Source organism: Polyodon spathula, chromosome 2, assembly GCF_017654505.1.
Source record: "Polyodon spathula isolate WHYD16114869_AA chromosome 2, ASM1765450v1, whole genome shotgun sequence".
Taxonomy (NCBI): domain Eukaryota; kingdom Metazoa; phylum Chordata; class Actinopteri; order Acipenseriformes; family Polyodontidae; genus Polyodon; species Polyodon spathula.
The window spans coordinates 97,397,035-97,541,213 of NC_054535.1; the positions used below are offsets into that span (position 1 = coordinate 97,397,035).

General features: G+C 36.3%; 2 protein-coding genes across 2 annotated transcripts; one reads left to right on the forward strand and one right to left on the reverse strand.

Moving 5' to 3' along the window:
* The first annotated feature begins 5,870 nt into the window (after positions 1-5,870).
* LOC121304672 (potassium/sodium hyperpolarization-activated cyclic nucleotide-gated channel 1-like) lies at positions 5,871-69,591 on the forward strand. Its single transcript, XM_041235940.1, is given in 9 exon segments — positions 5,871-6,370; positions 13,953-14,376; positions 27,992-28,153; positions 38,606-38,824; positions 46,858-47,004; positions 51,516-51,756; positions 55,641-55,805; positions 68,432-68,985; positions 68,988-69,591. Coding segments are annotated over 9 exon segments (2,694 nt in total). The 5' UTR covers positions 5,871-6,014; the 3' UTR covers positions 69,414-69,591.
* A 43,431-nt stretch (positions 69,592-113,022) lies between these two features.
* Positions 113,023-114,492, reverse strand: LOC121327264 (MADF and BESS domain-containing protein). Its single transcript, XM_041271192.1, is given in 2 exon segments — positions 113,023-113,162; positions 114,363-114,492. Coding segments are annotated over 2 exon segments (270 nt in total).
* Positions 114,493-144,179: the final 29,687 nt, after the last annotated feature.

Genomic DNA, 144,179 nt, shown 5'->3' on the forward strand with positions numbered 1-144,179 from the left:
ATTAGTATGAGGGCATCTATTACTAAAAATAAATGAGAAATCCTATGGATTACTGCAATTAGCACATGAGCACAGTGTTTGCTACAAATCTGGATTTAACAAAACTATGACTGTCGCTGGCACTACACACTTCTCTGGGAAGACAAATAGGCATAAACACGACATTCTAGAATGCTTTTATTAGTATTATTATTATTGTTGTTGTTGTTTATCAATTCAGGATGGCTGCTGTGATACACTGCCTGATGCGGTGACGCTTGGCTGTAGGACAGGCAGGAAAATCTTCAGAGAAGAAGGGCAAGTCAGAGAAGACCCTGCATATGCAAACCCAGGGTCACTTTGTTTGGGATGGATTGTCCTCTCCATTTGCGTCTCCAGCACTGTAATGCGAATGGCGACCCTCCTCTTGTTCCTTCTGCTGCCTTTGCTGTGTTGCCAGTTTTATTTTTGTTCACCACCTTTTCATCACCTCATTGACTGTCCTCCTAGTAACTGACAGCATTGACTTTCTCCACTATAGTGGGCCATATGGCCTCTGGTAGCATAAGTGATGTTGGCTGAGGCTTTTCCAAATAACTTAATTTCATGCTGAGTGACCTCAGCCGTAAGGAACTGCAAACCCAATTCCATAATGCGTTTCCAATATTATAACAGCAAGAGAACATTCAAAGTGGAGATTAAATGTCTAAGAGAAACAAATGGCAAAATCATAGAGGAAGAAAAAAATAGCAATTATTTTAAATAATTACTTTTCACACATTTTTACAAAGGAGGATACGGAAAACATGTTCCACCTGTTGCCTCAACCTGTTCCTATCCTGTTTTAAATAAGTTTAGCATAACTGAGGCAGAAGTGTTAAAGGGACTAGGAGCTTTTAAAATAAACAAATCCCCTGGGCCGGATGAGATCCTCCCAATAGTACTCAAAGAAATGAAAGAAGTTACTTACAAACCACTAACCAAGATCATGCAACAGCCTCTTTTTTTTTTTTTTTATAAATTTAGTCGTTGCCAATTATTTTTTGGAATTTACTCCCAATTTGAAATACCCAATTATTATTTTAGGCTCAGCTCACCACTACCACCCCTGTGCTGACTTGGGAGCAGCGAAGATGGACACAAGCTGTCCTCCGAAGCGTGTTCCATCAGCTGATCGCTTCTTTACACGCTGCGGATTCACCATGCAGGACAACGCAGCTCCCAGGCAGCTTACAGGGAGGCCCACAGGCGTCCGGCCAGACTACAGGGTTCGCTGGTGCGAGGTTAGCCGAGGACACCCTGGCCGACCTAAACCCTCCCCCCGCCCCGGTGATGCTCAGCCAATTGAGCTCCGCCTCCTGGGAACTCCCGTCCCTGTCCAAAAATATAGAGTTATACGTCCCCAGGTGTTTCTACAATTGTTAAATAACATACCTTTTCTTTGTTAACATCCTGACCACCTTTTACACATAACTTTAAAGTCTGTTTCAGATCTCTTTTCAAAATGTCCTCTCTAGTGCACTGATAGTGTAAGGATTATTGCCCGCATTGTCAAACAGGTAACACAGCAATAAGAATCCATGAAGGGGTACGGAACAGAAAAGAGCACTTGTTAGGCTTTTTTAAAATTATTTATCACTCTTCCTGCCGTGATTTAGAGGACAGATCTCAAACCCCAGTGTACTAGAGCAGCCATTTTGAAAATAACTTTCAAACATACTTTCAAGTTCTAAGTGTGAAAAATTGTCAGGATGTCAACAATGAAAATAAAAGTACAGGTGCATTATTTAAACAGTTGCAGCAACACGTGGGTACATATAACACTATCATTTTCAGAACCCCACTGCTGAATTAAATTTGTATTAGGATAGTTTTCTGTGCTCAGGGAAAACTTAAAAAATGTAATTCACACTTAAACACATACCTCTATTTTTTTTTTGTTTGTTTAGTACATAATTCAGGTGAGTGTTGTATTTTAATTAATTACCAGATGTTTCTCGAAGGAACATATGTACAAGCAAACTGTTGTTAAACTCAAGAGCTGACACACAACAAATAGGTGGTGTGTTTCACCAACAGCACTATGGCTGCAAAAAATATATATATATATTTTTTTTTTTATGTTGCCCAGCTGTGCAGAAGTGCTAAGTAATTGCATAATAATATAATTCTAAAATTATTAATAAGGTACACAAATTAGCCTTTCATGGCATTATCTATTCAAATTACAGTTACAGGTATTAGTGTTTGCATTGCATTCCAAAAATGTCTTTAATCACAAGTTCTTCTTTAGTAATGAGATCATTTTACTGATAATGCTATTCAGAACACATTCACATTAAGTTTTTACATACATGGTATCTAGAGGAAGGCTAGTCTATTTATAATTAATTAATTATGAATCTTGGTAGTACAGCTCTCCAGCTTGCTTGTTTTTTGATACCTCTAATTAGACTGTCTAGCTGTTATGGGGGATGAATGTCACTGACATGCTAGTTGCAATTATGGTGGATTATTGTTTAGATACATCTCTTGAACTCCAATGTGTTTTTAAAAATGCTTCCTGATAAAAGATAGCAGTCAGATAGTATGTTGCCTATTTATTAGTTTAGATCCATGTTTAGAAGCTAAAAGGCACTGCTATTTCATCACGCATGCAACATTTTCCATTTCAGCAGATCACCGAAACTCTTGAGTGATAGTATATTACAGCAAATTGACTGGCCAAAAAATGCAGTATGCTATGTGATCCATTAGCTGTGTCAGAGTTGTGTGCAACTGTTGAGCAACAATCTTGAGAAAGAATGATTTCAGTAATTTCACATGGGGCATGATAGTGGGTGCCCTCCAGCCTGCTCCCCAGTTAATGCTGTCTATTAAGACAGTCTCCTGGGTGTTACTGGAATGGCTAAGTTTGGAGGTAGGTCAAGACCATTCAATTTGTTGTGACAACAGATGCTACAGTGGCAAAAACAACAGAAGTCTTCAATGTAGAATAAAAAAAAACCTACATGTTTCCACTTGAACCCTATGCTGTGAGCTATGCTTTACAAGTATTCAGTGTAAAAACATATTATAAAAAATGATATTTCAGATTAAGTGCTGGCCTAAGGTATGGAATAAAGAATAATAAGATACATATATTTACACATGTAAAATAAATAGAAAGTATTCAGTATCATTTTATGCTCCAATACTAGACTTATAAAGTAGACATGAGTGTTTTCAGGTGTCACCAAGTCTGGGCTATTCCTCGCTTAGGTCGACCAGGGTGTCCTCAGCTCACCATGCACCAGCGACCCCATTAGTCTGGCTGGGCATCTGCGGAAAGATATTACTCACGTCATCACAATTTGTCGGGATGACATGGATTGTTACTATAGATATTGCATGTCAGAGCAGCACCATTTTATATCCTGCAGGTATTGCTTTCTAAACATGGATAGAACCATTTAATATTAAAAAGAATTCAACACAGAATTGAGTGGGCAGTATTAATAAGGGATAGGGTGTTAAATTCAGATAAATGGGATGATAGTTAGGATGAGCAAGGGCAACTGAACCTTGTTAGTGGCAAGTCTTAACATAATACATCTGATTAAGTAAGTGGAAATTGATGAGAACCAGAGTGTATTGATTGCATAGTACTGACAGTAATGGAAATAGCTGCTGTATAACAGAAATGGAAAATAAAAGTGTGACGATATTTACAGATGATTTAAAGAGGACTGTGCTTGTATCCTCATTCAAGATTCTTAGAAATAGTACCTATATATAAATTATAATTTAGGTCTGGAATTACTCAATGTTAATTATTCAATGTAGTGTTGTACACATCAAGCAGCCAACAATACACACAGGTTAGCAATATATAAACAATATTTCAAATTAAAAGTCTGGAAGCACTAGATGTGATCATTCAATTAAATGATTTCTCAAATGTAAACTAGAAGCATAACAGCATGTTAATTTGATTTCTGCTCAAACAGACGCATTAAGATCTAATTTAACAGGCAGAAAGATGAAACCTTGCAAATAGACCAAATGTGAATGTGAATATAAAACCCAAGGATACAAATGTGTGTGCAAAGGGGCACAACTGTCAACGTTTTGGATGGTAAAATCCATAAGGCTTGGGAACGTACAGATACTAAGCATTAAGGGTGTCAGAATGTGTGAGTCAGTGATAATGAGGTGAGAGAGACAAGAAGAGCCTGCAGTCAAGTAGTCATAGGCACTAGTTATAAAAACGTATCAGTGAGTGAAGCGAAAGAAGCAATGTTGTCAGTAAACTCTGGCAAAGTCACTGTTTCCAGCAGAATTTCAGTAAGTTCTTTACTAAAACCACATTGAAACCAAATGTTGTACTATATGTTGATTGATGAGCAGAAATAAGCAGTCAAAAAGTGGAAAAAAAAAGATTTCTCATGTTCATGCTGTTCTCCTTGTTGAAGTAGCAAAACATCTAGTGAATTAAGACAGATCTGGATGAAATTAAGAATACTTGAGAAGAACTAGGAAATTGCATTTTGTTTGAACTCTGTAACAATTATTTTGTTATTCTATAATATTATTTTTGTGTATTTTTTATTAAATGTTTAGTTATCACCATGACCATCAGTCAAGTTTTCATAAATCTAAATCATTAATCTTCTCTAGAGTCATTGGTTCAAATCCTCGGCCTGAAATTAAAAAGTCTTGCTTTATAAAAAAAAAAAAAAAAAAAAAAAGGTGTACTTAGAATAACGGGATCAGCCATATTGTAAAGAGCCAAGTTAAAAGCTGTGAATACATTTTTTTTTTTTTTTTTTATAAACTGACCCCCCTTTTGTTGATATTATATGGCCTTATATGGCTGATCCCTCATTCCCATTTGGTCACTTAACGTTGTACTAAGAAGGAGACATTTTATAACACAGGCTAACTCCAGATGACCAGGGCAGATTAATCTTATCTGAAAGTCCTGGGCACAAAGGACAATGACAATCATTGTACTAAATAAATATGATTGGACAGTAGTCTTTGAAAACAGACACATACAGAAGTAGGGTGTACATATGTACAAGTTTGTCACCACGACCTAGAGTCTGGTGCTCTCAGTGACTTGCATGAAGGAGTGCTGACTGGTTCTCCACATATAGCTGAAAATGTGTGACATTGTGGCACTGCACATAAGCTCTGAGTACGTATGCATCCCATGCAGAACTCCAGTCATGTTTTAATAATATTGTATAAAGTGTATTGTGTTTTGTATTATTTTAGTTTAAAATGGCAGAAAATAGAAAATATTTACTTTTAGAAATCAGAGAAGAAAATTGAATATAGGAAAAAAAAAAAACAATAACTGTCCTGGTCTCTTCTATGTTGGCATTCAGATTTATATAAGACAATAATATAACTGTGGGGAACCTTAGAAATATCAATGTATTTGGAGAAATTGTCAAGCAAATTACAGAAGGATGTGTATGCAAAAAGGTAAGCAAGGACTATAATTAGTGGTTAATGACACGTTAAATTAAAGTGCTTTGGATAGGAATGCAACAGATAAAGAAAAGAATACATAGCAGAACAGCAATAAAACTGGTTACAAGTGGTCAAATGTTGCCTGATTAAAATCGAGCATACCGTGCGCCATTATATAGATAGATAGATAGATAGATAGATAGATAGATAGATAGATAGATAGATAGAATGCGTAATTGTGTGGAAACAATTATGAAAGAGGCTATGCTAATGCTAATGCAAGCAATTATTTGGTATCAGTCTGCGCCCCCAATCATCCATGCAAGAAATCAAACAAGAACGCTGACATTGCCATTTCTAACAGTAGATGGCAGTAGGCTAAGACACCTGATCTGGTGGACTCACCAGAACTCGTAGCCTCGGTTTGCAGCAGTTGCACAGCAGGCAGTGGAGCTGATCAGTTGAAGGGCATCAAATGAAACAAGAGGTGAGCTTGCAGCGGGTCCTCTTGACTTTAGTGTGAAGCAGCAGCAGATTGTCTTTAAAGCAGGGAGACATTACATTTCGAAAACATGGCAAATAAATCAAATTCATTCTCCAACAACAAAGAAGAGAAATCAGATGGAAATAATGCATTCCAAAGGCAAGATTCGATACAGAAGAACAATATGGGAAGCCAGAACATAAAAGACCATGTCAATTCCGTGGGTTTTAAGATGGATCGGGAGGAAGCCATGGTTGGGTTCGATGATCTGGACGGGGAAGCAAGACAGCACGGCTTCATGCAGAGACAGTTTGGAGCCATGCTACAGCCCGGGGTTAATAAGTTCTCCCTCCGTATGTTCGGCAGCCAGAAGGGGGTAGAAAAAGAACAAGAACGGGTCAAAACTGCTGGATACTGGATTATACATCCCTATAGCGATTTTAGGTAAGGAATCGAAAGTCACCTTCTCACGCCGTTGATCACATTCAGTTTGCTCTCTGCAGTAAAACACATTTACATGGTTTATTGTCTTCATTTTAATAATGCCGATTTACATATCATGCACATCTACTTAGACTACTATGTTTTGTGTGTGTGTGTGTGTGTGTGTGTGTGTGTGTGTGTGTGTGTGTGTGTGTGTGTGTGTTAACAATACTGTATTATTGTATCTGGTGTGGCTGAGTTTTAAAAACGAGATGTCCTTGTGGTTCAAACTGGTAAATGTCATCTTGTATTATCGCAAATAAGCACATAAGTAAATACATAAGTAATTAAATACAATGGAAATCGTATGTTTTGATATCACTAGCTAAACACATATGTTTTAAATATAAAATTATTATTATTAGCTCAATAATAATCATTTGGGCATTTTTTTTTAACTCAAATTACAGACATTAATATTTCAATATGTGTTCAGACTGATATTGGTGGGTCAATTTATTTAACATTCTTAGCCTGGATTCCTTTATTGTTTCACCCTTTTGCAGATTACATTAGATATCGCAACACTAGTTTTCACCTGTATCTCATTAGCATGATGCTGTGTGCAACACCTCCCTCTCTGCATTCTGAAACACTTCAGAAGCGCTATGGTGAAATATTTTACTTTCATACACCTTTACTCGGGTTCTTTTTACGAGGTTGGCACAAAATAGCTACATTATATGTTCATCTACATGTCGCAACGCCGTTCAGTCCAGATCATATATACGTTTTACTCACTATATTTAGATTTAATGTTCAGAATCGAATGTTGTGTAAAATCCGTAGACTGATTGTAAAATGCGTTTACACCAAAATAGTTTATGTTTCAACCTGCTACCAACTTTATGGAAACCATATCTTATTTGTCATGTTCATTATGTCAGAAATATTCTATAATTGAAATTACCGTTACCACAAACATGCTATTCAGCATACAATATTGTAGGCGCCACAAACATTTTTGTATGAGATAGGAAACACAACATATATAATTAAATATACATCGACTCGATGTAATCAAAAGCTACATTAAAATAAAATTTGCAACACATTCGAGCATTGCTCTAATACAGGGGATTGGATATATGAAAAACTGCATTGTCGTACAGCCATCATGCAGTTTAATTTACAAAAAAAAAAAAAAAAAAAACAGAAAGGTTTCTGTAGTATGTGCAATATTTGGCAGACCTTAACTGGGAGCTATCCGTGGTGCTGAAATTAATTTCTATTCACAACGCGGATGATCTACTGTACATTTCAAAAATAAATATCGTTTTCGACAAAGAAGAAAAGCTAACTCAATGATCAAAAGCTCCTTCATAAAAGCGACATTCTATGTGATATTCAATTTTGAAGACTCTTACTTTGCAATGTGGTGAGCGGGTTACTGCTACCTACTGTAGTCATTCCTGCAGTCAACCTTAATTGTCCACCCCTTTGAACCACAAACAAGCAGTGTGATTTAGCAGAATAATTATTTTCAAGTTGGTATGGTCTGGTTGGTAGTTGTGTTGTGGAAGGATTTGGGGTGGAGTTCAATTGAACAGTTTAGTTATATTTTATATTTTTTGTATTATGGATAAAAAATAAACTAACTCAGGAGTAGCAGAAGCATCAAGGGCTAATTAAAAAACAAAAAAACAAAACAAAGCAAAAAAAAAAACAAAACAGGTAAATCTTAATAATCTTTTGTCTACATAGATTTACATGTTCATTATTTTTACAGGGATAACATATAATTAAGCCAGCTGACTATATTACATCCAGTAAATACTGAATGTGTCTTTGCTATTTGCAGCGTTTATCCATTCCATAGCATTTGTGTCTGTAAGTTATGAAATGTGGCACCTGGTCTACTATAGGTGTCAACTTTTGAAAATATCAGAATACTTCTAATTAATGAGGTTACTTTTGAAGGGATGGCATGCATAGGTCCTTTTTTTTATTTGAAAGTACACTACAGGATGTAAATAACATTTTCATTTTTTAAAATAATCTCCTGAGCTGGACATTACTCAATTGAAAACATATGTTTCTTATTACAGAAAATAAATCCTTGGTAACAAATAGGTTTTTAAAAATGTACAGCTGGTAAATAATATATATTATTTACATAGCTAACTTTATGCTCCATATTATTATTTTTTTAAATAATAAAAAGCTGTAAAGAGGAATGCCTTTTAGAAACAGGGTACAGGCTAGTTTACTTTGCGATAGGATTCTTTTAAGTGCCTATTTTAGTGCCTATGCATTCCAGTTATCAGTGCTTTGTGCATTTAGGCAAGTTCACTGAAGCTGCAGCTCCCACACTAACACTTTTGCCCCATCACCTTTAACCTCTACATAGTAGGGTTGATTTAAAAAAAAAAAAAAAAAAAAAAACCTACTACTTCTACTTTAGCACTATCATGCAAGTCATTTTGGAAAGCTAGTTACAGGTTAACCTATGTGTGAGCCTGTCAAATGAAGATTCTGCTTTTTGTACAAATATCTTCTTCTTTACGGAGACCTCACACTCCCCAAAAACCAAACAGAATTAGTAAGTTTAAAGATTAGAAATGTGTGTATGATCAGTGAGTTTATATTTTAAAATGGTGATTCATATGTTACAGCTTACAAAATAGCAGTCAGGTATTATGCACACCTACCCATAAAAGCTTATATCTTTTTAGGCCCTATAGATTGCACAGTGGGTTAATGCACTTTTTTTTTATTCCTTCAATAATTCTGTCACAATTTACTGTTAAAGCGTTAAAATTTAATAGCTAGGTAGAAACATTTATCTAGGTAGGTTGGGTGTATACCTCTAGTTTGTATCTGGCTAAGGTCACAAATGAAATGGATTTGGTCAACAATGTCACATAATTACTACACAATCTGACATGATTGGCAGTCTCTAGACTTCAGGGGATTTTCAGGTCAGGAATAAGTGTACTTGCAGAACTACCAGAGTTAGGCTCAGTTGCTGTGTTCCTCACCTTTCATAGTAAAAGCACTAAACTAATAGACATCTGTGAACAGGCTGGCTGTAGCAGTGACGTCAGGCCAGAAAGGAACACAGGCAGTACTGGTGGGTGAAACTGAGACGCTGCTGTGTTCGCTGTTTTATTAAACACACAGAAAAATTAAAGGGTGAACAAAAACAGCACAATGCACTTTGGGCCAAAATAAATATACAAACAATAAACAGACTTACACTAAACAAACAGTGGCCGAACAGACTAACAAGTGCAGTGCTGATGCTTCCAGTACGCTGTAGCAATTATTTATTTTCTCCTACCTTTTATTCTCCTCTCCATACCCATTCTCCACTCATGAACACACAACCCACGAGTGAGTGCTTCATGCCCCTATATATACAGCTGTGCCGAGATTACACACTACCACAACCACAACAAAAAAGGAAATGAAAATTGCTGCAAAAGATGTCCCACCCCCTATTGAAAGAATTGCTGCTTTTAGTGCAGGGTATGGTAACAAGCCTGATGTTAAGCCCATGTGTGACAAATCCCACAGATGTATGCTAGTCATGTACAATTTACCTCTAGGCTTGCAATTTGAGTTATAAAATTAAATATTGTTGATGTATTGTTCAGTACAAGATTTAAGCTACAATAAAAAAAAAAAATATAATAATAATAATAAAAAAACATAAGGGACTATTGAGTTGATCTGAAAAGAAACAGCAATAGATGAAGACACTATTTAGATAATTAAAATACACTATGAAATCAAACATCTTCAGTGACATTGTACACGGGTCTCTAGTGTGCTGTAAATATGTAAAATATGAGTGAGGATCCCATTTCTATTATGTAACCCTCTGCGGTCCATTTATTCAGCGCTTGTCAGGCGTGTCAGGTCCAATTTATTTTCACACACGCTGTTTATTTTATACATGCTGATTATTATTATGCATACTGATAAATCCTCTCCTGATCAATCGTTTCACCAAACCCCTCAATAATGGGATCCAAGTCATTATTTTATTACTATAACATCTCAAAAAGCTCTGCAAATGTCTGTAATATTCTGGCTGGATGCAGAAGCAGCTACCTCCTTTGTTTATGTCTGTGTTATCTCTGTGGTGCATGGAGCTATCTGATACACCCTTTTTTTTCGGTTTCATTCGGCTCCTATTGGTCTCACTTGGCCATTGATAGGTTTTCGCAAATGATTACACGACATCTGTATTTAGATATGCTAGCAATTGGTTTTTTCTTAACTGGCTCTAAGAATTACTTCATAATTTGTCATTTTTTCTGTTTGCTTATTTGCTAAATTAGTGCTCATACAAATTAAAAAAAGTAGTTATTATGCATGGTGAGAAATTACGGCAGTGCCAGCTACAGGGAGATGCCATGAAAGCTCTACAAGTTTAGCTGAATCCTGATCTGAATATGCCCTGCCATCAGTCCTGAGCCATTTGTGGCAAATTATATGGTGGTTTTGTCACGTGACACATTGAAACCCAGGTCTGGAAGAATCATCCTGTTACCCACTAAGAGCTTTATTTGCCCAAACATGTTTTAGTAGCAAAAGTAACAATTTTGGAAAGAGAAAAATAATTATTTTTGCTGTTACCTATCATCAATCATGTAGTTATTCTTGTTCCCTAAAAAAAGAATGTTGCAAATTCATCTTAACTTTAAGGTGGTCTAACAGCTATTCTATACCTGTGGCAGAGCAAAGCTTTGCCCTTTTTAAATTGGCAGGGATGGGGTTAATTTCCCCTACCTGCCTGGGTTTATTATGTTCAGGTGGCTGGGGTTGATTAGTTGATTAGGTTAATTAACGATCAATCAGCGCCCAGCCACCTGACACAAAAGGAGGCCTCTGCTTCTCATTTGAGGGGAGGGAGCTGAGGAAGCAGGTTGGTGGTTGGTGGTTGGTGGTTGGTGGTTGGTGGTTGGTGGTTGGTGGTTGGTGGTTGGTGGTTGGTGGTTGGTGGATTCTACATCCAGTGAAGGCATTGCCCAGCCTGGAAACCTTTATTTTTGTAAGTTTTTTTTTTGTTCTGTTTTTTTTGTGTTTAAATCCCTTTATTTTGCCTTTGTGCACTTTTATTTTGTATTATTTATAATAAAATAGTTATTTTTTTTAACTTCAGACTGTCTCTGGGCCTCTATCCTCTCGCCAGCCTGCCACATTTGGTGTCAGAGTGCGATAGCACCACCTAGAGGCTCAGAGCAGTATTTTTTTTTTTTTTGTGGAATTTTTGGGATCTTTTCTTTTAACATGGGAAAGAAGAGCAGACAGCGACAAAGGCAGGACAAGCAGCAGCTGAAGAAATGTAAGCTGCTGCAGCCACCACTGGAGGACCCGGCCAGCCTCTTCCCCTGGTGTTCCTGGTGCGGGAAGGAGGACCATCGTTGGCGGTCCTGCCCAGATGTGCCACCGGCAAACTGGTGTGGCCGGTGTGAGGAGGACAGCCACAACTGGGCAGGATGCCCCTACAACCAGGCCCAGGAAGAGGTGCAGTGTTCACCCTGGGCATCAGGGGCCACCCCACTACCTCCAGCACCACCACCTTCACCACCATCCCAGGAGATCTGGGACTGGTTGATGCACCCTGAGGCAGACCTCGTCCACGATCTCCCCATAGTTATCAACACGCTGTGGCGTCGAGATGGGGAGAGGTGGGAAAGGTGGAAGGAACAACACCACCAGGTGTCCTTCCCAGAGGTTGCCCTCATGGTGGTTAATTACCTGGCGGTAGACATGGGAGATGCCCCGGTCACTCCAATAAAGAGGGGTGAGCCGCCTTCCCGAGAGCCAGAGAGGGGTGAGCCGCCTTCCCGAGAGCCAGAGAGGGGTGAGGAACTGCCGTCCCCAGAGCCAGAGAGGAAGGAGGAGCTGTCGTCGCTCCCAGAGCCAGAGAGGGAGGAGGAGCTGCTGTCGCTCCCAGAGCCAGAGAGAGGGGAGGAACTGCCGCCGCTCCCAGAGCCAGAGAGGGAGGAGGAGCTGCCGCCAGTCCCAGAGCCAGAGAGGGAGGAGCCGCCGCTCTCAGAGCCCAGAGGGGAGGAGCCGCCGCTCTCAGAGCCCAGAGGGGAGGAGCTATGGCCCAAGGATGCCTGCCTTGCACCGCCCAAGGATGCCTGCTTTGCACCGCCCAGGGATGCTACGCCCGCTCCACTCAGGGATGACACATTTGGATCGCCTGGGGTTGCCTGCTGCTTGGGGGCTCCGACATCAAACCCGCCCACCACCACCCACTATAACAGCTCACCCAAGGGACATAATTGGACTCTTGGGGGGAGGGGGGTGGGGGGGAAGGGGGGAGTTGGCCGATTGCGGCCGGTGTACGTTGTACATGGGAGGAGGTGTGTGGCAGAGCAAAGCTCTGCCCTTTTTAAATTAACAGGGATGGGGTTAATTTCCCCTACCTGCCTGGGTTTATTATGTTCAGGTGGCTGGGGTTGATTAGGTTAATTAACGATCAATCAGCGCCCAGCCACCTGACATAAAAGGAGGCCTCTGCTTCTCATTTGAGGGGAGGGAGCTGAGGAAGCAGGTTGGTGTTTGTGGTTTTTGTGATTTGTGAATTCTACATCCAGTGAAGGCATTGCCCAGCCTGGAAACCTTTATTTTTGTAAGTTTGTTTTTTGTACTGTTTTTTCTTTTTGTGTTTAAATCCCTTTATTTTGCCCTTGTGCACTTTTATTTTGTGTTATTTATAATAAAATAGTTATTTTTTTTGAACTTCAGACTGTCTCTGGGCCTCTATCCTCTCACCAGCCTGCCACAATACCATTTTAACAACCTGAATCTGATGTTAATTAATTGGAAACTGAGTCTTGACAAGAGTGTAGCAGTTTAAACCCTAGGTAGTTATACGACTAAGGAAATGACTAATGTGCCTGATTGATAGGACTGTATTAAGGATACCAAATATGTAACGCTAATGGAGTGTAAATGATGGAGAAATTAATAAGTCACGACACAATTGTAATATATTGTCATTTAACAAAGAAAACTTTGAAAAATTCACCTCAGATCCAGCTCCACATTTGCTCAACAATAACCTTGTGAAGGGTATGAAACTGTTTAAAAGGTGCTATTAACATGTTTTATTGCTTAAAAATGGAAGCTCTCATCAAGAGCTTATATAGACTCAGAAGATATGAAATCGTGGCCCGAATAAATTCATGATTTTACAATGTATAGCAATTTTTAATAGGAAACTGACATTGGTTTGTAATGTACCATAAACAAAAAAACATAACAAAAACAACAATGATTTGAAATCTTAAAATGGTTCTTATATATACCTAGAGTAAAAATATCAAGTAGTAAATAAATAAATACACAAATGTGCTTTGGTCTCTAAAACCTTCTCACATCAAGAACATAGTGCCCATGTTCTTATGTTTCAGGTTGATAAAAACTGATTCCACCTATGTGATTTGTTGTATTACTGCTTGAATACATTCAAGACAGTGTTTCCTAAGGGAGTGGTTGAAATAATATTGCAGTGTTGCTTAATGTATTGTGTCGTTGTTGAGACTATTTTTTATTTGACTACTGTTTTTCTTTTTAGGTTTTACTGGGATTTGATCATGCTTATAATGATGGTGGGGAATCTTATAATCATACCTGTTGGAATCACCTTCTTTACAGAACAGACAACAACACCGTGGCTTGTGTTTAATGTAGCCTCTGACACGATCTTCCTTGTGGACCTTGTCATGAATTTCAGAACTGGGATTGTCATAGAGGAGAGTTCAGAGATCATTCTGGACCCCAAAGTCATTAAGATGAACTACCTGAAGAGCTGGTTCGTTGTCGATTTCCTCTCCTCCATACCAGTGGATTATATCTTTCTAATAGTAGAGAAAGGGTTTGACTCGGAAGTTTACAAGACTGCCAGAGCACTTCGCATTGTGAGGTTTACAAAAATCCTCAGTCTCTTACGCTTGCTAAGACTTTCAAGACTCATAAGATACATACACCAGTGGGAAGAGGTAAGATCTGTTTTATTTTTAATTTTTATGCTCATATGAGTAATGTGATGAAGCTGACTAGAAAAGATGACACACCTGTTTAAAAAAATATATATATAAACCAGTTACTAACAGTAATAACATTATTATTCTATCATTCAAATTGCAAAGACTGATTAAAAAAAAAAGAAACTTATGACTGGATGTGAACTAACTATTTATAAAGGGTATTGAAATGGTATATTTTATTTTAGCCAGGTATAATTAAAAAATGTGAAAGCAGTTCAATTTAAACAGCAAAACAAGATGTGGTAATTACAATTCATGCTGGCCTATCTAAGTAACACGCAGCATATTTTATCTACAGCTTAAGTGGTTAAATTAAGTTGGAGTTATGTTTCGATTCCAGCAATACAATGCAACTTCTTACTGTAAAAAGGGATCAAATGGAAAATTCACACTTAAATTCACATAAATCACAAGGTCAGCTGTCACTTGAACAGGCATAGTCTGTCTGCAGCAAGCAAAACTGAACTGACATGCTGCGAGTGCTGGCTGGGAGCGGTCTGCCATGAATATCACATATTGACATAAATCGCCATGTGATACATTCTATCATTTCAAATAAGCCTGAAAACTGGTAGGATGTATTCAGAATTTACTTAGTATTACCATCCTGTACTTATTTTTAATGCAATATATCCTATATATTATATATATATAATATATATATATATATATATATATATATATATATATATATATATATATATATATATATATATATTAGTGGGTGTGTGGGTCACACAGAGAAGGCAGACAAGAGGTTTATTGATTTAAACAGAAAAGACAATCCCGTTATTCAGCCAATAATTGTCCCAACCGTCCGTGAGGGAGTCTCCATCTCCGTCCCGTTGTTGTTCTTTTACACCGGGGCACTCTGTCTCTGTTTCCCCAGTTGGAACTCCACACCGGGTGTTTGTTTACAAGTCCTGTGGTCCAGACCCCAGCCCTGCAGGTAGGGCTCTGCGGATTAATCCTGGATCCAAATAAGCAGATCCCCACAGCCCCTGTAGCAAACAGGGATTTCCAGACACAAACAAAACAGACAGCTTTTCACAAGCGCTATGCTTAATTCTAAAGCCCCTGTTTCCGGCATGAATGAACCCAGTTTACATTGGAAAAGAGCCAGCTGACTAGCTGTGCAAGCTCTCTTGTACCAACTCCTCATCAGCCAGGAAGCCTACAGGTGTGGGCCAATTAAGGCTAATGATATTGTATTATGTTTAAACCGTATTTGCCTACCTAACCGCACCTGCAGCCTGTTCGCCCGCACCGTTAATCCCTTGACGTCACGGCCGGCGTCCAGCGCCACAGGTCCCTCCGATCGTTATTGACAACACCTGCGGGCGTGCCCCCAGCCTGCCATGAACGCCTCCTTGTGACACTTGGGAACTTTGGCTTAATATATATATATATATTATATATATATATAGATATATATTATATATAGATATAGATATATCTATATATAGATATAGATCTGAAAAAATGCCACTGATAACAATTTGGAGCAAAGCACTTTGTTTTGTTGCTTGCTAGGTTATGCCCCTAGTTGTCTCTGGGGTGGGTTGGTTCTTACAATCTCCAGTGCCTGGTTTTATTGCTCTGTGGGGGCCTCATTGCTGGTTTGGTACAGCAAAGTGACCAAGTTATTTTATAGCTATGCTGTATTGTGCATATAACATATATATATATATATTGCATACAGCAAATACAACATGTTATAATCAGCCAAAATAGCTTTATTAAAAATTAAAATAATATTACATGAATAAACAATTTTAATAGCATTATTTACCATGGAATTAGATGTTCAGATTCAGTTGTTTGGAATATGGTGACACACATACTAACTACTGGTAAGTTATTATGGAATCAGTTCTGTTTCTTAAATCTCTGTTGTCCTACATTCCCCAATTTTAGTAATTCTAAGCTTGGGAACAGGAGTTTTATATGTGCATGTATGTATAGCTTAACACTAGTTAGGTATAGCCTACTTAACATCATTATCAGATAATAATACAGTAGCTGCTGGACTAACAGTGGAGCTGCCATTTTATGGTAGTGAGATACTGTGCTGGTCTGTTTAGCGTTCAACAAATCTCCTTTGAAGAGAGGGTGTGAAATAGCTGTTGTCTATTTAAGGAAGTCTAAAAATGTTTGTGACAGTGTATGTGACCTGCCAGATTTGTCTTGGGTACTGCTTAGTGCATTTCCATTTTTATACTATTGATTTTAAATAGATGTATTTGATACAATTGATTTTTTTGTTCCAATCTGATAGAGTAGTTATAGTAACACTTAAACCTATAGTACCTGCCCAGAAGAGTGTGTGTGGCTCCCACCCATTGCAATGCAGCCCGCCACCCTAAACATTGAGTAACTTGTTTACGGGTTGTTTGGAAACCTGCGTGCAGATTTTTAGTCAAGGGGTATACTTTATGTTCAGTGATGAACTACTTTTTTGGACACATTTTCTTCTTTAGAAAACTAGTTTGTTGCCCAAGGGTGCACAAAGGAGAACCGCAAGTTCATTTTATTGCAAAAACATTATTACTGGCTAATCTATTACGCTAAAGGAGCAAAGTGCACCATAAGGGAGATGGGTTGTTAATTGAAGGGGCACTAAGTGCAAGTATATTAATATCTCGGAGAAAAAGAGAGATGCTTATGCATTTAGGATGAACTTGTATTTATTGCTCCAAGAAACAAAAAATACTGAATTTACTTGCTTCGTCAATCAAGTCCAATCACATTTAATAAAATAGCAGAACCTTGTGCAGCTACATCACCTTCACAATGTAAGTTCAACACATAATTGACATTTAAAAGGGTAGTGTTAATGCTGCTTTTACTAAACTTTTATTAAGAACCTTATTCTAAGGGGCCACCGGGATATGACATTTTGTACTTTATGTTGGGTTGTGTGAGATGAACACCAATTTGTCATTATTGTAATAATAATAATAATAATAATAATAATAATAATAATAATAATAATAATAATAATAATTTTAGTAGTAGTAGTAGTAGTACAAATAAAATTAACATTAAACTTGTATAGGATATATATGCATCACATCTCTGTGCATGATCACTCAGCACAGCCTTACCATTTTTACTGTATTTGCAGCATTAACCCACAATAGCATTTAAAATAAAAATTAAAACAAATGATAGTGAAGAAAATAAACTCAGGAGTACTATAACTGTCATAGAACAGACTGTTCCAGTATGTGTGAATCCTGGCATGATTCACAATAACTGGCACATTAAATGTGGAGATGTGCAAATTTCTGCTTATGAAGGGATGGCTGCCACCAGCAGGTGCCTTGGACACTGATTTAAAATGAACTGGCTACTGTAACTGTGCCAGGTGTCCAGAGGCTCAGGGGCTCAGCCAGTATTGTTGTAGCTACAGATTTAAAGAAATTATACATGTATCTCTGAAGATATCCAACAGATAATGGCCAGGCAAACACACCCACCACCATGTTTGTCATAAGTTACACACTGAAAAGACATAGTAACAGAAAATAAGATTTCTGATGGACCAATAATATTCCTTCTTGTTGATGTCAGGGGTGTTCAGTTCTGTACACTGTACACTGTATACTGAGGGGGTGAGAGTAAATCTGAAAATCTGGACCATGTAGGCAAACTTGAGTTGTTAACATTTTGATGACACAGAAGTTGTTAACATTTTGATGACACAGACTACAGTTTTTAAGCTGTTTGACAGCATAGATTAATGTCATATTTTAACAGAAAGAAAGCACATTTTACTGTGCAATTGTACACTGGGGCACGGAAGCGTTATACCTTTTTAATTAGTTAGAGAGCATAATAAAATTAAAAACAGCAGGCATATTGTCGTACTGTATACATGTTTTAGAGACATTTACAGACACATAAGCTCTTGCTAGAAGAAAAGCAGTGGGGATTTAAGCTAAGCATTAGATCAACCTTGCTGAAGGTTACACTCAGCACTTAGACAACCAGAAGGCTTATACTTTGATCACCACAGCCACTTCAGTGCCTCTTAGTAACTATTGTAACCACTTCAGATTCTTTGTCTTGGCGACATACTTTGTGTATGTAATTTTAGAATATTTGTCTTAAATATTTAATGAGTTAAAAATAGGAAAATTCATTAACCATTTTACAAGTCAGAACAGTAAGCCAGGGACTGGCGATGCATGTTTAAAGCACTTTTCATATGCGTGAAATCATCTTCTTAAAATCAGTTTAACCAATTTGCTTATAAATTATACAATTATATAAATGCACGTGCATGGCTCTGAGACTCAACCACGGCAGGCATAATCTAATAATGTTTTTGTGAATGTCTAGCATATAATTACAAGACTAACTTTGGTTCAGCTATTGTCATTAGATAAGTAAAGAGATTACATTAATCTGGCCTATTTTTTAAATTAAACCTTCACTTGGCCGATAGAATTCTGATTAAGTGTGTGGTGCAACATACTACTAAACACACTTGGTTAAGCCCTTCCCAGGGTTTTTTGTTTCCTTATATCGACCTGAGACATTCCAGTGCTTGTGAGCTGAAATCAAATCACCGTCATTTTGTGTGCATATGCTTAATTTTACACCAGTAATTTGGTGGTGAGAACATAGTCCAAATGATGTGTGATTTTAAACATCTCTCCAACTATCAAATATTTTTTTAACATCAAGATCATCAGTAGGATAGGGTTATGCAGCTAACATCAAAATATTTCCTAGCCAACTAACCCATATAAATGTTTCAAATGTTAATACACTGATTTTAGAAAAAAAAAAAAAAAAAAAAAAACACAATGCAAATATAATAATCCAATATTCATCAATAACTATAGTTGGTATTACATTTTAGATTTAAAACATTATTGAACATAAATTATGCAGACCTAGCTTGAAATGCCATTTTGTCAAACAAACAAACAAACAAAAAAAATAACCAATAATAATAATAATAATAATAATAATAATAATAATACACATGCAGGTGGAAGTACAGTTAGTAATTGCAGAATAATGTAGTTTAACATTATTATATTTCATAATTCTCCTGTAGCAAATTATGCATGTAAGGAGTATCTGAAGGAATCAGCACTGGTTACTGTTATTGAAACAGCCCACGTGTTTGGATAATAATATCAGGCCACCTGAGAACCATCCTGGCTTGAAGTACTCAAACGGCCTTTGATCTTGCTCTTACCCTGCCTGCTTCTTAGCTTGCCTGTCTCCTTTTGCAGCCCTATGGCTTTTAGTGTTTTCCTCTTGGTCTCCATATTTTTCCCACAGTCTTCAAACATTTTATGCTTAGAGGGTTTGAGGCTAAAATTTTGAATTACTCAGAATTCCAAATGCAATATAAGTGGTCCAAACTTGCTTGTTTCTATTTTCCATATTAAAACGTCACTATTTAAACAGCTTCTTTTACAATGCTATGAATTTATTTTTTTAAATCTTAAGAATGAATGTACCTTAACATTATTCTAAGCTTTTTTCTAAATGTGTTTATTGTATAAATCATGAATGTACAGCAAAGATATATTGCAGCATTTTTTTCTGGTACCAGCATTTTCAGTAGCTTATTTCTAGTAATCTCTTGCTGTACCTTTACATGTACCATACTGTTTTCTAACAAAGCGGCCAGTATTTCTGTTCACCAATCAGAAATGATATACACGTATATTTATATACTGATGTACAGTATTTATGTAAAGTGGTTGTAATCCTCTAGGAACCTATTTTTTAAATGTATCAGTACAACAGAACTGCAAAACGCCAATGATCTAATAATCTCACTAGTTTATGGGTGTTTCCAGATCAGCTGCTCCCATGAAAGCTGTTGCCTTTGTTTTATTCAACCTGCTCAGTGGTGATGGGTGGGGTGGCCGGCATTGGACAGGTGTTTTAGTCCACTCAAAAGCAGGATGAAGTACACAGGGCTTGAAGCATCAGGTTACTTTTCTAAACCAATACGTCAGTTATAGCTACTGTACAAGTCTCAATTAGCCATGTACAGCTAGTAAGGACGATCCATTTTTTTTATCTTGGTAAAGTATAACAGTTTTTCATGTGAAGCCATGCTTCCAAAACCATGACATATAAATTATTATTATTATTAGTTTATTTAGCAAATGCCTTTATCCAAGGTGACTTACAATGACTAGGGTGTGTGAACAATGAATCAGCTGCAGAGTCACAACAACGTCTCACCTGAAAGACGGAGCACAAGGTGGTTAAGACCCTTGCTCAGGGTCACACAGTGAGTCACTGAGTGAGCCGGGATTTGAACCAGGGACCTTCTGGTTTCAAGCCCTTTTTTTTAACCCCTGTGCATCATTCTAAGACTTGATTCTGCTGACAGTTGCTCACTTTGAGTAATGGAGCATGCAAAGATTACAATTTAATTGTGATTTGGAAAAGAGTCAATGATGACCATGATAAACAAGAGACATAATGTATGTATAGGCTGGGTGGAAATGCTAAGAGGTTAGCGTTGCAATATTGATTGAGTTAACTTAGGGTTGTTAAAAAAATCATTCTGTAGAACTTTAGCAAAAGACAAGTAACGTGTAGTGAAGAAAGAAGAGGGCGGAGTTCTTTTTTTGTGTAATACCTGTTTAATTGATCATTACAAAAGTTTTCTTGTGATACTGTGCATCTTTGCATTTTATATTCTGGAAAAAGATGTTTCCACAAACCTTCAGTTTTGTCTTGTGTGTGTTTTTAAAGCAGGTTATGGTGAATGCAATGTGCTATTAATGTCCTTCTGAGATATATTCAAGTGAGGGAAGGCGTGAAAGTAATTTGAGGGTTGTTTGGAGCCATATTGTTAATAGTTAAAGATTATGCAGGTTCATATGTCATTTTTATTTATTTTTTGCATTTTCTTTATTATTTAGGTGTTTGCAATCATTCTGACTCGTTTGAGGTCTGTTGCTTGAATATTTAATTTATTATTATTATTATTATTATTATTATTATTATTATTATTATTATTATTATTATTATTATTATTATTATTATTATTATTATGGCCTTCAGCTTGTCTGGGAAATGCTAAGTGCCAGCCCTGAACCTCATTCTTCATTACGTCATCATGACGTCAATCACAGACACCTGCATACTGATTGCTGCACTGCTGGGTAAAACTGATAATCCATCACAGACACTTGCACCTCAGGATTAATGTTGCTAATCTCCATTTGTAAACTCAGTGTGTTTTTCTGCCAGTGTTTACTCAGCAGTATTCTCAGCATTATTGGTTGAGCACTGCCTGTCTATTACACTGTGCTGTCAATCACAGACACCTGCATGTTATTGTAGGACATGAGTAATCAATACATTCTGAATATACCATGTCTTTTGTTTTAACTCACATACACGTTGTAGTAAAGTTTTTTGGATTAGGGAGGCAGCAAATGTGAGTGGAACATATGAGGGGTTTGCTGGTAGTTACATAGCTGTCAAAGGTGAATAAAACAAATGTGTTTTAAAAAAAAAAATTTAAACTGTGGTACAGTAGTGTTGTAGTGATTTTGCCCCAATTGACTGTTGCCTAAACCTGTTTTTACAAGAACGGACTATATGCTGTTTTACCAAACTTGACGCTGCAGTTCAGTATGCTTTTGACAGGAATGGCCACCAGATGGACATAGTTAGTATAACAGTTACATCTGGATTTGCTAAATTAACATCAGACACTATTAAAATATTAAATGAAATGCTGCAAATGATAACCAAGACAAGAATGGAGGTGGCATTAGTTTACATTTTACCCATAAATACAGCTCAGGATCTCATAATCGACATTGATTTGGATATCGACTTAGGTGTTGATTTGAGTGCATTATCCCCGCAAGATTTCTTTCATAATTGATTAATCAGATTTAAATTGCCACTGTTTTATGACTGGCACTGTAAATAACATTGGATGTTTATTAACAGCAGTTATCTTCTACTTTTCACACAGACCAGCATGATTTAGCTTTGAATCTACAGTAAAATGATGCTCTGAATAAAACAGTGCGTATTAACTTAATATATTTAGACTGTATATGGAAACCACGGCACCACATTCTAAAAAAAAAAAAAAAAAAAAATCAGATAGCTTAAACATGTGCAGTGAAGCTTGAATGGATAGTTATGTAACTTAAGATTCCCTGATAAATATTAAATGTGAAGGATTTCTTCAGGGTGAATAAGTTATTTATTATTTTCACAAATTGTATTAACATTTCTCTGTAGTGCATTTAAAATCAGTTTTATATGCATGGATACTGTATGTTTATTCTTTTTTTTTATTATTATATGTGAAAGCTAAAAGTATGGTTTCTGCCTACAATGGTAAAACAAGGATTGTATTTTTTACAGGGCAGTATTTTTTAGGATGCATTGAAGCAGAGTGTTCATCAGTCTCTCACATATGTTGGGGAGGCAATATTTTTTATCAAATATATTTTATTTAAGATGCATCTGGCTTTCACCCTTTGGCAACTTTTATGAATTCTATAATTTATCGTGGCAGTTATCTATTAGAAATGTTTTGCACACTGAGGGTAATTTCTGTCACATGCCCTCAATTAATGCTCATTAGTTCTTTCAGTTTTTATGGCTAAATAGCTATACAAATGTAATAGTGTCCAATAAAACAGAAAAGATGATTTTAGCCATTAGTTTTAGATTTCTATATAGTAATAAATCCCTTTTAAGGGCCTTCCTGTTTTGTAGTTTCAGTAAGCTTTTGGGTTCTACTGATTTTAAAATGGGAAGTACTATATTGTATAATAGCACTATTTAGGCTATCGACAATTATTTACACTTTGTTGCATACTTAATAATATAATGGATAACAAAATGATTAGAAAAAGTAATAGAAACATTATTTTACTATAGGTGATCCTTTCTGAAAGTCACTTGACCAGTTCACAGACATACAGGGGGGATTTATCTGTCGCACACAAATGAAATTTGGTAGTTAGCAACAGCAGACATTAGGGAAGACAATGTAATTGTTGGCATTTTGCTGCTTATGAGGTGCCACAGCAAGCAAGCTCAATCTTTATAGACATATGTCTGAAGAACCCACAGATGGTGTAATAAATTGGCATCTTAGCCCACTGAATTTAATGAAAAGGAAAGAGTTGGGTGTGAAGCACAAACCATACAGTTCAAAGACGAACGTCTTACCATTCAACTAAATCAAGCTTAGCAGTCGAGAGGTAAGTGTGTGTGTGTGTGTCTACTGATGTCAGTATTATTAACTGATTAGCATCGAGAAGTAGATTTACTACAATGTGTAGAAAATATCAGCTACCCACACATGCACAAACATCAAGATCTCGCTACAGTCCCTCCAAAACCACATAGCAGTTGAACAAAGCAGAATTAGTCTTTGTGGTTACTAGAAGTTAAATTTATATATAACATATAGAACAAACAACAAGTTCTACCAGTAAAGCAATGCTGCAGAAAGTACAATTTTTGTTACTGCTACCATAACAGGCACAAAAATAATAGTTAGCAATTTTGAAAAAGAGCTGTTTTATTACAGTATAGCTGTATTGTAGTCTTTGAATATTGTGTCTAATGGTACTTCTGTTCAGTTTACTTCCAATAATAAAACCCTATAAGATGTCTGTTTAATAATGTACTTTTTACACAGTGTTTTGTCTCCAGATAAAAGGGAAGGAGGATCAACAAGGACCAATCAGTATTTAGCGCTTCCCAACTCAGCACAAAAGGTGGACCAGTGCAGGCAGTTATATAGGCTGAAAGTGCTTTACGCCCTTCACCCCACATTTGTATTACTTAAAGCTCTACTCCACTTCCACAGCAGCCAGTGAACAGTACATTATTCACACATGGTTTGATAATAATCATAATACTTCTACACCGCCTTTCATGTCAGGCATCCTAAGGCACTGTACAAGCTATAGAACTAACTGTAAGGTTCACTTCTAATTGTAGGGTAGCCACCTGCCCTAGTTTTTCCCTTGATAGTCTTGGTATTGAGAGACAGCAGGTGTCTCAGGATTGCAGTGTGCTTTCCAGGGACACAAGGGAACATCCTAGGCTTCAATCATATGCAATGTGTGTCATAGCACTGTACAAGGGCTGCCCTAAATCATCAGCAGTTGCATCAGCATCCATGTAGATAATGCTGTATAAGCTACATACATTTATGTAATTAAAAAAAAAAAATTAATACACATAAATAGGTTGATTATTTGTTATACTATTTTTTATTAAACTGCAATAATCAAAAAAAAAAGAATGGATGAGAAATGCACAATAAGATATGGGTCTATCCTAATATTTGTTTAATACAGTTGTCATTATACATTGTTCAAGGTGCTGATATTGATCATGTAGTTTCTGGGTATCAGTTCAAGCAAATGCAATTTCCTACATATGTGAATTTGACAGCTTCATGTTACACTGCATAGGCCTTGAAGGCTTTGATTGCAATAGAAGGTTTAGCTAAGAATACATTAGCTTTTGGATTGAGTACAGTACTGTTCATTACAATGTCACTTTCCCCTGGCTCTCAGTGTTAAAATTGCAACACTGATGTCAAAGACCTTTAAATGCCCTCATTATACATTTACTCAAACTGTCTTGATTGGAACTCTGTTTCTAGGGAGAAATGAGCTTAAAGAACATATGCACTTAAAGAACAATCCTAGCTGTGCATGACTACCTGAGAACAGTGTGTTTATAACACAATTAGTAAACAATGTACTTGAAAACAGAATACCACTTTCTGTATAAAATAATTGATATAAATATATGATTTATCTACAAAATAGGCTGTGGATATAGTCTACTTATTTCCAGAAATCTTTTACTGGAAGACAACATACAAATACCAACACTAAGATGTACATTTGGATGAAATAATATAGTCAATTGAACTGGACACTTACAGTCCTCTGATTCAAACATTATATTTACGGTACTGGCAATTAATTACCGTATACGGGTTGAATTGGTATTATTTCTGGATGTTACCAGTTTACAGTTAATTTGAATGACATACTTATTTTTTTAATAGAGTAACAATTGTTCAATTTTATTTATCATACAGTACATCTTATATGGCTTACAAAAAGATATGTTTGGGTGTATGCATCTTTGATGGGAGACTAATTTGTGCCCATGATGGTAACAAAACATTGAATCTGAAGTGGTGAATGTGAAAGGGAGGCTTGGGTTGTTCACTGTTATAAAAGCAGCTGGACACAGAAATTGTGCTTGACACGCTACACATGTGCACAGTTTTTATTGACTGTACAGTTGTAGTGGTAAGTGGCCGCCATTAGGGTACTAGCAATGATAGTGCTGGTGCTGGAGAGCATGAAAATAATAAATATAAAAGGCCAAAAAAAAGAAAAACTGTTCAAAAACAACTAGAAAATAAAAGTTGGCCAAGCAGTGGTCGAGCACTACCCCACTAAATTGAGGGTCGTGCTCAATTCAGAGTAGCTGTTCCTGCAGTGACATGCATGCAATGAGAAGCCTGTGACAGAGCCTGCCCCTGTCACATACTGTTCCCCTCAGAATGGCACCACCAGTCTATTTGAAATTTGGTGCAGTTTCCCCACTCAGTGAACTACCCTGAAGGCATAGGGTTGTAGAGCCAGGTACCACCCTGTGATACGGGCATTGGTATCCGTCATGGTCGGTGACAAGGGTGACGTGCCATCCCAAGAGGTAGAACTGGAGTACCTGGTCTGCAAATTTTACCTTCTTGATGATGCTTACATTTCTCGTGGAGGAAGAGCTTCCAGCTGATATACAGAACCGGTGCTCCTTCTTGCCACCTCCTGGGACAGCACTGCACCCAGGCCTGTCTCAGATGCATCTGTCTGCAGGAGAACCCCCCTGCTAAAATTTGGACTGCGCAACACTGGTTTGTTGCACAGCTTGGCCTTCAAGGTCAAAAATGCCCTCTGACATGGCTCTGTCCACCTTTATACCTTTATTTGGAGCACCCTTCCGGGTGAGGTCCATCAAGGGGACGGCTATCAGGATGAAGTTTGGGATACAATTTTTATAATAGCCAACTAAACCCAAGAAGAAGCACACCAGAGTTTTAGTCTTGGGGACCAGACAATCAGCCAAGGCCTGAACCTTTGCAATCGGCGGTCAGATTTGTCTGCCCCCCAATCAATATCCCAAATACTCCGACTCACTCTTCCCAATTGCACACCTCTTCGGGTTAGTAGTGAGTCTGGCCTCCCCCAAGGATTGCAACATGGCTTCTACCTACACAGATGATTCTGCCAATCCACTCTGTGAATGACCACATCATCCATATAGGCAGCAGCGTATTGCTGATAGGGCCGCAAGATACAGCCCATCATCCGCTGGGAAGTGGCTGGAGCTCCATGAAACCCGAAAGGCAGTGTGGTGAACTGGTATAACCCGAAAGGAGTCAATAAACACAGACTCCTCAGGAAAAATCTTTCCAACAGCTGACCTACCTGGGGCATTTAGTATGAATAAAATGTTGATTTTTCATAGACCTTTCGAAAGTCAATGCAAAACTACGTTGATCCATCTGGCTTGTCGACTGACACGACTGGACTGTTCCAGTCACTCTGGGATTCTTTGAGTATTTCCCAGTCTCAGTATGGTGGTGAGCTACGTTAGTGTGCCCAGGAACAGGAAAGAACACATCAGGAAATGCCGCCACCAAATAATGGGCCAGACATCTCTGTTCTGACTTCAGAATGGCCTCAATCTGCAGAGTGTCAGCTTTCATCAGAGCAGAGAAATCAGGCACCAGATATGTGACGCTATTGGCTGGCATAATTAGCAATGCCTCCCTCTGCAGCCAGGCCTTCAGGAGGTATACGTGATAAATATGTGTTTCTCTCCAGAATCCCGGTTGGCGAATCTCATAGTCCACCACTCTGACCTGGCCTGTGACCTCAAAGGGTCCTTGCCACTTTGCCAGGAGTTTCAAATCTGAACTGGGAAGCAACAGAAGCACTTTATCTCCCAGCTGAAATGTGTCCAGTATTTTGTTAATGTGGCAACAACTCCTCATGATGGTGTCACTAGAAAGCCAATGAGTCGTAACCCCTAAACAAGCTAACTGGCAAACTATGATATTCCTCTCGTCATGTTTTTACCCCTCCTCATTCAGATCCAAAATTGATGCCCTTTTTTATTGATTTAACTAGCATCTGGATTAAGATCTATTGCAGTTTAGAGCAATTGAATAAATCTCTCTTGCTACAAACTATGTCATGTTTAAGTCAGTATGTAATGAGTTACTTATATGTATGACATTTATACTTGTGAAGAGAACATGTTTAAGACTGTGGAACATATTTTTTTGAACTACCTACATAACTTGAATACTTCATACATACATATCTTCTTCAGTACAGTGCTTTTAAATCAAGTTGGGTGGGTTTTGATACTTTATACTAAATAATTTTAAAAAGGCGTATTTTTTATGCTTTTACACTTCATCAATATAGGCTTAATATGTTTTCTTTTTTGCAAAGATGTAATATGTTCTTTTCTACTCTCTGTTTAGATCTTCCATATGACCTATGACCTGGCAAGTGCTGTGGTAAGAATATTTAATCTCATTAGTATGATGCTTCTTCTTTGCCACTGGGACGGCTGTCTCCAGTTCCTAGTGCCGCTACTCCAGGATTTTCCTCCAGATTGCTGGGTGTCGTTAAACGGTATGGTTGTAAGTATTGTTAAATTTACATTGTGTTTTTTTTTTTTCTTTTAATCTTTACAGTTGTATTTTATTGTTGTGTGTTGTTTGTATAGATGTGAAGAATTCTTGTGGGTATGTTATTTAATTGTGACTAAAGCCTGATCTAGCATCGATTATGCAAAGTAAGTCCAATCAGGATTGGGAATAGCACTAAGTATAGCTTTGGCTATGCCATAACCTTAGGTTTCATTCAGTTTTCTGTATGCTCTGTGAGTCTCAAGTAATTAGTTACAATAAATGTGATGTTTAAATGCAATTGCAAACCAATTTAACTTTTACTAACGAATATTCTGGGTGATACTATGCACATATATTTGACCTTTTCTGGGACATGGACTATGTTTACTTGATGGCCTCAGATGTCAGTGTGAAGATGTTTTAAGGTGGTTCTACAAGTTGTTTAGTTTATTTAAATCATAAAAAAGAATACCGCCTTCCATTACTTTTATATCTGATGTCACCCTGTTTCTGTGATATAAACTGGTATGAGCCAGTGGCAGTGGTATGTGCAAGCAAAAAACTTCTAGACCTTAAGATTACAGATCAGTGTATAATGTATGATAAATACTGTATGCTGTTTTCAAAGAGAATTAAATTGAATTAAACCAGACGATATAATAGGAATGTGGCCCATAGTAATATGTATTCTATGTTCCTGCGTGCATTATACAGAAAAACTAAATATATGATAATCAGATAGTGCTGCTCTATGATGCATACTGTACCTCATGCTTAATTCAGCAAATCATTGATGAAATACTAGCTACAAATTGAAGCATGTCAGAAACGAGAGAGGTCTAATTGTCCAGTTGTGTGTACAGGAATTGCCAGATTGAGTGTCTATAGGAGAAAACATGATTGACAGGGAAGGTAGGAAAGCCAGGTAGGATATGATGTGACAAAGAAGATGTCAAAGAACGAAACAAGAAAAAATAGATTAAGGAAGCTGTTAAACAGAAATGGGAAAGAAGGGAGGTTGACAGTTTTTGTAAAAAGAAGATAGAAAAATAATGATTCTGCATAATAGTGCACTATCTGATAAGCTGTCCTGTATTATGAAAGGCCAGATTCTCTTATCACCCATGAATAACAAAGAACAGATTTTCTCCTGTGAAAACATTATATTTTATTATATTTCCAGGCTCATTTATTGCTGTTTGAAAATAAGAAATGGGGCATAAAATGTGTCTAGTTTTATAATAAAAAAACACACACACAGTATAAATACAGGAACAATATCTTCAAAAACAAACATGATGACAGCATATCCTATCCTATGTAACAGAACAAAGGCTGGACACACACACACACCGCAAGTGAGCGTCTAAACCACAATGCAAAAGAGTTTGAATCCGTGCTTTTAGAGCTTTTAATCTCATCTCATCTCACCGACAGGGGATAGGACAGAATCTGTAATGGCAGTGATCATCTTCAGCCAAACTATGAGATCCAGGTCCTGACACCACTGGAACAGGGCAGAGGCTGGACGTGAACAGTGCACCGCAAACAAGCATCTAAACCACAATGCAAATGAGCTAGGCTCGTTTGCATCTGTGGTTTTAAAGATTTTTATCTCACTGACAGGGGACAGGACAGACTCTGTATCACACAACACTGCCTATTATACCCATACAAGGGTAAATGCATGTTCATTACTATATATATAATGAAAACAAGTCTGGTGTTTATTTCTCTGAAACCTGATACAGCATTCAGTTGTAACTCTTCATTTTCTAGCTAGAATTGCATAACAGCCATAAAACAGGCTTTGAAAAAAAAAACAATTATATTTGAGTCTAGGTAGTCCCTTGTAATACAAACATCTGCATACATTGTGTGTGCCTGTAGCAGGATAACATCAGGAAGGAGACTCAGAGTCAGGAAGCTGCAGTTAAACTACTATTGTGCACTTTTTTGACATGCAAACAAGCAAAAACACAGGAACAAAATAAACAAGACACAAGGGCTGAAATGGTTCAAACAAAAAATACACACACTTCCAATGAATGCTTCCACTTGTCCAGGTTGAGCAGTGCCTTCACTGGACTTTTGGATTCCACTCCTTCCAAATGTCTCCACCAAACAAAGGATTTAGCTTCCTTCTATTCATGTGGCCATTCCCAAATGAGCACTTAATTATCTTATTATGGAATGGCCACATTCCACCCATGGGTTCTAGCAGGGATGGAGTTAATTCCACCCCTTGCATTCAAACTACCCAATCTTTATTTACCCATACACACACTATTTACAAGACGGGCTTCTGCCCTTCCATAGTTCCATATGCTTGTGTCTGTAAACTGAGTAATTGTTGCAAATAAAAATAACAAAAATAGGAAGGAGAAAGACAAATGAGTTTCCTACCGCTGTACCTGTGGGATACAAAGATGTGCAGAGACTAATATCTCTGTGGTGAGTGGACAACTGCCAACAAAATAAATAATGTTACAAACGTTATGAATATGTGGAAGATAAATAAAATAGGACACAGATATGCTGACAAGGACATTTTTACTATAATACATTTGTTACATTCCATCAGAGATGTGTTTAATGAGTTTTCCTTTTTATTAAAAAAAAAAAGAAAAAGAAAAAATTTACATGTACCCCTGCACAAAGGAAAGTCATTCAAGGGCACGCAGAAAATGGTTGCCATATGAAGTGCAGAGGCTGACACACACACTAGCTCCCTGGGGCTGTGAGTTATTGCCTGGTCGTGACTGGAAAGATATAAAAACATCACTGCAGGATGGTGGTGCACACACACCCAGCAACAGAATACTGAAAGGTTTAAGTGAGGACATGTAGCTCAGGGGTATTAACAGAATTATTAAAATTAAGTAGAATAGGAAGTCTGCAGATTTGTTTTACATGCAAGATGCCCATGCTCATTTTATAATAGGTCGTAACCCAGTTTTAAGAAAGCTTTGCTGTAATCTTTAGTGCTATGTATGCACAAGCTGTCTTTTTAGTACAAAGTAATATGGATTATATGTTCTTGTTTCTGTTGTTTTTTGTTTCTTAATAAGATGGCTAGAGGCTAACGACAGAAACAAAAAAAAAAAAGTCCTTGAGCTGTAAATTCGTGGCACTGAAAGCCCAATATATGGACAATCAGTTAATTTTTTTTTTTTTTTTTTTACAACATTTCTTGAGAAGTGTGAAATGTGTTGTAAAATGATTTGTTACATCTGGAATTTGAGCTTTTGTAATGGATGCTTCTTTCATGATGGAATAGAATATATTTTTCAGTTGAAAACATTATTATGTTTGAGCTATGGGTCAAATGTTAAACTGCTTAGAAAGTCCTCATACAAAGAAGAAAATCTGTATGCTGTACACGGTGTTGCAACCCAGAATGGAAACCTTATATTAATAATTAGTTTTCTGATTTACTTTCAGAGAAGCTAAACAAACACTGGGGACTCTACAGAATCGGGCCATTGGGTGAAATATGACTCATATATTACTGATATAAATAAGAAATGTACATAATTTTCAAATTGCATTAGTAATTACTTCTGTGTGACAATTATTAAGACAAGTCTTAACAAACCTCCCAATTCCTGTACTATTTTCTATAGCAAAAGCAAAGGTTAGAACTGATACTGTTCTTGTTTAAGACATTTGTGTTCACACTTAATGGAGTTTGTAGGGCTCCTTATTTTTTATTTTTTATTTTTTTTATTGTTTTCATATAAGTAGTTTAATTTCTGCAGCACATGGACATCCATTTAAATTACTAAGTGCCAACAGGATCCCTAATTAGTGTGCATCAAGGCTGTTGATGTATTGCTGAAGAATGAGTGTATTGCAGATACAGCATGATTTTAAAGCTGGTTGTTTGAGGAGACCATGTCGTTCTCAGAAACAATAAGAACTCATGGTAAAGAGCAAACAGTCCCCTCACAGGGGAACATTGTCTTTGCATCACTGTAATCCCATGTTAATGGTAACTATGAAAACGACATGTACAAACATATTCACCAGCAGCTACCTGAATCAGAACAGTATTAATAACTTCTGTAAAACTATGATGGATTTAGTTACTATCTCAGTTTAGCTTTGCACTGTACTCACCCCAACAAGTAATACATATTAGCTAATCTGCCAAAATGTAGAATTGTATTTGAAAGAGTTATACAGTACATTATTATTTACAGCACTCCTTGTTAATATCCCGTGTTGTCTGGGTTATATGAAGCCTTGGTAATGTCTCCCTGGACACTGGAGTTCAATTATTGGTAAATCCTTTGAGAATGCACTTCCTATCCACTCCTCTGTATTGATGTTTCTGTGAATGTTGCGTAAGGCACATTTTTTGTTTGCACGTGCCATTTTAGTTAGACAGGTGTAAGTTAAAATAAATACCTGCAGTATACCTTATTAGTAACACATATTTTCAATACATTCACTTGACCAATGTTTTGTAATGTATAATTCAGGCTTTAATAGTTCTCTTGAGCCAAAAAAAATCTCTGTATAGCCAATAAACACCAGAAAAACACTGGAAATGATTACTCAGTTCATATTGACTTTACCTCTTTCCTATAAAAAAACAAACCTACTAGTACAAAAAAAAAAATCCCTTCCCATTGCAGCTGGTCAATGTATCTCCTTTCTGACTTAATACTTTGAACCTGCCTCAACTACTGAGTGGCAGCACATTCATACATTTTTATTAGAGACTCTGCTTTCAAGATTGAAAACCAAATTACAGTTAGGCATGGAGGCTTGTTCGTGGGATTTAAAGTTGTATTACAGTTAAGATATGGAGGATTTAAAACAGAATTACAAATTGTGGTGAATGTAAAAAAAGGCCTACACACCAAAACCCCATGAGACCATAAAGATTTTGTTATGGAAGGAAAGAAGGTACCACATAAGTGTACATTTACTGTCAAGTTACTATACACATTCTGACTTTCATAAAAATCAGCAACAGATAAAAATAAGCACTGAAAAATTAAATTAATAAATAATAGAAGCTCTAGGCATAATGCAAACCCATGAACACCTCAAAATAGTATAGTGTTGCTTTGTGTATTATATAGTGCATTTAGCAGCAATTGAGTTAGTAATTGGACATACTCTAATTAGATGAAATGAATGTCACACTAATACATCTAAATTAGTATTCAAAGCATTGTATTCTGAATTGAGGATGAGTATTAGGGGTCATTTATGTCACTGCTGTCACTTTTTTGCCCTCACAAATTTCAGGGCTCTGTAAAGCCAGTTAACCTATTTTGTTCCCTTAAAATAACATTTTCAAATTTGAAGGGCTTAATAGTCTTTGTTTTAATGTGAAGGGCTAATGTATATATGCATAAAATATGCACATACTGTATATTACAGTACTTAAAAGAGAATTAAAGATAATTCAAAGTTTCTCCTTAAGGTCAGGTTTCTGTAATGTTTGTTTTTGTAAGCTATGCCACATGGGCTCAGGTGTAACCAATTGCCTTCAAAACCACACACGAGTTAAGTGTCCTCCACCTGTGTTAAATTGTAGTGAGTCACATGATTTCAAAATAAATTCACCGGTTCTTGTAGGTTTTCTCTGCTGGGTAGTGGATTTCAAAGCAAAGACTCAACCATGAGCACCAAGGCGCTTTCAAAAGAACTCCAGGACAAAGTTGTTGAAAGGCACAGATCACGGGATGGGTATAAAAAAAATATCAAAGGCCTTGAATATCCCTTGGAGCATGGTCAAGACTATCATTAAGAAGTGGAAGGTTCATGGCACCACCAAGACCCTGCCTAGATCAGGCCGTCCCTCCAAATTGGATGACCAAGCAAGAAGGAGACTGATCAGAGAGGCTACCAAGAGGCCAATGGCAACTTCGCAAGAGCTACAGGCTTTTATGGCCAAGACTGGTCAAAGAGTGCATGTGACAACAATATCCCAAGCATTCCACAAATTTGGACTGTACAGTAGGGTAGCAAGAAGGAAGCCATTACTCAAGAAAGCCCTCCTTGAATCCCATTTGAAGTATACAAAAAAACACTCAGGAGATTCTGTAGCCATGTGGCAAAAAGTTTTGTGGTCTGACAAAACTAAAATTGAACTTTTTGGCAAAGCATTATGTTTGGCGCAAACCCAGTGCATCACCCAAAAGAACACCATCCCTTTTGTGAAGCATGGTGGTGGCAGCATCATGTTATGGGGATGTTTCTCATCAGCAGGGACTGGGAAACTTGTCAGGATAGAAGGGAAAATGAATGGAACAAAGTACAAAGTAGTCCTTGAGGAAATCCTGCAGCCCTCTGCAAGAAAGCTGAAACTGGGACGGAAGTTCACCTTTCAGCATGACAATGACCCAAAGCACACAGCCAAATCTACACTGGAGTGGCTAAGGAAAAAAAGGTAAATGTCCTTGAGTGGCCCAGTAAGTGCCCTGACCTAAATCCAAGCGAAAATTTGTGGAATGACTTGAAGATTGCTGTCCATCAATGCTCCCCAAGGAACTTGACAGAGCTTGAACAGTTTTGTAAAGAAGAATGGTCAAATATTGCATTACTGGATGTAGACACCACTCTTTATTTCTACCTAATGTAACCTTAGTGCTAGTATTCAAACATAATCAAAATTAGCTGAGAGAGACATTGATAAGCTTGATAAGATAAATAAAGGATGCTATGTCAAAAATAATTGCAGTCCGCAGGAAATTCAAGCTCTTAGACAGCTTTTAGAGCTTAATGAAGTTATAATTAAAAATAAGGGCTGTGCCATAGTAATTCAAGATTTGGATAATTACATATTAGAACCAATCCAGAATATTATAAATCATTAACTTTTGATCCAACTATTTGAATTTAGGAATGTATTGATTCAATTTTAAAATTTGCATGTGAAAATAATTGGAACACAAGGCAAGAATTTACATTTTTGTTAATAAAATTCCCAATTAAACCTGTCTATGCAGAACCCTCCAGGAAGGCCAACTGTATCTGGTTCTGGTTCAGTAACTAAACATTTGTCTACATCTGTATATCTATTAACTATATCGTTAATGATTTTAAAATATAAAGTAAATATATTGAGAAATATAAAATCCATATGAGAAAAATACATGATGTATCAATCAATCAAGCAATCTTTGTTTTATATAGAGCCTTTCATAGTAGAACACCATCACAAAGTGCTTTACAAGATGCAATAAATACAAGAAAATCCATAATACTTCAAATAGAGAAATGCATAATACATGATATACAGTGGAAAGTACATAATACATGATGGTAGCATAACACATAGTACATTGAATACAGTGGAAAGTGCATAATACATGACAGTAGCAAAATACATGACATAGTACACTAAATACATTGGAAAGTGCAGAAGACATGATAGTAACAATACATCAAATTGTAGCAGCAGCTAATAACAGGTATCAGGCTTAAGGTGCATGGAAAGCAAGAGAGAACGCAAGAAAGTAAGCATTTGAAATATTTAATTTAAAATATATGTACTTGTACATAACACATAACAAAAAAACAAACAACATTGTAGCTGAGCAAAGCACTTCAAATCCCTTTTATGGATGAATAAAGGAAGTAACACCTCTTTTTAAAACACCAGCAGTATTTATTTGGCAGATTGCCGAGAGCAGTGACTCACCGCTCACTAACACAAACACATGCACAGAGGCACCTCCCCACTCAGGGTGATTTTCACCTATTAACAACAAATCACAGAAATACTTCCAAATGAACAGTAAACATGTAAAACAATAACTTGAGCATCTATCACAACACAGTAATAATCAACAATTAATGACAGTTTCCACACAAAAAATCCCAACCCCCAGCGTCCTTTGCAAGCAAATAATTTACATGAGTCCGCTCAGACAATATCTATATATGACAAATATATATTGAATGCTTTGTATCGCAATTATATTGACTAACATTAAGTTAAAAAAGGTAAATACATGTTTCAACGCAATTAAATATATAATTTATGTACTGTGTGGTATATATTTAGTTAATGTTTAATAATCTTTATTTTTATATAGCACCTTTCATAGTGGATCACGATCACAAAGCGCTTTACAGCATACGAGACTAGGGTGCGTGAACTATGCATCAGTTGCAGAGTCACTTAAAACAATCTCTCATCCAAAAGACAAAGAGGTTAAGTGACTTGCTCAGTATCACAGAATGAGTCAGTGGCTGAGCTGGGATTTGAATCGGGGACCTCCTCATTACAAGCTAATTTCTTTAACCATTGGACCACACAGCCTACTTAATCAACATCTGAGGTCAGAGTCACATATTAGCATCATTACACATTTCAGGGAAACATGAATATATTAATGTATTTTTATTCAGTTCCAGAATATTTACACCAATTTGTGCTGTCGCTATATATATATATATATATATATATATATATATATATATATATATATATATATATATATATATATATATATATATACCAAGATTGGTGGCAGCCATTTTGATATTAAATCGTTTGTCAACTGACACAGGTCTAAATTTCAAATGTAAAAGTATAATTGCCGGCCATCTTGTTTTATAAAACATCACCATTTTCACATATTTGTATCCCATTGTTACTGGGATGATAACTACTAAATTTGTTGGTCAAATGGTTTTCAAACAGCAGCAGTTTGTTGTTAGGGGCGCATTTCGATAAGATTGGTGGCAGCCATTTTGACATTAAAATTTATCACAGCAACTTCTGCTTTGCAAACTTGATGCAGGTTTTTGGTGCTGATGATATATGCCAAGTTTCAAATAAATCGCTTCACCGGTTCCCAAGAAGATGATTTGAAAAGGTTTTATCGAAAAATGTGTCAGGGCGCCAATAGCTCAGTTTTTACAATATCTGACAGCCAATGTATCCAGCTTGTTACCTGCCAAGTCAGAACCTGATCAGTCACACAGCTTTCAAGCAGCAGCAGTTTGAAGTTTTGGGGGGAAAAAAAAAAACTTTAACAATAACAATAGGCATCCCAGCCTTGCTTGGAAGCCTAATAATAATAATTTGTTTTATGAATTTCAGTTTAAAAAAAATGAAATCTAATGTTCAATATGGATGTGCTGAATAACTGAAACAATCTTAATTAATAGTTAGTGCATTCATGAATACATGCTGTTTTTGCTTATGGATTGTATTGAATACATTTGTGCTGTGGGCTAATGTGTTAATTTTTTTTTTTTTTATAGAAGCATTTTCATGCAACATGAATTTAAAAATCCAATTGATGCCTATGATTAATACGTTTTTGTGACTAATTTGAAGCTATTAATATGTTTCAATATGAACTAAAGTGAAGTTATTAATCACATTTATTAATCTTGTTTCATAATTGTAATTGATGTTTGCATATACTGCCATTCACGTTATTGGATAATATATAAACTGCCAAGAAAATTATAACAAATACTACTTCTATCCTGAATATGGATTTTATTGTCAAGTATTACGATCACTTCTATGTTCTTGGCATCAGTTTAATCCATGAGTGAATTCTATTGAAACAGGAACACATCACAGTTAAATGGGTTAAGTATGTTCAAAGAAAAGAAGCACATTAATACTTTGATATATTGTCTACTGTATGTCACATGGATATTCTGCAGTTGGTCACACAGCTTAGAAACAGTGCAGAGTGAAATTAATCTGGTATGCTGCTCTCAAATGTTCTGACATTTTTCATATAGCACATATCACTGCTGCATTTGATATAATTGTAGCTCCATTTTGTGTAGTACTTGTTATGTCTCATGCTTAAGCACCATATGCAAAAGCATGTTATTTTTTATTACTGTAATACAGTTAAAAGTCAGTACTGTATACATCAAAAATGTATTCATATCATTTTTTTCTTTTTTTGGTGTAGATTATGGACTAAACTTTCCCTGCCTCCCATAGGCAATGGCAAAAAGAAGGGTCACCATGTATTTGCACACTCTTAGCCTGAGTGGTCAGAACAAACAATATTCTAGATAACTCTTTGAAATATGATGAACAGATGTAAGCATAGATCACCTTGACTAGACATTGCAGATTCATTATTCTGAGAAATGTGTGCATTGTGCGCTCTTGTTATTAGTCTTTGCTACAGTTTCTGTTTGACTTAAATCTGCTGAAATCTGTGCAAGCCTTTTCTGTCAGTTTCTTCTCTACAATGTGGCTGTAGAGACGAAACTGACAGAAAAGCAAATGGGAGTAATAGTTGCTGACCATTAATGTTTACAGCCATCAAGTTCCTATAGGAAATGTGTTTAAGACTGTGAATGTTAACTGCTATGGCTTTCCTCTCATGCATGAAGGAAATATTGGCAGAATGTCCTTTCGAAAACTAGTAATCCAGCACAGTTGAGCACAGGGGATGAAAAGGCCATACATTTGCCGACTTTAATTTCCCCCCTTTTGTCTTGCAGAATGATTCCTGGGGAAAGCAGTATTCATATGCACTCTTCAAAGCTATGAGCCACATGCTCTGCATTGGCTATGGTGCTCGTGCCCCTGTCAGTATGTCCGACCTCTGGATAACCATGTTGAGCATGATTGTGGGAGCCACGTGCTACGCCATGTTCGTGGGTCATGCCACAGCACTTATTCAGTCATTGGACTCTTCGCGAAGACAGTATCAGGAGAAGGTAACAACTGCCAAAGCTTTGCTTTTCATTAGTTTTTGGTTTCTACTGCACTAATGGTCTAAGACATCCACTCATTATCAGCATTAAAGCATTATCTTTTGTATTATAACACAAACACAGAATTATGTATTTTTAAAAAAGCTTTAGATTGTATTGCCTTTGTAATACAAATTAATTGAACAGGGTCTAAGAAAATTCAACATTTTGTGCAGAAGGTCTAATATTTGTTTTCAGTTTGGTTTTGGTTTTGTAGGATTGAAATTTCAGGGTTTGTTTAATTTTCTTCTTGTAGAACTTGCAGGTTCTGCATTCATTTATGTACATCAGGGGTGTACAAATACAGTCTTCAAGGTGTTGAGTGTACCAGGTTTTCTAAGTCCCAATAATAGTTAAATCATTAGACCTAGAAGGAGGTTACATGTGTTTAATTAAGTCATTTAGGGTACAAGTGGAACAAAGACCAGGAGGCCTCTGGACTTTTTAAACAGTAAACAAAAAATAAAATTAACTGACACAAATCATAATTCTTTAATAGGAGCATTTTAAGTTTTAAATCACCCATCAGATGTTTTCTTCAGTTTTTGGAATTGTACAGATACAATGTTCTTGTAGTCAGCCAGAGAATTAGTCCACTTATGATTTATCTGAAATACTCACAATGTAAACCTAAACTAAAAGCAGAAAAGAACAAGAAAATCAAGCTACCAGATCAAGGAAACCTGTACAATGTTGTTTAAGCTGGAGTTGTATATTTTTATGAAATACATTGTTTTGCATGCACTGTACAGTAGATCTTTCTTTCAATAACCCATGCTAGGGAGTGTGTTGTGCTGGGATAACACCACACTTCAAGTGGGTTGTGAGGCTCAAGGTGAAGTTACCCTCCTGCAATACTCTGCCTCCATTGAGTATAAGTAGGGGTCTACTTAAGTTGCAGTAAATTTACATATTTTTTATGGGTAGGTTATGGAATAAAATTGGGAATTTGCGGATATTTCGCGGACCTGTTGAAACATTAAATAACCCTAAGTAGCTAATATTTCAGAGCACTATAAAGCCTAAAAATAGTGGTACTTGCTTCCTTACTAAAACAGAATGCTGTCATTTGTTAAAGGCAAGCATGCAACTTCCTCCAGTAGTTGATGCCAACATTCTCTGTATGTGTTGTGAAGACTGGCCCGTACATTAAGAATGCACGTTCTGCATGCACTGAATTGGTTGGAAGTGTAGGCCAAGTCATACAGATGCAGAACTTGATTAGAAACAGTCCCAGAACTCAGTTACCCAAGGGCATCTAACATTATTTAATAAAGGACATATATGCAAGCACGTTCATTGTCATGTTGTTTGTCCATTCCAGGAATTTATTTTATTAGTACTGAGTCAAAAGAAAGACGATGTGTCTGTTTGGGTCTAAAATTCTAACTGTGTTTAAAAAGTGAGCAGCGTGTTGTTTGAAGCGAGGTGGCTGTTCTAGATCATACATGTAGTACTGATTAACTTGGTTACAACCGACAGGAATACTTTTTGTCTGCGCTGACTTTCCAGTTTGTTTTCTGAAAGCTGTTATTTGCTTTACGTTCTGTTTAGCAGCCTCTGTAGTATTCTTTTGTTTAATATGTGATTATGAAGCGATTGACTGTATTTGTTCCAAAGTCACATTATAATATGTACAAAACAATGTACCTGCAAGTGGCGGCTCGGTCTACACTGGCTCGGTCTACACTGCGCACGGTCAATATATATATATATATATATATATTCTATATATAACTGCGGTATATATATATATATATATATATATATATATATATATATATATATATATTATATATATATATATATATAATTTTGTTGCACTGTTTTTTTGGCCCTTGTGCCTATTTGTTTTGTTTATTGTTTATTATTTTTGTATTAAAGTGCGCAAGAGAGCACATTAAACCTTGCAAGTTTTGTCTTTAGGCCTCCTTCTTGACAACACCAGTCTTGGCTGTGATGCTACCCTACCACAGCCTGCTTTTAAATTAAATCAACAAAGTATATCAAAAGACCGCAATACTGCATTATTCTTGGTCATGTCTGGTCACTGCTGCTAAAGCTGTAAATTAAATGCAAATTAAATATTAAATTGGTATTCCAACAGCTCCTGAAATTATTTGTTTTTAATAACGTGTTGTCCAGGGTAAGTCTGGTTTATTATATTTTTATATAAACTAAAACTAGTTTATATAAACTAAACTAATACATTATACCTATTCTTAATGAATGTTTGTGTACAGGATGGCTTTAAAGTGACGTCAGACCAGGAAGAAGTAACTCAAGACTGTGGTAATGAAAGCGCTGATGCGCAAGATTTATTGATACATAAAAAATTAACAAAACAGAAACACTTTACAAAACAAAACAGCATATTGGCCAAAACAAAAAACAAAGCCAACACTAAATCAAACAAGTGGTGTGCTGGTTTAAAGCCAAGATGGGTAGCAATTGTTTATATTTGATAATTTAATTCTTACTGTCTCGCTCTCTTGTTCTGCCTCTACAGCTGTGGGTTTTTATACATTTAATCGTCTCCAGATTAGCAATAGTTTCTAATTCTAGTCACATTCTACACGAGTTTAGCATAGGTGGGGAAGTTTAACCTTATCCATGTTGCAAACTAACAATAACAAAACGCTGTGCTTTCATAAACTAAACAATACATTTAAATAATATTAATACAAAATCATACAATACACACAGGGGCAGGGTGTACCTCGTCACACTGTTGTATGTCTTTTCTGTAGATTCATTTTAGTAAAGGCATAAAACAACCACTTTGTTATCTTATTAGATATTTATGGTCCAGTTGCAAATTGGAATGGTAGTGTATTGTATAGATGACATTATGTGGGTTTGTAATGTAACAAACATTTGAGGCTGGATAGATATACATTAAGTTATCTTTGTATGTACACAAAATGTTTAAATTATTATTTCATTTTGAATGAAAGACATTCTTCAGCTGTATAGAAAGAAAAGTAAATGTAATCATTTAAAACACCTGTGTACTTACAAAAAAATGTTTTGTTTCTTTTTTTCATTTTTGTACAGTTTTACTTCCTTTCAAACCTATATTGAACACGGTACACCTCTCTATACCGAACCTGTTGGAGTACAAGCCTTTTGTTCGATATAGGGAAGGGTTTGTTCTAGTTAACGGACAATCAAAATTAATGGTAAACTGTTGGAGTTAGTTAATGAGATGAGCTTGTGAGTAGAAGTAGAATTACACTTACCTGTGGATACATTACATAAAACTTCATTTAAAGTTTCAAATTCTATTGTTTTTTGTTTTCTTTTTACAAAATAAACTTTTATAAGCACATTAACCCACTCCATGGTGTGCGATAACTCATATATCAGCCTTTGGCCTCGTGCCTCACAATGCACCCAGGCATACGGAAGATATGTCTTACCATTCACCCTGTCGTGGGTTAGTGCTTACTTAAAGGATTCCCTGGTACTATTAACTACAGAAATGTAATGGCTGGGTCAACCAATATGTAAACAAACACTGATAAATACTGAGTATTGATAATCCTAAATGTATCCCAAATATGAACATGTTACAATGACATCCAGTCCTTAAAATGGTTAATAAAATTAGCCAGCATATGCACCGGGGGGGGGGGGGGGGCATGACATTGAAATAGTGTAATGTCAACTTGTCTTTATAATTTATTCTCTTGTGTGTGAAACTCGAGGAGACAGCTTTAGGATGCACAGTGGAGTGTGCTACTGAATCCTCTAACAGAAAAGAATAACTGTATTACATAAAAACTGTTGAGGGTTGCTGAGTTTAAAAACCTTTACAAGCGCTGAGAGCCTAAACTTTTAAAAAAATGACGTGCTCTTATTCTGAACTCTAGATAAATACTGTAAGTAGCAATTACATCATGAAGAAGCCAGCAGTGCTTTGACAACTAATTTAAATCTACCTGTGCTAATAATCAGTTTGTAATAATTACTACTCAATTAAAGCAGTAGCGTTTGCCTTCAAGTAGCACTTAGTTCTTTGTAACTAGTTGAGTAAATAATAGTCATGTTCACTTTTCCAACCTGTATAGTTTGATTTGTATTAAGGAGCCTTAATACTATAGTACGACTACTAATATAGTGTATAATGGATGACTTGGAGTCCATTATGCCAATAACATTTTCACCAGTAAACCCCATTTTATGGCAATCATTTAAAATGTGGACTTTTGTTCATGGTTTGTGCCTGTCTGCCCATTACATACTACACTATGATATTTTATATTTTACAAAGAGATCACTGTATAATTTATATTATAGACTGCTCAGGAACTATTAGCAAATCATAGTGCACATGTGCCTTCTGTATTACACTACATATTACAGAGAAACCCTATTCATGACACCAACCATGCCACTTTCAGTTTTTACTGTGCTGGATTTTCCATATAAGCATGGTTGATGTCACCTTAACAGTATTCTCTTCATCAGCCTTTTCCATCTTTTCAAAGAAATTGGCTGAACTAAATAAAGGTTGGTAATGATTAGAAAACAAATCAAACCTCTGTGTACGGGTTATATCAGCATTTGGCTTTCAGTCTTAGTCTGTTAAAGTCTACTTGTGCCAATATTACCCACATATGCATATGCAAATATAGTTTGACTGAATAGTGTGAGGAAATTCATCGTGGTGTTTTTCTATTATGCATTATTATTATTATTATTATTATTATTATTATTAATTATTATATATAATTATATATTATTACACCGTTATGTGGCAATGTATTTTTGAACAAAACTAATTTTTTTTTTTCTTTTTAAATGAAGGTAATATTATTTCTCCCTATTTCAGAAAAAAAAAAAAAAAACATAATCCTCATACTGGAAAATAAAAATAGAGGGTATCTGAACTCCAGCCACATGCATGTTTTATAAAATCACCACAGCGGATGAAAAGAGATTAGCAGAGAGAGTCTGAATATTTGATCAATGTATTTGCAAACCCCATCCTGGGGATCAGGGCAAAATGCCACCAATATCTCGGATCTCCTTTTGAAATCTGAAACTTCAAACAATAGATTTCAACTTTGTTGTATACCGAATGTAAATCGATTTCTCTCAAACAAAACCTTGTCTTATCACCTTGCAATTAGACTGTAGATCGATGGAACGCAAGGACAGCCTCTTGTTTGATTTTTTTCTATTTTCACATTGCCTCTGTCCTATCCTATAGATTACTTATTATTGGGACCTGTCTCTGGGTTTCTGATTACAAGCAACAGTCTGCTAAGCTGGTATTCATTTACTAGGATAAAGCTCTACTAGGTAGCCAACTGCCATCCATTCTGTTGTTTTGTACCTGTGCCAATGCAGACACTCACACAATTACTTCAGTAGATGAGATGCTATTTGCCTCACAATAGTGTCAGTGCTACAAAATGTATGTGTTATGAAGAATGTAAAAATACCCAGCACAAAAGAATGTAGCAGGGATTTCAAAATATAACAAATAAATACGCCTTGCAATTACAAGGTTATTAAATGAAATAAAAGAAGACAAATCTACAAAAACGCCCCTATCCCTTTTCCTAGTTCAACGAAAAGCGTAAGGCATTCACACTCGGTTAGTCATTTTAACATAGATTGTGAAACTGAGTGTCACATATAGTTAATGTTTAATTAACCTAAATCCCCTATACTGAAGCTTATATCATACATTGTATTGCTGTTGACTTTTTTTATAAGTTTGCTTAACACGTCATTTTTTTACCACACTTTGTAAAATGTTTTCAATCACTGTATTGTAAATATTGAGTTATTATACATTTTTCTATAGCTGTCTTTACCTGGCTTTGAGCTTTGTTTTTTTTGAGCTACTAAACTGCTGGTAATGAACAGAATTAATCATTCTTTTCAAGATGTTATACATTTGAACTACAGTTTGGATTCTCTGGAAAGATCAAAGCCAGGTAAAGACTTACAGTATATATAGAAACATGATTACTCAGTATTGGAGTAAAAGGTCTCAGAACCATAAACAATGATTGAAAACCTCCTAACAAAGTGAGAGGGGTGTATTAAATCAATTAAATGTTACTTTAAGTTACTTACTCTAAGCATTTATAAAGCTGCAGTACAGAAAAGAAAGCCTGTGTCACCCAGTGATAAGTGTGTTTGTGTCTTCAAGCTTTTAATATTTTGAGGGGCTAAGTACACAATGGAGTTATCTGGTGTCGTCACCCCCCTGTTTTTACAAGAGTTACAAAGTCATTAATTGAGTTGTATTGGGCCACATAGGGGTTAATTAGGGAAGAAAAAAATATATATTTTTCATATGTATCGCTGTTTCATATGTATCGCTGTACCAAAACAAATGATTTGTAAACTGCTAAATATCTCTCTACCAAATCTAATCCTTTTCCCTGCTTTTCTCTGGAGATTCACAGATTTAGACTGGCATGTTTTTTTTGCTTTTTTGGGTTTTTGTTTTTTTATTGTGGATAACTATATATCGCAAATTTGGAAAACATTGCAACCACTAAGCTTTCCTTTCATAAGTCCCATTAAAAAAATATATATATGAAAAGCCTATCTCCCCTAAATTGAGATGTGTTAAAAATGTGTTGAGCTATTCTTTATTGGTTCAAGACTAATGCACAATTCTGGAATAGGTTGAGTCATTGTGGAAGGGGTCTGACACATTCTAGAAAGAACCAGATTGTTAATTTGTGTGGAACATATGCAGTTTGTTAGGGATGCCCATTTAGAAGTAGTATGAGTGAAGTTATCTGGCAACAAGCTCTGCATCCCCAGTTATGCTGCCTTCCTATAAAACAAATTCAAACATTTTGGTGTACCTTTCTCCTTGTAAAATGTCTTGCTCAGTAAAATATTGAACATATTTTTAAAGAGACGATTATCTTGAGAGATACCAGGCTATTTAATAAGTAAGATGTCTGAGTGAAAGAAAAAGGGCAATACAATACCCAACCCTAGTCTTGATGTAAATCCTTCGTTGTTTCCATAATTTGTACCAGTACTGTACGTGAAGTGCACACAAGTAGAAAAAGCTGAAATGCATTGCAGCTGAGAACTGGTAAATTCCATAATCATTAAGCAAATGTGTTGTTTTTTTTTTAATTTATTTAAAAAGCTGAATTCTGATTTTATTTTAACTATATTTTATTCTGTGTTGTAAAGGCAGATACAAGTTTAATGTTTAGTCAAAATTGAATTTCCACTGTTTGTTACACTTTTGCAGTCCCAGCTAATATTTGCAGGTAGTTAATTATGTTGAAGAATAGCTTGTACAGGAAAGTCTGCTGAACCGTCAAAGCAGCACAATACGCCCTTTGGGACATCTTGGTTTCCCTGCATCCCACCTGCCACCTGCCACCTGCTTCCTTTCTTCAAAATAGGGTACTGCCAGTCTGCCTCTTATGTAAGTCAGTCGCTTCAATCTGCAAAACAAATACAATTTCAGTAAGCCTGTAAAAAATATTTCACATCCCTTTTGGAGATAATTAAGTTGGATTTGCCTGCCACAGAACATGACCTGACCATGGACAGTTATTCAATAGCAAACCAATAGTTTTAGTAACTGACTTTTATGTTTTGTAAATCTTGATGAGATGCATGGAAACATAACATTGATTTGACATGTTCACTTTTCAACCTTGATGTTGCACAAATAAAAGCTGCACATATTTTACTGATACTCATTGTTGCATAGTAACAAGGGTTGGAAAAAGGAAAAAAAAAGCTTTTCAAAAGAATGACTGTCAAATATGTGTTTAATTTCGTACTAACGATCTTTAACCATGGCCATGCCATATGATTTGAATGGCCTCATATCCATTGTTACTGTACACTTTTTAAACTTCAGATGTACAAACATATCTTAAAGCACTGCATGTAAGAAGTAGAAACCTTTAACTAATGTATCCGTTTTTAGTGGTTTACTAATTTAATAGTTTAATGGGTTTTATTTTGTTTTTTTTGTTTTTTTACAGTACAAGCAAGTGGAACAGTACATGTCCTTTCATAAGCTGCCTGCTGATATGCGTCAGAAGATTCATGATTACTATGAGCATCGCTATCAAGGCAAGATCTTTGACGAAGATAACATTCTGAGTGAGTTAAACGATCCTCTCAACGAGGTAAGTCAGAATTTGCTGTTATGCAGTGACATATTAAACTGTTTTTTTATGTTAAGTATATATATATATATATATATATTTATATATATATTATATATATATATATATATATATATATATATATATATATATATAATATATATATATATAATTGGAAAACAAATCTAGTTTTTGTTTAAAGAAGGTATGATGATCTCACAATATAATTGCACTATGGCCTATAACATTTTTTTACTGTTTGTGAATAAAATACAGAAAGCACAGTTGATATATCATGGAAGGATACAATGCTTGGGAATTAAAATTCTATAGTATTCAACATTCATTGAACCACACACATGCTGGGAAACTAGTTGATTCTAAAACTGATTTGCTTTTCCAATAATACATATGTCAGTCAACATGGTTTTAGGAAAGGGAGATCGTGTCTAACTAACTTGCTTGATTTTTTTGAGGATGCAACATTGATAATGGATAATTGCAAAGCATATGACATGGTTTATTTAGATTTCCAGAAAGCTTTTGACAAAGTCCCACACAAAAGATTAATTCTCAAACTGAACGTAGTAGGGATTCAAGGAAATACGTGTACATGGAAGGTAGTGGTTAACATGTAGAAAACAGAAAGTACTGATTAGAGGAGAAACCTCAGAATGGAGTGAGGTAACCAGTGGAGTACCACAGGGATCAATATTAGGTCCTCTGCTATTCCTAGTCTACATCAATGGTTTAGATTCTGGTATAGTAAGCAAACTTGTTAAATTTGCAGACGACACAAAAATAGGAGGAGTGGCAAACATTGTTGCAGCAGCAAAGGTCATTCAAAATGATCTAGACAAGATTCAGAACTGGGCAGACATGGCAAATGACATTTAATAAAGAAAAGTGTAAGGTACTGCATGCAGGAAATAAAAATGTGCATTATAAATATCATATGGGAGATATTGAAATTGGAGAAGGAATCTATGAAAAAGACCTAGGAGTTTATGTTGACTAATTCAAGCATTCAAAATTCTAAAAGGTATTGACAATGTCGACCCAAGGGACTTTTTCGACCTGAAAAAAGAAACAAGGACCAGGGTCACAAATGGAGATTAGACAAAGGGCATTCAGAACAGAAAATAGGAGGCACTTTTTTACACATTGAATCGTGAGGGTCTGGAATCAACTCCCCAGTAATGTTGTTGAAGCTGACACCCTGGGATCCTTCAAGAAGCTGCTTGATGAGATTCTGGGATCAATAAGCTACTAACAACCATACGAGCAAGATGGACTGAATGGCCTCCTCTCATTTGTAAACTTATGTTCTTATGCTCACAAAAGGTAAACAGACCCTTTCAGGACAGAACAAAAAACGAATTATAATAATGAAAAAAAACCACAAATATATACTTAATGTACATCTTTGAAGAAGCTCATACTCTATGTATTGATGAACCAAAAAGATTGTTAAAACTTGAATTAATGTTAAAACTCCAAAAGGACACAGCAAACTACATATCCCCACAATATACAATGAGGAAGATCCAGAAGCTGTGCAAGTGACTATGGTAATTGATTACAGGAATCAAAGAAGGGAATATTTACAGTTAATTATTGATAACCAATATCAAATGTACCCCAACAGTGTTTTGTCAGATACAGTTTAAACAATAAATATTGCACATTTGTATAAACTATATATGAATTCTTAAATTGATTGAAAAGAGAAATTTAATCTGTAGAAAAAGGTATTGCCAATCTTACATTGACCATCACTATTATTAGAAGCCTCAGTTTCATCCGTAAATCCCAAATTTAAGTGGACAGGGCTTATTTTTCTCACAGTTCTTACCTTCCTAACATGGTTAACTACCAATCAGTTTATGCCCTGTTACTAGGGTTCTGTTCCTTAATTAACATATATTAACACGTATCATTGGAAACCCTGAAGGTAACTTTTGTAAGCAAGTTTGTTTCTTTAATTTATACAATAAGGATGTTGCTCTTTGCACAGTTTAAAGAAGTACAGTGCAGTAAATGATATAAATTAATGACAACGCCACGCAGGTAGCCCTATTAAGTCAGTTCTCATTGTTGTTCCCAAGTGATTACTGTGAGTGCTCAGAACAAAATGCCATTGATACATGGATAATGCCTGCCAGGTAAGACAATGTTAGAAGTTAATATTATGTTTTTATCATCCTTGAAAGTTTGCAGCACATGGTCAATTTTTAAATAGCCACGTGACAAACTAAAGGCCTTAAATAGATGAAGCCCAAAGGCTGCTTCCCCATGGAGTTCTGAGCTGGATACTAGGATCTGATTTATTGTACGCAGTATATGATTGGGGTCAAAGTCCCTGCTACTACAGATCTGGTAGGCATAACAGATAATAAGCAGAACTGAATGTACAATTATTCATTTAATGAGCATGGTTCCCAAAGGGGAGTGAACTGAGGGAGTTTATATAACTAAAGCAATATTCCTTTAAATGCATGCAACCTACCTTGTTTAAAAAAAAAAACAAGCAATGCTACTATAATGACAGTTTTTATTTTACATTAATTTTGAAATACAATCATTTGGCTGCGTGAGAGATGTGATGCAAAACATACTTCCTGTGCTTCACTAGTAAGGGCTGATAACCACACACAGGTTTTACTTTGTTTCCATTTTACTTACTGCTTTTCTTTCACATAGAGTGTGTTTTTCAGCAAAATATCAGCAGTCATGGCTGTAGAGTTGTTAAAAGTAAAAAAAAAAACAAAACAAAAAAAACACATTTAATTAAATTTTGTGTCAATTCATGGACAAAGGTTAAAAATATTGATATTTTAAGATGCCATTTTTATTTAACCTTTAACCGGGAAAGTCCTGTTCAGATTAAAATTATTATTATTATTATTATTATTATTATTATTATTATTATTATTATTATTATTAAAAACTAATTAGTGTGCACAACCAATATAAACAAGCTTATCACATTACAAGAAACAATTTAGGGGCACCTGGCAAAGCATGATTTTTTGTTTAAACGTCTTTAAATTTATCAAGACAGTAAGTTTCAGTTCTCCTGGAGTTTATTTCAAGACCACGGAACAAGAAAACGTAATGTCTTTTTGTCCAAATTCCGTACAAAACCTAGGAACTGAGTTGGTTAAAAAAACTGCCTTGTAACCAGGAGGTCCCGGTTCAAATCCCAGCTCACTCACTGACTCACTATGTGACCTTGAGCAAGTCACTTGACCCAAGTCAAGATGCCTTGGACAAAGGCATGCTAAATAAACTAAAAATAAGAAGAATAATAAGAAGAAGAATTCAAGATTATATGTGCTACTAGAGTACATATGTTATTATGGTAATTTGGGGGTTTGCCAAGGATAGCCTTATAAACAATTATGTACCAGTGTTTTGCGAAGATAAAGAAGTCAGACTTGCCAATCTATATAAATCACAACAGAATAACCCAGATTGGTTATAAACGTCAGTGCAGAATGGTACAAAAGATCCAGTTTTCTTAACACCATAGTTGTAAATACTCTATAAATAATGTCACCATAGTGCATCGCAACAACACTCTGTTGTTGTGCTTAATATAGAAACGGCTTCTCAGATGGAGCTGTGCAGAACAATCTTTTTTTTACAGATTTGTATTTAAACTGAAGCGGAGCGTTGACATTTTCTTTAAACAAAATATCTGTAGATCTTTTAAAAATAACTGTTTAGTTTTTACTAAGTAGAAATTCTATTAGAATTAAAGGCAAACATGGGATCAGATAAGGTGCATCTGTATTTCTAAAGCATATTTTGATAACAGAAATGTGTTCCCACATACATGTATTTAAGTAAAACTATTAAACATAACAGAGAGGGACAGAACACAATGAAAGTGAAAAGTAAACTGCAGCTAGTATCTGTAAAGACTATTGGTCTTTTTGACACAAAATGAGTCAGGTTTACAGCCTTGCATACATCCTTGCATAATGAGCCTCTTCATTGTGCATGCTGTGCAATGGGCCTTTACCCAGAAGCCTAAGAAAGTAACAGAAATAACAGCTGCCTCTATGCAGAATATGGGTTGCTTGGGCTGTGAACAGCATGCCAGCTGAATTGAGAACAGAGCACATACAATTGAACAGTTAGGAGTAAATTAATTTCCTTGCCATCATGCTGTAAACTATCATTTAGTATAACTTGAGCTTTGATTTCAAATTTAAAGCTTACATTTTGAAGAAAAGGTTAGAGCCCTTTGGCACTGACATGTTTACATGAAAGCAGCTTCACGTATAATTTAAATTACAAAATTAGGTCAAGACATTAACAGAAACCAATGATAATATCTCAATATTGTAACCACTTTCTCAGAACGACTGCAAACATCATAAAATAGTAAGACAATGGAAATCCAGAGGAAGACTAACAGCTGAAATATTATTTAAGATGTTTAGTATAGTCACTGTGAATTGGAGTAAAGATAAAGACTGTCTGTGATGTTAAAATAATACATCCCATTCTTGTGTTTTCAGGAAATAGTAAACTTCAATTGTCGCAAGCTGGTTGCCACAATGCCCTTGTTTGCCAATGCGGACCCTAATTTTGTGACAGGCATGCTCAGTAAGCTGAAGTTTGAGGTGTTTCAGCCTAATGATTACATCATACGGGAAGGGACCATTGGAAAGAAGATGTATTTCATCCAGCATGGCGTGGCCAGTGTGATCACCAAATTAAACAGTGATATGAAACTCACAGACGGATCTTACTTTGGAGGTTAGTTGTCCATGCGTTGACTTGAATAAGCCCTGGTACCAAATGTGTCTCATATGTAAAAATAGCTGATCAACTTCTGGTACAGAAAAAAACTCTGTGTGATAGATGCAAAAGTGAATCTCTAACATTCTTACACTTACAAGATGTACATGATATGCCTTGTAGTAGATTTTCTGGGCGTTCTCCGACCTGTGGCCCAAACTGTTAACCTTCAGTGATGTCCAATGATATGAACACTCTAAAAGTTGCTTCCACTGGTCCCCTATATGAATACATTTAGTGACCAAAAGGATAAGTGACTATTATTTATTCACTGCCAGTTAGTAGCCGCTCCCTACAGTAAATAAACATTTGCTCAGAATCTGGTGTTGTATTACATATGTAGATGGTGAATAATAAATATCATTGAAAACATACTGTGGAAAACATTGCTATGCAATAGGTGGAATTGACTAATGTTGCTATCCAATTATGTTCACATAGCAGTCAGATTAAACTAAGCCTCCCAAAGTCTGAAATATTCCTGTTTTCTCTCATATCCGTTTATCTTCTAGATCAACGGTTTTTGGTGGAAACAAGGACAGAAAGCCAAATACTATTAATGTTAGCAATGCATAAACTGACTCACTTTGAATTTCAAAATAAAGAATAATAGAAAAATCGTGTTGAAATTGTGCAGTTTTAAAAGCTTTTATTGAAATGCATATTACTTTTCACTGCACTTTTGTATTTGATACTAAACTTTCAATATGTTTATTGTTCTTAAATATGAGTTTTTGCACGATTAAATTAAGACACTGCTTCAATTTTGTTTCTGAGCACGTTAGTTTTGTTGAATTTCAACTATGTACTTTCTACTAAAGATAACTGTTATCTTAGTATTCTTTTTGATACCATTAATAGCCTTCAATGGGATACACCTCTAAATCGAAAGAGGTATATTTTGGTGCTCCATGAGGCATCCATTGGACAGCACTGCATTACATTAAACATGTGTTAGATCCCCCTTACAAACTGTGTCCACGTGATAAACATTACAAAGCAGCAATAAAAAGTGATTCAAAATGAATACAAATATAACTCTGAACAGTTTTCTGTGTAAAAATGTCAATAAAAGAAAATGTTTCATAGCTTGTTACGATGGTAAGGTAGCACATCAGAACAAAATAAATAAAGCAAAAATACTCCTTGCTCATAAATATTTATTTATGTATAGATATTTTTTTTCAGTTAAGATTATCCATAATCATATTATGCCAAATGCTTTTGTTATTTTTTGAATCAAACACAAAAAAAAAGCCCATTGAGATAAGCTCACTGTTAGAGAAATTGAATTCTGCAGCTAATGTCTGAGTGATAGAGTTTACAGCATATAAACCTTACCATAGATTATGGGATTCAGCTCATCAAAAACATGTGTTTATGGTTTATCACCTGCTTTCTTGTTTATCTCGCAAACTCCCATTCCCTAAGAAACATAAGAGTACTAATGGACTTAACGGAGATGGAAATTTGACACTGTTAAAAAGGTTACCGCCATAAGGAGGTTAATACGGTAGACGTATTTAAATTTGGAGATTGTGGGTTCAATTCTCAGCCATTGTTAACTTACCTCACATATCAATTTCACCTGCTGTGTCCCCCAGGTGGCACTTGAGAAATCTGATATTTAATGTTTTGGGAAATTTGATATTCAATGACAGTTAAGTGCAATTTCAGCGTGGTTGAGGTTTCAGAGATAACCTAGACAGACTAAGAAATCCAAGGTGACTCTCACCTCGAAAGGAATCCTAGCAAAACATGAAGCAACTAGGCCTATCTCCGGTCATCTCCTGTGCTTCACTTTGCTAGTTATCAGTTAAATCTAGTAGCAGCTGCTAAGAGGAGACTGGCACTGGAATTAACATGCAGTGGTGCTGAGCTTCCAATTAGCTTAAATGCTATTTTTCTTTTCATTTTCTGTATAATATTTTATACATGAACTTATACACAGAAAACAGAACCTTTTGAGATTTTTTTTAGAACAGGTCATGTATATAAATAAGATATTTCGGGTCACTGTGACCCATGGCATTTATCTATGTAGATTTGTGTGCAGGAATAAAACAAACTTCTTTAATTATATTTTTTAGAGAAATTTATAAACCAAAAAAAAACAAAAAAACAAAACAAAACAAACAAACAAATATATATATACTAGGCAGAGCCTAATTTTCTCGGGTCAGTGTTGCAACAGCATCTCACTGGTAAAGACATTCTAAAATGAGGAGCTCCCAGGTTGGAAGTCAAAGTTTTATCGCAGCTCCTGGACTAAAAGAGCAGAAAAGAGTAAAACCTTTGAAAATAAAAACTTTTAATCAATTTAAGGCTGTTTAAATTAGTTTGAAATTGCTTCGGGTCAATATGACCCAAAACATAACAGATGTACCTAAAATCGGAACACAATAGGAGGGTTAATTGAACTAGATTAGTTCACATAATCCTTTGATCAGAAGTTGTACTGCAGTGTTACATTGGCTAAGGCTGAGAAGCTCTTGTGTGCATAGGCACACAGTTTTCAAATTTCGCTGCTTTATTATGTTTTCCAATCAAATCAGATAAAAATAGTGTGGTAAAGATGTATTCTTTTTTTTCTTATTTAACATTTATATTAAAAACTGAGAATGTTTAATAAAATAAAATAAAAATGCCAGCAAACTTATGCAATTGCTTTATTAATATAGTGAAACAAAACTGGTAACACCAAAATGGTAAAATTATTATTATTATTTTTTTTTCCTGAAAGAAAAATACTATTAAAGACAAAGTTTCAAAGATTTTCACAATAATAAACTCAAAAATAAATCATTTGCTTACCATTAAGGAGAAAGCAAAAGGCTGGAGCAAGATCGGATTAGCGCAATTCTGTTCTAACTGGAAAGCTACAGTCTGAAAATATACCTATTTACTGCAGCACTATTACTGCCTCTCAGTAATGTGAAAATAGTAACGTCTGTGTTTATGGACTGAGAAATGTATTTGCACTATGTGGAACCTTTTAAGCAATTTTTTAAAATTTTAGTTCAGGGCAACTTTTTAACATGGCAGATTACTGCAGATTAATCACCTTTATAACATAAAACAAAAACTATCATGGGTGCTGAGCACCAGCTTATTTTTCCAGATGGTGCTAAAGCCCCGGACAATGGACGTGCTGCTCTGCCAAGGAATAGGAAAGCTAACCTGTGGCCTGTTATAGTTACTTGGCTTACTGCTAGGCCAAAAGCAGGGTTTTGCAGGGTTGTTTGTATTTTAAACCTCCTTCAATACTAACTTGATCCATTAAAATAGATGAATGCACCAATAAGCTAAAGATGGGAATACCCTGATATTAAACAACAAAACAAAACATCAACACACACATGCTGTAAAAAACATAAAAAGTTACTACTGTTTTAATGTGCAGTGCATTTAATTACATTTAAAGGTGGATTTTATTAAGCTATTCACAAATTCTTTAGGAAGAGATTGCTGACCTTTTGGGTGTAATGTTACAGAATCTGTTTAATCAGCAGAGTGTTATGCTAACTTTTATACATGGGTTCTTTCAGCTTTTCCCAGAAGCTGTCACGAATCATCTCTAAATTACAGACAGTCTAAACTAGGAGATCATGTCCATGCATATTGAGCATATTCATTTTTACCTAAGTATAATTCCCTCTCCCAAGCCATTGGCAGCCAGTTCTGAGAAATGTGACACAACTAATGTCCATCAATACAAACCTGCCCTCCCCTTCCTGTTCTTCCCATGTTTGCTATTCAATTGTTTGTTCTTTCTTTATTGTAAATCATGACATACTTTACCAACATTTCTGTTTCTTGTATGTTTCTGTATGTTTATCCAGAGATTTGCCTGCTGACAAAGGGACGACGCACTGCCAGTGTAAAAGCCGATACCTATTGTCGCTTATACTCCCTCTCAGTGGACCATTTCAATGAAGTCCTGGAGGAATACCCAATGATGAGGAGGGCTTTTGAAACAGTTGCGATTGACAGGCTTGACCGGATTGGTAAGCTTTTGGTTATTGTATGCTTGCATTTTACTGGAATTTTGCTGCACGCTACATGTATTTTTCTTCATTTTAGAAATGCATGCTGCAGTCAGAAGTATGAGCTGAGAGATGCTTTTTTTATATCACCCTGACTTAAACACATGGGACTAAAGGCAACTCATGTCATCTGCATGTGCCTCAGTTCTATTGAGATGTACACCTGGGTTCAAGCAGCACTCCCATTTGAAAGGAGATGCTATCCTGCATGAATAAATAAAGATAACAGGGTTTGCTTGACTTATTTCACCAGAGAGGACGGACCTTATCTTTTGTTCTCTAAAAGCACCCAGTTGTATACATGACATTTTGGACTTGAAAAACCAGTTGCAAATTATCAAATTACTTTTCAAAAGGGGCACATGTATGAGCAGGGCATTCAGGCTAAAATATATATATATTTTTTTTTTTTATTGAACCCTCCTAAAAAAAAGTTTTTATACTACATTTCTCTTTGTAAATAATTTGCAGAGCATTGTTAGTTTCATCCTTTTTAAACTCTTATAATTATTTTAAAACTGTAAAGATGCAAATTTGTATATTGTAGTTAAATGAAGAACGCCAACATAAAACACTTCACAACATTATCTGGAAAAAACAGATTAATTTGCCTGCAACACTTTAAATCCCAAATGAACTGCACAGTTCGTGTAGTAGTAGAGAATAGACAGCAGCGCTTTACTGGATAAACTTAAACTCTGGTGCTTTCAGTTTGGTCACCTGCCAAGACTTCAGTGGCCACTCACTGTGTATGATGTTTCCTTGACAATAGTAGAGAAGCTGGAAGCATTAATCAGTGCATATGTCAGGAAATGGTTAAGAGTTCCACACTGTCTCAGCAGAGTGGGACTGTTTGGTAAAGGGATAATGCAGCTGCCAGTCTCAGCTCTAACCGAGGAGTTTAAGTGCACCAAAGTTCGATTGGAAATGACAGTTAGTAGTCACATAATGAATGTGTGAGGAAGGCAGCACCTATGTTGAAAACTGTAAGAAAATGGGTGGCAAAGGAAGCTGTGGAACATGCAAAGGCTGCCCTTCTTATCAGTGATATCATGGGGCAAGTACAGCATGGAAGAGGAGGCCTTGGTCTCTGTTCAGCTCCTCCTACATTGCACAAAGCAGCCCCAGCTCAACAGAGGAAGCAGGTAATCAACAAGATGCAAAAGCAGGTGTTTCCCAAGCCAAGCAGGGAGAATGAGAGAGTGTGGTTAAGGTTAGATAGTCTGGCGAGATCTATGGATAATGGAACAGAAAAGGATCAGCTTCCTCATCAGGTCAACATATGATGTTCTCCCATCACCACAGAACCTTAATCTATGGGTAGGAGACGAGTGGTGTCATTTGTGTTCATTGCCAGCTATATTAAGACACATTTTGACAGGGTGTAAGGTGGGTTTTAGCCAAGGAATGTTTACTTGGTGTCATGACCAGGTGCTGCGATGTTTGGCCTTAACACTGGAAGGCAAGCACAGTATGACAAACAGGTAGCAATATATGACACATGAAAATCAACATTCCTCCGTCCAGGGGAGCAACCTCCAAGAAAAGGTATTAAAACCAAAACTCATCTAGGACAACTGTAAGCTGCTAGAGACTGGAAAATGTTGGCAGATGTTGGACAATGGCTTATTTTCCCACCTGAAATCCACCAATAACCTTCGACCAGACATTGTCTTGTGGTCGGAATCAGCATGTCTTGTTCATATGGTAGAGTTAACAGTGTCATGGGAGGCTGCTGTGGATGAGGTGTACAAAAGGAAGAAACTTTGGTTTGCTCAACTAGCTGCTGAAGCGGAACAGCAAGGATGGAGAGTCCAGGTTTACCCAGTGGAGCTGGGTTGTTGAGGATTTGTGGCACACTCCACAACTCGGTTTCTCAGAGACATCGGATTCAGTGGCCAAGAGTTGTGACGAATAGTGAAGAACTTATCTGAAACAGCAGAGAGAAGCAGCAACTGGATGTGGTTGAGACGAAAAGATTCTGGCTGGGGACCTCAAGCACAGTAGAAATAAAAAAAAAAAAAAAAAGTTGATGTAAAGGAAGGTAAGTAAGCTGGGCTTAGCTGAGTGGTGGACAGAGGGTGGTGATGCTGGGCCCTTTTAAGGTGTCGTGGGCTAGTCGACGAAACACTAAGGATGGAAGGTGCCCACTTGGAGACCCCAGAGAAGTACCCTACTCAGCTCAGTCCAGACGGTTGTCATGCTGATGAGCTAGGGAGGCCGCACTGTGGTTGATCCCTGGAGCCAGCATTGCAACCGTTGTGTGTGCTGATATGCCAGGGAGGCAAAATAGGCTAATCCCTGGAGCCAGAATTACACTTCAGCCATCAACACCTGGCAGATGGATATCTACATCACCAGAAACGCAGATGGATCATATTAGTTTACAGTAAAAGAAGCTATGTCTTGGTTGGTGCTTATCTTGGCGAGAGCTGAGTCCAATATCAGCATGAAGGTTTAACACCTACTCTCATGTAATGGAAATCATACTGTATAACTGTATGGGTTTGTATGCAAGTATTATCATATATGCTTGTAGATGTAATAATGAAAGCAGGTTGTGTGGTCCAGTGGTTAAAGAAAAGGGCTTGTAACTAGGAGGTCCCTGGTTCAAATCCCTCAGTGACCCTGAGCAAGTCAATTAACCTCCTTGTGCTCTGTCTTTTGGGTGAGATGTTGTTGTTGTAAGTAACTTTGCAGCTGATGCATAGTTTACACACCCTAGTCTCTGTAAGTTGCCTTGAAAAAAGGCATTTGCTAAATAAACAAATAACTATGTCACTGAATTTAGCATTACATCTTTTATGTAGCAATTTTTTGCTTAGTTGTCTTACAGAAGAATTTGTTTCTGATTGCAGTCTAAATAACAAATAATCAAATACTGTCGCCTCCACAGAAATTGAGATGTTGTGGTTTTTTTTTTTAATTGTGTAAGATGTCTAATAAAAGTCCACACATCCCTTTAATAGATGTTTAGTCTCCTGTGTCGTAATGGGGAGGACTAACAACTCTTACATTCGATTTCCAAGCTTCGTAACTGAAGTCGTTCTTTGTAGTGTATGGCACTTTTTAATGTCTCTTATTACAAGCATTTTGATTGTTAAAACCTTGTTAACAGAAAGGGAAAAAAATCAAATAATTATAGATTAGTTTTATTTTGACTTCAAAGAAAAGGAAGTATCTCAAATTTTTTATTTTTTTTTTTTTTTTTTTTTAAAGTTTCTTATTACATATAACAAATCAAACAAAAAGGAGACACTAACATACAGTTGTATGTTTCAGTATAACCAGAATCAATACGTCACGCAGCCACTGTCTGCTGCTGTTGAGGAACAAATAATTCACTGCATACCAATGAAACATGGCAGATGAAGGCACCAAGTCATGAGCACGAGATTCATCATGGCATGGGTCATAGAGGGTGTAACAATTTTAAATAAACATTATTGTTCTCTATAGAGTGTGTAACACTTATGGATTAGTTTCCAAAGCAGTGCTGTTTACCAGCTACATTACCAGTTACATAATTTACCATCATAAGCCAACAGTAGGGACATATAATGGAAAACAGGGTTAATGAAGCCATTTTCACACCCATCTCAGAGACGTCTCAACAATTCTTACAAAAGACCCATTCACACAGCACAAAATGCGACATCTATGCTGGTATAATTCCATCATAGCCCTATCACACAGCCAAAGATATCACGACAGAAGAACTTTCAAACCTGTCAGTCAACAGCTTGTTCTTCTGTCAATGGAAACCACTTCAACAATCACAAAAAATTATACCATCTTCGGCCGAAAAAGTGTATTTGGCTGCTTTTGTTTGCTTTCAATTTGCATTACATTATACAACATAACAACCGGGTAAGGTTGCAGGAGCTTTACACACAATGTAGGTCTCACATTTTATTGTAAAAAGGGCATTACAGTATCATTTAAAAAGAGAGATTCCAACAGTTCAGGCTACAGTAGAGAGCGTAAATATCATGGCTATTCGCTTTACATAAAGGATGCTCGACTTAGGTAAGAGATCGAACGGCAACACAGTGATATATTTTTATTGATGTGGCTACATTTCCATGAGTTATTTTTATATGTCATGAAAAGTTAGTGACTGGATCTGCAGCGCAAATACATCCTGTTGCTCAGCATACTGCAACATCGGCCAAAATAGAGTATGTCTGGATATAATGAAACTGGCAGTGCAGTATCAAGCTATATGTGCTTACAGTACCATTGGTTGGTTCCTCTGTCAATCTTACCATACATTGACCATCAAGATTCAGTGTGGGTTTTTTTTTTTTGCTTGGTTTACAAAACAGAATAGCTGGAGCCCTGTGAAAATCATTTTATTTTTAATAATTTATTTCCTAGCAGAATATAAATCCTGTATAATTATTTGAGCAGTTAAAAAAAGAAAAAATCCTGTACAGTTATTTCTGCAATTAAAAAAAGAAAATTGTGATAATACAACTCGATAGTTTAAATGATTTGACAGAGGCCACTCTTAACTGGGGATGCAAAAAATAATAACTCGAGTCAACTCGTGTGCTCTCGAATTGATCTGAATTTTCCCAGAACTTGAGTTGATTGACAACTCGAGTTGGTGAAAAAGCAGGCATTTCCATGGTTTTCCGAGTTACCGGAGTTATGATGTGAGTTGGGCAGGACATACTTGAGAGATAAAGGTCAAGCCGTGCATTCACTGCAGATGGTATTGCAAAAAATAATACCTTGTTTCCATGGACAGCCAACTTGAGTCAACTCCTGTGCTCTCGAATTGATCTGAATCAATGATTTAAAAGATAAATCCATCTAGATATTCTTTCGCACTTGTTTCATGCAGTATATACAGTACCTCTGGCAGACTGATATGCAGAACAGGGAAAGAAGCACAGGACAAGGGAAATAATGTGTCAGGTGTCAAAGTGGATATGAAAATGGCAGTGATTAAAAGTAGATCGGACATTTCTGATGCTATCAGAAACCCAGAGGCACTGTAAGCTGTTACTGTAGTAGGACAGTTCTTTTTAATGTTAAGCATTTTTTTGTGTTTTTTTTTTTTATAAAGGTTTAATTAAGAAACAGCCACATGCGCTGCATTTTTCTTTGTGACCATGCTAAGTGAAAAATGACAATTCAAAAATCGTCGAAATCCACCAACTTTAATACCAGCCAAAATGTTCCATTATACGGTATGTTCTCACTCCCTACAACATTTTTGATTGACATTTTTTATATATATTAGGGCTGTCAATTAATCACATACCATAATTAATTTCTTGCGGCACCATTTTAATACACTCGAGTGCATGCAACAGTTAAAATATTGTATTCGATTGAACATAAAGTAAGTCACAGAACTGCATATGGGGCAAAGCACTGAAAGTGAAGGACTTGTGAATGGGAAGTTTATTTTTTTTAAACTTTGACGGTTCATTGGATAAAAAAAGGGTTACTTGTATCTATTTTCAAAGTGAGTTCCAGTATCACAGAAGTCATCTAGTCTGTTGTACCACCTGCGTGCTAAACATGCCTTCACTTCGCAAAATACACTTTCTATCCGTTGTTCTGCTACAGACAACAACAACACAACAACAAATGAATCCTGTCAGTTTTGACAGAATGCTCTTTTAGAAATTCAGGATCGCTGCAAGTCCATAAATCTAGCTAAGTACCATACTATAACCAGTGCTTTTGCAAAGTGGATAGCTACCAACTGCAGATCTGTTAACATTGTAGCTTTGTAAAGTTTACTAATTTTACTTTTTGGATATGATGACCAAAAAAAAGTGTTTGATGTTATCTTCACAATGAACAGTGCTTAGCTGTCTACTTTTAATTTAATTTCAATAACCAAATTTATTTTAAACGATATTATTTACAATTATGGCGGACATAACCGTTACTCAGTTAACAAAAGATCATTTTTACTCGTTTTAACCCCTGCGCGCCGGACCGCTGTAATGTCATTGCTTAAACACTAATGGTGCTATCTCTATTCCGGGATAACTCATGGCAATAATAAGCCATGGGTCAATCAAATCAGTCTTTCCGAAGCATGTCATTGAATAAGACTAGTCACTAGGAACAAAAAAATTATATCCCTACATGCCAGTTTTGCTGATACAGTTCAAAGACGCATACACAGAAAACCCCTCTGCTAGTGCATATTTTGAAGTGGAAGAGGACAAGATGGAGATGAGGCTTGTACTTGACAGCACGTACACCCCACTACATCACTTTATTTATTGATTTATTTATTTGTTTGTTTGCTTGCTTACAGTTGTGGTCACATTTATTGATACACCCCATTATCTTTACGATGACTGCTTTATGATTACCATAAGGTTTTCTTTCAATAGACTTTTTATTTTTGGTGTTGCTATTGTTGATTTGCTATTCGTGGTTATATTGAATTGTATATCTTTTGTATATAAATATGATTTTCTCTTCATAATGAAAAATTATTGAAATTCAGAAAATATACAGTACATTATGTTTATGTGCCAAAATTAAATGCATTCATTTATTAGTTTGCTTTACATTTATTGCAGTAGCCCAATATAGTTTGGTTTACCGCTTTGTCACCACTGTTCTTTTTTTGTTATAGTTTTTTTTTTTTTTTTTTTTTTGCTATTTGTGGATATATTGAATTGTATAACGTTTGTATATAAATATGATTTTTTTCTACTCTCATCATACAAACCTAAATCTTAAGTAATAATCACATATAGTTTTCTCATCAATATATATATATATATATATATATATATATATATATATGCGCCCGGGGTTAATCATATAGATCATATATTGTACGATATCAAACCTTGTATAGATTTGGATTAAAATAGCTGACAGTGATGAAAATAGGTCAGATTTTGGGCATTTTGTCATACAGACCATGGCTCGGACAAAATCTTGCAGCACCTAAGAGAAAATATGTTAATGAAGAGAGACGCAAAATACTAATTTAAATATTTGTTGCGTCTTCTTAGAGAGATCTCTAGCATTATAGATTGCAAGAGTCATGTGACATCATTCAAATAAATAGCAGGAGTTGAGCTGTGGTAAGCTGCAGCAGAGGGTGCCCAAAGGATAGTGTCTATACATGCAAGGGTGCAAGAATCAAAATAACATTTTTTGTTTTGTTAAATGTAAACGTCACCTGTTAATCATACAGTAGCCCCTCGCTAAACCAGACATATTTGTCTGACATAAGGAGGTGTCGGGTTTAAAAACAATACATTAAAATCGCACACACATACGTTTATAGTGCTCAATGCTCAATGCCTATATCATTGAATTAAATATAATTTAATTCAACCACTTCACAGCCCTAACTATATATATATATATATATATATATATATATATATATATATATATATATATATATATATATTACAGCCTGTGGATTCAGTCCTCATAAGTGAGAGTCAGCTGTGGGGCCATTGAATGGCAGGGAACTAGTTCATCCTTGCACAACTAACACTGAGCACATTATTTTCAAGATATCAAAGACATTACCAGTAATCATAGCTTTTCCCAATTTGCAGTAATGCTAGTAAATGTAGCCCATAGCATATGCCCTTTGTCATACATTTCAATTCATTACATTTGCCCTTTTTAGTAAATGACTATATAACTGAATATGTATTGTCTGGATATTTATTTTCTTTATCTACAGTCAAACAAAATATAATTAACACATGTTTTAAATGTGCAAATGACACTTAAAAAAAGTGGATTTAATCTATTAGCAAAACATTTTGGAAAAATGAATTTAAAAAATTAAAAATTGGCTCATTCAGGATAACAATACATTTCATGATCAATGCCAGGTGTACTGTATATTGACTGCGTTTGGCTCATCTGGTACATGTGTAAAGAAAATACAATGCAATGATCAAATAACATGTTGCAAAATGCATTTATTTCTATTTAAAAATTATTTAACCAGGAATGCCTCTTGAGATGAGCACATCTCGTATTCAAGAGTGTCCTGGGAGGACAATAGGCAGCAGGTAAACATCTTATTACATTGCAAAGAACATATTCTTTAATTTGCATTATTAATTAAACTAAACTGGTGGAATTCAAAGGGCAAAGTGTACCAAGCCACTGGGGCTCTATAAGAAGAATCTATCAAACCATGTGGTTCTAAAAGTGGAGACCATAAACCTTAAACAGTCCCCAAAATGTATTTATTAAAGATATGTATGCAGTATAGATCTAATGATATGCAACATCTAATTTTCAAGGTTGTCCCTTCCCCTTCCATTTATTGGGGTTGGGGAATGGAAGAATGTTAATCAAAATAAGTATTTTTATCATTAGTTTATTTGGCAGACGCCTTTATCCAAGGAGACTTACAAATTTTACAGGGCAATACAAAGATACAGTGCAAAAACAATATTTAAATACGGCATTGTTTATAGTAAGTGCAAATACTATTAGACTACATTATGAGATAAAAAGTAACAAGTTAGAATTAAAACAATTTGTATCTACAATGACATAATACTAGTGCAATAGTGCAAGGATTGTGCATTAGCTGTGCATCCAGTAACATGGTGCTTAGGTCAGGCAAATCCAGTACATAGCAGGCGGTGTAGATCAAGAGATCTACAGATGCAGTCTAAACAGTCTTGAGAAGGCAGCAGAAGGTAATGAGAGATGGAACACTCCTGTGGTTCCACCACACAGGGGCAAGGGAAGAGAAGGAGAGACATAGGAGGATGGACAGTGGAGGGAAGGCATGACCAGTTGGCCAGTAGAGGAGCAGAGAGGATTACAGGGGGGAAACAGAAGGGATTGGAGGTAAGAGGGGGCCTTGTAGTGTAGAGAGTGGTAGATAAAAACAAGGGTCTTGAATTGAAATTAGCCAGGCCATGGGCTAACTTAACAATGCCCTGTACTGGACAACTGGGCTATCCATCCCATTTTACCTCATATCCATTGCATCTTTAAAGTCCACAGAGCATATGGAACCATGGTTTAACATTAACTTTGAGATTGTAAAATTATCTTAGAAAGAGAGCTACAGATATTAAACAATTATATTTTCTCATAAAAAATAGATATTGCATCCTCTTTAACTTGTTTTTGTTCTGAAACGGGCTGAAGGTTGTCCATTTTATATATTCAATGCATAGTTAAAGCACAAATTGAGCATATCAACTGCAGTTCACCCTGTCTCTTATAGTATACAACTGTCTTCTTCCCTGTGCACAGACAGGCTGGAAGACTTCAAAGCTTCATCTGGATAACCTCTAGTGTCGAACCATAGATTGACTACTTTTAAGATTGTTTTATCATGAGATGTACAGTACCTTGCAAATATGTACTGTACTTTGTATGCTCTTAATTGTACTGTAATTATTAATGTGTATGTTTTTTGTATGAAACTGTAAGTCATCCTAGATAAGGGCATCTGCTAAGAAATATCAAAATAATAATAATAATAATAATAATAATAATAATAATAATAATAATAATAATAACTTGGTTTCTGGAGGTAATGTATTAACCTACCGTTAAAGCATGTGAAGGGAATGGAATACTTGCATTGTGTTCTTGCAATAAAGAAGAAAGAATAAAACATTCATAAATAAATTATGTAACGGTGTAGAAGAGAATGGGTACATAAAACATGCTGTAAAATGTCAACTGCAAGGCATTAACTTTGCAAAGCAAAATGCCCCACTGATTTCCCAGCAGCTGTTTTAGATCACGTTAGGAAGCCATTTGAAAACAAAAAGATGAAGACTTATGGATGAATGATGAGAATAAAAGTTTATATTTTAATTCCCCACATGCATTTAAAAAAAAAAAAAGTTTAATTTAGATGTAGCAATACAGAGTAATTACGGAGTTGCCCAGTTCTTACATTTTAGATGCAGAAAGATGATGATTTAAAAACTATGATAGGCAGCTTTGACTGTCATAAGCTTTGTGCCTCTATACCATGTCCAGCAAATATGGACTCTAACAGAATCTGTCACCAACCAATTAATAAATGTAACTTGATTTAATTAATCAAAAAAAAAATATAATAATAATAATAATAATAATAATAATAATAATAATAATAATAATAATGAATACTTGCCATGGTAAGACAAAAATGATACCATTCATTACAGAATAAAGTTACATAGAAGAAAACTAAGAGAAGAAAAAGCATGCTGTGAAGTCCACCTCCAGCAAAACTGGACACAAGCTGACCTGTTATTTTTATTTTAAGCTGTTGTATAAAATGTACAGTTCTGACAATATCTTTAAACAGACTTAAACAAAAAGCTATACTATAAATGTCCAATAATTTTACAGCAGATGTCTGACAATCACTCAATTACTCATTAAGAATTGCATTCACTGGACTTTTGATTGAAAAACTGTTTCAATTTAGTGAACTGTAATGGAGTAGAGTAATGCACTCTAAACCGTGAAAAGTCATAGTTAGTGCATGTAGTATCTGAATGACCACTAGGGAGTTTTTCCAATATCATCTTTGAAATGTTCCATGCTGTGTGCCATCTCCTGCTGGATTACATGATCTAGGACGGCTGCAGGCTTTTTAAAATAGTCATATCCCTTGCCTGCTTAGTGATTAGAGCAAGGCGCCTACACATTTCCATGCTGACAGGGGTGAGGAGGGAGTGTTTATCAGTCATTGTATCATTGAACACCTTTCGCAAGACTTGTCTTAATGCAGTAACTTGCTGCCTGTAGATGGAGTTTAAACCAAATAAACCTGGTAGTAGGGATACATCAACTCACAATTTCTAAGTAGAGAATGGATGCCTGCTTCATAGGCCATTACAAGCTTTATTGAAAGCTTTATTCCAGTTTAACCTTTTCTTACTGCAAAGGACACATTCATCTATGTTTATATAATTACACTTTCCAGTATTTGAGTATCCATGTTGTGGTCTAATGCTGATTGGGCAGGTAGATGTAACCAGGTATCAAAAGACAGAAGGCACATTTGTGGACAGAATTTCAGCAGATTATCCCTGGCAAGGTGACATTGCTTACCAGAGACCTATAATTACCTATTGGGAAGGTGCTAAGCTAAAAACATAATTTAGCTGATTTTTGATAACACCTTACATGCAGAGGGAATTGAGTGCAGAATTGAGTAAGTTTTCACACAATTCCTTATGTTAATGTAATTAGGTCAGACCAATTTATATATATATATATATATATATAATATATATATATATATATATATAAATATATACGTATAAAATATTGTATATCATTATATATAAGTCCGAATGTACACATGTTAATTTTGCTTAGTAATTTGTAAGTGGTTGTTAAAAAAATCCCACATGCACTTTATATTATTCACATTGACACATTGAATTTGGTCAGTGGGCAGTATTTCTATATATCTTAAATTAATGTAATGTGCCCTGATGCATGTTATTGAGACATTACCTGCTGAGCTAACATCAAACCTCCACTGAATTTTCTCTCTTTAAGAATTCAGTTTGAAAATAAATGTTGTTTGAGCAGCTTCCCTTATTTGAACGAGTTACAAATTAATTTAATAAATCCTTCAAAAAGGTACACAGTCTACATAAAAACAAAGAAAGTCAAGTAAATGCCTTCATTCGTGGTACTGTGTGCCCCCCACCCATTCAATAACTTATGCTTCTTGTGTTATAACATTGATTAAAGTTGCTTTTGTTTGGTGGTGCTTCAGGTGTATATCCAATGGTTACACTGGGGCTTCCTGAATTCATTCCACATGAGTATTTCATAAGTGTCAGCATGCCCTAAAACTCCTAAGAGGAAAGATAAAGGCAGCGGGGGTGACATTACAATTATTACATCTGACTTACAATTATTTCCACTCTGTCCAGTCAAGTCATATTGTCAGTGAAATATCTGTTTGCAAAAATGGTACTGTTACTCAATTTCAGTGAAAATTAATATTTATTTAATTTGTCTGTAGATTTTTCTTAAGTACTACATACAGATAGCGGTTTGACTCAGTAGAGAAAGCGCTTATGTTAAGAGCCATATAATACATTTTAGAAGAGACATGTCTAGCTAAACCAAGACAAGACCACACAAATATTGTGTATCTATAGACACTTGATGATGACTTTGTTAATCTGGTATTGCTATAATCAACAGTCTATGCCTTACAGTTTTAATATGATAAAATGTTAATTATCTTTCATTCCAAATGATAGGTGGTGTCCAGAATTGCTAAATATGCAGTCAACTGATTTGAGAGCGTCGAATTGTAAATATGTGAAGTTGTAAACAGCACCCTGTGTACTACATCAGTACATAGCTAAACACTACAGTGAGCATCACTGCAATACTTTTTCCTAGAAGGCTATTTTTGGTTGTTTGTTTATTTTTGTCAGTTTTGTAATTGTTTTACAATAAAAATAAAAATGTATTTAAAAACTATAAACACCTACTGTTGTCCTAAAATGTAGTATCTGTATATAACTTTTGTTCAGTTTACTTTCTGAGTTTGAAAGTTTTTCATTTGATAGCATTTGACTAAACTTACATCTGTTTTCTTTTTTCTTCTCATACAGGGAAGAAGAATTCCATTTTGCTGCAGAAGTTCCAGAAGGACCTGAACGCTGGTGTCTTCAACTCTCAGGAGAACGAGCTCCTGAAGCAGATTATCAGGCAGGACCGGGAGATGGTAATGATGGTAGACCGCAAGCAGTCAGTGACGGGGATGAACTCCACCCCAATCTCTGGAAATTCAATCATTAACTCCCCAGGTCAGCCACCATATACTAGTACCCTGGGCAACTCTCAGTTCCAGCAGCCCTCAGCTCTGACCTACAGTGCATCCTCCACCCTCGCACAGTCCACGAGGGTCATGGCGGCGCCATCACAGTCTGTCTATGCCATGCCAAGCATGTCCCATGGCAACCTGAATTCGGTCTCCCCCAGCCCACAGACACCCCTGCAACAGCAGCAGGCAGCAATCCTATCTCCCTGTTCCTACACCACAGCCGTGTGCAGCCCCCCGGTGCAGAGCCCGCTGGCAGGTCGAACTTTCCAGTACAGCTCGCCGACGGCATCACAACTGTCACTAATTCAACATCAACAGCAACAACAACAACAACAACAACAACAACAACAACACAGCAGCAGCAATTACAAAAAGCACCTTCACCTCAGAGATGTGACATGCACAAGAGCACCCAGGCTCTGCACTCCGGCAGCCTGAGTCGAGATGTGAGGCCTCTCTCTGCATCCCAGCCATCACTACCCCATGAAACCTCGCTTATCTCCAGGCCACACCCGTCACCAGGGGAATCCTTGGCATCCAGCCCTGCTCCGGTGTCTGCTGTCCAGGGGACAGGCCTTCAGGGCAGCATCAGAACCACCGTACCACAGAGAGTGAACCTCTTCCGTCAGATGTCCTCAGGGGCTTTGCCTCCAGTGCGTGGGCCTCCCTCCTCCCAGCACAGGGATTCGTTGGGGTCAAGAAGGGAGTCCACAGTCTTAAGCAGTACAGAGGCTGAACAAGACAAGCTTCGTTTTGCCTCAAATTTATGATCCCCCATTTTTTTTTTTTTAAATGTACGGTGACAGGACACTGTTAAAGAAAAAAAAAATACTTGAGTATTTTTGTTTTCTCAATGATTCTTTAAAACAATGACCTGATAGATCACCTGTACATTTTACCCTTGTATAATGAATATTTCAAACACCCCTTCCCCCTTAACTTTAAAAGAATGTACTCTCTCTCTCTCTCTCTTCTCTCTCTCTCTCTCTCTCTATATCTATATATATATATATATATATATATATATTATTTATATATATATATATATAGATATATATATTATAGTGCGAGAAGATTTGGAAGAGACATTATTTAAAAGCTGTTAACACTAGTCTTCCGTTGTTATGATTTCAAATCTGAATTTTTGGGATGTGACTTCTTTTTGCGTTTTTTTTTTTTGTTTGTCTTGTTTTGTAAGTGGAATCCAACATCAACCAAAACTTGACTTTGTAAGACAGTTTTTTGTCACTTTTCAGAGAAAAAACAAGGAACAAATTCCACAAGTGCAGCAACCATGCCATCACTGTGGAAATGAAATGTGCTTGGGAAAGCACATATCAAATAATCCACCTAAACAGCTTTTAGGTAAATACATTTTTTTTTTCCAATTCAGAGACATAAATATGTTGAAACTAGCACTGTAGATGTGATGCTAGATATCTTAAAAATGCATCTATGGAAGTCCTTGAATATTGGTTAATTAAGACCATGCCAGTGTTATGGGTCCAAGAGGGAATACAAGTTATATTTGCTGCTTTTTTCTAGATTAGGATGAAGTTTGTCTGACAGTAGGATGGATGACACCATTTTTCTATTCCTAATCTCAGAACAAGACAGACATTAAGTTATGTTGCTTAATAACTATAAGTGTACATTTATAATATTTATAAACTTAATGTCACCATTATGCAATAGACTGTGATATAAAAATGAACTAAATGTCAGTTGTAGGTCTAGTGTTCCAGGTTCTGTGTGATGCATTCTCAATCATTGCAGTGTCTTAGTTTAATCAGAAACATAGCCTCATCTGTAAAAATACAATGTAAAAAAAAAAAACACAAAAAAATAAAATAAAATAAACACACATATCGGCGATAAGTAAACCTTAATGCAATTGTTGGTGTTTTAAATTATATGGCAAGTTCTGTATGCAGTAAATTTTTCAAGCGAAAATCACATTTCCTTATATGTTCCTTTAACACAATTCTTTTTTTTATTACTCTCCAGATTCAAGTTGTTGTTGGTAGAACTTAATTTTCATTTTTTTATTATTATTATTTACAAGCAGGACACATGCCTGAAATCTAAATTATGATGTAGCCATACTAAAGAATATAGCAAAGGCAATGCTATAAGCTTTGATTTGATTCAGGTTAAGTGTGAAGTAGATGACATTGCGCAATGTTGCGTATATACAAAATGTAGCACTCCAGTGAAGAATGCCAAAAGCACACACATTCTGTAAGAAATGTGGCCTTTTTAAACTTACGCATTAGAAAAGCCTTGTGTATTCTCATGGGCTGCCAGCCTACCCCTAGGGCTACTGATTGAAACTGGCTTATTTTACTAAGTTTTACATGAAGTTACTTTAGTTTATTCATATAACTGCACTCACAGTAAGTTCAGGATGCTTTCAAAGAAGTCTGGACATATTTAGCTGTGTCATCTTTGTCCAAAGGCTGCAGGGTTCAATTTGAAGTTAGATACAGTCGTATGTGAAATGTGTACATAGACTTTATCAGAAAGCTGTTTGCAAGATGAACCTGGTTTTTATATACCATGTTTTTTATATATCTATTTGTATTATTACTATATTATACTGTTCACAAATTAAGCACTAAATGATTACATTGTTAGCTGTGAGAAGCTGTCAAACACATATAAATGTACAGAGGCACACACCCTCACAGAGACACACAGTCAAACACAAACATCATACAGAACTTGACTTTTAAAAATAGTCTCAGTTAAAAATAGAGCCTGTTTTGCATTAAGGTTTATGTGTCTTATCCACATGTATTTTCATATTAGTAATGTATAGTTTAAAAAAAACAAAAAAAACATTTCTTTTAACAAATAGCTATGTCAGTGTGGAAACATCAAATTTCATCTCCATTCTCACGACAAATATCTCTACGTACCGCATGCAATGTCACAAGCTGCCCGTAACTTATTTGTTTAAAATATTAAAAAGGAAAAAAAAAAAAAAACAACATTTTAACGTCAGTGTTTTGTGAGATTCTATTTTGTTCATTGTCAACTTTTTTCCTGTGTGTATTTGATACGGTATCTTTTTTTTCACAAAGGGCATTCTTAAGTATTTGGTCCTAAACTATAACCATGTTTCATTATTTGTTGTTAAAAAGATAATAATATGAACTTTGAATATTTATGAGAAAAGATGTTAGCAATTTGCTGGATATGAATGGTAACACAATGCATCTCTGTAAACAAAGTACACCCCTGTCTAACTGTTTTTCTGATATATGTGCAAGAAGATAGACCACTTTAACACATGTTCAGACTCCTGAAGACTGGGGAGATTGTTATGCTGATGAAAGATTGTAGTGCATCTTTCTAACTTGGAATAGCCACTTGTTAGGTTGAGTAAAATATGTTGTGTGGAATTATACTGGCCAAAGCAAACCATTAAAGGTAATTTAAATCATTTACAAAAATGTACTTTCTGATGTAAGACAGATCCCTTGTCTCTATCTTGATGTTTGTTATACCATTATGCTAATATGGAGAAATAACTTATTGTTAACAAGTATTATCCATAACCTGGCTAGTAAAAGGAAATGCATTTGCAACAGAAAGCTCTTAATCACTTTATGCTATGGTGCAGTAGAAGCAGTATACTGTACATTGTTAGATAGCCGTGTGTTAGGATGCTGTTTTCTGATACCTGCCTTGTGGGTAAATATTTCCCAGGTATGTGTAATGCTTTTTCACCATTTAGATCACAACAAACAACCTGACAACAGGCATTAATTGGGAATCAATGTCAAAGGAAGACTATATAGATTTAAATATAATAGGTTTGATAAACCAGCACATATATTTATATATTTGTATTTTAAATGTAGATAGGAAGAACAAAGCCAGTACTTACATCTGAAAATAAACTTTTGGTTTAAAACTTGTATTCTGTAGGTACAAATTACAGAAGAAAATACAGTTTTTCAAGCAATATATGTACAGTAGATGTGTTGGGGAGAGCAACACAGAGTTTCTGTAAACAACATACTCTTAAAAGTGCTGGTGTAATTGTCCTTGTACTCATAATTGTAAATTGCTTGGTAAATACATTATACATTATAGTTGGGTTATTGGTGCAGTTGAAGGAAATATTAATTTATTATTTCTTAAAACTACATGCTCGGCAGACAAACAGTGTTTGTCATGATGTCTTTTTTTTTGTTGTTTTTAATCAATGAACCTTTAAAATATAGAAACATTCAATAAAAGAACTACTGCAAAAAATAAGCTTTTGTGAATTATTAATAAGGGTTTTTTTCTTGCGTCTGTCTGTTTTTCATTTACATTTTTTGTAAATTGACAGCTACTGGGGTGCATTCTTTCACTGAAGTTATTTCGTGTTAAAGGGGAACCCAAACATCCATACCAGTGTTCACACTAAACTACCCTTTGATATCATAAAAATATGATATGATGTGTCTTTTTCAATTTCCAGTAAAAAATAATAGGTAATTTAGAGATTAAATTTGGATTTTCTTCAACCTTCTTTTACATCCACGATCTATTACCGTGACATTACGACGTGAACAAATCCAACATTCCACTACTATTCATATTGAAGACAACGATACAATCTGTGATTTACTTTTTACTTTTAGTTTGGTTTTTGTCATAATGCCACGCCGATTTGTTTTAGGTGGATGCATCAATACAAACCAAGATGGTTTTAACCTGCATAAGTGGCCAGAGAATCCAAACGTTGCCAGGGCTTGGACAAAATGTGTTCAATTTATCCGTCTGGACAAAGCCGAGCAAATGGTCACATTTGTGTTTGGCACACTTTGAGAACCACTGCTTCAACACGTCAGAGACGGCTAGACCCTTTGGTTTCACTCCCAGATTGAGAGAGGTTGCTGTACCAACAATAAAAACCAAGAAACAAACAACAACAATACCTCAGAAATGTGGAAGCTACACAATGCGAGAAAACAAAACGGAGCTGTATGAGTTTGCTGTGCCCTCCGTTGGATATTTTAGTTTTACGGCAGCAAATGTGTCATACGCCAAGAAGACGATGATAAACAACCGAGTTTCTCCTGTGTGTTGACATCATCCGCCAAAACGAAAGGATTTCTGCCAGATGTAAGGTTAGCATTTAAAATAATTTAGAACTGGAGGGTACATACACATTCTCTTACAAATTCTATTGTATGCATACATATAGAATCTCCTCCCCACTCTCTCACTATACATGTTTTATTTTAATCACTCTGGGCTTGCACTTTTCAGACCCGAAGCTGACTTTTCAGAGTAATAAAGAAATCCTTGATCTGAGAACTCGTCTGGATGTGTTGTGTTTTGGTTTTGTAGAGCCTGAAGTGGGAGCGGGATATCACGTACGCATGTAACATGAGTGTTACACAAGCACATTGTCTTTGTTGTACATTGTCTTTGTTGTTAACTGTTCTGTTTTGGAAACAGCTAAAATAATATAACCCGTGACTTTATTTAACATTTTAACTTGTTTTCACTATAGTAAATGTTAATAATCTAATACAAAAGTGGAAATGTGATTTACATACTCATCTGGGCGTTTCTTGGAATTGTCTACGTTGCAGTGCTGTCGGTACTGGCAATAGACTGTATCCAGCACCCCGATACGATAGGGCTCTATCAGCCCATCTGAAGATGCTCCATAAGGCTTTCATTATTGTACATTGTTTCTGAACATAGAGTCACCGAACCCGAATCAGAGCTGCTGTGGTAGTCTGTCTCTATTGCAGCTGCCATGTCCAGCACTAAAGGTGTTAACTCTATGATGTCACTGGTCAAGGTCATGGGATTTTTTGCTCTGGGCAAAAATACCATTTTTAAAAAGTTTTTTTGGGACGGGAATGGATCTTTATTTTATTCTATTTTCATTTTGTCTTTAAATATGGTCCACATGGTGTAATTATCAGTATTTTTCATTAGTTTTTTTTTTTTTTTTTTTTTTTTTTTTTTTTTCTGTTTGGGTTCCCTAATGTTAGGTGTGTCTCGAGTAACGTGCATATTATATGAGTATCTGTATGGACTATGGTAATTTCATTTTTCATACTTATTGTTACTTCTTGTGGTAAAAATACATTAGGATGCCAATGCAATTACAACTAAAGCACTATTTAATAACTTTCTGAGTGCCAAAAATATATAGTTAATGTACTAGATTTTGCCCCGCCCATTTCCGAGTAAGATCGAAGTAATGTCTCCAATTCACACTCTCAGTTTGATATACATTTTTACCTGAGTCAGACTGGCATTCATAAATAAATTAGCAACAAGAAATATCTTTTGCTGGAAGACTGGTAGAAACAAACATACCACTGAACAGTAACATTCCACTGGAGGATACAGTTGCTGTATTTTTAAATACAATATTATTTATATTGTATAGGAGGCTGTGTGGTCCAGCCACTGACTCATTGTGTGACCCTGAGCAAGTCACTTGTGCTCCGTCTTTCAGGCGAGACGTTGTTGTAAGTGACTAAGCAACTGATGTATAATTCACACACCCTAGTCTTGTATCTTGTAAAGCACTTTGTAATGGTAGTCCACTATAAAAGATGCTATACAAATTGATAGACTTTTACATTTTATAATGTGATATGCATTTGTAGATGTTAGAAAACATGATTATACTTCAAAATAATGGCCGGAATATCACCAAGGTGTCCTTTTTTTTTAATTGTAGGAATATCACCCAGCTACGCCCAGTTCTGCTGCTGCGGAGAAACTGTTCCATGCGTTTGTCTCGTCCAGACTTGAATACTGTAATGCCCTGCTTGCTGAGGTTACCAAGAACAACCTAAAGAAATTGCAGTATGTTCAAAACTCAGCAGCCAGGGGATCTGTTGCCGGGATCTGTCGCCAGGATCTGTACCGGAAAATATTATACAATAAGAAGTCGAATGAAATGCTATCCAGTGCCAGGGTAGTTCAATTATTATTATTATTATTATTATTATTATTATTATATTATTATTATTATTATTATTATTTACTTCTGTCGAAAACCCAAAGCAAATTTTAAAACTTCATCTTGATGCTTCTGAGATGACAGTTAGGCTACCATTATACGTATAATGTAATTTTGTTCTCTTGATGGATTTATATGTTTTCGAGGGGACTGCTTGGCATGCTGACACAGTATAGCCAAAATAAAATGTGCTCCCTTATACTGGAATGGTAACTTGTTCTTACATAGGCTTCCTGTAATGTTTCTGTGTAAGCCTACATGTTGAAGTACTTTACGAGAGTAACCAAATGATAAAAACTAAAAGTTACTATTTTTAAAGTGGATAAAACATTCATAGGTTCTTTATTAGTATTCCTCGAACTAGCGTCAAAGTATATTATTGCCTCCGTTCCACTAGAATCTTTACTTAGTAACTTGTCTTCATCATTTGAACAGTATCTACTACACGTCTAGACAGGTGCCTGAATTTTATTTTAACAAATAATCAGCACTTATCGTAGTCTTACTCCAGAGATGATATATATATATATATATAATATATATCTATATATATCTATATATATTATTTATATATATCTATAATATATACTACCTTTACTATCACTGAAAGAAACACTGCTCCATGCAAGGCTCTCCGGGAGTAGAAAAGAGATTGTTGTTTGTACGTATTAAAGAAATAATATGTATTGCTTTATTAAACATTTAACTCAAACTGTGGCAAAATCAAAGTATTAAAGAAAACAGTCTTGTGAGTGTTTCATTTAAGGATGCAACAAACACAACATATATTATGATAATAACAGGCATAATACATATAATAATATTTGATACTGTAAATTATTAATTTTAAATTATTCGGTGTTGTGTGCAAGTGTTCGATATACGAGGTCAGAGGAGAGTCTTGAGGGATGCGTTGTTTGTTTTCTTTTTTTTTGCAAATATCAGGATGTTTAGTGTTATTTTTTTTTACTTTTGCTTAATGCGCAATAGTTTTCGACAAGTTTGAAGTTGACTATAAAATCCAGTCCTGCGAAAGTATGTATAGCAGGAATTGAGTAGATTTGGTCAAGCAATGGCAAACCAATCCTCCTTCTCAACCCACTTGTAGTCAACAAGCGATAATTGCTTTTTGAAGGGCGAAAGGGGCTTGTTTTGATTCTGCAAGATTTTGCTTGGATTTTTTCTTGTGTTTTATTACCGCGAATGCTTTGGCGTCCTTGTTCGCTAAGTGCTAACTTCGATTTGATCCTGCCCTAGGTCTCGATCTGTTGATCATATTACCCCTTTTCTGGAATCCTTACATTGGCTTCTGTTAAATTTCGCATTGATTTTAAAATGTTGACTTTTAAGGCTTTGAAGGGTGTGTCTCTCCCATATATAACTGATCTTTTGTCTATTTATACCCCAAGACACAATTTGCAGTCCACTGATGTTGGACTCTCGTGTGTCCCCATGACCAGATTACAAACTGTGGGTGATCGGGCCTTCTGTTCCTATGCCTCTAGGTTGTGGAATGCCCTTCCCAAAAGAAATTAGGGACTCTCAATCCTTGGGTGTTGCCTTGCTATAAACTTATTTACTATAAACTTAATCTTGCCTATAAACTTATTCGTTTAAACTGGCTTTATATATATATATATATATGTGTGTGTGTGTGTGTGTGTGTGTGTGTGTGTATATTATATATATATATAGTATATATAGATATATATATATATCTATATTATATATATATATATGTATAGTTTCTTACTGTCTATTTTTATTTGTGTTCTTATGTACAGTGCTTTGTGATGACTTGTCATGAAAGGCGCTTTATAAAATTATTATTATTATTATTATTATTATTATTATTATTATTATTATATTATTATTATTATTATTATTATTATGAGGAATTTAATTACAAAATAACAACAAAAAATGTATTATGTTACCCCCATTCAACCCTAAGAAACACTACCGAAATATATATGAATTTGAAGCCATTATTTTAAAGTGCAGTGCTGGTACTCACAAAGAAAAGAACGACCTGAAGTTAGAATCATTATCAGTTACAAGACAATGCTTTTCTTGTAGCTTTGTTGTTTTTTATGTACAGGATAGGGCAGAGCTTTTAACACTGTGCACTCTTCCATTCTATATTATTTCTAATATACATGATGAATGTCCTGATTAGAATCCATACCCACCAAGCATGCTAGTGTGTGACATCTCATTTATCACTCTCAGTAGATTCTGACCATTTACAGTATTTGAAAGATGTAACTGAAAGTAGGAGTCTGCTATGTCATTATTGAGGATTTTAAGTAAATGGTAACTGAAGAGTGGATACATCTCTCTTGAGACATGATTCCTTTTAAGTGCTAGAATATGAGCACCAGAACATTATTGACCATTTACAGTACAAAACAGAGATAATGTGGTAGTTAACTTTTAAACATGAGTTTTTGAAAAGTTAACTTTTAAACGTGAGAAAAACTAATACTATTGTACATTTAGCATTTCAGTCCTTCTTTACCAAAACTATTTTATTTATAGATCACTAATAACAAAGGGTTAAAAAAAAAGGGTCCCCTTTTTAATAATGCAGAAACTGCTAACGTGTGGCAGTTCTACAATCATTGTTTGTCGGGGTTTTTATTTTTTTAGTCTGCCTTGGTAATCCAAGCCTTTTCTGTAAGAAATTAAATATTATGGAAATGAGCATGGTATAAAGAACAATTAAAAATAGCCGTGTGCCAAGGTTTTCTGCTACATTTTATCAGGTTAAGGGGTCTGTGGCAGGGTGAATGAAGAGGTTTTTTGTGGGTGTGTGGGTATTTGTTTGTAAATAGTGTATGTAAATATATGTGAATAGTGTTAGTAAATAAAACCTGCTGAGCATGTCAACTCCAACCTCAATCTCGAGCTCCTGCCTGCATAGGGATGAATACGTATACACACACATCTCCACTGTTAGAAATGGTGGCAATGAGATTTGTTGTGTTTCTTGGAGTCAAGGCAGGGCATCCAGGGTAGATCTAGATTCCCGGGTGGGGGACCTCTGCGGAAAGAGCGGAAGCTCCTGCCCCCTGGAATTTTTTGGGGGGACAAGGCCAAGCCGCAGGTGATGCTCAGCAGCCACCGGAGGTGCTGCTGAGGGAGCCAGAGAGTGAGCCAGCGGAGGTGTGGGTGAAAGCCAGAGAGAAGTTGGTGCCCCCGAAAGCCAGAGTAGGAGGAGCTGCCACCGGGAGAGCCGGAGGAGGAGGAACTAAACCTTTGACAGCATAAGTAATGAGGTATGTGGCAAGGCAGGAGATTTGGTTGTAAACAGTGTGTTTAAATATATGTGTATTGTGTTTGCAAATAAAACCTGCCTGTTCGCCTATGTAGCATGTCAACTCCAACCTCTCCCAATCTCCTGCCTGCATAGCAATGAATATACAGCTTAATTGTTATGGGGTTAAATGGATACTAAACCATACTGATGATGTTTGTCGTTGAGTCTCACCAGAGCAAACAGGGAGGAAGGGGAGGTCAGCATGGCTCCCTGCCAAGACTTTGCCCTTCTGTCAAACTGTAGTTCTAATCTAGCTAAAAGAATGCGTGTCAGCAAACAACACTGACAGCTAAAGTTCAGCTCAAAACTCTTTGTCATTTCAGTTGCGTGGAAAGCAAATAATAGGGATGCTGTTAAGTCATTTTTTTTACTTAATTAAAATTGCTGTCAGCTAGTGATGTTTCACATATAGAGCAGGGCTCTTCAAATAGTTTTTTTAAGGGGGCCAGATTGGAAAAAAGTTAGGAGTAGGTGGGCCAGAAGTATTTTACTCTGCACATTTTTAAGCAATACAATAACTATTATATAACATAATATTAGTGTATTGAACAAGACTTAAAAATGTCACCATATGAATAGTACTTTAGTAATAGAACAGTATGAACATTTAATTGGATATCATTACATACATTTTATTTTACAGTATGAGAGCAAGAACTGTGTGACAATGTGGTTGTAAGTAAGGTAATGATGTGAGTGAAAAAGGTACACAATAAGCTTTCATTACACAATGTACTGTGCCCTGTATTTCACATATTTAATGTATTATACATTGTTCCTCATTATCTTGTAAAGAGCTTTGTGATGGTGGTCCACTTTGAAAGGTGCTATATAAATAAATATTGATTGAAAAGTATTGATGTTTTGTTACTTTTCTGTTCATTTCACAATGTGTACATAGCTTTGCACAAGGACCGATGCAGCTTTCTGTTTTCTCCGATTAGCTCTTTAGTAGTTTGTCATTTGACAGTTCGCAATTTGTTTAAATCACTTGACAAAGAGAACGGTGCAGCTTTCTATTTTTCTCTGATTCGATCTTTGATTGTCATTTTCTAATTCACAATTTGTTTAAATCGCTTCATACAAAGACTGATGCAGATGTTTTTGTCTTCTGCTTCGATCTTTTCTTAGTCTGTATTTTATATTTTGCAATTTGAGCAAAATTATTTACTCAAACACCAAAAAAACGTTAATTTCAGTCTTTCCAAATTTCAAATAGTGAAATGGTTATCATTTTCAGTCAATGTCAGAAATAGATGATTGAGTGTAACAAGTATATATAGTTAGCAAATCAGTTAGCAAAACATGCGAATAATACAATGATACATACAGTACATACATAGTCTACACTTTCTTGCTTATTAATGGCCATTTAAACCAGCGATTCCATTAAATGCATGACTGTATGGCAGCATGGTAGGGCCCTCTTCATAGTAATTACAGATATTAGAAGAAATAGGGCTATACAAACCAATTGCCCCAGTTTGAATACTACAGAACAGATATAGGTGTCCAAGAACATCCTGATGTCTAGAGGTAAGTCTTCTATAACAGTGGTTTTCAAATTTTTTAGGCCCCTTACCCCTTTCCAAAAAATTATAGTCTACCGCGTAACCCCATCTGAGATAGGTTCATAATATACCTATGAAAACAGAAAAAAAATGGTATTTTCTAATGAATAGGCTTAAATACTTACTAATGTTAACTTATATATATATATATATATATATATATATATATATATATATATATATATATATATATATATATATATATATATATATATTAAATGCTTACCTACCAATGTGATGGATGTGCCTGCTTTTTATCACAGATTTAAGTAGAACTACACCCTAATTAGTAAACAATGCAGCCCCTAGACAAGGGTATGTTATTGTGTATTTTAAAATGAACGAACAGGACTTCAAGAAAGCCAAACTGACACAACTGAATGTATTGACCCCGACTACAACCCTAAAGATGATAAGGACATTCCTTTGACTTGTAAGCTGGTTGGCATTTTGACAATTGCATGTACCCAATCAGAGCAGCATTGTGACATTAGCCAGTTTTAATTGAATGTTTTTCTAAATCTAACTGTTATGAAAATGTCCCTTAAAAACAAATCTGAAAATGATATCCTTGCAGAATGATTTAACTACTGAATAAGCAACTTTTATCTCTTAGTATTTTTAGTGGTGAGCCGGTCAGTGATTTGCCGCACATGCAGAAGGTTTTCCTAGTGATTTATTTGTCAAAGCTACAGGACAGGCAGTGCCTAGCTTGTCTACCCTAATTGCATGTACTTAATTGATACAGATGTACGATATTGTATGTTCAATAATTCACTCCTGCTAGCCTTGATTTAGACTAATGAGGCAATGCTACATACAACGATATAAAGATAATACATGTCATTGAAATTGTGGAATGGTGAATATCACAGTGCCTGGTCTGTGTAGTTACTGTCATTAATGCTGTGACGTTTGGGTCCTTGTTTTCACTTGGCAACAAAGCAATCCATAGTTGAATTACACATTTCATATTGTTAAAGTGTAACAGGACAATTATTTTTATTTTGCTCATGAGCTAATTTCGCAGTGATCCACTTTTCATAGTTTTGCTCCAAAATACTATTTTTAAAAGCCTTTTTTTTTAATTTGGAGAAATCACTTGCTCCAATGGCACCTTTGCTCCTGCACATCTCATTATCTCAGTGCACCTGTTGCAGAGGTCCAATTCTCAAACTGAAAAAAAGAGGAAAAGATATGGTGTCCATTTTAGGACATCCTCCTCGTCACCCCTCCTCAAGTCATTCGTCACCCCTCCTTGAGTCAATCCTCAACCATCCTCGAGTCAATTCTCACCCTTCCTCGAGTCAATCACCAGGCATCAGTCCTCCTCAGGTTTTTTTTTTTTTTTTGTCGTGGAGGTGTTGGACAGGGTCACCTGAATCACTCAATCCAACAAGTAAAAACCTTTTGGTGCTTCCATTGGATGAAACAGATGTCAGTGTAGGTGTTGATTAGTGCATGCATTTTTTACCTTTCTTCAGCATTTAATATGTACACTGAAAGCATTTTAAAGTTACGATGTGCAATTTAATTATTTGAATTTGTCTGGATTTAAAGGCAAATCTTCTCAGCATATGGCATCAGACATAACTTTTTTTTTGTTTGGTTGTTTTTTTTGGAGTAACAGAAAACAATCTATCATTTTCTGTAGAAAAACATTTGAAAGTAGACATTTGTGCCTTTGAAAAAGCAAGCCTCTCCCATGTGCATCATAGTACATGTGTAATTTAGATTGTTTTGTTATATTTTGATATGTAAAACCTGTTGTTCTTTTTAAGAGTTCATAATATAAAAAGACAATATGAAGACATGAAACTTAAGTTTCACCGTTTCGGGTTTACCCAACCCATACACCAACATACACTTTATTAAATAAAAAAATCATTAATGACGGGATTATCAATCAATTTATTTTTATATAGCACTTTTCATCTAAGAAATCTCAAAGCTCTTCACATTACAAAATTAAATTAAATTATAAAAATACATCGACACTGTTTAAAAAAAAAAAAAAATGCCATATGCTGAGAAGATTTGCCTTATAATTTACACCCATATAAATTAAAATAATGAAAATGCACATCGTAAATTTTAAAGTATTTTTTTAAAACGCTACAGTATACATATTAAATGTTGAAGACAGGTAAAAACGCAATCACCATTTGACTCGAGGAGGGGAGACGACTGAAGATGTCCTAAAATGGACACGGTAAAAAGAGTCAATTTAGCTCCACTATTTTACACCTACTATCTGGTGGGTTAAAATGAGGAGCAACCTATATAACAGGATATGATATTTGCAAATTAAATAACTAAATTATTGAGTAATAATTATTATTTAGTCCTTTTGTTCAGTAGGCCTATACCTAACATTTTTCATTGGAAATTGCCCACGCAACTGTAAGCCAGAGAGCACTCGGGTACAGATGTTCAGAACACTGAATTTTCAATATCTTGGGGCCCAAATATTAATCTCATATTTTGTATGTTTTCGTGGACACATGTGAAGCTAAGTTTCATTTTCGCTTAACAAACCTGGCCTCACACAGTAGCTTACACTTTTAATTTATACTGGTACTTTTTAAAATATAAGAGATAATTAATAAAATATTTGGCTTTAAACCCCTTTCATGTTCCCACACATGTTCTCTTAACATACTGGTTGTTAAAAATAACCGTTGAACTGCAGATTGTAAAGTACACAAAGCATCAGAGAGGTCGAAGTGTTTTTCTTTTCTGGTGTATTTGTTTTGCTTTTAACCTATTTTCATTAATATTGCTGTTTGTCCTTGTGTCAGCCTGGAAAGAAGCGCGACTCTGTTGTAAGACCGTATTGATTTGCCACAGTCCTTCATTACTATAGGAATGAATATTTGATTGTGTGCTTGTGGCAAAGTGGTTGATAGTGTGCATGTGATTAAAGAACAGACAGACAATTGTAATCCAGGTGAAAAGGTTTGTTTTATTTATTTTTTAAGTCCAGTGCCTATCGGCAAAACAAATAGTAAATAATAATGGAGGTGAGTAACACAGCAACGTGTACAACTTAATTTATAATCCCTGTGTTGCCCCTCAAGTAATAATCCTGTTTTTATTAAAAACCCACACAAAACACATACACAAGTATGTTAGTATGTGAATTAGTGCTAGTGGTGCAGATACAGTTTATTTATGATAAGGTGCAGTTCCGGGTTTGTGCTGGCCTCTAGCGAAAGCTCCAGAACGTGTTAGCTGTCTAGTGATAAGATGTAACTAATAGAAAGAAGAAAACAAACACTCACGATTTTTCAACAACAATACCGGTCCTTCCAGGTTACTTAATACCAACCAAAGCAAAGGAACAGATACATCACTGCGACCCCTATGTATACCATCACCTCTTGTTAAACGATTGAAGATGCTCTTGTAATCCGCGGCTGCCACATTATTTACCTTCCGGGTCAATGAGTTAGTGTACCGAAGCTCCATCTCTTTTCTACATGACGACTTCCTTTTAACCCTCAGAATAAAGGGTCAGGTCAAGTAGTCAGAGTATTCTGTTCCCGTTACTTAGTGCCCTCACAAGTCAAGAGGGAGATTTACCACCAAGAATCATGGTCTTTTTGTCACAGTGCTACAAAGCAAAACCAGGCAGGGATCAACTGAAAACAGTGCATTTCCGAACAAGGAGCAACTGTGTACATGAATCCTCACCCCATCACTACTGTATATACTGTAACTACTACAGTGCCAATAGTAAGTATTCCCCCCCCCCCCCCCCCCCCCCCTTGGACTTTTCACAGTTAGTTGTGTTACAACCTGAAATGTTGATGCATTTAAATTTTTTTTTTTTTTCCTTTGACTTACACAACCTATGCAACACTTTGAGGAGGCAAGGCAATTTTTATTGTGAAACAACAGTTAATGAAAAATAAAATAAAAACTGAAATGTCTTGTTTAGATAAGTATTCACCCCCCTGGGTCAATACTTGGTTGAACCACCTTTGGCAGCAATAACAGCTGTGAGTCTTTTGGGGTAAGTCTCTACCAGGTTTGCACATCTGGATCATGCAATATTCATCCATTCTTCTTGGCAAAATTGTTCAAGCTCTGTCAAGTTGGATGGGGATCGTTAGTGGACAGCAATCTTCAAGTCTTGCCACAGATTCTCAATCAGATTCAAGTCCGGGCTTTGACTGGCCCACTCTAGTACCTTCACTTTCTTGTTTTTAAGCCACTCCAGTGTTGCTTTGGCTGTGTGCTTGGGTGAATCTCCGTCCCAGTCCTAGGTCTTTTGCACAATGAAGCAGGTTTTCTTCAAGGATTTGCCTGTATTTAGCTCCATCCATTTTCGCCCTCTACCCTAAGAAGCTTCCCAGTCCCTGCAGATGAAAAGCATCCCACCATCACACTTCACAGTAGGGGTTGTGTTACCTGGGTGATGTGCTGTGTCGGGTTTGCGCCAGACATAACATTTTGCATTTAGGCCAAATAGTTCAATTTTTGTCTCATCAGACCACAGAATTTTTTGCCACATCTTTTTAGAGTCTCCCACATGCCTTTTTGTAAACTACAAGCAGGATTTTACATGGGCTTTTTTCTTAAATGGCCTCCTTCTTGTCGCTCTTCCATACAGGCCAGATATGTGAAGTACCTCAGCTATTGTTGACTCACAGACAGTTTCTCCCATCTCAGCCATGGAACGCTGTAGGTCTTTTACAGTTGTCATTGGCCTCTTGGTGGCTTCTCTGACCAATGCCCTTCTTACCTGGCTGCTCAGTTTGGGAGGACAGCCTGCTCTAAGCAGATTCTGGGTGGTGCTGTATACCTTCCACTTCTTAATGATCAACTTGACTGTGCTCCAAGGGATATTCAATGCCTTTGAAATCTTTTTATACTACTCCCCTCATCTGTGCCTTTCCACAACATTATCCCGGAGTTGTTTTGAAAGCTCCTTGATCTTCATGGTAGTATCTATGTTTTGAAAGTACTGATTAGAGGAGAAACCTTAGAATGGAGTGAGGTAACCAGTGGTGTACCATAGGGATCAGTATTAGGTCCTCTGCTATTCCTAATCTACATTAATGATCTAGATTCTGGTATAGTAAGCAAACTTGTTAAATTTGCAGACGACACAAAAGTAGGAGGAGTGGCAAACACTGTTGCAGCAGCAAAGGTCATTCAAAATGATCTAGACAAGATTCAGAACTGGGCAGACACATGGCAAATGACATTTAATAGAGAAAAGTGTAAGGTACTGCACGCAGGAAATAAAAATGTACATTATAAATATCATATGGGAGATACTGAAATTGGAGAAGGAATCTATGAAAAAGACCTAGGAGTTTTTGTTGACTCAGAAATGTCTTCATCTAGACAATGTGGGGAAGCTATAAAAAAAGGCTAACAAGATGCTTGGATACATTGTGAAAAGTGTTGAATTTAAATCAAGGGAAGTAATGTTAAAATCGTACAATGCACTAGTAAGACCTCATCTTGAATATTGTGTGCAGTTCTGGTCACCTCGCTATAAAAAAGATATTTCTGCTCTCGAAAGAGTGCAAAGAAGAGCAACCAGAATTATTCTGGGCTTAAAAGGCATGTCATATGCAGACAGGCTAAAAGAATTGAATCTGTTCAGTCTTGAACAAAGAAGACTACGTGGTGACCTAATTCAAGCATTCAAAATTCTAAAAGGTATTGACTGTGTCGACCCAAGGGACTTTTTCAGCCTAAAAAAAGAAACAAGGACCACGGGTCACAAATGGAGTTTAGACAAAGGGGCATTCAGAACAGAAAATAAGAGGCACTTTTTTACACAGAGAATTGTGAGCGTCTGGAATCAACTCCCCAGTAATGTTATTGAAGCTGACACCCTGGGATCCTTCAAGAAGCTGCTTGATGAGATTTTGGGATCAATAAGCTACTAACAACCAAACAAGCAAGATTGGCTGAATGGCCTCTCGTTTGTAAACTTTCTTATGTTCTTATGTTCTTATGTTCTTATGTTCTTATGAATGCACTACCCAACTGTGGGACCATACAGAAACAGGTGTATAAATCTGAAATCATGTGAACCATTTTTATTGCACACAGATGAACGTCACTTAACTTATTGTGTGAATTCTGAAGGCAATTGGTTGCACCTGAGCTTATTTTGGATAGCAAAATGGGTGAATACTTATCTAATGAAGACTTTTCAGGTTTTAATTTTTAATTGTTTTGTTTTATTCACCCCCCCCCCCCACCCCCCCCCCCCCCCCCCCCCCCCCCCCCACACACACACACCTTTTTCACACGTTGAAAGTGTTGAGCAGGTTGTGTAAATTAAAGGGAAAAAAATCCCATTTAAACCATCAAAATTTCAGGCTGTAACATAACAAACTGTGAAAACGTCCAAGGGAGGTGAATACTTCCTATAGGCACTGTATATAAATAATAAAAACATATAGCAAAATGACACATTAGGACATTGTTACATAAACATTAATGCACTGTCTGATTACTGAGTGAAAATCTGACAGACATGTATTTTAAGACACTTTGGGGTAGATGTACTAAAGTGTTACATCTGTCGCAATCATTGCAAACCACATGCAAACCAGTCATAAGTGTAGCATGAAATGTACTAAACAAACTCAACGCTGTTAGCATCATTTTAACCAATGCTTTGTAGCCACAGTTTTCATTTGCGCTTTAGCCTAAAATTAATATGTAATTCTGGGCGTTCCTGCAGAAATCCGCAAAAATAGGGTGGAGACTGAGTGCAAACGAGGGATCAAAAATACTGTAATGAGATGTACTAATTGCGACACAATTGCATCAATTTGTTAAGAACTTTTGAAAGCATGTTATAAACAGTCGCAATACCAAAGTATCCTATTTTCACTAAAGTCAGGATGTACTTACAAGCCTTGAAAACAAATTGCTATGACATTTCTGGTTTTCCCAGCTTGTTGGGAGCAATAGACTGCAACCAACCCTTCCAGCTCATTCTGAGCATCTGTACAGGACCATGATCTATTGTGTGTTAATTGTCTAGGCTACTAAGTAGACTAAGTTAAAGATAATAACATTTAAAAAAAATAAAATCGTTTAGTTTCAATTTACAATAATCTTGTATTCGCATTTATGTGTACAATGCAATAGGGCTGTCAGTTAAGCCTCAAAATAGCAATCAATTAATTGGGCACACAAAATACAATCATTTGAGTAAATATTGATGATTGTACCAAACATTTTTGGTGCATTCCGCTTCCCACAACATTATTATTTTAATATCATTGCAGTTAAATAAAAGCTTGTGCACAACAATTGAATGTGATGGGCAATTACGCCTTGGAGAAAAAGAAGAAAAAAAAAAAGTACAACATTTGCGAAAAGCCTAAAGCAAGTTTAACATACTACAGGGATGTTACTAAAATATTTATTCCAAACACATTACAGTGCTTTGGGATGTAATCTACATGAACTAGACAGTGTATGAAAACAGTTTTATTTGCATCTTGTTAATAATGTAGCTCCTAACCTTCACTGTCTGTGAAACACACAATGTGGAAATCCCTGCCTAAAACATAATAATAATAATACATTGATTTACAACAACATGCTTACCTGTTAGCTGATCCTTACTCCAAATTGCATTTCACTTTTATATTTATTTATATTTGTTTTTACTGTGATGGAGACTAATCTCACCGCTCAGTGGTTAGGAAAAATAACCTTGGTGGAGGAAACCTTCAGTGGTCCCGTCAGAGAGATGGTCCCCACTCCAGGGTGGGAGGCTGGGGAGGTGGAAATAGGGTAGACTGTGATTTGGGGTTATACAGGGAACAGAATCAGTGAGCAAGAGTTAACTGTGGCTTGAGGTTTATGATATGCAGTGTGCTCCCTCTGGCTCTCTTCATTATCATTCTAAATTTCTACAACCACACTCCCGTCTCAGGTTATTTTAATGTGTTTTTGTCATTACTATGCTACTGTCCTATAGGGTATTGCTATATGATGATTGCATATCTTTGACCATGGCTAGTGCTGTCATTAACTCCTGGAATTTACAAGGGGCCAATCATCCTGTAAAGAGAACACAGTGCTTAGATTATCGCTTAAGAAAGAAAGGTTGATATTGCATGATATTGGGTTGATATTCTACCCAGTGTTATACACTTCTCACCCTTCAGCCACAAATTCTCATAAAACTTCAATTATTAAATTAATTTATCTCCTTTTCTTCTATCTGGTTATTATTATTATTATTATTATTATTATTATTATTATTATTATTATTATTATTATTATTGCAATTCCCCTTAGGACAGCTTTCATTTAATCAATTAAAGAAAATTATTTCCTTGATATTTTAGTTTCAATATTTTCTGTATCTTGTTGAAATATTTTTGTTCATCTGGATATTATGTTGTATTTCTGTATTAATGTGACATTTTGAATTGTACTGTCACCCCCATTTTCCTATTTCCAAAGGGTGGGGAAAAGAAAGAAAAGATTCATAAAAAAGAATGATATTTTGATATTTTGTGTATTATTAAAAATAAATCTATTGCAGTAATTGTATTTATTTTCTGTGCTAAAAAGATGGATGGAAAATACTTCCACGAACATTTTCTCTTAACATTTGTAAAGCACTCAGCTATTTTCACTGCAACTATCACAGTAAAACTTGTGCTACACAACAGTAATTGTGCTTTAGAACAAAATACAACCTGAAGCGGCAAATAGTACTGTGACAGAGATTGAATGACGCTTGGTGTTAGATCTCCCTCCCGACCTGTGAGGGCACTACCTAAGGAAAATTGTACCCTGGACTAAAAGGCATGACAAATTAATCCTGTGGGTAGGTGGAAGTCAGATGGCTAGAAAAGGAACAGAGCTACGGTACCCAAACTCAATGACCCGGACGGGAAACGGCCCTGCGTCCATCGATTGGACACAAGGGTATAAATAGGGGTCATAGCAAAGTAATCTGTTCCTTTGTAAATGATTTGATATTGAATGAATATTGTATTGCTGAAAACCGTGAGTGTTTGTCTTGTGTTTGTTAGTGTCAGCTGTAACTGTTGTTTGGCTCAATAGACTCCCAGTAACACGATCCAGAGCTGTAGCGCAAGCCAGCATCAACCCGGACATGACTTTCACCCCTGCATTTCACAGAGAACTGTATTTACACCACTAGCACCTAATATCACTCACTGTTAACTGTGTTTGTGTTGTGTGTTTAGTGTGGGTGTGAGTGTAAAACCTGACTTTTGGTTGTATCACTCCAGCATTTATTATTTACAGATGTTTGCCATAAGGCTCTGGACATCCACTCACCTGTATCCACTCACCACTTTGCCACAAATACTTATGCACGAAGCAGCCAGAACTGTCATCAACATTTGCCAAATAATCCTTATACCCCAGCATGAAAAGGGAGATAAGAAAAGTGATTTTTAATCTCCATCCCCCACCAAATCACCAATTATTTTACATCAAAGTACAACACTAGATAAATACAGATCATCTTCCATTCATTCTGTATCAACCACTCCAAAGCATGTATTTCTGTAGGAATAAAACATTAAAAAAAAAAAAAAAGATTATAAAATGTTTTATGCATACATGGGACCATTTTATAAAATAAAAATACTAAAGAAAGAATAAACTAAATGGGCCATTCCTCATAAAAATGCAATACAGAGTTTAGAGCAGCGTACTGTTGTTAAATGCTTAAAACATATACAATGAGTTACGATCAACAAAGATCAACAGCAACACAATCAACTGTAAAAGAAATGAAAATTTTAAATGAAAACTTTTCAACGTTAAAAGAAATGAAAACAAAAAATGTGCTGGGAAAAACTTCTGTACTCCAGTTTGCAGGACAAATTATTTTGTGTATTGGCTAAATAAACTGAAGGGTTTCCTTTAAAAGCGTAAAAATATATTATTGGTAGGCAAGAGCAGAGTATGTATTAAAGTACCAATCCTTTTGTCTTGAAGACTGCTGACCCTGTTATATTTTTGTCTGGACCAGTCTTTCTTGGTGAACATGGAGAATGGCTAATGGTTCAGGTTTGTGTCGTGGTGTTGCAGTATTTAGAAATGTTTCTGTGACAGGCTGGCGAGTGGATAGAGGCCCAGAGACAGACTGCAGTTCAAAAAAATAATGGTTTAATTATAAACACAAAATAAAAGGGCATAAGGGCGAAAATAAAGATACTTAAACACAAATAATAAAACAAAAAGCAAAACTTACAAAAATAAATGTTTCCAGGCTGGGCGATGCCTTCACTGGATGAGGAGGAAAAACAAAACAAAAACCCCAAACCCAAAACCCAAAACCCAAAACCCAAAACCCAAAACCCAAAAACTTGCTTCCTCAGCTCCCTCCTCTCTAATGGGAAGCAGAGGCCTCCTTTTATTTCAGGTGGCTGGGCGCATTAATTATGAACACAATAAACCCAGGCAGGTAGGGGAATTTAACCCCATCCCTGCCAATTTATAAAGGGCAGAGCTTTGCTCTGCCACAGTTTCACTGTACAATTTTGGCAGAATGCAGTGTTTCGTTATATATTTTTTATACTGCTGTGAAAAATAAAGATTTGTGTGGCAAGGTGAAGGGTGATATAAGGAGTAAAATCTGGCCTCCTGACAGGTGAAGACGCTAGAGGGAGGAACCTGCGTGACCTCATCAAGATGGAGATACCTTAAGTATAGAGTACTGCAGGTTACGTTGATATCAAATGTGACAGATCACAAGCACAACTGAGTAGGTGTTGGCTGGGACTGCTTGATGAATTTGTGGCCAGTAGAACAAAAGGGAACTGTGTGGACTAGCAGGGGAGAAGGCACTGCACCGGTCAACTGGAGCAACTATATGGGACCTGAGAACTACTGATTGTGTTTCATCTGCTTGCAACTCAAAAGGATTATTGTCAGGAGTGATCAGGGAATGTCCGAGTGTTGGAGTATATCTGTCTGGTGGATAAGCAGGTTAGAACACCGCTCTATTGACAGAGTGACAAGACAAGGAGGAGAGACACTCATCGAGCCTGCGTTCATACAGGCTGAAAACCATTTGTTTTTATGTAATAGTGTGTTTTTTCACCCTCTGTTTAGCACGTCGACCCTCCAGTCTCTGTGTTTCATTGGTCCAACACACAGCTACCTGTAACAATTACTATGAAACATTTTCTTTAAATACATAGGACTATATCGCATATTTCATCATTTCTGGAAGCAATTTAGTCCAACCTGTTTTAAATTTGAATATGCAGTTATTATTTTGCTGTCAGCCTTCCGACATGTCTATGTATGTATTTCAAACCCAACACAAAGAAAAGGTGCACTTAAAAAAAATTAAATGATCTGGAATAAATTACTAAATACAAATATGAAATATGCGCTTTATATTATTTTAGAAAACCATTTTGCTTTTTTAAATATTAGTGTTTTTTTTCAGTGGGATGCTCTTCAGTGCCAGGGTTTTTATGGGGTTTTTTTTGGCTGTATTTGACTCTTTTCCTATAAAAATTCACAAAAAAAAAGAAAAGAAAAATTACAGTAGCATCTTCGAATTGGTGTCCTTTTTTGTCAGAACACTCTGGGGAACATTATGAAGTATTTCAGAAACCACAATATTTATTTATTTATTTTTTTAAGTGTCAGGCACTTTTTTATTATTATGTATTCTGCTTAGAGATACCTGTATACAAACAGGTTATTATATGACTTGAAGAACCTTACAATACTTCTTGTTTTGTTAAAAAAAAAAATTGATAAATGACATTGTTTCACCTGAGTGATTGCAATGCCATAATAAACATTTAATGGCCGTCTCGTTGACACCACACGGAAAAATAAATAAAAGTCAGGCAATGAAATTAAATCCCTCCACTATACAATGATATGCGTTAACAATCTGTACTGCAAAGTATGGTGGCCCAGTAAGTCAAATAAATTAAGTGCATTTTTTATGGTGTTTACCCGATCACGGGCCCAGAATGACACTTCAGTATGATCGTGTTTACACGATCACTGTCCTTAACACTAGAACCACCGCGGTTATACTCACATCTAGAATCATCGTCAACAGTCAGTATGACGGTTACTTCTTAAACAACCTTAATATTAAAATGAAAGACAAACTATCGGATACAACTCAAAAGTTTTATTCAAGCACGTCATATCAAACATCAGTACCGCCGAAACACTGTATTTAAATGAACAAGTGTATGTTTAAGTGTATTTTCTAACTTACCACACATCAAGCAGTACATCAAAAAATGAAAAACCCTAATAAAATAAACATTTAACATTAACTGACCACTGGGGATAAGCGGCTTTCACTGAGTACTGACGTGCTGTCTGGTCTAAAACGTCCTCTCCACACTTTGTGTCATTGTAGAAAGCCAGAGCCTCCCATTTTTTTCTTGTCAACAGTCCCGATGGCAACTGAAGTACGAAGGGAGCTGAGAATAAGAATAAGGGAGCGGAGAATTCTTACCCCAAAAACAAAACTACATGTAAATCCAAATGACCTAAAATGTATTACCAAAATAGCGTTGCAGAAAGGTGAGACTTGTTTTTGCATGTGAACCACACTATACACTTCTGTGTTGTGTATGCATCAGTTCACAAAAAAACCAACAAAAAAACCCCAACAATGTTGTTGTTTTTTACTCTTTGAAAAATGTTTGAAGGTATGTCTTTTGTTTTGTGCTAAAGTATTTTTCCATGGCTGATACCAGGTGGGTGTACTGTAGTGACTGCTCCGGTAGGCCTCAGCTGAACTGAGTAGTTGTATGTGTTTGTGTGCGGACAGACGAAAGACATCCGTCATTGTTATTTGTTGCTTGATGTGGTTGGCATGGACGGTGTTGAATCCCCATCCTGCGTAGCTCGTGGGAATGTGGGCTTCAGCCACAGAATAAAAGACCCACTCTGGGCTCAGAGTGGAGCAGAGTGAGAGGAGTAAGAGCGAGAGTGAATGCTACCAATAAGCAAACAAAGGTACTTGTTTTATAGAAATAATTATTACCGTTTGTGTTATTTTTACTCTGGCCAATGTGCCTGTTTTCTTTGTGTTTTGTTTACACTGTTTGTTTGTTTAATTAATAAATAAAAAACTTGGGCTCTGAAGTGGCACATTCAGTAAAAGCACTCACTTAGAGTGCAGGATGCACCCTATAGTCTGGAAGTCACTGGTTCAAGTTCAGACTATTCCTTTGCAGACCAAGGACAGGAGCTCCCAGGGGGAGGCGCACAATTGGCCGATCTCTGTCTAGGGGGAGGGAGGGTTAGGTCGGACAGGGTGTCCTCGGCACACTGCACATCAGCAACCCTTGTGGTCTGGCCGGGCACCTGCGGGCTTGCTCATAATCTGCCCAGGGCTATGTTGTCCTCCGACGCTGTAGTTCTGGGTGGCTGCATGGTGAGTCTGCAGTGTTCAACAAAATGGGCAGCTAACGGCACACGCTTCAGAGGACAGCGTGTGTTTGTTTTCGCCCCTCCCGAGTCAGTGTAGGGGTGGTAGTGGTGAGCTGAGCTAAAAAAAAAATTAGACAATAATAATTAGAAAAAAATATTAGAAAATAATAATAAAATAATAATAACTGGCGACTACTAAATTAAAAAAAACATAAAGAAAGAAAGAAAGAAAGAAAGAAAGAAAGAAAGAAAGAAAGAAAGAAAGAAAGAAAGAAAGAAAGAACTGAGAGTCCTTGCAGCTCAGTTTAGCCCCGTAGTTACTTGTGTTTTGGTTTTCATTTCCCGGTCTGACATCACCACTGCAAGCCTTCACTACCATACCCACATACAACAACTTGACATACTAATGGACCATGGGGTTATTGGTGTTGAACATGTCTGCAGTTTTTAATTTGTTTCACTAGTCAGTTTCTTCTGTGTCCTTTGTCTATTTTTTTAAATTAATGCAGTAAAATATTATTATTTGCAGTGAAGTTGACAAGTCTGATGTAACACACAAAATTAACAATAGATTTAGTTCAGGTTCAATATTAGTGAATTAAGCCTTTATTGATGTGTACTGTATCCTTAACTTGGTGTCACACTACCGCTGGGTGAAGATAAAGTGAAAGGCCCAGTACATCACACAGGAAGAAATGTATTTGCCATACTAAGATTTAAAAGAAAAATAAAATGCTGTTATTGAGTGCAAGTGAGGGCAAAAAGATTAACCAATAACCAATATTAACCAATAACCATCCTGGTCTTAATTGTTTTTTCTTTTTCTATACATAATTTAACCCCTTGACTGTCACCAGTTATTTTTTTCCTTTAAGGTCAAAGAGTAAATTGCTTTCTTTAACAACAATTTTTGATTAGCACCTAAAGTGATTATAGTTGTTAATGTTATTCACAGGTGTACACCTGTGGCAACACTGGCTTGCAGGTGATGTCAGACCAGCAAGGACAGTACTCCACGATATGTTAGCACGGATGCACACGTTTAATAACAAATAAATGGTACATTGGTACAAAACAAAAGGCACAGCAGCCAAAACAGACACAGAACAAACAAGCATATTTTGTATCAAACAAGTGTAAAACCAGCACAGGTAGCAATTGAGTCTTTTAAGTTTAGTTTCTCCTGACTCTAACCCTGTTCAGCCAAAGAGACTTATTTTTATATTTTGGCGGAGGGATTAACTGGTTATCAATTACCTAGTTTATACCTCAACCACATTCGGCATGGGTTTTCTAATACTCATGGTCAACAGCCAGTTTGTCAATAATCACTCGCTATTGACCACGCATTCACAAGATTTTATCTGGATGGGGCAATTTAACCCCATCCAGGTTGTAAAACAATAATAACAAAAAACAGTGTTTTTAACACACCAAATCATACATTCAAATAATAGTAATACAAAATTACTATTATTTCTATACCCCGACACAACACTGTTTCAAGAGGGTTTCACCATCAATATCTCCTATCAGTTCTGCCACTGATTTACATATGGGACATGTGATTCTAATGGAAATAAAGTGAGGAATGGTCTAGGTTGTTACTGTTTGGTGAGTGCTTGACATTTTTTAACTTTTTATTAAATAATATGGAGCTGTATGTATAAATGGACCTGTATGTCTGACTGTCTCAGCATAAAAACTCATTGGCTTTGACAATGCCTGCCCTGGGAATGAACCTCACCATCTATCACCCTACCTACGTAAACACAAAGGAATCTCTTCATTGAAAATAATCGCTCAGAACACATCTGGCAAGTCTGAGCTGAACTGGGATTTGTCAGTTCACCATGCTAAAAATAGCCACAACAAGAATTCCCATACCCCTTTAGTATCACCACCTAACTATTTAGTCACTAAGTAAAATGTCAGAACAGCTTTAATCTGTAGAAATGCCATTATAAGAAACACTGGCAGAATGGTAGCTCAACTTGTTCATTCATATTCAAGTTTCATGGCAGGGTGGCAATGGGAAGTACATAATTATATCAGTAACAAACAGCCATGTCAACTAATTACACTGCAATAATTATCTGCATCTTGGATATACATAGTGGTAAAGTCAATACAAATAACATATGGCTGTTCCTCCTTTATATAATAGGTTGTTTTGACACAAGATCTGCACTAGCACAATCATATAGCAGAAAGAAAATATGTGTGCAACATATGGTGCAACATGAGCTACCATTTGGCTTATGGTGTCACTGTATATTGTTAATTGCAAAATGACCTGAGGACACTGAGTAGGTCTGTGGTGATGAACCTCAAATTACACAGAAAATAGTCCAAAGGTCCCTGTACTGTACTTTAATGCATACATTTAAATATATAACCAAATATTGTAATAATAATTGCAAGAGAAGCACACCTCCAGAATGGACTGGGGGCATGTTGCATAAATATATATATATATATATATATATATATATATATATATATATATATATATATATATATATATATATATATATATATGTGTGTGTGTGTGGCCAACTGCTATGGTCAAAAATGTTGCATCACCCTATAGAATTCACTAATTTTGTATTATAAAGTCGAATGAAACCCATATATTTAACTATAAAACTGACAAGAATCTCATTGAAAATATTTCTTATTGAAACATGTGTCTACTTGTTTTAGTTCTATTCAATCTTTGTGTCTTTTTGAAGTTCAGGGTATTTTTCGTCCTTCAATTAGAAAAAAAATAAAAATACTAAAACATTATTTTATTTGGCAGTTCAGTTGGTTTTGGTATAGTTTTAATATTTTAAAATGTGTTTGAAACCTGAAAATGGGACATTTACTACTTTTAGATACATAAACTCTTGTACTCATGTAATCTTGTACTCTTGTAAAAAAAATGCCTCAATCCTAAAATTCTAGGGGATGCTAAACTTTTGGCCATAGCTGTATATTTTGTTAGTGTACATATTTAAGTCAAGCACAGTGTTTGATTTATTTCTGCTTTGAAGATGGCTTGTAGCATGCCCTGTGATGATGACAACTGAGAACAACTGAGAATGCCGTGGGCTGCAAAACACAAACACAACCTTTGAAAGCAGTGCAGAGAGTGCTGAAATCTAACCTTGCAGAGGCTGACATTCATTCTTTCATCCTTTTACAAAGAATTAAGACATTGAAGACATCGAGAAAGACTATCAGTCAAAATGTTTGCCAAAGAATCTTCATCAGTTTATTTTAGTAATTCTATAGCTATGACCATACTGTACATACCAGTGCACTAAGAAGCATCTCTTTTATGCAGATATACTGGGGGAGATATAAATAAATAAATAAATAAATGCACCACAGATAGGGTGCGATAGTGTGCATATTTATCTTGGTACCACGTCTAATGATTTATAATGTTGCTAAACATTTATGTACCAAAATTAACATCTTTCCCTGCTTTTTGCAGATTTCAAACACTGGATCAACTAAAATAAGCAGGAGTAATCCTCTTCAAAGCTTTAGCAGTACAAGGTCTTACAGATAACTTATGATAGCATGCCTATCTATGGCATAACAGTTTCCTAGATTAGAACAAGATCCTTTAGGAATAATTATCTGTATCTTTTTTTGCATGACGAAAGTCAAATAATTGTTTGAGTCTTTATTTTATATATTTTGCATGTTCTTATTAAAATCTATATACTGTATAAAACGTAAATGGTATACTATACTGTTTAATATTTATAAAATGAATTGCCATCTGTTCAGTTGCTGCTTTCCTGAACAGTAAAATGCTTGTTTAAAGTATTTTTACTTTCCTTTTTTGCCAAAATTGTGACACCGCCAACCTTTCCAAGTATGTGCTTATTGAGAGATTTGGTTAAGATAGGCAAACAAAACCAATAGTAACTTTCCTACTTTATAAGCAGTGAACTACGCTGTAGGTAAACCAGAAAGCAACATCTCTGTTGAAACAATGGTATCCAGTGCACTGCTGTTTTACTTATTGGAATAGAAGTGTAACTGCATCCTAAAAGCCATTCTGAAATGCAACATCTTGTTTAAAATGTTCTAGTTACAGGGTTATACTCTTACACAGCCTTACTTGTTAGGTGGGACAGGGAGGTAAGATGACATATCCATTTAGAAAAAAAAGAGATCATGCATTAGGTCCCATTTTAATAATGTAAGTGACAGTGGATTGGTATTTGATCTATTCAGTGAGTATAAGCTTTAAAAAATATAGATTTATACTTCATCATTTAAGTGTTCCTCTGGGAGAGGTGTTGTATAGCCACATAATGCAGGGGTCTTAATGCAGAGATTAAGGCCACTATAGAAATTCAAATATGTTTTTTTTTTTTTTCTCTCCATCAAATCAGAGTTACCAGTGTATATATTATTGTCTATCTATTAAGTAAGGGTTAAACAACAATACATGTTGAATCTGTAAAAATTATTCACTGTTTTGAGTGCTGTTAGGCACGAGAAACTCTGGATTGTTTTCTTACCAATTCAACACTTTGAGCTGTTTATACCACTTGAAGCATTTCTTCCTAATTGATACTTGTTCGATAACGAGATTCAGTTGATTGCTAATTTGGTCATTGGATTTGTTTTTTGCTCTTTTGTTACCCTTAGTTTAAACAGTTAAAATGTCTGTCTCTCACATTGTGGAAATGTGAGAGACCAAATAAGAAAAAATAAGCATACAGTATGAGGGGTTTAGAGACCTCTTACTACTTTCTAGGCTACTCAACAAAAGGTACATTTATCTACCACTGACCAAGTTTCTATACATCCTGCACTGTGGAGAAAAATTGGTGAAAATGGGTTGTGGGTTGCTAAAGGTTCTTCTGTGTGTAGACACGTGGATGTAGAAAACTTCCTGACTTTGAGAAGGTAATTGCAGAGGAGAAGAATGTTTTTAAAGATTTTTTTTTTTTTTATGTCGCCTGCTCATTGGTGAAGTTTGGCAATGTGTACTGCTTTGCGTGTAAGCTTTTCTCCAGTACATCACATGGTTTTACCATATAAAACTGTTGATTTAGTTTTTGTATTTTGAATGAACAGCTTGGTAGCTGTGTGGCATGCCTTTACAGACTGTAATTAACAGTTGAATTAAAAAAGGATTTACATAAATCAGGTATTACACTACTCATACAGAATACTAGAGTTACAACAAAGATAATTTTTTATTGGAATTTAGAAAAGCATTTGGGTTGTATGAACAAATGCATCACAAGAACCAGTTAATCATAATATTGAAAGAGGCTGTAGTTTGTCACCATGTTAGCAATTTTTGCCAGCATGCAAGAACATTTTTTCAAGGGTTATTTGACTAATTTGGCAACGGCTCTGTTCTTCTTATTGTAAAGACATCGAAGTCGCACACCTGGGCTTAATGTCCGAAGAATCTCTGTCAGCACTTTAGTTTTTGCAGAATTGCAAAGGCGTCATACCATACAACCAGCACCCAGCATATCTGAGGCATCCAGACAATACTCCAAGAAATGCCTTGATATGCCATTTTGTGCAAAAGTAGATTTCAATAAACAAAAAAGAGCTTTGTGTTTTATTGAATAAAGGGTACAGGTTTTTACATATTAGATTTCTGATCACAGTCGTCCTATCTTTATTCAGTAACAAGATATATAGCGAAAGCTTTATGTTGTTTTTTAAAGTTAATAGTTTGCACAGTTGTTGTGAAGGACACAATTAATCAGGCAAATACATGCAGCATTTATTTCTGCTGTGAAATATGTAAGAAATAGTCCACGGCAGGGTGTGCGGAACAACAATTCTTACAGCGCGACCTTGGTGCATTGTGAGTTCAACCACCCAGGAAGTACAGTAAGAATTGTCTTACAAACCCTGGAGTGGGTTATTTCGCATATAAATGGCTACATTTTTTTTTTTTTTTAATAGTTAAACAAATTTGCTTTTTTAAGGACAAGTTTTGAAATGTATTTTATATCTATCCATTGAAAAAAAAGTCCCTGAATACATAAATTTTGTACTTTTTTATTTGCCATAAACATGACATTGAACATTCCCATTTATAGTAACATTTTCGAGATAAAATGGCATTTGTGAATTGAAAGCAGACTAATTTTTCACGTCTGAGGGAGGATTCACGGAACAGCTAAACAGTGCACTGGTATTTGACATCAAAGGAGGAGCTTCTGAGTGTTTTGTGTGTGTGTGTAGGAAATGATTCGGCTCAGGTTTTGCAGTGTTCAAGAGAAGCTGACCAATAATTTCAAAGGCTGTTTTCACATCAATGGCTGGTAACACATACAATTTCCCTAGATTGTAAACCAGCATTAGATGATATGTGGACTAAATGGCTCCCGTGTCAGTTTGGCAGTGCTGCAGTCCTTCCCGTCCGCGGCGAGCACAAGAGAATTCTATGCCAAACCTGACCTTGTTTAAAAGCCCAACGGTTGTGTCAGCAGAGAGCAGGAGAGATTTTAATTTTCTTTTAAATATGTTTCTGAAATCAAAGGGTTGTGGTGAGATTATCTGCTGTATCTAATTTTAGATAAATGCCACTGCTGCATAAATGTTACAAGCTGAGTGAGACTTGTGTGGTGATTTCTCAGAGGGCTTTTGAATAAAGTGTTACTGCTGCTACTTGCCTCAGAGTTTTTTTGTGTTCTGTTCTTTGATTAAATACCACAGTGCCATTTTTCTGTAATTCTTAGTGACAGAGATGAAAAAAATGTTTGTTGGATGATTTAATTGCTGTTTCAGTTGTATGTTGTAATTTTTAACTACAGAAACACTGTTTAGATAATTGTTGCTGTTAAGGTGTAGTAATATTAGTAGATCAGGTAAGTAAGTTGGTCTGTGATGTCATAGCTGTGCGTTAAGAGAGTTCTTACCACAAGGTCATGTGATTTTGTTGAGCCAATCACTTAATTTATCCAAGCCATTTTAAGCAAATATGTATTTGTTTCATTATTATTATTATTATTTATTTGTTTTTTGCTCTTTTCATACAAAATACAAACAAGTTAGTAAATAGTGCATAAACATTGTAATAAAAAACAAACAAACAAAAACTGTGTGAACACAATTTGGGTCTTTTATATAACAGCACGTAATCAAATAAACTGCAACATTAGATTGTAAAAGTCTAGCAGAAACCATAGTACATTTTTTTTTTAATTTTAGCAGCTTTTCGTTAAATATATGGAAAACTACAAAGCGGTGTGTAATTCAATATGTTAACGTAACATTATTCAGCAGGTTTAATTCGACTTGCTGCAGTGGCCCGTACTGGCAAGGCACCTGGCAACATCCTTGGTGCAATATAATGTTATAAAAATGTCTATTTTTTATGTATTTTATTTATATTAGCACCTTTCATATCACAATATGAAGTATGCAGTACCAAGTAGTAAAAATGACAAAATAACAGTAAATCGTTATAATAATATCAACAAATAATAACAATACAAAATCTAAAGAAAACAATTGAAGAAAACAATAAATAAATAAGAAAGACTACAAAAATAGCTAAACAAGCAAATTAAATAGGTACAAAACAATTATGTTTGAAAGTCAGTTTAAAAAGCCTCAACTGTAAAAGTAAATCTTTAATCTTGACTTAAAACTATTGACTGAAGCAGCACCTCTAATAGAAAAGGGCAATGAGTTCCACAATCTGGGAGAATTATAAGAAAAGGCACTTTCTGTATTATTTTACCTTCTGTGTTATCTTAATAAAAAAACGCTTATCGGATAGATCATTGTCATTCCATTTAACCTAACAGATCCGAGCGGGTGGAATGTAGCAATGCATGCAGGGAAAATATGTTTTGGCAGATCCTAGCGGATACATTGCAACATTAAACTTACATACCTTAATCACACAAAAAAATGGTGTATTAAAATGTTTCTTAATGATAACTGTTGTCTAGAAGTCAATCAACAAAGCACAATCATAGAGAAGCGATATGTTATTAAGTGGGGGCAAACAGGTTAGGTTGTGTACTGTAGCTGAAGCATTTCAGGAATGCTTTTTCAGCATCAGTTCTAATGGCAAGACCAAAATAAAAAAAATAAAAAAAAGATCATATTGTGAGATAAGGAAGGGTGATCAAATGGAATACTGCTTGCAATTTCTATACATGTTTTATGATATTGCAAATTGGTGAGTTGGCCGTGTGATGAGTGTTACAGTAGATATATTCCAGTATTCCACAATTAAAAACAGGATGTTTATGATGTGATTATTATTATTATTATTATAATAATAATAATAATAATAATAATAATAATAATAATAGCTTTCATTTTCCAATACATTCCAGATTTTAACCATCTTAACCTAAAATCTTTCAGAACAGAGGTCAGTACTGGTTTTGGCTGGATTTTTACACACCATGAAAATGGTCAAGTACCACAATTTCCTATAATAATAAATAATCCAAAGAAAGTTAAACATGGATTAAATCTAATAGTATTAAATATATTTATACAATGTGACCATTTTATCTTTACCCAAGAGGTATGTACATTTCTTATTACTTAAAGAACCCTTCTTGATTGGAAGGCATAATATAGAAAAAATTAATTACAAATCCATATTCAGTATGTGTTGGTGTCTTAATTGTTATGTAAATGTAAGCAGACTGTCACCAGTTCAGGTCTTTGCTCTCCCTGTTTTGAATTTGTTCACTGAACCAACTGACCTCAGTTTAGGTCTCTATTTGTTTTTACCTATTAAGCTTCGAGTAGAATGGGTCAGGCCAATTACTGACCACCCCTAGTTTAAGGAAACAAAACAGACAGTTTAAAACTTTTGGAGAGAGGTGACTGGGAATCAACTGGGAAGGTAGGTTTAAAACATATTTTTAAGCAGGCAGTGTGGTCTAGTGGTTAAAGTCCAGGGCTTGTAACCACAAGATCACTTGTTCAAATCTGACTGACTCACTGTGTGACCCTGAGCCTACCTCTGTAAAGTGCTTTGTGATGGAGGTCCACTATGAAAGGCATTATTATTATTATTATTATTATTACATACAAAAATAGAGTAAACAGACTATGCTAGACACATGTTATTACTGTTCTTAACATTGAAGAGCCTCACAGAGAGTGGAAGCTTTTTTTAGCTTCCAAAATTGGAATTGTTCCAGCACCCTTGCCCTTCAACCCTTGCCCTTCTGATCATTCGATTTTGGAGGCTTGTATATACATCCAGCATACAAACCCTTAAGATGCCTTTGAAGCACTATGGCAAACATAAACTTTAGTGTGCATCTTTGGATCCTTGTCATATAGGCTGTGGCATCATAAGAGACAAAGTGTCCTCAGACAGGCATTATGAAAAGCCACAAATGAAAGAGGATGTTTTATGAAATGAAACCAAAATTAGAATCAAAGCAAGTCTTGCACTCTTCAAGCTGTGATGGATACAGGTGGAAATGAGTGCCAGAGGGACAGCAGTGCACCCCAGTGTGAAATGGAATAGAGGACAGCAAGCTTCCCATTTCCAGTCGTCTTGACATGCCTGTGTATGTCATCTACCCTATTCACACTGCCAGAGATCAGAGTTTGGGAGATAATACTCAAAAAGCTGTATTTAGTTTTAGTCAGCACTCAGATATCCGTTACCCAGATACACATCAGTCGCGTTTTACCGCCCTTGTATTAAGAATAAAATGAATCCCCATTATGTATATATGTAACAAATTCATGCACTTACCCATCACACTCGATTTTCTGACTGTCACCAGTTTTCTGATACAAAACCCATCTCTTCAGTGTTACAATGTACATCTTTTTCAGAAAGGATATATCCACTTAATTGTGAAAAATAACAATGTATTGATTTGACAAGAGATATGTCTGATGGGTACATGAACAATTGGAAACAGTTATGCCCAACACGAACATGACAGTTGTCGAGAGGGAAGAAGGTTATGGTCGATATGAATAACCATATAGCAGACAGTTACATAATACATTCACGTTTATAATTTGGCCCATGGCCTTATCCATTGCAGTTCAATAGCCGCCCCTATGCTGGCGAAGTGTGTTGAATGCAATACAGTGATTAAGAATGACTTGGCCAGCAGGCAGGACAAGTGGCACTTGGGCCACCTTCCCCCAAAAGATAAGGCTGCCATCATTTCATCGCATAGTTAACCACCCGACCCATAATTAGGGAGACACGGCAGGTAAAGCCCATCGATAGCATGTTGTAAATTAACTATGCACTCCTCCACCAGTCGTCCACCACGACAGTAATGCAAGCTTGTAATAGTGCATGATGATTACTTTTTGGTCCTGGCCTGGTTCAAGGAGCTATGACGCTGCCGTACACTGACAAGCATGGTATGTATTTTATGATAGATGTAGATGCCAGTGACGGGACAAGTGGCACTCGGGCCACCTTGCAGATCTAAAACACCCAGCGCTCAGGTAAGGAAAAAACCCTACTCACCAAGGAGATAGGGGGAAACCTTACAGAATCCATAGCTGAGGGTTACCCTTTCTCTGGGTTCTAAAATGACAACCTCAATACTTCAAAATTAGCCACATAGAGTTAGCCACATAGAGACCTTGGGCATGGATGCAGTAGGGGGTGTCCTGGAAACAGTGCATGAAATTTCTGAAAATTAAAAGGAGAAAGAGAGAGTCAGCGATTATGTTTTTTCGACCCAGGACGTGGTTTGCTTTGATTCAAAAGTTTCCCAGCACAGAAACCCAGGTGAGCTTTTGCATGAGCTTTGTAATGGCAGGAGAGGAGGACCTGCCTATATTCATAATAGCTACTGTAGAGAGGTTCTTGCAATTAAAGGTTATGATCTTTGTTTTACCATTGATGCCCAAAGATTACAGCCACAACAATAATAGGATACAATTCAAATATAGCTGAAGATCACTATTCCGATAGAACCACTTGGAACCTAAGATAATACCGAAGCCCAGAGGAGGGGTAGCATCGGTATAGAGATCAGGAGAGTCCGCAGAGATAATTCAGTCACTGTAGAATAAGGAAATGCCATTCCAGTTGGAGATGAGGCGGGACCATAGAGTGATATCAGCCCGGCATCCATTATTGATATTAACGTGGTGATGCAGTTTGAATACGGAAGATGCTAATTTCAAGAGATAAGAAACAAATGAGCGAAAATCAAGATGATCCAGTAGAGAGAGAAGTTTGCGTTTGGTACAAGATTTTCTATCCTGATGGGAATTTAAAACATATGTAATTCGATGCAGTTTGTCTTGGGGGAGATGTATTTCCATTTTCTTGGAGTCCAGTTCAATCCTGAGGAATTCCAGGCAAGTGGTAGACCCCAAGGTTTTCTCCTCTGATAGAGGAACTCCAAGTTCGAAAAATACAGTTCTTCAAATACTACCAGAATGAGCAGGGGGCTGATCACTAAAGTCCACTAATCGAAAGTCATCTAATAGATGGAGCACAAATGGTAATTTGATATTATTTAGGAGAATTCAACACAGTGCTTCAGATAGGTAACTGAAGATTGAGGGCTGCTTCGACAACCGAAAGTGAGGCAAACTGAGAAAATAAAATGTCTGTTTCCATTGAACTCCGAAGAGATGCCACTGGAAAGGATGAAAGGGCATGACTTTGAATGCATCTGTGATATCAGTCTTAGAGAGCCATGCCCCTTGACCTGTTGTTTTAATGAAATTGATAGCATCATCGATTCTGGTATAGGTTAGAGAGTGATCAGGTTGAATTAGATCATTGATGCTGGAAATAGAACCTGAATAAGGTGAGGATAGATCAATAATGTGCCTTTTCATGCCTGAATATTTACGAATTGCGACCCCAATGCAGAATGATGGGAAGGGGGGAACAGAAAATGGGCCTATCATGAAACCTTTGGAAGTCTCTTTCCTGAGCAAAAGATCAACAGAATCAGGATTGTTTAGAGAATGGGGAACAGAGAGAGTAGTTAAAATACCAGTGGGGAAGCCATCATTGAGTCCTGAAATAATATAACTGTCTGTGTGGTCAATAAGGGCAAAGCCAGCGCTACTGGATTAATCGCAGTAGATGGAAGAGCTTGACATTTCTGCGCAGACGCTGCGCTGTCACGTCTGTCGCCGCAGAAACTACATATGTAGAGAAAAGTACAGGGGATATATGAACAGACCTTCTCATTACAGTTATTGCAGATTTGTCTCCCGGCAGGAAAAAGAACCTGCCTCCCTCATTTGTCATTAGATTGGGCCGGGTTAATGATCAGTGAAGGATTATATAGGGGTTAGTCTTGTGGAAGCCGGAGCTGTAAACCAGGCAAGTGTAAATGTAATTCTGGAAACTGCTGTTGTTTTTTAATCTTTTGCTAAATTGCATTGCCTTTTACATTTTACTCACTTCTGTGCATGGGTAACATTTTGATTTTATTTTGCTGTTGGGTCGTTAATGTTACATACGGCTACAATACATACCTGATTTAAAAGTATGTACTGTATTACTGTCAACGTGTCCACGGTCACCTCTTTTGGAGAGTGATTCATATCGTTCTGAATTAAAATACTTCTGTTGAAAATATAGTACTGTATGAACAAAACCAACTTCAGTTCATCTAAATGGAAGCATACTTATTTTAAAACAGAGTCCTTTCAGCTATGTATTTGACATTGTTTGTATCTTTTTCTGTTCCCTGAAGAAAGGGTTGGAACAGGCCAAAATGAAATAATCAGACATGCATCACACTTGTTTAAGTCAAAACGAAGTCAAAATTTTATACGGTCAGATATACGAGTGCTGACTGTATATTAAAAAAAAACAACCCTCAAGCATGTTGCCCTTGAAACTGCTGACAATAGCATGGCATAAGAAGAGGTAAACAAATACTGTAAAATAACCTTGCTTTGTGAGAACGGGTCCTTCATTTTCCATAAGTCAGTAGTATATATTATTTTCACAAACATCCATCCAACCAAATAGTGATGTTTCATTGGCCAAATCAAATTCTGTCATCATTACAGTGCAGCAGCAGATCTTTGGCATAAATGGTGCAATTACAGGTATTGATTACTAATTATTTCCCTGGCTTATTATGTCTTCCTTCACTAATTCATTTATTGTCCTGTTATCTAATCAGAGCCATCAGGTATCGTCTATTAACACCACGTGTTATAGCGGTGGCTATAGTTATGGTTTCAACTTTATTTATATGCTAAACTCTGATTTTTAACCATGAGTATCTCGGCAATGTTAGGGGGTAGAGTGATGTCCTTTGGAACAGTCCTTTGAAAATCTTTCAATTTTCTTTCAATAGGATTAGTATTTTGAAAGATCCAAGGGGTGTCAGAACTCTATGTGCAATGCACCTTATAATGTATTTTGTCAGCAGACACAGAGAAAAACCTGTGATAGCTACTGCAGTAGTATTTGGTGCCACGATAGCGGTCTCTGCGTATTTTCTACTGTGGTTAAAATGGGACTGGATTTGCAATTTTAAATATACTTTAATTTGAATGTTGTTTTTTGTGACGTGAACATTCAAGCGTTTGAGAGGGGGTGGTTTACTATCAGGTCGACTCAGAAAGACTCGCACATAACACAGTGTGAAACATTAAAGGTATACCTTATCTCCATTTTCCTAATGTTTAATTTCTTACTTGTTTGATATCCTACTATACATGTTCTTCATGCTTCATGATGATAAAATTCTTATTAACTAAACTTTTCTTACACCTCAAGGCCAAAAGTTGCAAATGTAGCATTGGTATGATAGCTGTGCACTGAAGCCCATAGGTGAAGCGTAGCTTAAGGATAAACCATTAATCTTTGAAGGAAAGAGGCACACATATAGTTGTGGGACCACTGCCACTATGAACACAGTAAACTCGCTATTTCTTAGCAATGCTGGCTTACAGTACTGCAATAATTGTGTCCTCCTTTGTGCTGTCTGCTTGGGGACTATGTACTGTAACTATGAAAACAGAACCGTTGGCTGATATCATATACAGTTGCAGACAAAAGTATTGGCACCCTGCACTTAATATAAGATCATTCAAGAAAATATGACAAATACAAGCATTTTGTGAACATTCACCACTAATTAATATGACAGTGACTAAAATACACAATTTCTAGTTTAACAAAAATCTTTATTTAAAAAAAAAAAAAAAAAAAAAAAAAGCACTTCAGCATTTTCAAATATTTGCTCATGACAAATGTACTGGCACCTTTACATTAAAAACAAGGGATTATTATTGTTATTTTGCAGCATGGATGGGGTTAAAATTCCCCATCCAGTTAAATGTGCGAGTAATGCAGCCATCTCCCAATTAATTAAGTGATTACCAATCTGTAGATGGCCATGTATATAAAAGCACAGCAGCCACTCCTAGCGAGGGTGAGAAGGTTGTAGAGAAAGAGTGAAAGAGATCGAGAAGCACAAGGTAAATAGATCTGCTATCTGGCTGGCTACATTCCAGATAATATTTGTATTTTTACTGTGTTTCTTATTGTTTGTTTTGGCCAATGTGCCGTTTTGTTTTATGAAAGTTTTTTTTTTTAAATAAACATGTACAACTACGCTTCAACCTGCAGTACTGAGTCTGTATAATTCCTGGTCGGGTGATGCCACAGACCCAGGCATCCTGTCACACTGACATGCAGATCTACAGTGGCCTTTTTGTTTACAGACACCGTATTTTGTTTACTGACATAATTTTACAAAAATCTAAAACATTAAAATACATTATAAAATAAGCTATATTTATATATAGTACCTTCATTTCTTTAAGTCTAATTTACACATTTGTTTTGTTCATCTAAAGCTGGCCCTGTTTTAAATAGCTATCTTGAAGGCCAGAATTCGATTCAGAATGTCTGTATACAGTTTATTTCTTAAGTTTGTTTTTACAAGGTTCATCGCAGAAAAAAACCTCTTTCTAATTTTTGCAGTACTGTGTGTCAAAACCAACATATTAATGGAAAACTTGGCAAGTGTAGGAAAACGTGGCTGTCCACTAGGTGTAGACAAGAGCGCAATTTTGTGCCAGTATTCATTAGCCACCAGATCCCGTCTAAACAGGTGTTCACACGGAACGCGATGTGCATGCTGACTTCTTGCGCGTCACTCTGTCGCCGCAGACCACCGTTCACACTGAAGGCAGCAAGGGGAAAGTCAGTGGGCGGTCTGTTGTTACGTTACGGCTGCATGTACAGTGACCTTTGATTGCCAAGCAACAAACAGTAAATGCCAGTGGGACGGGAAAACCTTGTTATACCTTTATATATATATATATATATATATATATATATATATATATATATATATATGTGTGTGTGTGTGTGTATTAAACACAAAGCTAAATATTTCAAGTAATGAGGAACAAAACACTAGAATTTTTTTTTTTTTTTTTAAACTCATTTTAACACTCCCACCCCACCCCCCTTTAATTACTGCCAGGTACATACAGTGTATGTTTGTTTGTTAAAAAAAAAAAACAAAAAAAAAAAACATGTTGCTTTTAAAAATGGAGATATTCTTTCTTTGATTGTGAGTTTTGAGATTTGTCTGGTTTTCTGGGTATGGGCAAAGATAGTGTGGGGTAAAGGCATCATTCTACATTAATATTATTGAGCATTATTTTATATACATGATTTTAAAAAATACAACTGCTTTCATCACATCATGCCAAACCTTTGGGCGGGAAACTATAAAAGAGCTAGTAATCAGTGGTACTCAGATAAACGCCTTTGACAACCCGATAATTAATTTGGAATCATGAACAGCAATGAAAATAAGAAAATTGGTATTGCCCTGCTCTACTAAAGAAAGAAAAAAAATACATGAAGATTGTGGGTCCATGACAACCTCAAGCAAAGGAGAAAGTATGGCGAATACCATCGGCTGATACAAGAGCTTCGATTGATAAGGATAGATTTCAAATCTTCTTTCGGCTTGATCATGCCCAATTCGATTGCCTAAGTAAATTTGGGCCAATCATTACAAGAATGTGGACTAACTATAGAGAAACTATCAGTCCAGCAGCGCGCCTCGCAATATCCATCAGTTGAGTTCTTGAAAATTATATGAAATCAATCAATCTATCTATCTATCTGACCTTGTACAAATGTATTTAAAAGGTATTTAATTTGTAACTATAACAATTTAAACCTTTTTCACAAAGTTAATATTATTTGACAGTGCTCAAAATCTTTCACAAAGTAAATATTATTGGAAAATACTCTTTTATAAAATATACTCTAAAGTAGCTCTGTTAATGGCAGCAGGTGTAATAGTTAAAAGGACAGGGGTTAACCTGCTTTGAATGCAGAATAACAATTAGGCTTACAGTGTTACACAGAAATATGTGAAAGTATTTAAACTATTATTGACCCAGGTATATATATATATATATATATATATGATATATATATATATATATATATATATATATATATATATATATATACCCCCACACACACACACACACAGTGCCTATAGAAAGTCTACATGCCCTTGAACTTTTTTCACATTTTGTTGTGTCAGTGCCTCAGAGTTTCATGCATTTAAATGAGGATTTTTTTCCACATATCTACACTCTATACTCCACACTGTTAAGGGGAAAAAAGTTTTTATATTCAAAATACAAAACTGAAAGATCATAATTGGATAAGTCTCCACCCTCCTGTGTTAATACTTGGTGGAAGCACCTTTGGCAGCAATTACAGCTGTGAGTCTGTTGGGATAGATCTCTACCAACTTTGGACACCTAGATTTGGCAATATTTGACCATTTCCCTTTACAAAACTGTTCAAGCTCTGTCAACTTTCTTGGGCAGCGTTGATGGACAGAAATCTTCAAGTCATGCCACAAATTTTCGATTGGATTTAGGTCGGGGCTCTGACTGGGCCACACAAGGACATTTACCTTTTATTCCTTAGCCACTCCAATGTAGCTTTGGATGTGTGAGTTGGGTCGTTGTCATGCTGAAAGGTGAACTACCGTCCCAATTTCAGCTTTCTTGCAGAGGGCAGCAGGTTTTCCTCAAGGACTTCTCTTTTCTTTGCTCTTTTCATTTTCCCTTCTATCCTGAGAAGTGCCCCAGTCCCTGCTGAGGAGAAACATCCTCATGCTACCACCATGCTTCACAGTAGGGATGGTGTTTTTTGGGTGATGCGCTGTGTTGGGTTTGTGCCACATAATGCTTTGTATTTAGGCCAAAAAGTTCCATTTTAGTTTCGTCAGACCACAAAAACATTTTGCAATATGGCTACAGAATCTCCTGAGTGTTTTTTCAAATGGGATTCAAGGTGTGCTTTCTTGAGTAATGGCTTCCTTCTTACCACCTTACCGTACAGACCAGATTTGTGGAGTGCTTGGGATATTGTTGTGACATGCACACTTTGACCAGTCTTGGCCATAAAAGCCTGTAGCTCTTGCAGAGTTGCCATTGGCCTCTTGGTAGCCTCTCTAATCAGTCTCCTTCTTGCTTGGTCATCCAGTTTGGAGGGACAGCCTGATCTAGGCAGGGTCTTGGTGGTGCCATCCACCTTCTATTTCTTAATAATCATCTTGACCATGCTCCAAGGGAGGCGCGGCCCGGCTCCCTCTGGTGGCGAGGGCGGCGACGGCGGCGTCCCGGCTCCTCTCCTGGTGCCCTCCCCCTCGGGCTCTGAGGGCGGCGGCTCCTCCCTCTCGGGCTCTATTGGGAGCGGTGGCTCCTCCTCCTCCCTCTCGGCTCTGAGAGCGGCGGCTCCTCCCTGGTCGGGCTCTGACTATTCATCCCCTGTCTTGCCAAGGTCAGCTTTCGGGAGTTGCATAGCCAGTTTCTCACCCCTCCCTCCTGGTAGCGACGGCGGCTCCTCACCCCCCTCTGGCTCTGGGAGTGCCTCTCTGGCTCTGGGAGCGACGGCAGATCCTCCCTCTCTGGCTCTCCTCCCTCTCTGGCTCTGGGAGCGACGGCGATCCTCCTCACTCTCTGGCTAGGCAGATCCTCACTCCTCTCTCTCTGGGAGTGACGGAGGCTCCTCATCCCTCTTGGCTCTGGGAGCGACGGCAGATCCTCCTCCCTCTCTGGCCATACTCCAATGCTGGCTCTTATTTCTTAATCTGGGAGCAACGGCAGATCCTCCCCCCTCCTCTGGGACCGACGGCAGCTCCTCCTCCTCTCTGGCTCTGGGAGCGACGGAAGATCCTCACCCTCTCTGGCTCTGAAGCGACAGCTTTGACAGCAGATATTCCTCCCTTTCTCTCTATTTTTTTAGCGACCCATGGCCCTGGGAGCGATCTGCAGATCCCCCTCTCTGGCTCTCGGGCTCTCGGGCTTTGGGAGCGACCTTTCACAGCTCCTCCCCCCTCTCTGGCTCTGGGAGCGACGGCGACTCCTCGCCCCTCTCTGGCTCTGGGGACGACGGCAGCTCCTCGCCCCTCTCTGGCCTCTGGGAGCGACGGAAGCTCCTCCTCCCTCTCTGGGCTTGGCCTTAGGCGTCTCACCCCTCTCTGGTTCTCGGGAAGGCGTCTCACCCCTCTCTGGCTCCCGGGAAGGCGGCTCACCTCTCTTTATTGGAGTGACCGGTGGATCTCCCATGTCTACCGCCAGGTAATTAACCAACTTTGTCTTTGAAGTTGCAGCTTACATTTCTTCAGCTGCTGCTTTTCCTGCCTTTGCCGCTGTCTGCTCTTCTTTCCCCATTTTTTTTTTTTTTTTTTTAAAGCGCCTTCCAGGCTGTGATGGTTGAATCTTTGCTTTGAAATCCACTACAGAGGAACCTTTTATATCAGGAACTGCTGAATTTATCCTGAAATCATGTGAATCGCTACAATTTAACACAGGTGAGGCCACTTAACTTGGTGTGTGTGATTTTGAAGGTGATTGGTTACACCTGAGCTAATTTAGGATTGCACACAGACACACATACAAACTTTAAAAAATCATTTATCAACTAAGGATCCTAATTAAATGTATATAAATTCATATAAAATATATGCTCCAGCAATAGTGAAGTCCAATATGCATGAACAACTTTCACAGGAATCTTTCATTAGTATTAAAGATGACAATGCTTTATTTGTCATAAAATATATTATTATTAATATTAATTAATTAAATTCAGCTTCAAACAGAATTTAGTGGATTTTAAGCTTAGTTGCACGCTTTTTTTCATAAGGCAGTCTCTTGATGTTGGTGTGGAAACTCAAAATGAACATGTTATCCTCATCTATGGGCTTTGGTTGAAGGGCTGATTGTCTTTAAGGACAGATAAAAGACATTCCTCAAAGCTGTCGAGACCAGTGGATTGTCTTCTCCTCTTCTGCCTCAGCATTGAAGAGGGGGAATGTGAGGTGTCTCCAGCTCACTGTGCTTCCCTTCCATCTCATGGACAAGATGGTCAGAGTTGCTGCCGTCCTCCTTTCAGGCATGTTGCTGGTAGTGGGCCTTGCCTGTATGAAGAGAGTCAGGAATGGCACCACCTGGTTATATTTCCAACACCGGTGACTCACTTCTGCAGCTCCAGTTTTTCTCCTTGATAAACCTGTCTGTCAAATTCTTTCTTTTTTTTCCAGCACTCTTCCTCTAAACAACAAAAAATTAAATAAAAGGAATGTTTTAATGATGACAGTAGGATTATTATTATTATTATTATTATTATTATTATTATTATTATTATTATTATTATTAATAATAATAATAATAATAATAATAATAATAATAATAATATAATTCATTTGGCTGAAATATAAATACATCTTTTTGTATCTCATTGCAGGTTTTTGCGAATAGGGGTCTCATACTACACAATCCCTCTCATTTATCGTGTAGGTGTTTTAACAGTAGCTGGCATAGTTACTGAAGTGTGTCTCTTGTGTCAGAGTACCCAAAAAAGAGGACTGTCTGGGAGCAATTAATGGGAAGCATATGGTGATCCAGCACCACCTTCTTCTGGGTTACAGTTTTATAACTACAAAGGAAGCTTCTCAATTGTGCTTTTGACACTAGTGGATGCCAATTACTGCTTTACAGTATTTTGTAGAAACAGTGATGGGTGTACACTGACAAGCTCAGCTTTAGGGAAAGCACTTCAAAACGGGAAGCTAAACATTTTGTTAAAAATTGTTAGACCACATAAAATGTTTGTTTGATCTTTTTGTTTGTCTACGGTAATAGTGATTTTATTTATCAGGAAATGCTATGAGTAGCAGGTGCATATAAAGTTATTTTCAATGTGGAGTTAAGCCACTGTCTCATATATGGTGTTATTGTATTCAGTAATTGTTTGGCTTTGCTATTAAACAAAAAAAAAATTCGAAGGATGCTTTTTAGAAAATAAAAGCTATTACTACACAATAATGTACCTGGATTTAAAAAAAAAAAAAAAAGCTTTTCTGAAACAACTTTACATAAGTAATAACAAGTACACATATACTTAATATTCACTTACCCAATAATCCCATCTTGGCACGCATAGCCTTCCATGCAGTGGCTTTTCTGTTAATATCACTGTATATATTTATAGTTGTATTGTACAACTCTGGGAATTCAGGGACTGTTAAAATTAATTTTTCTTCCATTTTCCGTTTTCCGTCTTTCTAGCAAAGGACCCTCCTACTTTCCCCTGATTGGTTACTGGTGTTATATGTCATGAAGCAGAGCAGCAAAAGTTGAAAATATTTAAACACTTACACGTCGCAGTCAGTGTGACCACCTTCATTGAAAACAATGACTTCAACATTTTTTTCAACATTTTCAGCATCGCATTTGGTGTGAATGCCCCTTAAGAGCCATCAAGTGAGTCACCTGTGCTGCGTAAATTCCACTTCTAGGCTATCCAGCATATTTCCAATAGCAATCTGTACTGTTAATTGTCATACTTTCTTTAATACTTTTCACTTCCATCACATAGGCTGCTGGTATATGTAATTCTAGCTGATTGGGAAAGACAAAAAAGCAATAACAATATACCATACTTTATTTTGATCTAAAATCACAGACATTTTTTGTTATTTAGGGTTTTATGTTTTCTGACTTTTTTTTACTGACTGTCCGTAAGTTCATAGACGGTTGGCAAACTTGTTCTGCTTATACAGATAGTCACAAGAGCAGGGCTGTTTAGGGTTACAGTGCGGCAAGAATATGTAATTCAAATACTTTACATGATTTAAGTACCCTGTATCTTTTTTTTTTTTTTTATGAGGTTAATTGTTTTTGGCATGGATAACAACAACATCAACAACACATATGTATAATATATTAAAATATTGCTTTCATGATTATTATTATTATTATTATTATTATTATTATTATTATTATTATGTTTGTATTTAAATGCAGGTCTTGTTTTAGCTAAGCTAGTCTGTTTTTTAGTGAATCTTTATTTCCAGCTTAATTTTTACTCTGCTCTTCCTTTTCACACTCAGTCTCTTGCCTGCTACAGTTCTGTCGACCTTGTTATCTCCTGCCTACAGTACAGTTACTATGGCAACATAATTGCTAGCAATCCCCTACACCCCCCCCCAATATTGTCAGTGTAATGACACATTGACAAACAAAACATAATCTGTGTTGCTTGCCTGACCTTTATTCCACCTTTTCTTTTTTCTTCTCTTTATTAAGGAATGTTGCTTTCATCCAGTGCCACCCATCCAACATATACTTTAGTTCTGATTAAACTTTATTTTAGTTGACTGTCATACACTATAGAAGACACATTTCATGATGGCCAATTCCTACAGAATGTTAACCTCATAGTTACCAAAGCCCGCTGGATGGACAGGTTCCTCCTGTTTCCCCTGCTGGTTGGATATGAACTTTTCAGTGCAGGGATTCCATCTAACCTGTCAACAACACAAATAATGGCAACAGCAATGCTTATTAACAGTATGTTCATGTTAATAAAAGGCCATTAATAATTACTAATGCACTGTAGGGAACATTCTAATTATTTTATAATATAACAAAAATATAAAAATATCTCCAGTTGTACTGTACAGCATGAGATAATTAAAATAGAAAACAGAAAATACTTACGGGGGAAAGGAAGCATAGCTCTTTACAGTGAACTTCAGAGGTATGTACTTTATAGGCTAATATCCAATATCCAATATCTAAACAGGGTAATAATGATACACTGGGCATGTAGTGGCAATCATATGGTATTCCATACCGGGGGTGGGGGTGGGGGGTGGGTATTCACCACATGCCTCATTGTTTTGTACTCAATATAAACATCTTTATGTCCTTCTCCCCTTCTTACAAGCACACATGTGTATACTAATAAAACACACACAAACCCTTACAATAAAACAACCATTGATTCCTCCATGAAGATGTTTTGCTCCATTACGGTTGCTGTCAGATTAAATCCTAACTCAATTACCAATAAAATGAGAGCATTTTTCAGATTAGCCACATCTTTAGACATCATAATACCCCTGTTGGACTAGAGAGCCTTAACAGAGCAGCATTAGAAGTCAGACAGCATAGAAAACAGAGAGCTTTTTTCCACTGCATGTGTAAACAGGATAAATATCAATTTCATTGAAAAGTAGTACAGAAATTAATATCTGTCCACCTATGTGCTACCAGCTGAGATCTCAGCATTCCATTTTCGTTGATGACATTTAATAAGGTTCAGATCACTTAAATAATGAATGTCATGACTCGCATGTCCTATATCAAGTAGACTGTCAGGCTCAACCTGGCACTACTTCTCAAGGAATGAAGAGACCTTGGATTTTACTGTTCTTATTACATCTCGCTCTCATCTGGCACTTTGTTACATTAAATTTTGAGGCCAAAAGGTTCCCTTAGAATAATGCACTTTTTAAAATTTGATGGATTATTACAAAATACAATTAGATAATTGAATAAAATACAATTTAAATTTTAATAAAATGATAGTTGCACCCTCCCTATATGTTTTGATTTATTGTGAACTAGAGAGAAACACACAGCACTGTACCTGAACTGACAATGAACAGCTTTCATTTCTTCTGTCAAGCCAATAGACACATTTTACCCCCAAAGCAACAGATTTTACTAAGTATGGTGTCTTTCAAGCATGATGAAGTAAATTACCCCCAGACTATATTTCTCCCCAACTCACCGGAGAGTAAAGGTCAATGCAGCCATCCCACCCAAAATCACCAGGATTCAAGACCTCCTGATCTTACCACTCAACCTGTGAGAGAGTGGTTTTACTTGAGGGGACACAGGGACCTCTGTGAAACAATACAATTGCAAGATATATGACACAGTAGAAAAGATGTTGTTGTCCTATAGCTTTTACAAGTTGTAAAGAAATTCAGTGGAAGGTGGCAAAATTATTCCATAAAATTTCCATTCTTATGTGAAGTGGAAATTATGGACGAGGAGATTGCAGTTTCACCTTTGGATTGACTTAAATACATGTGTCTTAATGAATATCCATGAAACTATGTATAGTTGTCCAATGCCAAAATCTTTAGAGAGTGACTAGGCCTTGTTCTGGATCAGCTTCACCCTGTACCACATGCTTTATACATAAGCCCACGGTTTATGTAAATTAGCAACCTGTTCTGTGAAAGAAAATGTGAATTTTACAATGTAGCCAACTAGTGTTGTAGCACTGTTGCTACATATGTGCATGCCATTTTCACTCACCTGTCTCTTTAAGTAAAGGCAGTAGCCTGGCCAGGCCAACCTATAAAAACTACATTTCTCAGTATCCATTTCTTTCCTTCTTACTCCCCGTTCATCTACCAATCCTCTCACACAGTCAATCTTCACCTGTCTCTTATTTCTCTGATTGTGGGGGGGTGAGGAGTGTGTTTTTTTTTTCCTGTAGCTAACACCTTTGTGAGAGAGTCTGTCAACCTTTTGAAACCTAATCTTTATACTGTTAGCTAGATATTATTCTTTAGCCTTTGTTTTCTTTTTGTCTGCTGCTTTAGTTTATTGTCTAGTTAACGTTTTTTGCTTAATTAGGTGGGTAGTTTCTTTTGTGTTTTTTGCTGGAGTGTGTGGTTGTATGTTTGTGTGCATCTGTTCTGGACTGTTGGCAACCTCAGTATTCATCAAACATCCATTTCATCGCTCTCAATGTTTTTCATCTCTTGAAGACCTCTACATCATCGTCCACATTCATCCCAAGTAATTATCCGAACTTTCATACAGGTTTGGTGAGCTTTTTCTATTGACTTTTTCATCGTTGTTGTTTTTTTTTCTTTTGTTAATTGTTGGGACTTCATTACTGTTTTGTTGATTTATATTTTGGGTTGCATTGTTTATTCATTCTGTGTATTAATCATCCTCTGTGTCAGTAATTGTTAAATGGATGTGGTTATATTCTAAAGCTCTGCTGTGTATCTTCATTTATAATCTGTTTTCCTGGGTTTGTTTACACTATATTCTCTTCCTTGTCACTCTGTCCCTAATTGAGTTGTTTTCTACTGTAATTGTTTAGTCTTAGTCTTTTGGTCAAGCTTTGTGTTCCTCGGAATAAACCAGTGTTTGTTTAGTGAAACTGACGCATTGTGACGACCTTGTTTTACTGTCAGTCACCTTTCCTGACTTATATAGTTTTAATTATTTGGCCAGTAGTATCTCCTAAGGGAGGACAGTACAGTTGCCTGTCAACTGTGTACGGTGATTGTTACAGTGTCACTTAGAATATAATACTCAACTTTTTGCTAAGGGTCAAATGTTTTGGTCAAATTAAAAACATTACTGGTTCATTAAATTCCTGTCTGGCTAATATTAACAGTCAGTTATTCTTTTTACCTATCAGAATAAACTGGTTAAGTAATAAGGACAACATGGACAAGGGCAACGTCATGCCACTCAATTACTAAATGTGTCCCAGAGTGTGGTTTCCTGTATGTGGAGTCGATACCAAACTAGCGACACTGTTAGGAAGCAACATGGTGCGTGGTGCAGAAGAGTCACAAAGCCTTGGCAAGATCACCATATTCAAATTGAGTCATGTTGGCAACCTTTCGGAAATGCTACCCAAATTGTAATAGGTTATAATTTCTACACAGATGGTTCCATAGACGGCTTCATGGGGCTAGTATGAGGTCCAGAAGAGCCTTAATCCGTTTACCTCTGATACTGACAAATCAAGGAACGTTTGAGAGGGGCTAGGGATCACTTTACAGGTGTAACATCACTGATTGGACGCCACCTCTCTTCACTGACGATTCCACATGAATTGGCCAGGATGAATTTACGTGATTAGTGGGATGTGCAGGCGTCATTAAAGTGGCATATTGTCTCATGGCAGACATACAGGGTGATGATCGTGTTCAAAAACACGTTGACTCTTTAGTAACTTTATTTTTATTATGCATCCTTTTTCACAGGTTAAACTGTATATTAACACAATCAGCCATTCAATAAATGTCATAGTATGAAACTTCTTTTTGTTAAAAATCCTTATCCTTAGCAAAAATTGAGAAGTATATCATATTTGTTATGCTGACTTAACTGGTTTACACAACATAAGTTACCAACCTTCAAACATAATCCCATCTAAGTCTAAAACTCTTCACCTCCGCCTGCAACTCAAACACTGTTTCAATTTAAGATGTGTCGTGCTGTTGGGACTTTATCATTGTACGGTTTAATCCTATTTACTGATAAATGTAAATCAGTTATGCGCGTCGTAATTCTATTTAATATGCCAATTTGTTCTGGTAACATCTGTATCCATTTTGTTTCAAGAAAACATTGGAAGAACAGGTCTATATAGATTTCATTGTGTTAGCAAACATCATTCTGTGACGTCCTACTTTGCCAAGCACACTGTCCCGTTATAACTGAATTGCCAGATAATGTGGGCAGGGGATAGTCATGCAACAAATTGCAGGTGGTTACTTTTAAACAGCAGACTGTCTTGTAGTTCTTCACTACCAAAACAGAACATTTGAATTAAATAAAATCTAATGTTTTTCTATAAAGATTTGACTTTACTGTAGTAAAACCCTAGGAAACCAAGTATAGTAGACAAATATTTTGGTAAAAGTCTTTATCAGTGTCTTTATTGTTACAACCAACAAAGAGATTGATAAGGGCTACTATATATGAAACATTTGTCTGCTTGACTTTTTTTTTTTCTTGTACTTTTACTTGGTTTAACGTTATGGATAAACAGTTTATATTAAATGTCCCAGTTTAGCTGAGTCCACTTTATTCATGGACCAGTGTTGTATCATCTTTTAATGTGCCATGACATCTGGGTGCATTTTAAAATATTCTGAAAAATCTCATAAGTATAGCTATATGAGTACCAAGATGTTTCATGGAATTCTACACTTTAATTGTATATTGGCCTTTTAAAGAAAGGTGCCGTTTACAGGTAAAAGGATGAGTGTTGATACATGGTTGTATAATGAGTTACCAGTATTAAATCACAATTCCATTACCTGCTGTTGTAAAAGATGTGCTGTATTTTATGATGTAGGTACACATGGTCTGATTTAAATTGTTTAGTTAAAAGAGCATTATTGCTACACAAACTTCTGATAATTTATTTTGATATGAAAGTACTACACAATCTGCTTTCAGTGTAATGTAGCTTTGGAACTCCAAACATGTCTAAAAATATGGTTGGGTTGTTTCTTTGCTAACTTTGTTACATTAATGTTTTGGTTTTTTTTGTTTTTTTTTTTCCTTCAGAAAACACAATGGTTCACACTTTAAAAAACAAGTAAACCTGAGCCAAGATGCATTTATGATTATTATAGAAACGAGTTTACTATATTAAGGACAACACAGTTTGTGTTAGAAACTTTTTGTGTTTTTTTGCATTTGTTTTTTATTAGTTGTCATACTGGAGTAGTTTAGTTATCAAAACATCCCATATGATAGGTCAACTCAATACCAAGCAAATGTAAGCTAGCAGTATTCTGTACTTATGAGCAAAACAAACAAACAAAAAACATGACCTTGATTTTCACCTGCTTGAATAAGGCAGGATAACAAGGAGTTTTACGTGAAACTACTGGTGCTGTTTTAATCAAATCTAGGATACAAAGTTTCCTCTAGAATGCAATTTTATTCATCAGGAAAAGTCTTAATGTAAGTGGATTTCATGATACTGTGTTTGAACTTTACATATTCTGAACACATTTCTCACATGCTTAAATGCATTTCAAATACCATTTTCATATGAGGGTATGGCATTGCTTGAGTGATATATTTTTAACCCACTTTTTTATTTTGTATTTGAAATACATGTTGACGAAAAACACATTAAAACACATTCAATCATATTAAAATAAGATTTGTTTGATTTAAATTGCAATTAAAGCATGCATATTTCCAGTAGGATCTCAGCAGTAGATTTGTTGTTAAGGATCCAGTGTACCAATAGCTCATATAAGTTTAACAAATTTCTCAGTAGATGCTAACCCACCCGGACATTTTTGGAAATTTCTGGAAATGTTTTCTGTAATTCTTATCAAGCATATTTGTCTTTTTGAACAATTTGTGTACCCAACCTTTTTATTGTTTGTTTTCTTTCTTGTGAATCAATTTTACCCCCAAAATTGGTTTAAGAGATTTTACTTCAGCTATACACAGTCGCTCAAACCTGGTCAGGAGCCCACAACAATAATATAGGAGACTAGGCTAATTTAATATATTTTGACGTAACCCGGGAGAAAAGCTGTGCAGGGCGGAAAAATACATTGCCAGTCGGGTAATAATTTTATGTTGTGGTTCTCAATGTTTTCTCTTGTCAGCTATCAGTGCGCCCAAGCATAATCTGAAGATAGCATGTGCCTCTGCACTAGAAACGGGAATGCATCAGTACCTTAGCAATGGTCTTAATGACCACTAACCTGGTTCTACACAAAGCATGTGATGTGAGAAAAAATAGAGAGCAAAAACTAAATAAATAAATTATCAAGATGCCTCTAAGAAGTCATCTGGAGCCGAATTCTAAAAACAAAAGAGAGGGCGAGAAGAAGAAGCAGGTGAGCTTTCTCAACAGTGGCAGAATTGGCTGACCTGAACGTCTCTCTAAAGCCCTTTTCTCACTTTCACTCCTGCCTGGGTCTGCATTCTGGTTACCCTGGTCAAAGTCCTGCTTAGTTTGAAACCACGTAGCTGTGTCGTACCCGGGTTGACCCGGGTCGCAGCGTCCCACCCCCGGATGTGGGTCGACACGCTTTGATCTGGGTTGAGTGAGACAAAATGCACGAAGGCCATTCGTAAGCCAAAAAAATACCAAACAGCCATGCCAGCGTGAAGGTTTCACTTCTGCAAGGTTTGCAGCAGGGATGAAGAACCAAAGAGGCTTGGATGGAAGTGTCCGTAACAAGCTGCTTCCTGGGCATTGATACGCACATTGTGTACTTGTGTCTGTCACCCAGGTCAACCCTGCTTTATCAAAAGCAGTATGAAATTGCGTAGCTGACCTGCATGACACTGGGTCCTGACCCGGGTAGAGCATGCCAGTGTGAAAAGGTCTTAACTTGTGATTCCCTCCTTTGAGCACACTTTAACCAGCTCAATAAACTTTGACGCTGAGTTTGCAGGTGTTAAGGCTAGGAGAGTTCCTCTGTAAATGGGTCACTGTGACAAAGTGGATGAGTGGATGCAGTTGTAGAGGTGACCCAGTGTGGAAATGAAACAAACAGAGATTTAATCTGGTTTGGAAAAGGAGTCTTTTTATTTGTATATCCAGGTCTGGTGACCAGTAACAATAACAATACACAATGACAGGTTTTGCAGACCCAAGCAATAATAAATCACACATATCCGCCCCACAATTATACATACACGGGCACCAGTCCTGGGTGAGTGCAGTAGTGCTCGTGGTGGGTGATATAGTTTATTTGTGTAACAGTTAGTGCAGTGCTGTTCCGGCTTTAGTGCTGGCCCTCTGCGACAGCTCCGGCATCGTGTTAGCCATCTAATGTTACAAACAAGAAGATTATTCACCCAGACAAACAAACAAAAAAACAATCACTGTTTCCCTATGTTTATCACAGGTTCTCTCACATTTCTTCTTGGTTCTCTCCATGTAAAGCAATGCAATTATGATTCTCCGTCCCCTTTTATGGTGTCACACATGACCCCTTGGTAACCGAGTGCAACCGCCTCTCCATTCTACGGCTGCCACGTCGTTTCCTTTCTACAATGGAATCTCGACTTCTTACAGACTGGCCGACTTCTCTGGCCTTCTGGGAATAAACTGTCAGACCAGTCTGTCCAAAGAACTCTGAATAAAACTGGGGGAGGAACAGCCAAACTCAGCTAACAAGGTGAGGTTGCTGAAGACAGTTTACTGTCAAAAGTCATACACCATGGCAAGACTGAGCACAGCAACAAGACACAAGGTAGTTGTACTGCATCAGCAAGGTCTCTCCCAGGCAAAAATTTCAAGGCAGACAGGGGTTTCCAGATGTGCTGTCCAGGCTCTTTTGAAGAAGCACAAAGAAACAGGCAACGTTGAGGACCATAGACGCAGTGGTCGGCCAAGGAAACTTACTGCAGCAGATGAAAGACACATCATGCTTACTTCCCTTCACAATCGGAAAATGTCCAGCAATGCCATCAGCTCAGAACTGGCAGAAAACAGTGGGACCCTGGTACACCCATCTACTGTCCGGAGAAGTCTGGTCAGAAGTGGCCTTCATGGAAGACTTGCGGCCAAAAAGCCATACCTCTGATGTGGAAACAAGGTCAAGCGACTCAACTATGCACGGAAACACAGGAACTGGGGTGCAGAAAAATGGCAGCAGGTGCTCTGGACTGATGAGTCAAAATTTGGCTGTAGCAGATGGCAGTTTGTTCGCCGAAGGGCTGGAGAGTGGTACACGAATGAGTGTCTGCAGGCAACAGTGAAGCATGGTGGAGGTTCCTTGCAAGTTTGGGGCTGCATTTCTGCAAATGGAGTTGGGGATTTGGTTAGAATTAATGGTCTCCTCAATGCTGAGAAGTACAGACAAATACTTATCCATCATGCAATACCATCAGGGAGGCATCTGATGGCCCCAAATTTATTCTGCAGCATGACAACAACCCCAAACATACAGCGAAAGTCATTAAGAACTATCTTCAGCGTAAAGAAGAACAAGGAGTCCTGGAAGTGATGGTATGGCCCCCACAGAGCCCTGATCTCAACATCATCGAGTCTGTCTGGGATTACATGAAGAGAGAGAAGCAACTGAGGCTGCCTAAATCCACAGTAGAACTGTGGTTAGTTCTCCAAGATGTTTGCGCCAACCTACCTGCAGAGTTCCTTCAAAAACTGTGTGCAAGTGTACCTAGAACAATTGATGCTGTTTTGAAGGCAAAGGGTGGTCACACCAAATATTGATTTGATGTAGATTTTTCTTCTGTTCACTCACTTTGCATTTTGTTAATTGATAAATATAAACTATTAACATGTCTATTTTTGAAAGCATTCTTACTTTACAGCATTTTTTTCACACCTGCCTAAAACTTTTGCACAGTACTGTGTGTATATATATATATATATATATATATATATATATATATATATATATATATATATATATATATATATATAGCCTCCAAATTAGAAATAATGACCATTGTACAACTTTTCATATTTTTTTAAGCTGTACTGTGTCCTCCGTATTTAATTTAAGTAATGTCATAATAATACTACGACTATGACTACTAGTACTAATAATAATAATAAGTCATCCTGTTATTTAAAAGCTGTTTGGAAGCAGGTGAGGCCGTGTATTGACGCAAACCATGTTGCGAAGGAGCACATGCCACTGATCTGTCACATAAAGATGGCCTTTCCTTAGCCCTAACTTAAGAGTTACAGATGTTGAATACCGGGATATGAATATGTTTGTCAAGTTTAACAAGAGTTTCAATCTTGTCCAGGATTACAATCCCACAATTTACTGCAGAGATGTTGCTTTCGTTTACACATTTTTATAGAAACAAGCAAATAGAAAAACAGGAAGTGAAATCTAAATTATTTTAGTACAAGCGGATATAAAAAAGGCAAGACAAATAATTGCTGATAAAATGTGAGTGGTTTTAGTTTGTTTGATCACAACAGGTATTTTAAATCACACTGTCATTATTATTGATTAAATGTGTAGACAGGGAAAACTTTGTTTTTTGTTGCATACTACATTTTAATTAATCTGTAGTTCTGTGTAAGGTAGGGATAAAACATTGCAAAAAGGTTTTGTGTTTATTTGGGGAAAATGTTATATTTTTGTTTCATGTACCCATAGTACTACTGATTTTATGAAATTAACCAGCTATTTTACAAATGTACTGGTGTTTTATATTTTGACTAATTTTACAGAGTTTAATCATAACACACACAGTTACAGTATTGTAATACTTTGTGTATAACCATACAATTTACATCATTTTTATTTGTGAGCTCCAATGTGTTTGATATTGAGACGCTTTTCCCCGTTCCAGAATGTAAATGGACACATGCAATTAGATTTGCTAGCATTCACAACTATTCAACTGTGACTTTTTTTTTATTAATAATTAATGCCTTCTGTCAAGAAACTGACTCCAATTTAATAACCTCCATTAGCAGCTAACCCTTTATGAGCAAAATATGGAAATGACAAGGTTTTTTTTTTTTTTTTACTCATGAATGTAAAGTTGGGTTGACACTTACTATAGGTGACTGGAAGAATCCAGCAAACTAGACAGGATTTTTTGCTGTGATCAGTTGAAAGTGGCAAATCACAAGCAACTCGCATCTGAGTAGAACTGCACCTCATAGTTTTTGAAATTGAAATAATGTAATGTTGGCTTCAAAAGTGACTGAGGTGTTTGGAAGAATTTAAAAATTGTTTCTGATGAGGAAACACTAGAACCAACAACCATACGTAAAGTTGTTGTTTATACTTATATTCAATCGAAATGCAGACAGAATGCAGCAACAATGTAACCAGACAAACAAAACTAATTTCAATACATAGACAGTAAATTAAGCTAAAATAAACTCAGAAGCATCTAATTTAAAGCAGCTTCCAGATATTTGCACCAAGACTTCAAACGGTAGGCTACAAGACCCCTTTTGAATCCAAGTGCTTAGCAAAGTACAGTCTTCCTCAAATTAATATTCACTTCTTTGTTTTGCAGCTTCTACTCTGTATTCCAGTTTTGGGACCTCAGCTAACATTTTTTTTTCTTTCAATACTTTTGCACTTGGCTGTTTTAGTCAGTTTAGCATCATCATTTTTATTTGGTCTAAATTAAGTTTTCACAGAGTAATTTAACAGACACGACAGACTCAACAACTTTTTTCTCTCAAAAACATCCATATTCAGCTTTTCACTTCTTAAGATGCTTTAAAAAAAAAAAAAAAAAAAGTTAGGGTTCGTAGGCTGATTATGTGTATATGCCTGCTGGTACTAGCAGCAGCACCTTTCATCAACAAACCATTTTAGAAACCTAAAAAGGAAACCGCCCTAGACTGAGGGCTCAGAATCAATCAGGTAAGTATTTTCATAAGTTTTGATTCATGTTACTATATTAAACTTATTAAGGGATGTTAATATGAACTGTCTAAATGCAGAATAATGCAGAATTCATGGGAGAGTTAAAATAACAGGTCTAACCTACAATTCAGTCCTAAACCTCTAGATGTCTGTGTAGCCATCTCCAGCTAAACTGATCTAAAGAATATTAAAATACAAAATACTGTGATAAGGCTGGGCAGTAGCCTCCAGTGATCATACTTTTTTATTCTTACGCGCCTCGTTAGCTCTCACTCGCTCCTCCGAACACCCACCAGAGTGCAAAGAGCTGCAGGCTTTTATGCAGGTGACCAATTAGCAATAAATTAAACAATTAATTAAGAGGGAGATGGGCACTTTCTGCACAAGGTTTTTTCCCATCCACACTACCAAACAAAAACAACATACGGCTATGCAGTCACATATATTTTCCTAAACAGCACAGTACAAGACTAAAACTAAAGTGCACAGATTTTCAGCTGCAAGGTACGTATTATAGTTCCTACTCAACCAGACTATTAAGTCCTCCAATGTCCCGATCATATACTTGAAAGGAGAAAGTATACATCCACAATATTGCTGTATGTCACCTGGCCTTCCACGGCCTCAGAGTGTCCTGATTCCTGCGGTCAAAGTTAACTCTCCTTCACTCGTTCTGAGCACCATACAAAAAACTCTCAATCCTGTGGTTTAACAATTTAAGGACTGGGCTTGTTAACACGATCATACTGAAGTGGGCTTCTAGGACTGCAATCATGTTAAAAAAGCACTTTGATGACTTACAGGACCACCATACTTTGCAGTACAGGCATGAAACACATATCATTGGATAGGAGAGGGACTGACGTTCACTTCCTGTGTTTTGTTTTTTTTTCTGTTTGAGAGGGGATTTAGTGTCTAAAGGGCAGAGACAGTTTGCAGCAGCCCCCAGACACAAAAGCAGAAACAAAACATTACGGGAACTTGTTCAGAGTGAATTAAAAAGGGGAAACGCTGTAAATCTGATGGATTTGACTTATAATTATATTTCAAGATTTATTCCGTTTCGTGTTTTAATATATATGTTTTTACAACATTTATAAAAATCAAGAAACGAGCGGCTATATGCACATACTATTTTGTTACTAACACTACTAATGCTTAGGTCATACATACCCATGTTCACCAACTTCCTCTTCAAGTTTGTTCTTCAAAGTTCTCACATTTTAATACATAATGCTCAGACGTTTCATATTTGTGCTGGGTGAGAGCCAGATATCAAAGACATTTCTTTTTTTTCTTTTTAACAAATGATTTGCATAAAAGCGTAATGTATTTATACTTAATAATAATAAAGTGATGTAATGGGATGATTGTTTCATTATTGCTCCTTATGTGGCTTACTGTGGAGGCTATTTCATAGCATAAGCATAACATGACCAATAAGTTGACCCAAGTTCCATCAAACTATCATGCAGAAAAGACATTAAATTCCTCAACCACCAAGAAAAGGATAAAAGCAAGCCTTGCCAATGACAACTGGAAGCTCCTAGAGAATGTAAAATGCTGGCAGATGTTGGTCAACGGCTTATTTTTCCACTTGAGATTGCCACCACTAACCTTCGACCAGATATTGTCTTTTGATCTGGATCAGCAAGCCTTGTTCATCTGGTAGAGTTAACAATGCCATGTGTAGATGAAGCATCTGAGAGGAAGAAACTGCGTTATGCTCAACTAGCCGCTGAAGCAGAACAGTGAGGATGGAGAGCCAGGTTTATCCAGTGGAGGTGGGTTGTTGAGGATTTTTGGCACACGCTACAACCCGGTTTCTCAGAGATGTCGGATTCAGTGGCCAAGAGTTGCGTCGTACAGTGAAGAACTTATCTGAAGCAACAGAGAGGAACAGCAACTGGCTGTGGTTGAGACAGAGAAAGATTCTGGTTGGGGATCTCAAGCACAATAGAAAGAAAGAAACGCTGATGTACGGGTAAGTAAGCTGGGCTGAGTTGAGTGGGAGACAGAGGGGGTGATGCTGGGACTCCTGAATCAACATCAAGCTCTCTTGAGGTGTTGTGGGCTAATCGACGAAACACAGATGATGGAAGATGCCCACTTGAAGACCCCAGAGATGTACCCTACTTAGCTCAATCCAGACGGTTTTCATGCTGATGCACTAGGCCGCAGTGTGTTTGATCCCTGGAGCCAGCATTGCAGCTGTTGTGTGTGCTGATGCGCTGCAGAGGCAAAATAAGCTGATCCCTGGAGCCAGCATTACAATTCAGCCATCAACACCAGGCAGAAGGATATCTACATCATCAGATGGAAGGAAACGCAAATTGATGGAGATGCTGATGGATCACATTAGTTTATTGTAAAGCTACGTCTTAGTTGGTGGGCCCTAGTTATGAGTTCCCGAAAATCCCACCAGCTTAGTGCTGAGACAGAGCCTGACACTGCTTTTTCATTCTACAAAAATGTCAGCTTCGGTTAGGTTTTTGCTGGTATCGTTTTTATGAAAATCTCGGTTTCAGTTTTGGAAAGTCATACCTGTTGCATCCTTACTTATGGTTGTTAAAAGTTGTGTTTATTCATCACAGCATCTAAAGCAAAATGTTACATCTTATGCAAAGCACAACATGCTAAAAATATATTGCAACATTTCCCTGGGGCGTACAGTAACATACCTCTAGTCTAATGTACGAACCAGAATTTTAAAATGCCAGATATGCTCTCAGTAAAGGTTACTATGTTATTTGTCATTATTTTCTTTGCCAGTATTAAATCTGCATTTTTGATTATTTTCCTGAACTAGCTTGGAATGCAAACACCAGTACATATAAAAAGATAACACTATATCAAGATATTGATAAAAACTTAATGTCAACATGTTTGTCAAATATTTATTTAAATTTAATGTTGCATGCCCAGCTTTTGCATACAGCATTCTATTTATTACAATTAAAATCTATATAACATTTGTTCATACTGTTTATAACTACACGACTGCATGATTTCAATCATTAAAACTGTAATGGTTTGTTATCATTATTTTTAAATAGTTGTACTAATTTGTTTCACATTGGCAACATCTATTTTTCTAATGGAATCTACTTTATTTCTGCTTGTAAGGGATCAGTAACGTAATCATGTATTCCTTTTATGTGATAAAATGGCACACAATGACTGTCAAAACAGAAAAAAACCTGATATCTATCTTAATCATTTGGTTTTTTTTTGTTAATGATCAATCTGTACTACCATCATAACTTGCCTTGGATTTTAAATGTGTCTGGCTAATGGCAATTCTAGCAATTCCTACTTATATAAAAGTCCCTAAACATCAATTTTCCTGCACGTGGCTAAATGTGAACAACAGATCACTGTCAAAATTTGGAAAAGCTGAACATCCAAGACTTAAACAAGCTCTATCCTTGATTACAAATTACTGTCGACCATTGAATCACCAGGTGGCAATATAGAGCAAAAATGTATTAACCTTTTAGGGTCCACCCAATGCTAAATATCCCGTCGAGAACCTGGCCCTTTAACTCTTTATTCAGGCACTGTGAGAGACATCCCTGCTTGATATGTCATTGGAAAGGGGAGATTCTGAGCTTTAAAATGAGGTCCTAGTTGTGTATTTCCGTTAGATGAGCATATTCGGAGATAGCCTTGAATGCGTGTTTTGGAATTTTGCTGCGCTGAAGTAAACAAATATTTTCACACAAAATCTTTACAAAATAAGAGAAATGGCAACATCGAAGGCACAAGGACCTATTTTCTGATATATACAAATTTATTTGTAGTTTTATTACTGTGTTATTTTTCCTTGTTCTTTTCGCCTTCTGTTTTCATTATTATTTCTTTGATCACCTGCGAGTGCGCCCACAGTTAATTCTCTTACCAGCTTTGGTATTTCCGTGGTGCTGTCTATCATCGTTGATAGGCAGCCCACGGACAACAGTGCCCTCTGCAGGTGAAAAGTGAAAAAGTTCTGAAAATAAAACTGGGCACCTGGGTGGTGTTCCAAGTACAACTGTTCTGTCTCTTGTGTCAGTGAATCACCCACCACCATTCCACAACAATATATAGAGATTTTTTTTTTTTTGTGTTTGTAGATCAGATGTACGAGACCAGAGCTGTTTAGGGTTATGTTGCCCTGGTCACCACCTTGCTGGCCATTCAAGCCCCAGTGAACAGCCCCATCCTGTGCCACATGATAAGGGTGCCTGGGACAAATAGCTTGAATGTTGTTTTTTTTCTCCTTTTTTTCCTTTGCGATGATCGTGCAGGAGATGATTAATCTAGCAATAATTTGAAATTATCTGCAGCGCCCTTATAATAAAAAGATGGAAACAGTGGCAGCAGATCTCTGTTCTATATTGTTTTTTTTTTTATTATTATCATTTATTTTTATTTAAATACTTACTATTTAAGCTTTAGAAAGTTCAATCAGTTTTATTTACACCCATCACTGGATTTAAGTTAAATTATCCATACCACTGGGGTGGATCACACATGTTTAAACCAAGGTACACTGCTACCCCATTATAAAGCAACCTGTTACAGTGTGGAATTGGTTATAATGTGATAAGGTTGGCTCCCATTTCCTCCATAATGCAATTCAGTAGTTCGGGACAAACACCAATTACAGCTTGTTTTGGTGCAAATATTTATTGAGGAGAATGCAGACTATGCAAGAATACACTGAAGTATGTTACATATACACAATAATTTGACATCAAACCTAATTTGGCTTGATGGCTCGCTGCCTGGCCAAGTGGACGGGGCGGAGACCCCCATAGATTAAAAAAAATAATAATAATAATCATTATAAGGCGAAACAAATAACATAGTCTCCTAATTACGGACTCCGACAACCGCATTATAATGGGGTAGCCTGTATATACAACCAGACTAAACAGCTGAAGGGCTTTTGTCTAAACGTCCTAAAGTATATATATATATATATATATATATATATATATATATATATATATATATATATATATACACACACGCATACACATACACTTTAGTACTGTGGGGATAATTACATTAGTTTGTTTAATAATGAATTGAAACAATTCATTTGAATAATTACAATAGTTAAAATGAATGTGCATTAATAGACCTGAATGAATACTACAGTATTTGACCATTACCATATTAGATCACCGACTGAACACAGACATTCTATTAGTTATCTGTTAAATAATCTGAGTATTCATTCACGTTAATTAAGACCTCATCATAATCATTTTATTTAATGATGTGTATAAAATCGAGGAATTACAATGAACACACAAAACACCTTCAACCACAAGAAGGTAGGTTAACATATCATTTTATTAGATAATAATACTAATGGTACAGAAAGGAAAACTTAGAAAATCATTGAGGTACAGTTCACATACACACAAATGCAGCACCAGTAAACACGTATTCCTTGAATGTATATATATATATATATATATATATATATATATATATATATATATATATATATATATATATATATATATATATATATATATATATGTCATTTCTTAACAATGCATTTAAACTACAGTACAAGTGGAATCCTATTGCTTTCCTAACATCCAGTATAGGTCCAACATTTCATTCAAACACAGTACATTAAGTGATCTGTCTCAATCTCAGTACAGGCTGCGCGGCTCTGCCAGCATGTGATGCCGTCACCCGGCTGACAGTTCCCTCAGCTCAACTACACAGACAGTGGCCCTGCATCTACTGCTCACAGGCAATATAACTGTAGTTAAACCCCAGCATTTACCATTTAAATGCAAAACAATCCTTGTTCAATTACAAATTATTCTACTAACATATCACAGCTAAGACTGGACTACAATTGTGTAATAACAATTACACAAGTATACTTTCAAACAAGCACTTCATATGACAATATGAGTTCAGCAGCTTAGTTACTTTTTAACAAGGTTCAAACTCTGAGGTATTTCATACGCGCGTTAAAAGCGAAATTTAAGATAACTATTTTATCAACTTCTGCTGTATGTGTTCTAACTGCAATTAATTACTCCAGTTCCACAAGGGCAAGGTAATTAAATTATACTCAACGGTTCCTTGAACAGTCTTCAGAATAAATCTTCCGTTGTAATTAAATTTTCCAAGTTGGGGCTCATTTGTCTTCAAAACCCAAGCTGGGGTTTTCGCACACTTCTCGTGTGTGCCTTTATCTTCAAAACCCAAGTGGGGGTTTCACACACAGCCTGTGTGTTTTCTTCTTTCCTTGAATGCTTCGCCTCGAAGGCAGAAACAGTTTCGTTGTGCCGTGGTTACGACTGGAAACAGAAGCTTGTATCCGAGCTGGGAATGTTTTTTTTTTTTTTTTTGACACGTAGATAAACTGACTTATAGATGGCTCATTTTTCTATCAGCAGGAGGCCTGAACAAGGAGCTTTCTTTGACATTCGTTTATTGCAGGGGACAGAATATTTTTGCAGTTAAGAGGTATAAAGCTTAACGCTATCTTCTCTTATGGAGCCATGTTAGACTCAAACCAATTCCAAAACCAATGCAAAGTCCTTGCTGCAAGTTCCCAGTTCTTATACGACTTTCACATAAAGGCTTATACATTCTCTTACCCCTTCTTCCATTGTTTTGGACAATGGGTTGCCTCATCCTGTATGGGATGAATATATTATCTAATTATGACTTCCTTCTGCTGTCTCCAGCTTTAGTTTCCTAGATAAATTCTGATCAGATGCTCCGATCTATTTATAATCCTGTCGAGGTCCTTTTGTGTCGGGTTCAGTTAAAGTCCACTGGTCAGAGAGCTCACTGCTCCTTCCTTTGTGCTGGGTGCTCAGAAGTTGCTTCAGTCAGTAGTTCACATGCTGCCCTGCATACTGTGATCAAGAATGAATCCAAGAGATTAGTTTAGATATGTACTTATATTTAAAAAAAATAGTTATTAGTTCAAGGCAATCGTGCTTACAGTGCGTAATACCTCAGTCCAACACTAATAAGGGCTATTTATTACACTTTAGATTTCTCGAGATTTACGATTATACTGTATTTACAGTATAAAAACAACATATGAAATACTGTAAATACAGTATAATAGTAAATCTCGAGAAACTACTCACTTCTAAATCTTTTGTAGTCATTTTTGTATTACGTTAGTATAAATACATGTTCATTTGGATTCATATGTTGTTTTTTTCTGACTTTATGTGAACGAAAAGACACACATTTGCCCGTTTTCCCATTGGAAGTAGTGATATTTTGAAATATCACTGTCCCGGTCACAAAAGCAACGTTTGTGGGGAATAATAGCCATTTTCTATACTTTTGAGGCATAAGCAATTAGGAAATAACACTTACTACCCAGGAGCAAAAATTGTGTTACATAGTGTTATAATTTTTTTGTATAACCAAATGTTATGAACTGCCAAGTCTGTCACACATTAAATACTTGTATTAGCCCCTTTTATAAAGAATATTATTGAGGTGCTTAAACTTGAAGCAAATCAATTTGTCCATGGTTACATGCATTCAACTTTAATACATTGAAATACAAAAATAAAATAAAGTAGTGGCTAATCTGAAAGTGCCAGGTATGAATAAAACATGTAAAGTGCCTGGTAACAGCTCAGACATGGCCATAGTATTTAATTATTTTTAAGCAACGACATAAAAAGGTTAAACTATATATTTTATGAGGGGTACTGAAGTAAATATTGTATATAAGTGTATTATACACTACATACTTCAGTAAAGGCTGCAGTACATTTATACATTTTCAGCTTTCATGTTATTACATATTGCTTGTGTCAGAGTTTGTGAGGATCGTCTATGGAAATAATCCTTGTGTGTTTAAGGATATGCCTGCTGGAAATACAAGGTTGACATTTGACTTGCAGGTCCCTGAGTACATTACTCAACTCACTATGTGTGCTCAACGCAAGATGCATGTCACTAGCAACTCTGCAGTATTAGAAAGTATAGAAATGTCCATGTCTTTAAAATACATAGGAAGATATATGGTGAAAACAAATCTGTCTGGCAGCGTGCTCAGTCACAATGATAGCAATGTAGATATAAGTGCCATAAAATGGTTATGCAGTAGATTGTAGCAGCAGCAACATGATGACAAAATAAGACCCATTCAATCAGGTGTTTCCAATTCCTGTGATTATTTATTACTATTTAAGATATTTTTTAAAACAAATTTTACACACGTTTTTCTGCCGAATAAGAAATGTCCTATTCAAATGTTGCCTCATCCATTTAAGAAGATCAATGCAGGACCTCTGTATCCAATATGAAGCCCGTTCTCTCGTTTCACGTGCCAAACCAAATCAACGAATGTTGCCAACCTACTACACCACATTGGCCACCTGGCCAGTAGGGGTCACTAAAGCATGGGGTGAATTTTCCACATGCCACTTTCCTCCGTGACTCACAGAGACGAAAAACCAGTGCAGGGCTTTTGTCAGCCCTAGCCATATATAATTACCTGTAAATTTCTATGAAATGGGTGGGCGTTTTTTCACAGTAATGCACAATTAAAAAAAAAAAAAAAAAAATGACATTTTAAAAGACTCCCCTGATGTGCTTTATCTGCTTAGTTATTTTTTTTTTCAGTGAAATAGAAACTTCTCCACATTCTAACAAGGCTATTCTGTTTTAGACATTCAGGAGATCAAAAAGCATATGCCACTGATTTAAATTAGACTTGGAACACCTGTCATGTTCACAGGCTATCAAGTGGCATTGCTGTGCTTACAGGTATGCTTCAGCTAGTAATTGACTGCAGACTAATTCCCACAGTTTGGCCCTTTGCATGTTTTATCATGTACATTGGATAATCATACTCGGCATGCTTACATAAATGAATTATTATTTATTTTTTTAATAAAACAGATGGCCTTCTAAATCATTAGATGATGAGTTCTGTAAATTATATAAATTGCTTGTCAATAGTGACAATCTTTTACCCCTAAGGACATGTTAATGGATCAATTCACAAAGCTTTCCTTCATGAAATATTTATTTATGAATGCATTTATTTTTGCTGGTGTTATAATGGAAACCTGAAATCAACCTAAAGGTGACCATCTTTCACAATTACTTATTAAAAAGACCTGGGGTACAGTAGGTGACACACACGCACACACACGCACACACACACACACACACACACACACACACACACACACACACACACACACACACACACACACAAATGTTTGTATTCCTATACTTGTGGGGACTTCTCATTGACTCTCACTATATTTTTATTTACTATTTCTAACTCCAGTCGTTCAAAACTCCACACAGGGTGAAAGTCGACAACAAACTAAATATTTGGGCATTTTTAGGCTTTTTTTTTTAGAGGCATATTTGGTTCTTAAAAGGGTGTTTTACAAAGTGGGGACGTCCCCACAATGTCGTTTTTTCAGGAGTTACTATCAAAGTGGGGACATTTTCTCAAATTTTGTCCCCACACTGATAGTAATACCTGTCCACACACACACACACACACACACACACACACACACACACACACACACACACACACACACACACACACACTTTCAGCCTTCTGCAGTAGTTTCCCTTCATGAATGTGATGGATTGATTGACTTAGCCTGACTGACCTAGGACAGTATAATCTCTGCTACTGGTAGATTAAAGGGAATTATCTTTCTTGAAATAAGAGAAAAATAGCATTACATGCTCAGGCTTGACCTTTGTTCTGCATGCGCTGTCAAGGTTACACAAAACTGTAGTGCAGTTATTTGTGGATTATTTTTCTTCTCTTAAGTGACAGGTAACTCACAGAAACAACATTAGTATTAACTGCAGTATCATAAAGGTCTATCTACAATATTTAATCAGGCATTTAAGTCTGGTGTGCTTTTGTTAGTAATATCTTGCTTTTCCATCAAGGTTGGCTAATTTCTTGGTTACATACATCGATATTTTAAGTCATGTTTCCTGTATTCTATATAATTATAGTATGTCTAAATTATTTTTTTTTTATTCAACAACAGAATAATATCAAAATAATTCTGCTTGAAGTACTTGACCCATGTCAGAAATATCATGATGAATCAAAGTGAAGCTCCAGCCAACTCACTCCTGGAACGGATAAGTGATTCTAGACTTACAAGTACATAAGAAGATAAGAAGAACATAAGCAAGTTTACAAACGAGAGGAGGCCGTTCGGTTGTTAGTAGCTTATTGTTCCCAGAATCTCACCAAGCAGCTTCTTGAAGGATCCCAGGCTGTCAGCTTCAACTATATTACTGGGGAGTTGGTTCCAGTAAAGCACATAGGGCCTGATGCTATCATCACAAAAAACATACATTGGATGCCATATTGACCAGGGCTTCTTTGAAATTTTGAGTTCATGATAAGTTAAGATTTGGGCAAGGCGTCAACTATTAACATTAGCAATTGCCTTCTTTGCTGCTGTAACATAGATGGGAAACGACCCACTGATTAGCAGCTTGAGCAATTCTGACTTTTACTGCAAGTCAAAAAAAGACGGAGTAAAATCCTTGTTGCAATGGGGCTGAAACAAGAAAAGCAAAAATAGTAAAAGTCCATTATTAATACATGGTGGTAGATATAGGAGTTTGTAGCTTGTACTGTGCAGATACCATTAGGACTTGATGAAATGAAAGTACCTTTTTAGCAATATATTCTCATAATTTATACCCCCCCCCCCCCCCAAAAAAAAAAAAAGAAAAAAAACATAACCCCAACCAATCATATCACATAAATAGATTTACTTTTATCAGCATACAAATATAAGCTGCAGGTTACTTAGCAGCAAACAGCTGCTAGTTACTGTCCTCAGAATTGGAATTGGAATTGAATAAATATAAGAGTTACAGAATTGGAATTGGAATTGACAGGATGAAATGAGTGGAATTCATCAATTCCATTTCAATTCCATTGAGCTCCACCCAGGTTTGTACAAATCAGGTGCAATGAATTACTTAAAAAAAAAAAAAAAAAAAAAAAAACAACTTTGATGCATTTCACCCATTTTCATATCAATACTAGTTGCAATGAATTGGCTAAAGGTATATTTAATTTATAGTCTATATGCATCATAAAGAACTAAAGCATTTAGATGATGAGAAGTTTTAGTGTCATTGTACTGCTGGTGAAGCCTGGCTTAATAGTTTCAAGAGAACACATCTGCATGGAATTAACACAAGTGAAGCTTACCGACAGCATTGTTAGCTTCATAGATAATGATGCTTACTACTGATATGAAATAAAGCAGTTTTCAAAGATAATTGTGTGGTAAAAATGTCATTCTTAGATAAATCAACATTTATTCTCAGCATTATTAAGACTGATTTATCAACTAATTATTGATTTGTCCCAGGTCTCCTGAGAATGAACACCACAGCAGGTATAACTAGTTACTGACTAAAGGTTAACAAGGACAGGGGGGTCATTTCTATAAGGTTGTATAAGATGAATACAATGTCGGGAGCAATTACAGTTAGTGTTTCCATATAATGACAGCCAAACAAGTTGATTCTATTACCTGTTGAATTCCACCGACACCACTTGACTTCCCGTAAAAATATGACAGGTTGTAAAAGTGGACAAACACGGCTCTTTTAGTGCATGAGGTTTATGTAAGACATCAGCAGAGAAAACTACAGCGGCAGAGAGCAAATATAAACTTCAGCTGAAGATGTGTGCACATCATATTTGACGATTTCACAGCTGGGGCATGAGATGGCAAAGTGTCACATCCACCTGGAACACCATCAGTGGTAGACGTCCCCAAAATGTAGACGACTCTCTCTCTCTTCTGCAGATAGATTGTAGCAGGATGGGGGGCCTCTGCTCATTTTCTCACTCTCACATCGCCACTGCCCCCTCACTGTCGTATCCAAATGCGACAGCAACTAAGATCCGACAGGTTTACAGAAACATATGAGAACCCATGGTGTTCAGAGGTGAGAAGTGGTTGAAAGACTTGTCGTGTTTACACATACAACCTGTGATATAGAAACAAGCCCCAGGTCATAACCTGCTTACAATGCATGCTAATAATTAGGCTTTAATTGCTGTATGTTACAGTTACATATTTCTGAAGAGTGTAAAGCATTTCAATTTATTTCAACTGCTTTACTTTACTCAATATTTTGAAATAATAATTGCTTTCCACAAACCGTCTTTAAATATTATTTGAATAATATAGCTTCTGTAATCTGAATTGAAATATTTTCAAATAATAGTTAATTTCTATACAGTGTATTTAATTATTTTCAAATAATAGTTACTTTTCATAAACCATTTTTACAAGTCATTGTCCCAGGTCTGATGGCTATACACATGTATATTATGATAGATGCATGTCATAATACTATTGTAAATCATATTTATTTCTATATTAAGATCAATTGCAATAAAAGAAGAAAGATGTACATATCATATGAATTGAAGTTATTGTATGTATCTACTAATCTGTATTATTTCATGGATTGGAATTGGAATTGAAGGCAATAGAATTGGAATTGGAGTTGGAATTGAGCAGATTGAATTGAGGTGGAGATGGAATTGTAGTTGAATTGAATTGAAAAAAAAAGGAATTGACCCCAACGTTGGAACTGAAACCTTCCTTCATCTCCCCTGCAATGTCAAACCCACTTAATGACATTGTACATTTGTGTTCTCACCTGCAAAGTTTATTGGGCTTTGAATTTTATTGAAACATGTTGGATTTTTGAAGTCAGTGTAAATTAATTTTACAGAAATGTGAAGATTTATATTGGTTTGCGACCTCCCACCGGAAAAGAAAATAAGACTGAAGATGCGATTAGGAAAGGGGTCCGGTTGTACTAATAAGTTGAAGAAATAGTGCATGTTTTATTAAACATTTTAAAACCAATAAATAAACAATTACCATAATGAACATTATTGCAATAGGTTGCTTAAAACATAATAACAAAATATATTCATAATAAAGTTGAGTTCTTACCTACAAACAACAGTAACATCTTTAAAGTTTTTGACTCGGTAGCTTGGTGTTGTTTACATTACTGGCTGCATATTTTAAGTCATTGAAAGCTGAAAGTACTTCTGAAACACCCTTTTCTTACAATTTTAGTGTAATAGTATTATAGTATTTAATGTTTTCAGGAATATATTTAAAGGGCAATTCTTGTACTTCCCATGCATGTGCATTATGACACACTTGCTCGAGTGTTCAGAGATAAAGGGCCTCATTTATGAAATGGCACTAAACATTATGGTGCACCATAATTGCAATTAGTGTGCAACATGTTCCTGATTTTCATATTTACTTTTACAATTTTCTTAATTATTGTGCAAATGGCACACACTGATTTTATTGTGCCACACTATGGTAATCAGAATGAATATGCGGTTTGTATGGTAATGCATGACAATGTATTTAAATGAGGCACTCCCCTCTGAATAATGAGATGAGCTTTATTTACACCGTATTTACTAAAGGGGATAATTGTAGTGTGCACATTAAACTGAGTGATAATTAATTTGTTTGGAAACCAGGCTTTAATCACTGATAATACTAATAGGTACATAGGTAGTGACTCTATGGATGCTCCGGGGTTCAAGCGGCAATGGGGAAAAATAAGGTTCCTCATAGTGCAAATAAATCACCTGTTCTGTGATATTGCAGTGCAGGTGCTTCACAATCAGAACTGTTATTGCAGCGTTAAAACAGTAAAACATCACTAGCGGCTCTGGCAAACCAGAAGGCGATCTTTCACATGTTCAATCCATTTATACAAAGTCCCTCGGCTTTCTTGAAAAGATCTCTGTTTCCCTTGTTTTTCTTTTCTATTTTTATGTTCTCATTAGTATCCAGCCTAGTAGATTCAGCGTCCGTCAGTTCTGGCAGATTCTACTGTACTTGATGAAGCGGTTTTCTCCCACTGCTAATTTTAAAAAGAGATGTAGCCACCTAGCTAAGAATTTCATCCTGAGGGTTACAGTGAAACGTACTGTCTTTAGATTGGGACTTTAGGGAAGACCGTGTGTGTATGTGAGTACATGAATTATTTGTTGGTAGTAATTCATAGTTATTTAATCACTCATAGTATGTAACCCCCAACTCCACAAACCAGCCAGCATTTTTGTAAATAACACCACATGTAATGAACAATAAAATAAATTCTATTTATGTCATTAGTGCCAACTTCAGGCGGAGCATTGTGATTGGCAAGGTGACATGGCTGAGAAAATTTTTTTCCTCTGTCATGGTACAGTAGTACAATGACAAGGTGCAAACAGGTGACTGATCGATCTGTAGGATCGTTTACGAAGGTGCCTTTATTAAATAATAATAACAGTCAATTTAGATTCATGGTGCACAATAGGCTCACTACTTAACGTGCACATTACAGATAACGGTAGTGCAATAATGTGAAGCATGGTGGTGGCAGCACCATGCTACGGGAATGCTTCTCATCGGCAGGGACTGGGGCACTTGTCAGGATAGAAGGGAAAATGAATGGAGCAAAATACAGAGAAGTCCTTGAGGAAAACCTGCTGCTCTCTGCAAGAAAGTTGAAACTGGGACGGAAGTCTAACTTTCAGCATGACAACGACCCAAAGCACACAGCCAAAGCTACACTGGAGTGGCTAAGGAACAAAACGGTAAATGTCCTTGAGTGGCCCAGTCAGAGCTCTGACCTAAATCCAATCAAAAATTTGTGGCATGACTTGAAGATTGCTGTCCATCAGCGCTGCCCAAGGAACTTGACAGAGCGTGAACAGTTTTATAAAGAAGAATGGTCAAATATTGACAAATCTAGGTGTGCAAAGTTGGTAGAGATCTATTCCATTATAGGTAGAGACCTATTCCATCAGATTCACAGCTGTAATTGCTGCCAAAGGTGCTTCCACCATATATTAATTCAAGTGTCTTCCTACAGTCCGAAACTCACTGGCTGTGTCTGTTATAACCTGACTCTTATCCTAAACTTAGTTTTTTTTTTTTTTTCTGATGGAAACATTCTGATGTTTTCCAATTGGAGTGGGTGCAATTAACATAAAAGTGGCGGAATAACTATTCAGTATTTAAATGAGAAACCTATATGTTAATGACGCAAATAGCAGTTCTTAGGTAATTTCAGGATTTCAATCAAAGGACAGGTGGGATTAATGTATGTTTCAGGATATATAAATAAAGCTTTAAACACGTTTTCCAACAAAAGCGTCACAGCAGTCTGTTGACAGTACTGCTCGCTTATGTTGTTTTTGTACGTACTCAACATATTTTCCTGAAGGGCCTCTGTGGTACGATCAACCAATTGAATATCTGCATTTTCTCTGTATAAGCCCAATCCAAAGTTAGCTGGGTGGGGCATAAACTGTGTCTGTTTCAGTTGCAGGTACTGACTATAAGTTTAACCAGTAGGAGAGTCAAATTTCTGCCAAGTTTTACGCAGCTGTCCAATCATAAGCAAGCAGAGGCCATTCAAGAAAATTAAAGACAATTGAGTAGCCAATGGGAAAGTGACAAATCTGACAGCTGTCCAATCATTCGTGAGCAGAGGCAGGTGTTAATATGCCGGATAAGCACTGTACTTCGCCGACTGTTATTGAGAAAAATAATACATTTCAGTATTTACAATTTAATTTTCTCTCTCTATATTTTTTAATTTCACCAGAGAAGGGAAACACTGTAGTATATTTAGAAACACCGTAGTATATTTAGAAACACTGTAGTATATTTAGAAACACTGTAGTATATTTAGAAACACCGCAGTATATTTAGAAACACAGCAGTATATTTAGAAACACTGTAGTATATTTAGAAACACTGTAGTATATTTAGAAACACAGCAGTATATTTAGAAACACTGTAGTATATTTAGAAACACTGTAGTATATTTAGAAACACAGTAGTATATTTAGAAACACTGTAGTATATTTAGAAACACCATAGTATATCTAGTTACGAATCACTAAAACGCTTAGTATAAGATCCTATGCAATAGTCAGCATGCCTGCAAACAGCCAAGTAAGATCAATTTATGCCTGTTCCCAAATTACTTTCAGGACCACTGATCTAAGCAGTCTGAAAGATTTTTTTTTTTCCCTTTTTGAGCCCCCCGGGGCTCACCCATATTCCATGTTTTTCAGAAGAAATTACTTTTATTTATTATGTCTACCCATTCAAGGGGAAGGCTGACATTCACGTGATGGAATTTATGTGCAGAGGGTTTGACGCTTTAGCAGCTTAATGATTTTGTGCAAAGAAATGTATAGTTACGCAATCCTTTATCAATATTACATAATGGGTGTGCTAGTGGGCTTGCAGCAAGAAGTGAGCAATCTACTCACATCAGACAAGGACAAGGTTTGGATTGCTGTGACTACTCACTCATAAAAACAGGACAAAAATCACATCTTCATTTGCCGTTTTTATATACTTGTGAAATGGTCGAGTGTAAAACCTGGTCATTTTATGTTGTTTTAAATTGCAAAGTTGTACTGCATGTAGAGTATGTTCATTTGTTACTTCACTTCTAACACATTACCTTTGCCCTGGTATTATCTGTAATAATAAAATGACTGTTGATGTTATCTCATGGTAATGTTTGTGCTACTGAACATATTGATTAAATATCCTACACCTGTATGTGTCCACATTTTGACATTTCACAGTTGATCAATTACCGGTGTTATTTTGTATTTGTTTTTATCTATCTGTTGTAGTTTTTTTTTTTTTTTTTTTTTTTTTTAAGCGTGTGACATTCATGCTAATTTGCAAGTGCCCAGTTTACACTTTTTTGTGCGTGATTTGGTTGATGTTGCCTAGCAACATCAAACCAGTGGTCTCGAATAGAAAAAAAAAAAAAAAACAGACTTGTATAATACATTTTGTACACTTTTGATGACATAGTTGGATTTAAAAATTCAGATCCTCTAAAACCTGATTTTTATAATCTGTATCCTTTAATCTTAATGTATTGAATTATCAATTTACTGTAGCACTAGGAATTTCTTTTAAGGGAAATACCATTACAATAGCCCTCTACCTCCTTAATATTGAAAGGACAACTACCCCTCTACCCTGCAATGTCCAACTGCAATACAAGTCATTCTGGTGACTTTACACCCACCTTGATTACATTCTGGAACATTTCAGAAAGAAAATAATTGTTAGCAGTGAAATAGCTATTGCAATATAGGGATATCCTATATACTTTGTCTTTGGAAAGTGGGGTCTTAATGGCTCTAATGTCTTTTTTGTATAAAAAAAAGCCATTCCAAAGTAAATGGCTTTTTTCTTGACATGGCTTTGTTAATATTTTTTCTGTCTCACTAATAGGAAATACGTCATGAACACAAAACTGCAGTTCCCAAACTCTCATCACATATAACTGCCTATACATGGTAATAAATAACATTGCTTCCAATACATTGGAGACCAAAATGTAATGATACTGCTTTGTTCTTTTTATGAAACTGACCGGCATGCTTGCTTTGTTTTACCTACTTTACAGTATGCTCGCTATACAGCTGGATAGACCATTATGTATGAATAGCAATTGGGACTATCAAAGGTTGTCCACTTACACAACACATTCAGTTAAATCTATACAGTAATAGGGAAATTTGAGAAGAACAATTTTAGTTGCAATTACCAGAGGAATGCTTGTAAACAGTAAATTGATTTTTTTTTTTTTTTTTTAAATAGGTACTTTAGGCTTGTAGTGTTTCAAATAATTGGATAGAAATAAAACATAGTCAAATCTATTATCTTTTGATTATTTGTCTTCAGTTT